This window comes from Eulemur rufifrons, chromosome 7 (genome assembly GCF_041146395.1).
Source record: "Eulemur rufifrons isolate Redbay chromosome 7, OSU_ERuf_1, whole genome shotgun sequence".
NCBI lineage: Eukaryota > Metazoa > Chordata > Mammalia > Primates > Lemuridae > Eulemur > Eulemur rufifrons.
Window position 1 is genome coordinate 57,362,051 of NC_090989.1, and position 108,465 is coordinate 57,470,515.

Below are 108,465 nucleotides of genomic sequence, written 5' to 3' on the forward strand. Positions count from 1 at the left end.
TTAAAGCAAACCATGGTAGAAGAGCCAAAAAATAAAATACTCCTTGTTCTTAAGTTTGAAACACATATACATAAGAAGTTAAACTGCCACAGGCTATAAGCATAAAGGGAGTCTTTTAAACAATCTATAGTATAAAATTTCAAAGGGAGCCAATCACTAAGAACTAGAATAAGCTACCCAGGAAACCTTCATAAAAATATAATTAGAACTATTATTGGTGAGGAGGGGGAACATATGGAGAGGTCCATATCCTGAGAACGGCCAACGTCTTTAACAAAAGCAGGGATCTAAACTGCATATTTGTGGGGCATTAGAGGGCCCAAAGGTTCATGCCGGGAAGCAGAGGGGGAAAGTTGGACACATGAATGAAGGCCTAATTTAGAAAAGCCTGGAAAGCAAGCCTAGCTTTTGGACATTATTCTAGATCTAGACTCATCATAGTTGTCAGCCCTGGCTGCTGAATAAAATCACCTGGAGAGCTTTAAAAAACATGTCCATGGATAAGCCTTACCCCAGATCAAAAGTAAGAGAATCTCTGGAGGAAGTGGCCTGGGCATCAAAATTTAAGGGCACACAAGGTGATTCCAATGCACAGTCTAGATTGAGAACCACTGGACTAGAGAATAGAAAGATAAAGCATGACAGAAATGGTTAAGACCCAAACTTGATTTAAGACCCTGTTCATAAGAAACAAATTTGAGCTGATTACCTGCTGAAGCTTATCTTCTAATCTGAGTTAAACAATCTCAGTTTTGTCAGTGTTTCCTTTCCCTTGTTGACAAGGCTAAGCTCTAAAAACAGGAAAATAACCCATCAATTTCTCATACACTGACTGTAAAGTCTAAAACATTAGAACTTCACTTCCGTTATGTTCCACAGACAACTAACCTAGAAAATAACTATTTCAAATCTAAGCTGCTCTTACAACCCTGCATTGCAGTGCTGTTAACAATCTTCCAGGCTGCATCCATGACTAAATTTTACCAAACTATTAAATACACAGAGACTCTAATGTCCATGTACACAAAAGTCTTTTTGCTTAGACTAGAGCAAAATGTGAGATTAAGTTCATTCTTGTAGTACCTGGATACATTATACTACTCCTGGTTTCAGAAGTGCAATGATTACAATGTATTTTACTTATTTTGTAACAAATACTTTCAGAGATTTAACAAATAAAGGGAAACAATACATGTACATGTATCCCAAACAGCAACTCTGTATCACATTAAACAAGCGTCCTGTGTGGGAGGAAAAGTCATCAAGGTGATTGGAGAGTATGACAGCCTGTTGATCCTTCAAAAGCAGTTTAGTCTTTTGGTGTTTGGTTTGTTTTTGTTTTGTTGTGTTTTGTTTTTAAGAGAAAGTTAATATGGGAATATGTTACTCACCTAGGGTTTATTCAAGAAACCTGTACATTGTTTATAAGTAAGGAACTGTCTTCTTTACCTGATAAGTTAGCCACAACTGTCACTGTCTTGTTTTGTGTGGTGTTAAGTCACTATATCTATTTAATGGCAAAAATTTTATGAGAATACAAGTTGAAATTCCACACTTAGGTTTATGGAGTCTCTTATTTCCAGATAAAGTTAAACGCAAAGAACCTTATCTCAATGTAAGGGTAGTGGGGACAGGTTTGGAAGAGTGCGTAGCGGAGAATTCAACAATCAAACTGTTAAACGTGAACAAAAACCCAGAAATCTTATCTTTTTTCAGGAAATATGAAAGCAGATTTCAAGAGGTGACCATTCGCTTGTACTGCTTCTATTCAGAAAGCAAAAGAAAGACTTCTTAAAAAGAAAAGGCAAGCCATTAACTCTTCGACGTGGGGCTGAGAGTTAAAAAGCAAGCCACATGAGTCTGACGAACGGGTCCGAAAGAAATTCAGAGGGAAAGGCACGAGCGGGGCTGAAGGAAACAGGAAAAGGTGAAGGAGGCGGGCAAAGGCCATCCGGTGCGAACCTGGCTGCCCAGCTCTTTATGCACCCAGGGCAGCATGGGGCCTCTCTGGCTCCGCGCGCATCTGGGGGCCGGGGCGCAGGGCGAGCCCCCCACGGGCCTGGCAGCAGGGGGCGCGGGGAGGTCGGGAGAAGAGGGGTGCGAGCACCGCCAGCGCTTGCACCAAGCCAGGTGCCGCTCGCAGGGGTCCCCGGCAAGGGGGCACACTTTGCGCAGCCCTAGCCTCCGGGAGCAGGGATGGGGTGGGTGGAGCTGAGCCCGGGGCCGCCCCCCGGAGCCGCCCCCGCAGCCCCGGCCCCCGCCCCCAGCCCCGGCTGTCAGCGGCCCCCTCCCGCAGTCACTCACCCGCCGGCTGCGCGGTCTCGGCCGCGGTGGCGGCGGCGACCCCCGCCTGGGTCATGATCCCAAGCAAAGGCAGGGGTGTCCGACTGCCCGGGCGAATCTCTCCGTCCGCGGCCGCCGCCTGCTCCTCCGGGGCTGGGGGAGCGCGGGCCCAGGCCCTCCTCTCCCCCCGCCCCCGCCGCCTCTTCTTGCGGCCACCGCCGCCGCTGCGAGCCCAAGCCTTCAAGGCCGGAGACCCGGCGGCAGCGCGGCCTCAACTTTCCCAGCCCCCCTCCCCCCGCCCCTCCCCGCCCCTCCCGCGGCCGCCGCTCGGCACGCGGACAGCCTACCCTGGGTGCGCCGCGCGCCCGCCTCTGTCAGTGAATTCACCAATCCAGACGCGGGGAGGCTGCCGTAATAGCCAATCAGAAGCCGGAACGCCGTTGCGCCAGGCTGGAAGGCAGGAGGAGGTGGAGGGAAAACCGTGGAGTGAACGGGCCTCGGGCGGCCCAATGAGGAGGGCCGGGGGGCGGAGGTGTGCAAGTTGGGTTGAAGGAACAGGAAATATTCTTAAAGGTAGAGTGATAGGCAGGAAGGAAAACCAGTAGGTGACTGGGAAAGAGGTGGGCCTGCTTCCTTAAAGGGGACGCCTTGAGAAACTAGAAAAGAAGGTGTTTTAAGAAACTTCTTTGTATCCTGTTCTGTGTTCTGCCTCTGCGTCTTTCAATGAGAGTTTGGAAGTGGAAAAACTGAAGAGGATGAGGGCACAGGAGGTTTTCAGAACGATTAGAGAGCTCATTTTAGCCTAGAGTGCAGGAAGGTGGGAGGATGCCTCTGTAAGAAGAGGTAGGGAAGAAAGGAGAGAATCTAGACGTCTCCAATTTCCTTTCACTGGAAGATTGTCGCTGCTCGAATTCATGGGCTGTAGTCTCCTGTCATCTTTTATTTGCAACGCACAGATTCCTGCAAGCTGGACTTGGCCATGTTTAGAAATGCCCTGGGGGCCTCCCAGATGGGAGAAGGGAGTGTGGAATTGGGGGATGGAATTTGTAACCTCAAGCTTGGCTTATTAGAGACCTACATCTGAAGGCGGAGGGCCATGGGTCATGGAATGGTGACCTGAGTGTTCCCTAACTTCACGATGGGTTTGGGGTTTGGAACCCTGGAACCGGAATCATAATTCCCTTTTCCTACTTTCCCTTCATATTTTATAACCGCCCCCCCACCACCACAGGTGTCCACCACCTAGTGGTGGTGAAAGACTTCCAAGCCCTTCCACAACCAAACTTGGAAATGTCCCAGACCTTAAATGTCCATGTGCTAGACCAGGTAATTTCCAGAAGGTGCACACAGGTCATGGCATAATGAGAATTACTTCAGCCTCTATACAGAAACAGACCTCACACTGAGAAAAAGGGTAATGGTATACAGTAACTGAATCTTAATGTTTGTACAGAAATTTGAAAAGCTATGATGAAACAGGTCTTTAATGTTGCTTATAAACTTTGGCACTAATAAACAGTCTGGAAATTTTCTTTAATTCATCTATGTAGGCACATGAAGTTCTAATTAGCCTTTGAATGGAGTTGGCACATTCAAATCCAATCTGCAGATAAGAAAGATCGTACAATTCAGAACCATAATAGTTAACACCATCATGAAATTGTGTAGTATTAGCATGTCCAGGCATAGGAAATAATTTCCATTCTATTCAGTATATAAGATAGTCTGGTTTACAAATATCATATCTGGGATATGCATGATTTCCTAAACAACTGCAATGCCTGTCCTAGATGGCATCTTCCAAAAAAAAAGGCTGTTTTGTCTACATTTAAAATCTGTTGTTTAATGTAGCCACCTTCAATTCTAAAGGCCAGGAGCGGTGGCTCACGCTTATAATCCTAGCACTCTGGAGGCCAAGGCGGAAGGATCCCTTGAGCTCAGGAGTTCAAGACCAGCTCTGAGCAAGATTGAGAGCTGGTCTCTCAAAAAAAAAAAAATCTAAAGTAAAATAGTCTTGATTCGTAAAATAGAAATTAAGAGTTTCTTAGGACCACCGTTAAAAATACACATTAAGACCTTTTTGGCACGATTTAGAAGTGGAAACTAAGAGCAATTTCTGTTCGATAAAGGTCAGAATATTAGCTTTTAAATTTAATCCTCATTTCCTAACTGAAACCCAAATCCCAACCAGGGATCTTTTCATTGGCTTTACTCATGCAACATTGGTTTACTGCAGTGGATATGAGAGGATGGCACGTAATAACAGCCTATTTTCGGGCTAGCTGGTATGTACTTATAGTGCCTATACTGGTGAGAAAAATATTATATAATAGCCAAGTGAAACTGGTCAATCTGCCTCCAGGTCAAGTCCATTTTTCACATGGACAGAGTAAATCTGATTTTCGCCCTCATTCTTGAGACCCTTCTATGGCGCTAAAAGACTACTTACATGATTTACAAGTGCTTGCTTGCTTCCACTGTTTCATTTCATGATCCCCCCCCCCTTTTTTTTCCTACTGAGGATGAGTGACTGTGGGAGGGGGCCGGGGCTGCGGGGGCGGCTCCGGGGGGCGGCCCCGGGCTCAGCTCCACCCACCCCATCCCTGCTCCCGGAGGCGAGGGCTGCGCAAAGTGTGCCCCCTTCCCGGGGACCCCTGCGAGCGGCACCTGGCTTGGTGCAAGCGCTGGCGGTGCTCGCACCCCTCTTCTCCCGACCTCCCCGCGCCCCCTGCTGCCAGGCCCGTGGGGGGCTCGCCCTGCGCCCCGGCCCCCAGATGCGCGCGGAGCCAGAGAGGCCCCATGCTGCCCTGGGTGCATAAAGAGCTGGGCAGCCAGGTTCGCACCGGATGGCCTTTGCCCGCCTCCTTCACCTTTTCCTGTTTCCTTCAGCCCCGCTCGTGCCTTTCCCTCTGAATTTCTTTCGGACCCGTTCGTCAGACTCATGTGGCTTGCTTTTTAACTCTCAGCCCCACGTCGAAGAGTTAATGGCTTGCCTTTTCTTTTTAAGAAGTCTTTCTTTTGCTTTCTGAATAGAAGCAGTACAAGCGAATGGTCACCTCTTGAAATCTAACAAATTTCCAAAGAAACTGCCCACTGTTTCCCAAAGTGGTTGTAGTATTTATTTCTACATTCCCAATAGCAATATTTGCGGGTTTCAGATACTCCACACCATTGCCAACACTTGATATTGTCACTCTTTTTAATTCTAGCCATCAAGTGAGCGTAAACTGGCATCCCATTACGATTTTAATTTCCATTTCTCTACTAATGGTGTTGAGCATATTTTCGTAAATTTTTTTGGCTAAGTGCATAGCTTTTTCGGTAAAGTGATTGTTAAATCATTAGCCCATTTCAAGATCAGTATGCTTGTGTTCTGATTGAGTTATAAAAGTTCTTTCTTTATGTGTTCTGGACAAAAGTCCTTTCTTAGATATATATTGTGCAAATACTTTGACCCAGTCTGTGGCTTGCTTTCATTTTCTTAACAATGTCATGGAAAAAAAAAAAAAAATACAGGCATACCCTAGAAATATTGTGTATTGATTTTCAGACCACTGCAATAAAGTGAATTTGTTTTTGGTTTCCAAATGCATATAAAAGGTATGTTTATACTATACTGTAGCAAGTGTACAATAGCATTATATCTAAACTCAATGAAAAATTTAATTTAAAAATAACATTAAAAAATGCTGACTGCTGGCGGGGTGGCTGACGTGCCTGTAATCCTAGCACTCTGGGAGGCCAAGGCGGGAGGATTGCTTGAGCTCAGGAGTTGGACATCCCATCTCAAAAAAAAAAAAAAAAAAAAAAAAAAAAAAGTGCTGATAATCATCTGAGCCTTCAGCCAATCTCAATCGTTTTCTTGGTGGAGGTTCTTGCCTGGATGTTGATGGCTGCTGACTGATCACGGTGGACTGATCAGGGTGGTGGTTGCTGGAGGTTGGGGTGGCTGTTGCAATTTCTTAAAATAAGGCAACAATGAAATCTGCCACATCAACTTACTCTTCCTTTCACAGAAGATTTATTTGCAGCATGTGATGCTGTTTGATAACATTTTACCCACAGTAGAACTTCTAAAATTGAAGTCAACCCTCTCAAACTCTGCCACTGCTTTATCAACTAAGTTTATGTAATATTCTAAATCTTTTCAACAATGTTTACAGCATCTTCACCAGAAGTAGATTCTATCTCAAGAAACCATTTTCTTGACTCATGCATAAGAAGCAACTCCTGCTCCATTCAAGTTTTATCATGAGATTGCATCAGTTCAGTCACATCTTCAGGCTCCACTTTTAATTCTAGGTCTCTTGCTATTTCCACCACATCTGCAGTTACTTCCTCCACAGAAGTCTTGAATCCCTCAAAGTCATACATAAGGATTGAAATCGACTTCTTCCAATATTGATTTTTTGACCTCCATGAATCACAAATATTCTTAATAGCATATAGAATGGTAAATCCATTCCAAAAGGTTTTCAATTGACTTTGCCCAGAACCATCAGAGGAATCATTACATATGGTGGCTATAGCCTTACAAAATGCATTTCTTAAATAATAAGACTTAAGAGTTGAAATTACTCCTTGATCCATGGGCTGCAGAATAGATGTTGTGGTAGTAGGCATGAAACAACATTAATCTCTTGTACATATTCATCAGAACTCTTGGATGACCAAGTGCATTGTAAATGAGTAGTAATATTTTGAAAGGATTTTTTTTTTTTTTTGAGCAGTAGGTCTCAAAAGTGGGCTTAAAATATTCAGTAAACCATGCTGTAAACAGATGTTGTCATCCAAGCTTTGTTGTTCCATTTATAGAGCACAGGTAAAGTAGATTTAGCATAATTCTTAAGGGCCCTAGGATTTTTCAGAATGGTAAATGAGCATTGGCTTGAACTTAAAGTCACCTGTCACATTAGTCCCTAACAAGGGAGTCAACCTGTTTTTTGAAGCTTTGAAACCAAGTATTGACTTATCCTCTCCAACTATGAAAGTCCTAAGATGGCATTTTCCAGTAGAAGGCTGTTTTGTTTACAGGGAAAATCTGTTGTTTAGTGTAGTTACCTTCATCAATTACCTTAGTTAGATCTTCTGGATAACTTGCCTCAGCTTCTACATCAGCACTTGTTCCTTCACCTTGTGCTTTTATGTTATGGAAATTGCTTTTCTCAAACCTGTTAGCCACAAACTTTACTTCTGCAGCTTCCTCACCTCTCTCAGTCTTCAAAGAATTGAAGAGAGTGCCTTGCTCTGTATTAGGTTTTGGTGTAGGGAATGTTGTGGCTGGTTTGATCTTCTAACCAGACCACTAAAACTTTCTCCATATCTGCAATAAGGCTATTTTTCTTTCTTATCATTCATATGTTTGCTGGAGTAGCACTTTCAATTTCCTTCTAGAACTTTGCATTTACAACTTGGCTAACTGTTTAGTGCAAGAGACCTAGCTTTTGCCTTATTGCAGCTTTTGACATGCCTTTTCCACTACACTTAATCATTTCTAGCTTTTGATTTAAAATGAGAGATATGTGACTCTTCCTTCCACTTGAATACTTAGAGGCTGTCATAGGGTTATTATTTAGCCTAATTTCAATATTATTATGTCTCAGGGAGGCCTGAGGAGACAGAGAGAGATGGGAGAGTGGCTGGTGAGTAGAGTCAGAACACACGTGACATGTATCAATTAAGTTCACCGTTTTATATGGGAAACAGTTTGTGGTGACCCAGGACAATAACATCAAAGATCACTGATCACAGATCACCATAATTGATATATATTATTTAAAAGTTTGACTATTGCAAGAATTACCAAAATGTGACACAAAGAAACAAAGTGAGCATATGCTGTTCAAAAAAATGGTGCTGATAGACTTGCTTGGTGCAGTGTTGACACAAATTTTCAATTTGTAAAAAGCGCACCATCTGTGAAGCTCAATAAAGTGAAGTGCAATAAAATGAGATATGCCTATAGCTTTATGGAGGTATAATTGACCTGCAATAAACAAATATTTAAAATGTGCAAAGCGATACGTTTTGATACATGTATTCACTTGTGAAACCATCTGCACAATAAAAAATGAATATATCCATCTTGCCTCCCAAATTCCTCATGCTAATTAATTCCTTCCTCACGCCCTCATTCTGTTCCTTAGGCAACCACTAATGTGCTTTCTGTTACTATACATTAGTTTTCATTTTCTAGAATTTTGTATAAATGAAATCATTCAATATATATGTTTTGTCCATCTTATTTTTTAATTTTTTAAAAAGTTCAGTGCTTGCTTCAGCAGCACATATACTAAAATTGGAACAATACAGAGAAGATTAGCATGGCCCTTGTGCAAGGATGACACAAGAATTCATGAAGTGTTACATATTTTTTTAAATGTAAAAATTTAAAAAATAAAATAAAGATTCATCCCTGTGGTTGTATGTATCAATCATTCATTAGCTTTATTTGTTGAGTAGTATTCCGTTGTATGGCTATATCATACATATTCATCTGTTGGTGAGCAGTGGGATCGATTCCAGTTTTTAAGTAAAGATGCCTTGAACATTCATGTACAAATCTTTGTATAGACATTTGCTTTCATTTTCTTTGGGTAATACTTTGGTAAATATCTAGTAGAATGATTGAGTCATATAATAGGTTTGCGCTTACCCTTTTAAAAAACTGCCAAACTGCTTTGCAAAATTGTAGTACCATTTTATGTTCCCACCAGTAGTGTATGAGTTTGAATTGTCCCATATCCTTGCCAACACTGGATATAGTCAGTCTTTTTAAATTTTAGTCATTCTAATAGGTACATAGTAGTATTTCACTGTAATTTCAATGTGCATTTCCCTATTGACTAATGATGCTACACATCTTATTAGCTATTTGTATATCTTTGGTGAAGTGTTGTTCAAACCTTTTGCCCATTTTTATTGGGCTATTTGTTGTTTATTGAATTTAATGGGTTGATTATATATTCTGATTACAAATTCTTTACCAGATATGTGCTATGCAAATATTTTTTCCCATTTCCTGGTTTGTCTTTTCATTTTCTTAAGAATGTCTTTCACAAAGTTCTTAATTTTAAGTCCAACTTACCAATTATTTCTTCTACGGATCATTCATGCTTATAGTGTAATATCTAAGAAATCTTTGACTAACACAAGGTCACAAAGATTTTTCTCATATACCTTCTTTTAGATATTTTTTATGTTTTACATTTATGTCTATTCTGCATTTAAAACTAAACTTTGTATATTGTAGAGGTATGGATCAAAGTCCACACTTTTGTGCTGAGAAATCCAATTTTTCCAGCACTAATTGTTCGAAAAACTATTTTTCCTCCACTTGTACATTACAAGTGACCATATATGTGCAGATGTATTTCTGGACTCTATTCTATTCCACTGATATGTTCATCTGCTTTGACACCAACACTACAGTCTTTACACAGCTTTATAAATAGTGTAAGTCCTCCAATTTTCTTCTTTTAGAAATTGTATTAACTATTTTAGGTCCTTTGCATTTCCATATAGACTTAAGCTTGTCAAATTAAAAAGAAAGAGAAAGCATTCCAAAATTTTGACTGGAATCTATAATTCAATTCAATTTGGGGACAAGTGACAACTTAATATTGGTTCTTTAGATCCATGAACATGTTATCGCTCTTCATTTATTTGAATCTTTAAAAATTTCTCTCAGCAGTGTTTTATAGCTTTTTGTATACATGTCTTGCATATATTTCATTAAATGTATTTCTACATATTTCATATTTTATGCTATTATATAAATACTATTTTTAAAAATAATTTTAGGCCGGGCGCGGTGGCTCACGCCTGTAATCCTAGCACTCTGGGAGGCCGAGGCGGGTGGATTGCTCAAGGTCAGGAGTTCGAGACCAGCCTGAGCGAGACCCGGTCTCTACTAAAAAAATAGAAAGACATTATATGGACACCTAAAAATCTATATAGAAAAAATTAGCCGGGCATAGTGGCGCATGCCTGTAGTCCCAGCTACTCGGGAGGCTGAGGCAGTAGGATCGCTTAAGCCCAGGAGTTTGAGGTTGCTGTGAGCTAAGCTGACGCCACGGCACTCACTCTAGCCTGGGCAACAAAGTGAGACTCTGTCTCAACAAAAAAAAAAAAAAAAAAAAAAAAAAAAAAAAAAAAAAAAAAAAAATAAAAATAATTTTAGGCAGGGCGTGGTGGCTCACGCCTGTAATCCTAGCACGCTGGGAGGCCGAGGCGGGAGGATCACTCGAGGTCAGGAGTTCGAGACCAGCCTGAGCAAGAGCGAGACCCCGTCTCTACTAAAAATAGAAAGAAATGATCTGGACAGCTAAAAATATATAGGAAAAAAATAAGCTGGGCATGGTGGCACATGCTCGTAGTCCCAGCTACTCGGGAGGCTGAGGCAGGATCGCTTGAGACCAGGAGTTTGAGGTTGCTATGAGCTAGGCTGACGCCACAGCACTCTAGCCCAGGCAACAGAGCAAGACTCTGTCTCAATTAATAAATAAATAAACAAATACATAAAAATTTTAGGCCGGGCGCGGTGGCTCACGCCTGTAATCCTAGCACTCTGGGAGGCCAAGGCGGGTGGATCACTCGAGGTCAGGAGTTCGAGACCAGCCTGAGCAAGAGTGAGACCCCGTCTCTACTAAAAATAGAAAGAAATTATATGGACAACTAAAATATATATATACAAAAAATTAGCCGGGCATGGTGGCGCATGCCTGTAGTCCCAGCTACTCGGGAGGCTGAGGCAGTAGGATCGCTTAAGCCCAGGAGTTTGAGGTTGCTGTGAGCTAGACTGACGCCATGGCACTCACTCTAGCCCGGGCAACAGAGTGAGACTCTGTCTCAAAAAAAAAAAAAAAAAAAAAAAAAAATTTAAAAATATTCAAAATGTTTCAATTTCTAATTTTTATTGCTAACAATACAATGATGTTTGTATTTTGTGACCTTTCCTACACTCACTTGTTAATTCTAGCTTTTTTTTTTTTTAAAGATGGCAGTGTTTTCTACTGAATCATGTTATCTGCAAATAAAGACCATTTTACTTCTTTCTTTCCAATCTGCATGCTTATTTCTTTTTCTTGTCTTATTGGATTGGAAGGGGCATCTACTGCAATATTGTATAGAAGTGGTGAAACAGCCATCCTTGTCTTCTTCCTAATATTAGGAGTAAAGCATTCAGTTTTTCACCATTATGATGGTAGCTATAGGTTTATATAGATAACTTTTTCAGATTATGTAAGTTCCTTTTTATTCCTATATTGTTCAAAGTTTTTATCATGAATGGGTGTTGAATTGTCAAATACTTTTTTTTCTGCATCTACTGCACCTCCTTTTAAGGTTATTAATATGATGAATTACACAAATTGATTTTCAATTGTTAAATCAACCTTTCACTCCTGGAACTAATTCTATTTATCATGGTATATCCTTTTAATATATTACTGGATTTGATTGCTAATATTTCCTTATGGATTTTCCTGGTCTTCATTCATGAGGTATTAGTCTAGTTTCCTTGTAATGTTTTTAACTTTGGTATCAGTATAATGCTGTTATCATAACATGAGTTGAGCAATATTCTTTTCTATTTTTTCTTTTTTAATTTTTTTCCCTCTTCTCCCCCCTATTTTCTTGAAGAGAGTAAAATTGGCATTATTTTTTCTTAAATATTTGATGAAATTCACAAAAGCAGCCATCTGGAACTATAATTTTCTTTGTGGGAAGGATTCAAATTAAAAATTCAATTTCCTTCCTATATATGACTATTCAGATTTCCTATATCCTTTGTTTTTTGGAAACAGCCTTATTGATATATAATACACATAACATAAAATTCACCTATTACAGCTGAAGAATATTCCTTTTTGTGGATATGGTATATTTTATTCATCCATTCATCAGCTGATGGACAATTGGGTTGTTTCTACTCTTTGGCTATTATGGATAATGCTGCTATGAACAATCATGTCCAAGTTACTCTGTGGACATGTCATTTCTCTGGTGCGTATACGTAACAGTGTATATATGCTGAGTTATATGGTGACTGTTTAACCTTTTGCAGAACTGTTAGACTTTCTTGAGTGACCTTAGTAATTTGTGTCTTTCAAAAAAATTTGTCCATTTCATCTGTTATTGAATTTATTGAATGAGTTTATATTTATTGTCAGTAAATTCTGTAGTGATGCCTCCTTTCATTACTGGTATCAGCAATTTGTGTCTTCTCTGTTTTTTGGTCAGTCTGGCTAGAGGTTTATCAATTTTATTTTTTCAAAGTGGCTTCCATTTTCTTTTTCTGCTGTTTTTTCAATTTTATTGGTTTCTACTCTATCATTTCCTTCCTTCGGCTTACTTTAGATTTAACTGGCTCTTCTCTAGTTTTAGGATGGAAAGATTCAAGATCTTTCTTCTTTTCTCGCATATGCATTTTAATACTGTAAATTATCCTTTAAGCACTTCTTTAGCTGCATTCTGAAGCTTTTGGTATACTGTTTTCATTTTCCTTCGGTTCAACATATTTTCTCATTTCTCTTGCAATTTCTTTTTAGACACAAGTTATTTAGAAGTGTTTAATTTCCAAATATTTAGGGATTTTCCAGATATGGTATCAGCTTCTTAAATGTATTGTGACTTATTTCATGGCCCAGGATATGATCTATTTGGAATTATTTTTTAAAAAGCACTAGGTATAATTGACATATAAAAAGCTGTACATATTTAATGTATACAACTTGATGAGCTTGCAGATAAGCATACATCCATGAAATCATTACTACAATGTCATAAGCATCATCTATCACTTACAAAAGTTTCCTCCCACCCTCTTTATTATTTTGTTATAAGAACACTTACATAAGATTTACCCTCTTAGCAAATTTTTAAGTATACAATATTAACTGTAGGCACTGTGCTGTATGGTAGCATCAACCGCAGTGTCTAATACATGGTGAACTCAATAAATGTTATTGTAATGAATGAATCCAATGAAAGGCAGTTGGGTTAGGCCTCACAGGATAAAATATTTCCAAACTCTCATTAGTCAAAAGTAAAGACATATTTTTGTAAGCTATTTATTAGAAGTCCCTTTGCCATTATTTCCTTTGTGAATTCTTTTCATTATCAAAAGATTTCAATGTTTTTCTTAGAATATGAGCACTTTAAACACTGAGTAAATTTAAGTTCTTAATGCAAACTTTCCCAGTGCTTCTTAAAGCACAAATTTGCAATTTTGCTAAATCTGACTTTTTTTTTTAAGAGATAGGATCTTACCGTCTTGCCCAGGCTGGGCTGGGGTGCAGTGTGCCATCACAGCTCACCGACACCTAAAACTCCTGGCTCAAGCAATTCTCCAGCCTCAACCTCCTGAGTAGCTGGGACTACAGGTATATGACACCACTCTCGACTTATTTTTTAAATTTCTTTGTAGAGGCAGAGTCTTGCTATGTTGCCCAGGCTGGTCTCAAATTCTCAGCCTCAAACGATCCTCTCACCTTGGCCTTCCAAAGTGCTGGGATTATAGGCATGAGCCACCCACCTGGCCTAAACCCAAACACATTTTTAAAATTTTGATTCTTATTACTTGTTCAACTCCAGAGCTTTGCAAATTACATGTTCAATTATTCTTTCGCCCCAACCCCCCCCCCACAGTTTTTCCTTTTTTGGTCAATTACTTTGGTCCTAGATTATTTTCCCAACTGCTAGCCAGTTACCTCACACCCATTATCTTTCCTGCTGCTTTATTATGCCTCAGTGGAGATACCTGATTCCCTAAACACATTTATCCCCTTATGTCAGCAGTTCAATTTTAACTCTCCTTGCAGGGTATGCCTGTTAGAATTTTGTTAAACTTCACTGTTTTACAGACACTTTCATAGACAATTTATACATTTTATATCATGAATATGGTATATTACACTTTTTTCTCTTCCATTAATTATGTTCTCATATGTAAATTCCAAAGGAAGCTCATACTTTGTAATAAATTCAGTTTTTACTAAATCACTTTCCCATGTGAAAAGAACCATATGGAACAATTATTTATTTTGTTTGTATTACGAGAACTCAAAATTAATTTAAATGAGTTCTCTCCAAAATTCTGTAAAATTATTGTTTCCCACCCCAGCTTATTTCCTCATGGCAATTGAAAAAATGTAACATTTGGGGCCGGGCGCGGTGGCTCACGCCTGTAATCCTAGCACTCTGGGAGGCCGAGGCGGGTGGATCGCTCAAGGTCAGCGGTTCGAGACCAGCCTGAGCAAGAGCGAGACTCCGTCTCTACTAAAAATAGAAAGAAATTATCTGGCCAACTAAAATATATATAGAAAAAATTAGCCGGGCATGGTGGCACATGCCTGTAGTCCCAGCTCCTCGGGAGGCTGAGGTGGTAGGATAGATAGCATAAGCCCAGGAGTTTGAGGTTGCTGTGAGCTATAGGCAGACGCCACGGCACTCACTCTAGCCAGGGCAACAGAGCGAGACTCTGTCTCAAAAAAAAAAAAAAAAAAAGTAACATTTGTTTCTTGCCAGATTGTTAGGCATCAGCAGGGCGCAGCCATGCCCATCCTTTTCATTGTCAGTGCTTGCTCCCTTGTGAGTACACTCCATGACCAAATTTCATGCAAGGCAGTGTACTGTACTTCAAAAGTTACAAGGAACACTTTTTTTTTTTTTAAACTTTGATAACTGGTGATAATCCAGCAACCATGCTCTAAATTTGTTCCAGGGTATATGTTATAGGCTGAATTTCCATTTGCTGTGAAGAGACACTAGACAATTTTATGTAGAAAAAGAGGAAGAAGGGTTTGGCCAGAAAAGGGGAAGCCAGTAGGTACTGAGTAGTTGTGGAAGATACTCTTACAGGAATTAATAGTGCTTTAACTATAACAAAGTAAATAAGACAAAGCGTGAGCAAGAAAGTGTACCCAAAGGTCACATAGATTTGCTTATATGTAAAATAAATGAATTGATTCAAGTCCCTAATAGCTCATTTGTAGTGTCAATCATTTGGAGAAGAAATTTTTTGTTGATCAGAACAATGAATTTACTCTTTGGATCCTGATGCAAAAGGTCAAAATGTGTGGAAGGTCACTCCTCATTTGTCTGCTATGATCTCCATCAGAGTTGAGTTAGTCTGCTGTTTTGTTGGGGTTTTTTTTTGTTGTTGTTGTTTTGTTTTTTGAGACAGGATCTGGTCCAGAAATGGGAGCAGGAAGGTAAATGAAGCAGTTGCTACTTACAAAGCAAAGAGTTTAAATCTTGAAGAATTATCACCTTTTTATATTAATTTGTGATGAAAGCTTGAATCCAACATTTAGGAATATACTTTATTGGATGGATATTTTGGAGTTTGTGAACTTTGAATTAGATATTTCTGATTTACTGAAACTAATTTGTCACATAGCTTAATTTCATATGTTTTAATGTTTTATTTACTGTCCTCAACTCATTTGAGCTCATAAAGTATCTAAGTAGTATAAATTAAAGCACACGTTAAATGGCTGTAGTTTTTAACAGTGTATCTAAGTTTTTTCTTTGACCAAACTTGAACTCATCGTCAGTTCACTTTGAGAAATCATGTGGTAATATCAAAAGTCCTCTATAAAGATTTGAGCAATCTTAAATTCTATCTCTTACTAGCAATTCTACTCCTCCCCTAAAGTGTAATAAAACTACCAGGCATTGTATGTATAATTGGTTATATAGGTGAAATACGAATACACAACTTGAAATAATATCTATAAGCAAAACCCAGTGCTCTTAATGAGGGCTTTGTTATAGCACCTTCAAAGCAGTTTCATACCATTCTTTGTCCTTATCACCTTTTTCCCCCCTTTGGAAACAGGTTCCCTGTTGCCCGGGCTAGAGTGCAGTGGCATCATCATAGCTCACTGCAACCTCCAACTCCTGGGCTCAAGCAACCCTTCTGCCTCAGCCTCCCCCGTAGCTGGGACTACAGATGCGTGCCACCAGGTCCGGCAAATTTTTCTAATTTTAGTAGAGACAGGGGTCTCACATCTGCTCAGACTGGTCTTGAACTCCTGGCCTCAACCAATTCTCCCACCTCAGCCTCCCAGAGTGCCAGGATTACAGGCAATGAGCCACATTTTTTTTTTTTTTTTTTTTTTTTTGCGACAGAGTCTCACTCTGTTGCCCAGGCTAGAGTGAGTGCCGTGGCATCAGCCTAGCTCACAGCAACCTCAAACTCCTGAGCTCAACCGATCCTCCTGTCTCAGCCTCCCGAGTAGCTGGGACTACAGGCAGGCGCCACCATGCCCGGCTAATTTTTTCTATATATATTTTTAGCTGTCCATATAATTTCTTTCTATTTTTAGTAGAGGTGGGGTCTCGCTCTTGCTCAGGCTGGTCTCGAACTCCTGAGCTCAAATGATCCGCCCACCTCGGCCTCCCAGAGTGCTAGGATTACAGGCGTGAGCCACCGCGCCCGGCCCACATTGATTCTTTTTTTTTTTTTTTTTTTTTTTTTTTTTTGTTGAGACAGAGTCCCACTTTGTTGCCCAGGCTAGAGTGAGTGCCGTGGCGTCAGCTTAGCTCACAGCAACCTCAAACTCCTGGGCTTAAGCGATCCTACTGCCTCAGCCTCCCGAGTAGCTGGGACTACAGGCATGCGCCACTATGCCCGGCTAATTTTTTCTATATAGATTTTTAGGTGTCCATATAATGTCTTTCTATTTTTAGTAGAGACGGGGTCTCGCTCAGGCTGGTCTCGAACTCCTGACCTTGAGCAATCCACCCGCCTCGGCCTCCCAGAGTGCTAGGATTACAGGCGTGAGCCACCGCGCCCGGCAACACATTGATTCTTGATAAACAATTTTTACCCAAGAAATCAAGTGTTTTAAATTTTGGAGAATTGAAAGTGTTGAATTCCTGCCCCAGTAACAGATTGTTCCCTGACTTCACACTCCTCAATGTTCTACCAAGTTAACTACCCCTACGTTTAAAAATCTGACTTAAGCCCTTTTTTCCATATGGATGTTACTTGGCTGTATCATAAACTAGGACTAAGTTCATGTAGTTCAGCCTTGCAAAGGAGGTCCAATTCAGGATCTTCTGCAATAGAAAATATTTCCTGAAAAATTCCCATAGTTTTACTGTTCCTACTTGTGACTGCAGTTATCTAACTTCTCATAAATATTCAGATCACTTAGCTGGAAAAACATCCATCTGAGAGACAGATTAGTACCCGTCCCCCAAGCCCACAAAAAACCCATCAATTTTTAGGCCCATTCTCTATTTTTATATTCTGAACAATAGCAAAGTACAGTGATTTCTAACCCTCATTTAGGAAAATAATCCCTTCGGAAACTAGTAAAACATAACCTTACCAACTACCCTGCCTTGGTAGTCACTAAACCTCAGCATTTTCTCCAAGCAGTGTGATAGGCAGTCTCCGAGAAAGTACAATGATCCCTACCTTCCCAGTATTCATATCCTCCCACATTGTACCATGCGGGTGCAATGGCTGCTCTGTGTGACCAACAGAATATGGCAGAAGTAATGTCAATCTGAGGCTAAGTCATAAAAAAAAAAAGTATGGCTTCTGCTCACGCTCTTGTATCACTCGCTCTGGGGGAAGCCAGGTGCCAACTGTCAGTCAGGCAGCCCTATGAGGATACCCACATAGTGAGGAACTGAGGTCCAACAGCTTAGTGATGACTAAGACACAATGGGCAAAATCATCCATTGTTTGTTGAATGGGGAAAGCAAAACTCTAATTTCAACAGTTTTTTAACAGAGATATTGAGTTAATTTTGTTAAAGACAAAACTTTAAATTCATGTCTGTCTAATATTTAGGAAAAAACTTAACCAATTCCAAACTCACTCAACTACTAAACTCCTTCCTCATTACAAAAGAAAAAAAAAAAATTGAACATATCTGCAGCCAATACACATCAGTAATCAAACATGGCCTAAACTGTCAAGTATTTTTAACAATTACATTCAAGATACTGCAGCAGCAGGACAATTCCTTAGATCTTATTTTCTCTCTCATTGGGAATGGACTGCAGATATTGGGCAGTGTATCCACCAAGTTCCAAAAGGTCTCAATTAGGATGCCTTGATTACAACTGGACTGTTTTAATGGGTTTTAAATTAGATCTTAAAGAAATGTGAAAGTAAATAAAAGCAGAATGGGCAACAGTACACAATGTCTACATACAGTCACTGACTGCAGAATTCAACACAAGAGTTTTCTTTGACATTTATAGACATCACAGATCACTACCAGAACATCACATAAATTTATTTCAGATGTAACAGCAATGTTAAAATTGACAAGATTAATTCTTAACTGCACCAAGTAAACTCAGCCATTTAAGTATTTTTAAAGTTATTCCCTCCAAAAAACTGAGGGAGCTTTTCTTTTCCACCACCACACACCATTGTTTCCCAATAGTTCTCTTTTTGGAGGACTTTCAATTGCTGAATAAACTGCTTTAGAGATACTGCAGAACTTCATTCCCCAAATGAAAACTAATCTGGACAAATTATATATTGCATAGATTTCTCTACAGATTCTTCTTTAGAACCTAAATGCAATTACCATACAGTATAATTTTAACCTATTTGCCCCACAATAAAACTATTTGTACTGAAAAATATGATGGATATATCCTGTGATCTTCCAGTTAATAGAATTGTTTTACCTCAAAGATACTTTTTTCAAAATAACCAACTACACATGGGACATTACTTCAGTCTTTACCGACCCACAGGCGTATGAACTAGTGCCCACCTTCTACCTCTTCCAAATCTTCCTCCTCCTCTGTAAGTGGATGGAATTATTTAACATAATGTTTGATGTAGGACAATTAACCCTTTACAAACATTTACAATTTAAGTCATTGACTAGTGTGGAAAACAAAACTCTATAATCATATAGGGAGCCTACACACTCAATTCAAATTTAACATTTTTTTCCTCCTTAAATAACATGTATTTAAATTGTCATGAGGCAGCTATTCGGTTTTCAATAACCACATTTAGGGATACATTCATAGGACTGATTAGATAGTCCAGGTGAAACGGTTATAGAAATTGAGGCAGTGTCATCTCAGAAAACTCATTTACATATCAAAATCTATTTTGATATCTTGAAAGTTTACAAAAAGGCTGAATTCTTCAAACTAATCACGCCTTCTGTAACTCAAGCACTATTCTCTTGGCAAGAGCAAGCTGAAGCTTATCTATGAAGGTAAAGGTGCTCAACACTAAACTTTTCTTCTAAGCTTAGATTTGGACTGTTTAAGAAACTGATACCCAAAAAACCCAGCATGGTCTGTCTACATTTTTACCATCTTAAGATTAGAACCCTATATCAACTATCTTCTTCTGTGTTATTCTTGGCACTCAAGACTGCTGAAGTCTATGTACTTTGTACTTTCACATTCTCAAATAAAAACTTAAGGTTATAAAGTGTGCACAAACATTTTATAAAATAATTCTGTCATTTAACGTATTTGGAGATGAGACTTTTACACCAAAATTTTACATAAGAGGATAAATATTATGAATCAAACTTCCTTTTAAAGTCTAATGACAGAAAACTCAAGCCCATGCATTGTTTTAAAGTGTATTTGAGATATTTCTTGGGCCATCAGTACTGGTAATCTAAAAATTTCTAAATATTGGGAGATGGGACTACGGGAAGAAAACATGAATATTTCAGATGTTTCCCATCTTCAAAAAGTTAGCAACCTGTCAAAGCTAATCCCTATGTGCCAGAAAATGATCTTGGCATAAATCAGTACTGTCAGTACAGGAGGTCACAGTGACATTTGCATTATTAACACTTTATACTTCTCCTTTTCCAAGAATAGAAGCCATATGTTTAATAATTCCCCTTACCCCAAATCCTTAAACTCCATATCGTAGGCACACAGTGTAAACAAATCTGGGATGTTCACCAACAGATAAGCAATAGCTATGTTATTCTCAAAAATACTGTCTAGATATGCTTTCCTATAAAACCAAACACGCAGTGGCCACTTTTAATAGCTGCATTAGTTGACATTTAATGCATTTATTGTGCCACAAGTCCATCTAAGCTTCCTTGTAGGTATTTTTTAATATGTCCAAGAGAAAACACCTGTTTCAGGTTTATTTAGGGGTAGTGACCTATAAGGACATCAACTCCATTTTTAAGGTTAGACTAACTATTGTTGGGTTTACTGAAGAAAAATGACAGGAGAAAAAAAATTAAATCACAAAAAACTTCTTTATGTCAGTTAAAGGCCATATCTCTAGCTGGGATATTAAAAAAAATTAATCTCACCAGCCCACACTCTAAAAGTTAATGCCACTAGTAACAATCAACAGCAGGAAAAATAAACCTGCTAACAACCAGCCCACTCATTAGCAAAAAAGCAGTTTTACTCAAATACTTAGACCAAAGTATAACACTACCTACCCAAACTGCCCCACCCACCAGCAAAAGAAGAAATAATTGCAAAAAAAAAAAAAAAATCAAAATAAGCTTAGTATTTCTTACAAGGATAACAATGGTCCAACTTCTGAGAGAGTGCTCAGAAGGACTAAAGGTGGAGTGAAGGCAATGTCTAGGGATTTGTATCCCACAAAAATCTTAAAAAATCCAAAGTACCACAAACACACTAAACTTGTCTATTAATTAGAGAACAAGATATTGCTGCTGCTTCTTTTTGCCTTTTGAAATATACACTATTTTTTAGGCTCTGCCCTTCAATGTGAAAGCAGGACATTAAAAAAAAAAAACACCTAAAAAATTTGAAATTATTTGACACCCAACTTTTTGGGACCATACATCTTAACCATGAAATCAAACAGCTCTACCTTCTCCTTCCTTCAATCGAACCACCTCACAAAAATAAGAGAACTAAAACAATCCAAGCATGATTATTTTTTAAAGTCCTTGAAAGTTTTAAACTTTTGGAGAAAAAGAAAAGAAAAGAAGGAAAAACATGAACTAGGAGAAGAAAATGCTTTAAAAGAAAGGGGGGGGGGAATCAATGGGTCTCTCTTTTATTTGGCGACAAGCAAGTGCAAGAAAGTTCATTTGTTATTTGTTCAGTTGTCTGTCTTTTGTACATCTGCATTCTGACCAGAAGGGACTTTGAGGTTTTTCTGCAGCACATGAGCATCTGCAGGCTCTATCCTCTTATAGTAGTTCTTCTTTGTCTCAATAATCTCAAAGCCAAACTTCCTGTAGAAGTCAATTGCTGACTCATTGCTGATCTGGACATGCCTGAGATATAAAAGCATCAGAAAAAAAATTAAAATTAAGGTTTCATCATCTTTTAAGTGTTCTCTACAGATGGTTCCAAATTAGTTGGAATTAGAATATTGTAGACATTTGTTACATCCTCTTCACAATTACCAGTAATCAACAAAGATCAGGTACTTGTTTCCTGAAAACCTTTTCATGACAATTTTAACACTTATAACCTAATTCTTACATTTACAAGACAGCTGGCTAAGATCAGGAAGCTCAGTAACAGTGTTCATCCTTGAACTAAACAAAGGGCAAAGTACTCTACCTATCTTATTTTTTATTGTAAGGATAGAAAAGATTCCTGTACATAAAAATAAAGGATAAATAACCATAGGAATGACTCAAAGGCCATATAAACATACAGAAAAAAAAATGATGAAAAATTAAAAACTAGTTTCAAAATGTGAACATATTTTGACATGTTTCTCTAGATTGATGAAAACAAGGTATATTTTGAAAATAAAAAATTTGAGCTTTCTCAATTACTCCCCAAAATAACACTGCACAATTTAATCTCTACCATTGCCAAAATGAATTATCAAATAATATGGCTGTGATCTTAGTCGTGGCTCTTAATCTACAGCCTCTTGAGATTCAAGTATAATCTCAACTAGGTAATCTCTAATTTTGATTATTATACTCTACTGCAAATGAGCACATCATTGATAGCTTTAAACAAAATACACAAAGTACAAACAGCATGGCATAAGAAAATTAATCTTAATGGTATTAATAATGGTCTTGAATTCTGAAGACCTGAGTTTTGATCCTGGTTTCATCCCTATGACTTTGGAGCTCCCATCCCAATATAATAAAGCTCTGTGTTTTATCTCAGCTTCCTTATCTATTAAAACAAACAAAACAAACTATCCATACTTTGTAACAACTACAATAACTACTTTCATGGTGTTTCCAAAGTCACAGTGAAATAAATGACCAGATTTTAAAGTTTCCAGTAAAGATTTCTACTGTCAAATACACTCTTTAAATAAGAACATTAAATAGCATTTTACTTACAGATAGATGTTGTCAAAAGTGCCATCTTTTTCACAGATGTTTAAGACATGATTTAACATTTTAGTTCCTATTAATAAGATAAACAAATAAGTAATCTCATAAATTAACCTCTAAATTACACATCTATCCATCTGCTATCTTAGCTACTGTGTCCTAATAGAATTTATAAGGTATACAACAGATATCCTTATTTTCCAAAATTTTGTTCTTTCCCTACAATAATTACATATGTTTAAAACTGTTATCACAAAATCAACCTTTTTATACAAGCACTTCTGGGCAGAAGAAATACAGAAAAAGCAAAAGGGGATGTGAATGACAAATCTATGTAGGGCTTCCAACTGAATTATGTTAATGAATAAACACTAGTTATTTTTCACCTTATTTTATATATTCAGTAACCCTTTCCCAATATTCCAAAAAAGAAACTGACCTACTAGATTAGATACATTAACAATGTATTTATGCTTTTTTGAAGAAGTAAAACAATCAGAAATAATCTTACCTATTCCTAGCCTTCGGTAAGGTGCCAGACATCCTAGCGTCATGATGTAAAGTCTCTTCTGGTTCTGTGAATGATCCACCCTACAGCATACTGCACCTACAGCAATATCATTGAAATAGGCTGCCACGGAAAATATAAAGATATAACGCTCAATAGACAGAATAACACATTTTATTTAATACTCTTCCCTTCTAAAGGACTACACTGTTGCTATCAACATTAAATTTTATCAGCTCCTTTGTGAGTATCAGTGGTCTCAAAAATCATACACTGTTTTAGGGAATAGGGAAGTTTAAGCCTCCTCTAGAGTAAAGCTAAATACGTGAAAATACACAGGCATACACTAAATAAAGAACACCGAGCATTTCCTTTTAAAATTCAAATATTTTATTTTGATTTCTCTGACATTTTTCTTAGCATGTAGACCACCTCCAATTCCTCACTTGTAAAATACGGAGACTAAATCAGTTAACTCTTTCTGCTCTAATATTAAAAACAAGGGTTCAAGAACACAAACAAATGAAGAGAGGAAAAAAAACATATTATACCAAGTTTTGCTAATTCGCCAACCTCCAGCACATCCTTGTAGAACTTGTCATTGTAGCTGACTGGAAAGATGACCTGGTTCAATCTCTTCAACTGTTTAATATTGTGTGGTGTTACATCTCCCAGCTCGATCCGGCTACTGGAACAAACCAAAATGTACTCAATAAAATATAATTAGCTTAATTTGCTAAGATGAATATATCAAAAGGATACCAAGTCTTTTTTACATGATTGATAAACCCAGCCCTTTCATAGTGACGTTATAGTCCTATCAAAATTACTACTTATAAGCAAATCCCGCCAGCCATTTAATCCAAATTCTATTTATAGTTTTCATACAATTGTACACATTTAGGGACAAATAACAGCATACAACAAATACTAAGGCCAGAATAATATTCTACATTAAATGCCAAAATTTTCTTTGTAATTTATAGTTCAGAAAAATTTAGATCCACCTATTACTGATGAAAAAAGACTGATGATACTTAACATTGGCAAGAGGGTAGCATATTCTTACACTCTGCAGATGGGATGTAAATAGATACAATATCTCTTTAGGACAATCTAGCACTATGTATTGAAAACCTAAAAATTACATCTCCTTTGTCCAAGTGATCCTACTTCTAGTGATTTATTCTAAGAAAATAATCCAAGCATGCAATAATTATGTGCGTTCTACTCATCAAGAACAGTGGTCCAGGAACCACCTGTATCAGTCACAGATGTGGTATTCAAAATTCACAAGCCTGGACACACACCTCTCTCCTGCACTTTCAGAACCAGAATTTCTGGAAACAAGGGAATCTACATATTGAAAAACATCCCAGTTTGAAAACTACCAATCAAGAATGCAACAGTAGCATTTCTAGGAAACCACATGTAATCAAAGCAATTGGTCCCATGGGAAAAGAGATTAAAGCTAAAAAGTTTCAGACTCATACTACCAAAGTTGCTATGCTGGCAGAGATGTCAACAAAAGGAATTCTTAATAGCTCAAGTCAATTTCACTACTGCAAGCTAAATTAGGCTTATCAAATGTGACAAGGCAAACCTGACGGCATTCTACATTTTTTCTTTCTATTACTGCCAACACTATCGTTAATAGAGAGTTGCCTGTATACATTATTTGCCTTCTAAAAACAAGATGTTTAAGTGGGTGGCAAAACCAGAGAACACCAAATCAAAGTAAAAATCAAGAATTCAAAAATTAAACATTATGATGACAACTGAGCAGCCAGAAAACTATGTAGGTCCTATCCACGAAAGTGCTGGTTTCAGATCAGCATTAGAGTCAACAGCAGGAAAATGCAAACAATGCACTCTAGCAATCATCTGCATCATATTCGGTTATGAAAATCTCTTGGAAAAATGATTAAATGAGAATGTTAATTACCACACTTTCATAATAGCAAAAAAAGAAAAGAATAATCTAAGTGTCCACTAATACAGGACTAGTTAAATAAAGCATGCTACATCCACTTTATTAGCACAAAAAGACACAATACATTGTTTTGTGGGGGAAAAAAACACTTTCCAACTATATTTATAGATCCAACTTTTTTTGCCTCTCCTCCTTCCCCTTCACCATAGATCCAATTTTTGTTGACACAGAAAAATGAAAGGTTATTTTAAAAATGTGTAGAAATTATGATTTTTAAAACAGTATTCTCTAAAATGTTAAAATTTAGACAATCAAATCAAAACCCTGTTTTTTAAAAACAACAGTAACAATTACAGATCATTATAATAGAATGACCGAAGAAAATGAAAAATGGAAGAAATTTCCAAAGTTGATATATCTGGATAGAGGCAAATATGATGTTGTATTTTATCTTATGCTACAATTCTCTAAACCGTATCACTCTCGAACGTCCAGTTTGGAGAACATGCTCCTTTGCTAAGCAGTCAGCAGCAAAAATTGAGAGCAAAGTTTACCTCATATTTAAGTACTCCGTACCAAGAACACAAAGATAGTGCAAAGTGCCCTTCCTGTCATATTTGGCAGTTTTGAAAGGCTTAACTCATTTGGAACTTTAGCTTTCCTGCCTCAATTATTTAATTTTTATGCCACTGTTTTGTACTATTTTTATGACTAATCATCCTTGCATATTTTGTATGTTTTCTTAAAATCTGAACAGTTTCCTAGCAGGCACACAGGTTAGAGATGCAAAATGTTAGTAAAAAAAAAAAAAAAAAAAAAAGAGAGAGATTTTCTTGTATAGTCCCTTCCACTTTCTAGCCACGTGAGTAAATATGGCCTTCTCCCCCCAAGCATTGACAACTATAATGAATTGTATGAGTTTCATGTCATCTTTAAGTAGGTTACATTTCATTCACAGAACTCCCCCTCTTCATTAAAGCACACCCTGGTTTTTCTTCTTTAAGGCTGAAGAAAATGACATTTTGCCCAAAACCTTTTTCTGACTAAAACATACTGGGTTTACTTCTCCACTGTCTACTACACATTTTTTTTTTTTTTTAAATCTGCAGATAGTGTTATCCTGTAAAATATAGGATCCTTTAAAATCCTGAAATAGAGATCATGTCTCACCTATACTGCTCTTTAACTTACCACAGTGCCATAAATTGGGTGCAATAATTTATTTTACATCTAGTATAACTTACATTGATTATATTTAGAGCATATCATTTAAAAATCACTCCAATCCACTTTAAAAAAAAATCTTAGTCCGTTTTTTAAAAATTACATTATGAAGTATAACTGTAAATAATACAGAATAATTTAAGAATCTAGGAAGTCAAGCTTCTAAATTATAAGTGAAAGAACTTGAGATTTTTCTAAATTTTAGGAATGATTTCTGGATAATTACTAGGTTTCAAGCATATTTACAATTTTTGAAAGGTTAATAACCAGGTATCTCTTGACTTCATACAGGAAGAAAAGGCAGTTACAGTGCACTGTGTTAGATTGAGTCTAACAAATTAACTACTAAAAAGGTTCCCGTTAGGATGGGCAGATCAAGCCTAAATAGAGGAAACAATATTAAATCATTAGAAAATAGGCACCTTAATCTTTCCCCACCTAATTAAAAAGAAACACATCTTGATTTTATTAAAAAAGTATATCAAAGAAATGACTTGAGTAGTAAAAATATCCTGTAAAAACAACCAGAAATAACTTTGTTGATATACTCTTCCAATATTTTTTCTATGCACATATATACATATGTGTTTTAAATAGATCTGGGATACTAAAAATAGCTTGGTAGCTGTTTGAGAAATTAATCAAATTGATTCTTGCTAGACTGTCAGAACTTGCTAGAAACAATTTCAAAGTATCCATTAAATGTAACTTTGTCAGCAAAAATTCAGGTTCAAATATAGTTTAACTCTCATCGACATGATATGAAATGGAATACTTCTGTAATCCTGATCACTTAGCTCCAAATTATTTTAAGATGTGGGTATTCTAAATATATCATAGTAATATCATCAACTTGTAAATATAATTTAGCAAAGAACATGTAGTATTAAAGGCATAAGCACAGGGATATGAACAAATGTCAAGAACATGACTTGATTGTAAACAACCAAAAAGTTTTTAGAAGTTAAAAAAACTAAAAAATTAAGTTAAAGTCCAAAGTTTCTGCTAGAAAATTAATCTAAGAATAGAGCTTGGGCAAGCGTAGTGGCTCACGCCTGTAATCCTAGCACTCTGGGAGGCCAATGCCAGAAGACTGCTTGAGCTCAGGAGTTCGAGACCAGCCTGAACAAGAGCGAGACCCCCGTCTCTAGTAAAAATATAAAAACCAGCCAGGCATGGCGTTGCACACCCAGCTACTCGGGAGGCCGAGGCAAAAGGATCTCCTGAGTCCAGGAGTTGGAGGTTGCAGTGAGCTTCAATGACACTGCTGTACTCTACCTAGGGCAACAGTGCAAGTGTATCTCCAAAAAAAAAAAAGAAGAAGAAGAAAGAAAGAAAGAAAGAGAGAGAGAGAGAGAGAGAGAGAGAATTCAGTCAATCTAAATTTTCCTAACGGTCTATGAACACAGTAGAGTTGCCTATTCAAAGCATAAATTAGTTCTATTTCAATAAACATTTGAACACCTATGCACTAAGTAATTGGAATGCAAAAGAGTTTACACTTAACACTTAGTAAGAAAGACAAGTATATACAATACAATCTGCTAGTAATTAGTGTATGTACACAAAGTACGGAAATAATATTAGAATGGCATGTTACCATTCTAACAGAGGTCACCCTCCATTTTAATATTTTAGAATATTAGGTTTAAAGGATGACTAGGAGTTTGTTTTGTGGGAGGACAAGAGATGCTCTCTAAACAGAAGATAAAACATGAACAAAATTGCAATGATACATTCCTAAAACTATAGCCAGTTTGTACTCCAACTCCTGGATCCAAAGCATGTCTAGTAGACACTTCAAAGTAAACATAATGAGACTGAATTTCTGATCCTCAACTGCTGCTTAACCTGCAGCTTTTCCTATGTCAGTGCATGGCCTCTCCAACCTTGGCTACAGATTACCTCCTTTAAGTCTTTGTCCAAATGGTATCACAAGGCTTACTCTGACACATCTGGACTTCCTTCCTTGTAACATTTCTTCTTTCTTTTTTAGAGAGAGGGTCTTGCTCTGTCACCTATGGTGGAGTGCAGTGGCATGATTATGGCTCACTGTAGCCTCCCAATGCCTGGGATAAAGCGATACTCCCACCTTATCCTTGTAATATTCTTGAGAGGCTACATTTACATTTCCATCAGTAACGTCTAGGGTTCTAGTTTCTATACATATCCTTGCCAACACTTTTTATTGCCTTTTTGTTAATAGCCATTCAGTCGTGTGATGTGATATCTCATAGGACATGCATTTCTCTAATGACTGATGATGCTGAGCATCTTTCTGTATGGTTGTTAGCCATTTGTATATGTTCTTTAGTGAAATGTCTATTTAATTATTTTTCCTATGGTCTAGGCCTAGGAAAAAACTTAGAATTCTTACACTAGTTTAATCCATAAGAATTCCAACTTTTAATTGGATTACTTATCTTATTGCTGAATTGTAAGAGTTCTTTATATATTCTGGATACAACTCCTTTATCAGCTAATTGCAATTTGTGGACCTTTTTGGATTCTGATGTGAAAGCCTATTTTAAAAAGACATTTATGAGACACAGGAAAAAACTAAATATAGACTGGTATCAGATCAGAAGATGATATTAGGTATTGTAATTGTATTTTTTAAAAAGTCTTTCTATGTTAAAGATTCACACAGAAATATTTACAGGTAGAGTAGGGTACTATACCTAGGATTTCCTTAGAAATGCTCCAGCTAAAAAGGAAAAGGGAAAAGTGTGGGTCAGGCAAAGATAAAATAACATGGGGACTGATCCATCCTACTTTCTGGAGTTGGACAATGGGGTTCATTATACTCTTTATTTTCATTTGTGTTTGAAATTTCCACTACAAAGTTAAAAAAAATTACTCATTACATAGACACAAGCTGTAGTACTTTGCAGGCATGTTATTCTTGACACTAAAACTCACAGTAGAAAGCAACTGATGCCTTATTTATGCAATACTGTTGGAAAGAACAAGTAAAAGGAGCCAAGACCTTTAAGCCTTTAACAAACTGCAACTTCTCAATCTCCAGCGGTACTTCTCAATCTCCAGCGGTACCAAGACTTTGATTTATAGAAGAAACATAGAATAAGAGCTGGATGAGAATGAGCCTTCCATTCCAGTACAGACCACCCCCCACCTTCCAAATTCAGTAGTCTCAGGCTAGTCTGTCATAGTTTTTGCCTTTGTTGTAAATATTTACATGTTCTGTTATTATTTTTTCCCTATCAAAATAGTGTCAAACACTTTTAAGGTAAGAATGAGCACGTAAAAAAAATTACTTAAATGATGCAGTTTAAATGTTACCCAATGTGACTGGAAGCAATCCTAATAGATAAAAACTGGATTGTAGAGGGAATGCACCTAGACTTTTTACACGAAAGAATTCCCTTTTATAACACATCACTAAAAACCCAGAGTAGTGTCACAAAGTGGATTCCAAACCTGGTTATACAGGGATAAGCTTGCCGGTTAAAAATTCAGACTCTGAAGTCCCACCTTGGAATCTTTACTTTTGTAATTAAGCTTGTTATGTAAAACATCCAAATTTAACACTCAGCTAAAGTAAACTTCGCACTGCATGTGTATACATTTCTAAATCTGAGAAATCTGGTGAGGAAATAGAGGTTCAAGATGGGTGCAGAGAAGTGGAATAGGTCACTGGAAAAAAATATGCCATATGATCAGAAGAGTTTCACTTAAAATACAAATAATTTCCCCTATACAAGTAGTACTATAAGGTATACTTTAGGTTTACTATATGTGTAAAACAGCTAATATAGAGGAGCCGTGACTCTAAAACCTGGGTTTTAGACCAGTACACTGCTTACTTCTGCTAAGATTCCAATATACATTAACAATGTAGGCTATCTTAATTTATCAGTAGTTTAAAACCTTTACTATGTAGATAAGCCCCAAATTGCTGGCCTAACAGCTATGTAGTCACACCTATGTGACCCATAGTTTTTCTTTCTTGTGTTTAAGTTGGTTGTTAATAAATATTTAAATGAGAAGATTTTTCATAAAGCCTGAATTTACAGCTTCTCTTGCTTTACTAATTTACCTCATCTGCTTGGCTCCTGTTAGCACTGGAGTTTACAACCCTAACTACAAAAAATTGAAGACAACAGTTATTAAAGAAACTAAATGATTCTGTTAGCTCAAGTAAACTCACTTGACATGCTATTTTTTCCTCTTTTTCAAATCTATAACAATCAAACCCCAAGGCATCTACAAACCAAAGTTTTTAAACTAAGGAACTAAAAGTGGGATAAACTGTGATATAAATAAGAAACAACAATTGCAAAAGTGCCCACTTAGTAGTCCATAGATGTGAAAATGCAGCTACTAGCCTGCTCTTTATAGAGCCCATTAGCTATTAATTTGCGTCAACACCACAAAATTAGTTCATTAGTAAAATTTCATATACATAATCTTTGGGCTTACAATATGGTAGTAGTACCCTTGGCTTATAAAACAATCAGTGTGATAAAATGAGATAACCATGTTAAATTTTAGCACAGCAACATCAGACAATAAACACTCAACCCTGGCGCGGTGGCTCACATTTGTAATCCCAGCAATTTGGGAGGCTGAGGCAGAAGGATCACTTGAGCCTATGAGTTCAAGGTTACAGTGAGTTTTGATCGTGCCACTGCACTCCAGCCTGGGTGACAGAGCCAGAGCAAGACTTCATTTCTTCATAAAATAAAATAAAATAAAATAATTTAAAAAGGTACTCAAATGCTACTAAAGGTAATGCCAATTATGCCCATAATTGTAAAAGCAAACTTAGTAGCAATATTCTGAAAGGCCACAAGATGGGGACATGACTCCATGAAAGTGAGCCCTTCTCTGTACAAAGTGTGACTTTTTTTTAAAAACAGGGGTCTTGCCATGTTGCCCAGGCTGGCCTCCAACTTCCTGGCTCACGTGATCTCCCACCTCAGCCTCCAGAGTAGGTCCAAAGTGTGACTTTTAAAGTTATACAGCAAAAAGTGAAAATGAAGTATAGAAAAAGCTTAAAGCCTATTTATACTTTCAATGGGTATTAAGTGCACCTTGGCACAAAATTTCACCTGCTTGGTTGTTTGTTGCGCAGTATTTGATCTGGACTGGGTCTTCATTTTACAGATGACAAAACTGAAGCCCCAAGACAAATGTACCTATAGTTATACAGACAGTTATCAATAAAGCCAGAATCAGGCCTGTATCCATGAACTTCTGCTATAGTGTAAGATCAGCTACACCATGTTCCCTTCAAAGGAGTCATCTTTACTCCTCAAGGTTATTTTAAAAAGGAGAGAGATCTATCGGGAAACGTTTTTCTGATGTGTACTGATAAGTACCTTTGCATAAAACTCAAAGTATCTTTTAGCAAGGATCAAAGTATGCCCATCGTCCTTTGATTTAAAAATTTCAAGGGGTTAGAGAGTAGGTGATTTTTTCTAAGCTGGCAGTAATCTGGTTCTAAACTCTTGCTTCAAGTAAATTATATGAAAGAGGGATTCCCCTAGAGAATAAATTCCTTCAACCTAAAAGTAAGCCCACTCAGAATTTATCAAATAACAGCTTAAATACTAACTGCTCATGAGGCCTTAACCTGTCATGTCACCCACTGAGATTTCTACCTCATATGAACTATATTACTGTTTCTCCTCCCCCGTTCCCTTTTATGAGACAGAGTCTCTGTCACCCTGGCTAGAGTGCAGTGGTGTCATCGTAGCTCACTGCAACCTCAAACTCCTGGGCTCAAGCAATCATCCTGCCTCAGCCTCCCAAGTAGTTGGGACTACAGACGTGCGCCACTGCCCCCTGCAAATTTTTTTCTATTTTTGGTAGAGACAGGTCTTGCTCTTACTCAGGCTGGTCTCGAATTCCTGAGCTCAAAGGATCCTCCTGCCTTAGCCTCCCAGAGTGCTAGGATTACAGATGTGAACCACCACACCCTGTCTGTTTCTCCCCTTCCAAGGCACAACTCTGCACTGCTATAAGCATTTCTTTTTATACCTTACCTCTTCTAAACTATAAGACTTAGAGGGCAGGACCTCAAATAGTTCAAGAAATCACTAAACTTTCGGCAAACCCAAGAATCTCTAAATCCGTAACATAATTGATGGGCTTTCCCATTTCATCTAGATTTTACGGCAGGGTTTCTCGATCTCAATACTATTATCATTTGGGGCTGGATAATTCTTTGTTGTGGAGGGCTTTCCTGTGCATTGTAGGATGTTTTGGCAGAATCTCTAGTCTCTACTCACTAGGTGTCAGAACACTCCCCACCCAGTTATGACAACCAAAAGCGTCTCCAGACATTACCAATAATCAGGAAGGGGTGGAGGAGCATGGAGTGGGGGGGGGGGGGGGGAGGTTTGCCCCTGGTTGACAGTCACTGTTTTACAGGTTTAGCAAGAATCAAAACAGTGGTGGTGGGGTGGACCAACTCTCCAAATCGTGTGACTGTTAAGTATTAGAAGTAAAAAAAAAATTTCAGCAATCATTTGGTTGGTTACTAATGGTAAGTATACAGATACAATCTACTTAACTATAACCTAAAAAGAAAAAATTATTCTTTGGCAATTTTTTTCTACTGTCAATCATGTATTCAATTAGGAAAGCTCCTTCCCAGCTATGGCTTTTCCTTTATGATCACCTAAATGATGTTGTTTTTATTTCCAAATCTCTGAATCCAGGTATATATTTCTGAATGCTTACTAGTGATCTCCACAAGAATCTCAAATTCAACACACCCAAAAGTTTCTTTACATGAAATTAAAGCATCTATCACTATTCTCTATAATTCACCCAATACAGACATTTAGTTTTAGATGTATCCTTATGTCCTATTTTAATTCTTGTTAATTCTGTTTCCTCAAATATCTTCATAACCTGTTCCTATACCCTTTCTCTTAGCACTATGGTTCAGGCCATTTCAGTCCAAATTCTAAGAACCTAATGAAGAACAACAACACTAGAGCCAAGGAGATAACTCCACCACAATGTAATCAGAATAATCTTTTTTTCTTTCCTTTCCCTTCTTTTTTGAGACAGAGTCTCACTCTGTTGCCCGGGCTAGAGCACCGTGGCCTAGTTCACAGCAACCTCAAACTCCTGGGCTCGAGCAATCCTCCTGCCTCAGCCTCTCGAATAGCTGGGACTACAGGCATGTGCCACCATGCCTGGCTAATTTTTTCTATATATTTTTAGTTGGCCAGATAATTTCTTTCTATTTTTAGTAGAGATGGGGGTCTCGCTCTTGCTCAGGCTGGTCTCAAACTTCTGAGCTCAAACGATCTACCCGCCTCGGCCTCCCAGAGTGCTAGGATTACAGGCATGAGCCACCGCACCCAGCCACATACCTGTTCTTTTCATTAGTAGATTATAAATAATATACTATCTTTACAGAGATACTGAGAAGATTAAATGAGAATCTATTGGTTGGCCCAGTTGGCATGTTAGGTATAAAAAAAGAGTGTCATGAGGGGGCAGGGTGGAAGGGTAGGCATGTATAAGAGCAAATTGAAGAAAGCAGCTTAAAAGAGAACAATTCAAATGATTCCAATGTTTTGTTTCTTGGTATCATAGAAAGTTAGCACGGATAGAGATCAGGAATGGCTAACATGTGACACGCATGCCACAGCAGTCATGGTAGGTATGAGTAGTAGCTCCCCTCCACCCCCTGCTTTTTTGGCAGTCTTGAGAACTCATCAAAGCTATCAACAGACGAGATACCATTAACAGATTAAAACTGGCACATGAGTTCCTGTTCAGGTTCAAGTCATTCTCTTTAAAGACAAAGAAACCAAGGCCCAGAGGTCAAGAAACTTATCAGTGACCCTACTATCCTTTGTGACACACACAACTAAAACTTGTTTGTGTTTAGTTCAATGTTTTTTGCATTACAGTAAGTTTCCTTTTTAAGATAAATAATAAACTACATAGCCTAGAAGGGGAAATGCAAATATATCTTTAAATATACCTTTTCTGGAAAAGAAAAGTTTAAAATGCTCCTAAGTACAAAATATTTTTCTTGCTTACCCTTGTCAAAAAAGTTCAACCTGCAAAAAATTTTCTTTCAAATGATGTGGGCCCCAAACATAGGCAACACATAAACAATATTTATTAATCTGAATGTCTCAACCCCATTTTCTAAATAACACGATCTCGATTGTTTTGTAATTCAAGGTTAAGGCAAACAGTATCCCACAAAAACTCTGTGACTTGTTTGTAAATTATACAAACAAGCAAGACACAAAGCCATACAAAAGACCAGTAAAAAATAGTGGTTTAAAAAAAGGGGGCAGAGAATGCCATTTATTACCTAATCAGAAAAGTAAAACTAGAGTTAGGGCTATATGCTAGTAATTACTCAAAACCAACTTGTAAGGAAACTATCAATGTATAGAACGTAGCCCAAACAACGGAAATTTATGCCACCCACGGCTGAAATGGCAGCCACAATGTCTTCCTCCATTTTCTTAAGGTTTTTCCAAGTGCTCCTCCCCTTCCCAATCAATTGGCCCTTGGAGAGAGAAGGGTACTTTTATACACTGCTGACAGTATAAATTGCTACTATTATTTTGGAGGTCAACGGGCAGCAACTATCAGAGGTTTAAAAATGCGAGTATCTTTTGATCCAAAAAATGCACTCCTAGGAAATTATCCAAAAGAAATCATTAGATATGTGTGCCAAGCAGTTTTATAAACAAGCATTCACTACACCACTATAGGGGACTGAGATAAGGAGCCTCTAGACTGAGAAAAGAAGGTATTCCCTTAAGAATAGCTTCAACAATGATAGAGGCAGAATATAGGTTGCACTAGTTCAGGAAAGACAAATATACACTTGCAACCATTCCTTTCCCACCTATGGCAGACAAGGTAATTGGATTATAACACCTTAATCAAAAACCAGAAGTGACCTCAGAATCCTTCACCAGAGGTATAAACAGTCATAAACTATATGTGTTGGACCACAAATTGAAACATTTAGAAATATCTATCATCTGGGAACTATTTTTTATTTAGAGACGGAGTCTCACTCTATCACCTGGGTTAGAGTGCTGTGGCATCAGCCTAGCTCACAGCAATCTCAAACTCTTGGGCTCAAGCAATTCTCCTGCCTCAGCCTCCTAAGTAGCTGGGATTACAAGCACACACCACCATGCCCAGCTAATTTTTCTATTTTTAGTAGAGACAGGATCTCGCTCTTGTTTAGGCTGGTCTCGAACTCCTGACCTCAAGTGATCCTCCTGTCTCGACCTCCCAGAGTGCTAGGATTACAGGCATGAGCAGCCACGCCAGGACTCATCTAGAAACTAGGTTCCAAGGAAAGACATCATATTTTACAGAACTTTGGGTTTTTTTTTTATGGGTTTAGCATAGCAGTGTCCAAAAGAAATATAATTGGAGTTACATAAAAATTTAAATTTCTTAACATCCACATTAACAAGGAAAAATGATATCAACATGTATGCAAAATAAAACTTATGAATGAAATAACTTTAAAATTAAAATCCAATTTCTTACACTTACAGCATACTTCAATTCAGGTGTTAATTTTCCCTGGAAATATTTGATCTGGGCTGGGCGTGGTGGCTCATGCCTTGTAATCCTAGCACTCTGGGAGGCTGAGGCGGGAGGATTGTTTGAGCTCAGGAGTTCGAGACCAGCCTGAGCAAGAGCAAGACCCAGTCTCTACTAAAAAATAAAAAGAAATTCTATGGACAGCTAAAAATACATATCTAGAAAAAATTAGCTGGGCATGGTGGTGCATGCCTGTAGTCCCAGCTACTTGGGAGGCTGAGGCAGGAGGATCGCTTGAGCCCAGGAGTTTGAGGTTGCTGTGAGCTAAGCTGACGCCACAGCACTCTGGTCCAGGCAAAAGAGTGAGACGCTGTCTCAATAAATAAATAAATAAATAAACAAACATAAAAATAAAAAATATTTGATCTGTATTTACATTTGATAAAATTTACAGTAGATTCACATATCCAAGTTGTTTCAAATATTCTTTAAAAATTGTCCAATAGCTGATTTTCAGTATCAGTTTTTAAATTTTAATTTAAAATTAAATTTTTAAGTAAAATTTAGAATTCCTTAGTTCCACAAGGCACATTTCAACTGCTCAACAGACAACTGTAGCTAGTCACAATGTATTAGATGAGACTAACATTTTGCCAAGAAGGTAGGCACTAGATCTAAACAGGTGATAGAAGACAAAGGAAAAAGAAAAGCAGGGTCAGTTGCTAACACAATTATATAATTTTGTAGCTATTAAACCATAATCCATACAATTCACATTTTCATGATGGAAAGGATGGTTCTATTGGCTTCTACTGGTAGTCTACTGGTTACTGTAGGTTTTGTTTAAAGGAAAAAAAAAAAAAAGATGAAGGACACTTGAATAACTGAGAAAGTTTATCTTTCCAGATGTCACAAAGCTGAAAGCCATAGCTAATAACTGGACGAGAAAATGAGGAGTCAAAAATATTTCCACAGGCCAAAATAGAGGAAGTTGCAAAGCGAAATTTAATATAAATATTGGTTTGGTCTGGAAAAAGCATTGAGCTTGAAAGAGAATGCTTTACATGATTTAGAGATTTTAGTTGACAATACAGTTAATGTTCAACAATGTAAAATTAATTTGATCATAAATTGCAATAACAGAAATACATATTTAAACCAATGACAATAGTAGTCCCACTTTCCCATTCTACCAATCACATGTGCAGTAATATTCACATAATAGCAGCAAGGATGTTTGAAATTATAGTAAACAGGGAATATATTAATATTTTGATGCAATAGCTGAGTGCTTGGCCTACTGAAAGACTTTTAAAAATCTTTTCCAACCCAGAAATTCTTGATTATTCTACATTAAGACCTTTACCAAGAGTTGTCTACAATTTTGGGAAGAAATCAGACCAGGTGGCAACACAGCATGAGTCACCAAAGCACACACCTATATAGGTAGTAGATATACTTCCTAAATTATACAATGATTCAATTTACAGACAGACGCAAACATTTGATCTTATGTTTTGTGGCACAGTTATACCAGATCGTTACACACTAAAATAGATTTTATTATAATTTATTTCCTTATATTTCTTCTTTATATTAGTTAGGATACTACATTGATTTTGTTTTTTAAAAATTGTGGTCCAGGTAAGTTATATTTTATATGGTTCACCTCAACACAGTATTTGTTACATATAGCATAACAAAGCATTTGATATAAAGATGAATGTATGAGTTTTAAAAAAATCACAAAGCATTTGTTAAAATTCACTATCTCAATCAATAAAACACCAATTACTGGCTTCACAGAAGCAAGGAACATGAATTGTAGGCTTATAAAGAGTTGTCAAATGTGGCTTTAGCCTGACTGGCTTATAACCTTTAAAAAATTTCATTATTAAAGCGTTAAAAAAAAAAAAATCACAGATCCTGTGTACAGCTCAACGAATTTTTTTTTTTTTTACTTACATACACCCTCCCCACCCTGTAATCAACACCCAGATAAAATAAAGAATGTTTCTAGCATGCCAGAAAATTACTTTTTGTGCCCTTCCCAGTCCACATGCTGTCAGAGGTAACCATTATTCTGAGTTCTTCATAGTTTTGTTTGACTGCAGAATCTTTTATTTTATTTTCTAGTAACATGTAGTCAAAATGGCTTCTTTAAATATTTCAGTTAGTAAACTACAGTTCTATATTTATATTACTGCTACCTACTGTCCCATCTTTACTTTAGTCATCTATAGCATTCATATCTTGTTAAAGACATTTTTACTAGAATTTGCATCCTTTTGCTACAACTGAAGGGTAAATGGATTTAGTTTTACTTTCTATTACACTAATTACATTGCCACCTCAGTCTTGGTTGCCTGTGGCATACCTTTTCTCTTGAAAGAATCTTCCTCAGAAAGGAACAACAGATAAAAATTCATCCACAAATTCAAACTACAATGTCCCTGGGTTTATAAAAACAAGCAACTTCAGTAAAAAGGAAGCAACGTTTTCTAGATCTCAAACTTCTAGACATGCACATAAACACATACAGTAGTTAATAACTGGAAATTTATCTACTATGGAAGAAAGGCAAATACATGCCAATACAATGGAATGTCTTAGCGCTAAGAAAAATACTCATAGTATAAATATGAGGAAAAACCAGATAAAATAAGTTTTAAAAGTTTCAACATGACAGGCAATATAGGCAACAATGTAAAATATTTAAATAATAGACTGACTTGGCGTTGGGCATTCTGCAGTTTCCAATTTTAGATATTTCTATTCAACTTATTGTTCAGTTAGCTCAATATACAATAAAACACTTAACAAATAAGATTTTGTATAAAACCACATTGTATCACCGTTTCACTTTCACAGGCCATTCCAAATCAAGAGTCAGGACTATCAAAATGACCATATTGTGCATGGTGATACAAGCTTTGGAACTCAAGGACCTTAACATCTTTTAAACTTATACTGTTCTCATTTGTTCAGTGCTTTAAATACAGACTTACAAGCAAAAAAATTTTTAAAGTCCCATCTTACCTGGGAGTTCATCTGGGAAGTAAAAGAGACTACTCCCATGAAATCATCTTAAAGTTTAAAAGAACACAATTCCAAGCTCCCAATCATAAGAGGTAACAGGAATTATACAGGCATAGTTGATAGCATAAGGTACAGATTCAATAACTGTTTCCTCTAAATCTGGCCAGTTGCTCATTTCTAGGTATCTGCCTCCATCAGGGTACACATAAATATCCATTCCAAACAAAAAGATAATTGCTTCATAAGTATATTAATTAAAGGTAGATTGTGAATATCACTGGCCCCATTTCAATTGCCAAGTTAGGTAGCAGAAAGAATATTACACCCTATAGAGACTGAGCTAGATCAAAGATTTTGGATCTAAGCATCCAGAATAATTTCTTAGGGCCCCTCTTTATAAATCCACAGCAGTTTCAACACTGGGAACTCTTTGGCCTCATTTTTCTTACTTTAACAGAACATGATACATGTATTGAGTATCTGGCAATGAAAATATAAAAACAGACAGCAACCACACGTAAGGAGCGCAGTCTACCAGAAAAAACAAAATTCTCCAAGTATGTTGGACCATATACAAAATAGCCCAAATTCCTAGATCATGATCCAAGTGGAGAAAATACTCCCTATATTCCTCAACTAGCTTCCCAATTGAAACTCTTTCGAACTTGGGAAATAATGCAGGTACTGTGAAAATATCTTCATGTTTCCTAAACTTTAATTCTTATTATAAAACATGCAATTCAACATTAGAATGACTATCCAGTTTGTAAAGCAAAATTAAAGTAAGGAAATGTTACAGACCTAAGACTGAATTAAACTTTCTCGAAATCTCTTCATCGATCTCAAACACAGATAAACACAGATAATATTTAGATCCTTTAGGCAGTATGAGATTACTCTGAAAACAGACTCTTATTTCATCCTTAAAAGGGTGCTGAACAGCTAGTTTGAAAGGCTTCACTAAGCTTAAAACATAGTTACAATTCTTTAACCGACTTACAATAGAAAAAAACTGAGCATCTCAGAAAGCTTTTAATATTCGTAAGTTTCACTTCTTTCTCTAAGGAAGGTAAGCAAGCTTTCAAAACGGAGCTTAGCTAAGCAATGCTTTAAGACAACGTTATGAAATTTATCTTTAACAGTATATAACTTAAGGGTAAAAAAACATTTTATCCAAGTGGAAACAGCCGAACCAAAATAGTCCCTAATTTCATCTAAAATTGTGACAGACCGAACGTTAACTTTGCCAATCACCTGAAGAAAGCAGCGTAGTAACCCAAGACCCTCTCACCGCAGTCGGGGGCAACAGCGAACTACTGAAGCAATAGCTCCACCTACTGATCCACAATACTTCCTAAAACATTTTGGCACCCCAAGTATACAGTGATCGCGCTCTCTCCCCCTCCTCCACTCGCTCTGACCCAACCCAAATCTAGTTGAGTCACTAGCTCTTAATACTCATTCCCATGCTCTTTATTCCAATTTCTTCTCTCTCTAGAAGGTTCTGCACAGCTCCCAAGCATGAGTAAAAGTGAAAGGTTGTCAAAGACGGCAGTTCCAGTGTTGAGTGTGGATGTGGAGAAGAGGACAACCACACCACTACACCTGGAGTGGCGGGCCGCGACGGCTTGGTCGTCCGCTCCCAGATAAGAGGCCCCAGGCGCCTCACAATGGCTTTTCTCTGTTGCCCACTCAGCTGCTAGTCTCCAATTAACCTACCCTCGTCCTCCGGGCCCAAATCCTGGGTTCCCCGGGTCTTGCCTCCGCTGGCCCTTCAGCCCGCCAACAGCCCAAGCCTCACCTCGGTCCCTGAAATACCTAGAAATTCTCCTTTGCCCAGTCTTCGCTCTCTCTCCCCTCCTTCGCAGCTCTCTCCCTCTAAATGGGCCCGGAACCCTCTACCCCTCCGGTCGGGCCCAGTCCAGCTGCCCTTCCTCACCCTTTCATTTTCCCCGCCTACTGAGGCCGTCGTTACCGCCGATATCAACGCCGTAGCCCTCGCCGCCCTCAGCTCTCCGCGCCCTCAGCTCGGGCCACCAACCCCGCAAGCTGGCCTCCTCGCCTTGGGCAGGAAGCTGAGCGGGTGACCGAGGCCGCGAGAGTCGAGCGCGGCCCTGAGTCTCCCGAGGCAGCAGTGGTATCTCCCGCCGCCGCGCTGGTGCAGACGCTTCTCCACACGTGCACACAGGGTTCTCGCCTCCCGCCCGCAGCTGCCGCCAGCCAGACCCGCCGCCGCGCTGTGACCTTTCACCCCGCCCCCTCTGCGCGCCGGCGCGTCCGGCGCCTCGCGCGCAGCCGCACTGCTCGCCTCCGGGTACCCTTCCCCCTCCACTCTGGGACCTCCATCTTTCTACTGGAGGGCTCTGCCGTCTGGCGACATGCTCCTCCTCCCATCCCTTACGACACTACTTGTGGGGCTTGCTCGGTAGGCCCTGGCGGTAAAATCCGGATCTTGCCACCCCTCCCTTTCCTGTCCCACATCAGCAAGATCATTCCGGACCCCGTTCTTCCCAGTTGGTAGTCTCCAGAGTGACCTTCAAACGCTCTTGTCTCCTAATAGGGTTTTACATAGCTGGTTCTTCTAAATGTAAAGAAGCCTATGGAAAACTCACATAAATGAGGTATTTTAAAAACAAACAAATGTGATTAAAAATCCGCCGGATAACTTGGCTACCCTCCAATACGCCTCAAGTTTTGAGGTGACGTGATTGGCCCAAACCTTATAGCCTGGGATTTTACCGACGGGCCCCAAAGGGACGGAACTCCATAGCCATTTCCGGTCCCTAGATCGTGATGTGAACGTCACTTCCTTAGCAATGCACTTTAACCCTTGTCATCCACGCCTTTTACATTGCACTTTACAACAAATCTTTGTGAAGACTTAAATTTACTTTTTTCGTTTAATGCAAGAAAAGTAATATTCAAACGATCTTCAAAAATACAAGCCCCGGAGAAGCGGCGCGCCGGGATGGGGGAGGCAGGGCGGAGCTCAAGGTCGCGTGACTGGTTAGACCCGCCCCCCACCGCTGCTGAAGACTTCCCCTCCCGTAGTGACAGAGCTTCTGGGTCTGTGATCAGTACTGATTCTGCACCTCGCGCTCCAGCAGGTGAGAGGCGACCGGTAACTGGCGACTGGCGGGGATAGGAGAAGGGGTGGGAGGAGGAAGAGTAGGAGGGGTGTGAAGGCCGTCTCCTCTGTCACTGTGCGCAGGCTAGGAGCTCATTTTTCCAGATCTCTTGACCTCCCCCCCCCAATTCCCCCACTATGGTCGACCCCGCTACCTGGGGATTGAAATGTCCTAGGATTGGAAGTGAGTGCGGCCATTATGATTCCCTATTCGGAGTCTTTGCGGCTTCGGGTAGCAGGATTGCTTCAGCCATTCCTCGGGGTCTGCAAGTAGTGGTCAGGTCCCATTCTTCAAAGCTCATTCTTTGGTTAAGGCCCTCACTGTCTTTTACCCTCAGTAAAGCTCCCCGGGGCTGGGGAGCGGGGAGGTAGGAAAAACCCTGGAGGCAGAGGCGTCTCCGTTGAGACAGGCTTGGGAGGGAATGTCCCTGATATGGCCCTCACTGCGGAGTCATTGAAAAGCTTCCCTCCGAATGTGCTTTCTCAGTAATTCGAAGGGTTTTAAAATCTGACATCCCTGCAGGAAAGGTTCTATAGGCATTCACATGCTTCGGGTGGGACTGGAAGGGCAAAAGCAGGGCTTTTTCTTCTCTGAGGGAGATGACAGTTGTAGGAATAAAGATACACTATCTTCAAAACAGGAGATGTTGGTAATGCGACAGTCTCGATTGAATGGGGAGGCGTTGAAAGATGGTGTTTTGGTGTCGTGGTCTGCCAGAGGCCCAGGCTAGCATAGGGAAAAGTGACTGGGTTTCCCTGAGAGGGAAGTAATTCTTCAAAAACTGATTGGGCTGGAAATAAAACTAAAACAAATTTATTTGATCATAAACTTAAAGGTAATTAAGCCAAGATATTGCTGACTTCAATCCTTATCTTTTTGCCATTCTTCCCTAAAATCCTAATTAATAGCCATTTCCAATCAATTCCTTGACCAGCTGTGTGGTAAATTTATATTAAGAGGACTTTTATCCCTCCTTAGCTTTCCCCATTTGTGAAACTCCAAATGACCTCTTCAGATTTTAATGAGTAGTGTTTTGTGAAAATACAGAAATTGTTTTTGCCCAACCCAGTGTACACCCTTCTCATATGTAATGTAGTAGCCAATGTTTTGACCTCAAACAATGTGTTTTAGGGAAGAGTATTTTTCTCTTTGGGGTTAAATTCTTATTTGTACTGCAAACTCAGAAAGTTCGTGTTTCTTTTCCATTGAAAGGCCTTACAAAAATTACAAATTTGTTTTTAAAATTTAAATTGCCATTTTTGTTAATATATAAAATCATATTCTCATTAAACCTTTTAGTTTTCTAACTAATAAGAATTTGAAGAATACATTAAAAAGACAGCTGAAAAATGAGGAAGATGGAATCATTACCTTTGAGTGGTAGATGTATTCTGTATCTTCCAAATTCTCTACAATAAACTGGTCTTATTTTGTTAAGGAAAACAAAAAGTTATAAATCTAGAGTAATAGCAATTTAACAAAAAAAGTTTTATAGTAAGTTCAAAATAGGAAAACTGGCCTATTGATGCTGCTTAGTAGAAAACATAACCTTGAAGATCTTGCTTTCCCTAAGTAATAAAGACTATTAATATCTCTTGTGGATTTGTAATTTTAGCATTTTGTACTTAATGACCTATACTGGACAATAGTACTAATGATATGTTTACATAGCTGTGCCTGCTACAGATATAAATATAGTTTTATCTATTAATTTTCTCCATAGTTTGGTTCCCTGATCTCTAGAGGAGAGGAAAAAAATGAGTAGTGTTGCTTCATTGCACAGGTGACATTCCACCAAATAAGAAGAATTCCTTAAGTGCTTTGGAAGTCCAAACCAGTCCTGTCTGGCTGAGACCCAAATGGGAAAGAGAAAACCAGCTAGAAAGCTTTGAGTATTGGAGGGGGAAATGGCAATATGAAAGTGGTTGAATGATTCTGCAGTTTTAGTTCACAATTCCTCCAATTTTAGAGAACTTAGGAAAGCAATAACATGGATTACTGATGAAATGTGGAAGATTAACAGCAGAAATGGTTGACTAAATTTCTGCTAAGGTTAAATATAAAAATAAGCTTTGACTTTATACACACAAGTGATTTGAACTTTCAGTTCATATACACAAGTGATTTGAACTTTAGAAGACATTTCTGAGACTGGTTTTATCAATTTATGAAAGTTAAATGTAAAAATCTTAACATTTATTAGGGAATTGTGCTATAATCCACTATTAAATAACACATAAGGGGCTCTTACACCTCTTGTTTTCTTAATCTGAGGTCTTTCTCGTTTTCACTGCCTGTATAGATTATTAGATTATTGCCACCACCAAGTATGCTTTCTTCCCCCATGGGCAGAGGTAGCCACTCAGTCCTGTACACTACTACGCGATATTTTCTATTCTAGTTGTGCTTCTAGCACATTGTATTAATTGCTGTTCGCTGGGCTGTTCATCAGTAAACCATAAAGCTCCTTAGGTGTTCAAGGACTGTGTCTCTACTGTTGTGTCTTCAGCACTAGAATACATGGTAGGTACTCAGTAAATTGTTTATTGAATGAATGTTGGACAGTTAGACAAGAAGATGAAACAGCTTTAACTCTTGCAGATCATAGCTCCTCCTATGGTTGTGCACTAGGTATTACCTTTCAAATGTAAATCAGTAATAACCTTCCAAATAAGGGTCAATAGAATAGGTATAAACCTCAAGTGGACTTTATTAATGCAACGAGAAACTTATTTTTACAGCATGTATATTTACTAATAGGTATGGTTATCATCCAAATATGGGAAGAAAGGGGAGAGCAGTGAGTTGTACTAAATGAAAAAAAATGGTACTGCATGAGCTATAAGGCGAATAGCAGTAGACTAAAAGTCAGAGGATCTTCATCCAGCACTGGCACTTTAATTACATGCTCTTTTAAGTAAAGTTGGGTGTGAGGGTTTCAGGTTTGATCCTTAGGAACTTTCTTCTCAAGGGTATTGTGAGATTAAACCCTCGATAATCTGTTTGAAAATATTTTAAAATCTAAGTGGTATGTAGATATAAAGCAATATTGTACAGACTTAACGTGAATAGATTTCCTGGTCACATAGACCTAGGTTCAGGTTCTGACCCTGCCTCTTAATAACTGTGTGACCTTGGATAATTTGCTTAAATAAGGTTAAGTTTCCTCATGTTTAAATCTATCCCATAGGTGCTTTTAAATTAGACCATGAATGTACAATGCCTAGTGCACAGTTTGTAAAATTTTTTTATTATTTTACCAATATCTACTTCAATTTTATATAGTGAATTTCTAGGAAACTTAAGGCATGGCACATAATTGACTGACTGATGCACGCCTGAGCAACAGGTTCGGTGTGTGGAGAGGGGAATAGAATTTAAAATGAAGCTATTACCAAAAAAATGGGGGAGCAAGAAAAATGTATGTCCACCAAAGATTCTAAAACAGGTTTATTAATAGCATCTGAGAAATGTCAACGTGAAGTTCCTTATTTTGGCAACTGCAGTGACTTCATGTTTTCTATATAAAAATTTTCCAAAGCTCATGATCATTAATATGTGGAATCGGCAGTTCTTCTGTTTCTAAATTATTATTCCTACAATGAATTATAGAAATATATTAAAATTGTACAGATTGTAGAGCAGGGACTTCTTAGTTAATGCTTATAAGTTTAAAAATTTTGCTTTTTTGAAAAATTTAAATGTTTTTATTCTTATTTTTATGCACATATGAAGTAAACAAAGGGATGTAGAGAACATAATGGTCACGTGAACTAGAGTAAAATTGATGACTCACAAGGATTAGTGGCTTTGCAATGGAAAATATTAGTATATTAAACCATAATTAAAGTATAGCTATCATGAGTTTATGTTTCATTTTAATCCTGAAAAAAATTACTCAGTTGTCTTAAGAATTTTATTAAGAGATTATCAAATATTTTCTTTAATGTCAATTATCTATTATAAATAAATGAATAATGAATTTGATTTATGAATACTTATTTATTATTTGTTCATAACAAACGCATTTATTGTAAGTAAATTGTGACCAATAAGAATGTTTTCCATATAATTTCTTTAGAAAATTGAAAATTTTTTCTATTCCCTTTTTTCCTGTGATGAAATGAAAGACTAGTATACATAAGTGTATTCTTTTATATATAGTATGTATACATTATGTATCTGTATATGCATAATGTGTATATGCTAACTAATATGTATATACAAAAATATATGTATAGCGTGTGTGTACAAAGACAGCTAGAATGGATATATGTTTTCATAGTAACAGATCTTTATTTTTACCTGAAACTATTAAAACTATCTTTAAAATTAGTTACTACTTGTGAATAAGATTAATAATTAGTTTATATGTTTAAAACTCCTCTTTCTGTATATTTTTTTGTAGTTGGCTCTATTTAATAAATTTCACGACTGTGATTAGTTGTTTTTATTTTTTTTTATTTATTTATTTATTTATTTATTTTTATTTTTTTTTTTTTTTGTTGAGACAGAGTCTCACTTTGTTGCCCAGGCTAGAGTGAGTGCCGTGGCGTCAGCCTAGCTCACAGCAACCTCAGACTCCTCGGCTTAAGCGATCCTACTGCCTCAGCCTCCCGAGTAGCTGGGACTACAGGCATGCGCCACCATGCCCGGCTAATTTTTTTTCTATATAGATTTTTAGTTGTCCATATAATGTCTTTCTATTTTTAGTAGAGACGGGGTCTCGCTCTTGCTCAGGCTGGTCTCGAACTCCTGACCTCGAGCGATCCACCCGCCTCGGCCTCCCAGAGTGCTAGGATTACAGGCGTGAGCCACCGCGCCCGGCCTGATTAGTTGTTTTTAAAATTTGATGGTTTAAATTTTAGAAAGAAGCACTTTAATCTGTATATCTTATGATTTTTTTTTATCACTATTATTTTTGGTACTATATTATAACTAACTACAGTAAGATTTTCAGTTTTGGATCATAATGCTATCTGTATGTCTGTATGAACTATTGATCTTTTGGTGATAAATGTTTTAAAAAATTTTATCTGCAACATGCCACATTTTGTTTTCTTTTCTGAAAAATAGTTGAGCTCATTTCATTGAAAATAAAATGGCTGGTACATGATATGATGCAGAAGAGCTCCAGATGTGCTTGAGCAATGAAAAGCAACCAGACTTTATAAGTTTTTTTGTTTTTTTTGAGACAGAGTCTCACTCTGTTGCCCGGGCTAGAGTGAGTGCCGTGGCATCAGCCCAGCTCACAGCAACCTCAAACTCCTGGGCTCAAGCGATCCTACTGCCTCAGCCTCCTGAGTAGCTGGGACTACAGGCATGCACCACCATGCCCAGCTAATTTTTTCTATATATATATTTTAGTTGGCCAGATAATTTCTTTCTATTTTTTTTTTTTTTTTTTTTAGTAGAGACGGGGGTCTCGCTCTTGCTCAGGCTGGTCTTGAACTCCTGACCTCCAGCGATCCACCCACCTCGGCCTCCCAGAGTGCTAGGATTACAGGCGTGAGCCACCGCGCCCAGCCTATAAGTTTTGTTTTAGTTATTTCTTAGTTTAATTTTTTAAAACTGTTTATTTCAAAGTAACGTAGAGAAAACTGATTAAGTTGGAAAATACTTGTAAAATTGAAGAAAGGCAGGTGTGTCACAGTGATTGTATATATGTGGAAAAAGTTGGAATTAAATACATCAAAATAAGTAATTATTTCTAGATTAGAGTGTTAAAGAAAAATTAAAATTTATATACTTTCTGTATATTTGAGTTCCTATAATCAAAGGTTCCAAAAATTTTTTCAATTTGATGTAGAAAATTAAAACATGTAAATAATTCTTTCATCTTAATTACTTGGATATCTCAAATGAAAAGGTTTTTACTTGTCCAGATAGCTGAGTAAGTTATTTAATTTTGTAGGTGTGTATATAATATTTTTAGGTTTAAGTATATCAATACAGCAGAATTTTAAAAAGTAGAGTAAATCCCAGTATATAAGGGAATTTACCACATGACAAAGTGATATTTCAAGGCAGTGGCGGGCGGTAGGGGAGGAAGCACACATACATGATAAATTTAACGAATACAGCTCGTCCATCCAGAAGAAAATAAAGTTGAGCCAGTACTTTGCAACATATGCAAAAACTAATTTCAGATGGATTAAAGGATTAAATGTAAACAGTAAAATATTAATCTTCCAAATTTTCTTCATGCATGCAATCTAAATGTAGTCTTTTAAACCAACATAGGAAATGTAAAAGTCATAAAAGTAAAGATAGACATATGAGGCTACATAGAAATAAAGAATTCTTAGGCCGGGCGCAGTGGCTTATGCCTGTAATCCTAGCACTCTGGGAGGCCAAGGCAGGCGGATCGTTTGGGCTCAGGAGTTCGAGACCAGCCTGAGCAAGAGCGAGACCCGGTCTCTACTAAAAATAGAAAGAAATCAGCTGGACAACTGAAAATATATAGAAAAAGTTAGCCGCTCATGGTGGCACATGCCTGTAGTCCCAGCTACTTGGAGGCTGAGGCAGAAGGATGGCTTGAGCCCAGGAGTTTGAGGTTGCTGTGAGCTAGGCTGATCCCACGGCACTCTAGTTTGGGCAACAAAGCGAGACTCTGTCTCAAAAAAAAAAAAAAAAAAAAGGGAATTATTAAGTGGCAAAAATAAAGGAGAAAAGACAGATTAAAAAAAAATTTTTGGAAGATATATAACAGATGAAGAGCTGATAGTTGTAAGAACTTTTACAAACTAAGAAAAAGTCCACTCAGTAGAAATATGGATAAAGCATGTGAACACAGGTTCACAGAAGAGAAATGCTTATTCAGCAAACATGAAAAGATGTATAACCTTACTAGATCAATATACTAATAATGAAATATTACTTCTCTGACTGGCAAAAATTAAGGGGTAAACCTACTGCTAGCAGAGATGTTTGTAGAAGCATTTTCTTATAAAATGCTAGTGGAGATATGAATTGTTGCAGGGTTTTTTCTTATAAGCAATCAGGCAATATCTATTAGTATTGGAAGTACATATATTTTTCCGTCTATCAATCTTGCTCCTTGTAATCTTTTCCTTAGAAATAAAAACACCAGTAAGAAAGTGTTTACATGGATGTTGATTGTAGCAGTGTATATGGTGACTAAAATCTGGGAACAAAGGGAATGCCTGTCAATAGGGATATTGTTATATAAATTATAGCACAGGCATATTAAGGAATGTTGTGAAATGATTAAGTGGTAGGCATTAAATCTATGCTGGTGATTTGAAAGGATTTCCACCATGTATCAGAAGTGAAAAAGGCAAAGTATAAAGAAATGTATTAATATATAATGAGATCCCATTTTTATAAAACCAGTTGAAAAACACCACGAGTTCTGTACATGGTTGTCAACATCAAAAGGCCAAAATAAGCAGAAAAGAAAAGGAAAGAAAGCGGCAGAGTATTTATAGTAATATATGCATATAAAACTACATGTTTGTGCACCTATGTGCAAGATGAATTGCAGAAAGGATAGTTATCACGTGTTTAGTGGTTATCTCAGAGTGATTTGATGGGCATTTAGGTGACTTTTTCTTTCTTTCCTTACACTTTTCTATATTATGTGTTTTTATTTTTGCAATGAACATGAAGTGTTTGTGTAATTAGAAAAAACCAAACTAATTACCTTTTGAAAAAGAAATAGAAGACCAAATAGGGCAAAGAAGAAATTAACAAAAGGAAAAAATACTATTTGACATGGCCAGAGATGACAGTTATTTAAAATTTTTTAAATCTTAATTAGGTATCTGAGAGGAAGGTGTATAAATTATCCTCATAATTCATAAATTATTATTAATTTTATACATGTGATAATCCTTGGATACCCAGTAAGAAATTTGTCATTAAAAATGTAACAGAAAATTATAGGCATTACCACATATGGTTACAAATTGACATTTTGTTTGGTGTGGATATTAAGTGCTCTAAAATGCCTTCTGCTTTGTAGGTGTAGAGCTTATTACACAAGTATGGGATCTGTCAGCTGACTTAATCATGATAGAATCATAAGAAAAGTCCACATTTGGGTTTTGGCAAATAAAACAAAACTAGATTACAAGATTAACTTTCCTTAAGAAAACTTCAAATAAGAATTTCTTTAAAGAAGCAAAACTTAAAATATTTATAATTATTTAATAGTTGATTTCTGTCCTTTTAAAAGAATCTGCTCTATTGGCCTAAGAGGGAGGGGGAAGAATCTGAAGTTAATCCATTGTTCAAGGTCATGATAGAAAATGGCAGATGCTTTAGAGTTGGATTTGTTGCATATTTGAAGTAGCTGTATTTCTCACATTGTTCTTTTTTTCTTTTCCTTTTTCATTACCAGCTTTACTTTATTAACCCATTAGGTTAATATCTATAGCTTTATTTTACGCTATATAAAGTCTTTCTGAAAAGAGTTGGGATGTATGTAAATAAAAAGTAATTTTAGAGTAGTATTAAAGTAGCAAAGAGATTAAGGGCACAAGTACTGGCACCAGACTGTGTGGATGAAATCCTGGTTCTTCTGCTTCCTAGTGGTGTGACTTTGGGGAAGTTACTTTTATCTTTTTGTATTGCATTTTTCTCAGCTTTAAAATAAGGATAATGAGGGCCAGGCACAGTGGCTCATGCCTGTAATCCTAGCACTCTGGGAGGCCGAGGCGGGAGGATTGCTTGAGCTCAGGAGTTCAAGACCAGCCTGAGCAAGTACGAGACCCATCTCCACAAAAAATAGAAAAAATTAGCCAGGCGTGGTGGTACAGGCCTGTAGTTCCAGCTACTTGGGAGGCTGAGGAAGGAGGATCACTTGAGCCCAGGGGTTTGAAGTTCCTGTGAGGTAGGCTGACACCATGGTACTTTAACCCGGGCAACAGAGCAAGAGTCCGTCTCAAAAAAATAAATAAATAAATAAATAAATAAATAAAATAAGCATAATGATTATTTGCTTTATTGGGTATTGTGAGGATTAAATGAATAATATAAGAAAAGAGATTAGAATAATAGCTGGCACATAAGAGCTATATAAATATTTGCTGTTAATTAGGTCAGAATATATGTATATAATAGTTTTATTTCTTGGCTCAATTAGCATCTATTGAATCATTCAATAATATTTTTAATTAAGTTAAATGGGTAACACATAGTAAAAACACAATATGTACAAATATACTTTATTATGCATAATACAAATATAGTAAAAATTATATATTCGTGCAGGTGTATTCTCTCTCTCTCCTCATCCTTATTCCTTTTTTTCCCCCACGTATTTGTCCAAAAATTATAGCACCTCTTCCTATTATCCTGGACTTTACATTTTTCACTTAACAATGTTATCTTGGCCATCTTTCTACATTGATACAGTTAACGCTGCCTCATTCTATTATTAATATCTTCATATTCAGTTGTACTAACATCATTGTCATAGGTAACATTTATGGACCACTTATTTATTGACACATTTTTCTTAATACTTTAGTCGTATTAACTTACGGAAGCTTTCAACAACCTATGAGATAGGTACTCTTTTTATCTCTGTTTTACAAAAGGAAAGTTAGGCATGGGGTGATTAAATATCCAACAGTCACAAAGCTTGTAAGTGGTAGGACTCAGGATTTGAACCCAGCGAGTCTCTTTCCGGAGATTACTGTTCTTGATACCAGTAAGCATATAGCCTCTCATACTACCACAGTGTGTTTAACTGGTCTCCATATTAGTGGACATTCCAATCTTTTGCTTAAGAAACAGCGCAGTAATTTATATTTCATTGATAGAACATTTTTGTACACATACAGTAAATTCATAGAAATAGAATAGCTGGGTCAAAGATAAGTATGTTTTGAATTTTGGTAGGTATTGCCAAATTTCTGTCCAGTTTAGGGATGTACAGAAGTTAAGCTTTGTCCTCAGTAATTTCCGAAAATCTACCATTTATTTTGAGTCTTTGGATGGCTAAATGCCTTTACCATTTCTAGCATCACTGGATTGTGTGTGATCTACGATCATGTGATAACATATGTTACCCTCCTATGGACTCAATGTACGACTCTCAGTTAAGAACAAGGTATGACATTTGGACAACTTATTACTTTCAAATAATAAGTATTTTAGGTATAACTGAAAATGCTCCTTATATGATTTATACATGGAAATTTTATCAATTGAAATTTGAATGTATGTTCTTGAAAGAGTAAGATGCTATAATTGTTAATAATTGTGCGAGTTGCTGATTTTATGTACCAAAACAATTATGTAAGAGCTTTCAAATAGTTAAATAGGGAATCAGATTAACAATAGAAACATTAAGAATGTGATAGCTAAATGTAAGAATCTTTCCTTTCTCGTGGAAAGGAATGAGTTTTCAATAATCCATGACTCCTAGTTTTAAGTAATGCAAAATTAGGCAGTGAAGGGCTTTATTCAGATGAATTATAAAATTCACAATTGAGTGTAACATGCTTTTGTTCAGTGTACTTTATTTCATTTTTTTCAAGAAAGGAAAAATATCTCTTATCATGACTCTAAGAAGCAGGTTGCCTGACACCATACTCTTCAATGTAATCCAAAGCAGCCACTAAAAAAGCAATCTGCTCAGGTCCCAGCCTAATATACATACAGCGTTTGAATGAAGATTTATAGTACCTGCTATTGTTCAGAGAGAGAGAGAGTGTGTGTGTGTTTTAAATATGATCTCATTCTCCAAAAGATACTATATTAGGGATAGGGAGGGTTGGGAAAGTAGTTGTAAATAGAGATAAAAAGGCTGTCAATAACAAATTTTTATTGTGAACAAATTCTACCTCCACTCTCCAAATGAGCCATTGAACCATGTCAACTGTAATGGCCAAATTATTAGAGTTTAACCTGAGTCTTGGAAGACAACCCTTCTATGCCTCATGGCACAAAAGCTTATTCAAGATAGCGTTAATATTTTCCTAAATCTTCCCCCAACATATTGTAAGTTGATATTGCTATTAAGCCCTGTTCTGAAAATATGGATGAATAAGTACTTAAGAGCCATATCTGACTACTATATTCCTCATGATTAACTAGGTAGGACCAGAGGGTGCCTACACATCCTTATCAGGAGTCACATACATTCATTCTAAACAAACAAAACGATTTGGTTGAATTTTCATCTGTTCCTCCATGGTGTTCCTAGGGTTAAGGTTCTCTTACTAGGTTCTCATAGGCCATGTAGTCCTTTATTACTACTCTGTTAGTTGACATATAAAAACAAAAGTGAATATATATTCTCTGGAAGCATTATGTCATTATAGAAATCATACTCCCAATACTTTGTGCTTTTTCAAAATTTCTATTGAGATATAATTAATATATCTGCACATATCTAAAGTGTACAATTGGATAAGTTTTGATGCATGTATACGCTCATGAAACCATCACTGCATTCAATATACTGAACAGATTCATCACCCCCAAAAGAAGTTTTCTTGTGTCTCTTTGTAATCCCTTCCATTTCTCCCCACCCCCCATCCTTAACTATCCCCTGATCTATTTTCTATCACTATAGGTTAATTTTCATTTTTTAGAATTTTATATAAATGAAACTTTTTTTTTTTTTTTTGAGACAGTGTTCCTCTGTCCCCTGGGCTAGAGTGCTGTGGCATCAGCCTAGCTTACAGTAACCTTAAACTCCTGAGTTCAAGCAATCTTCCTGCCTCAGCCTTCTGAGTAGCTGGGACTATAGGCGCACATCACCACGCCCGGCTAATGTTTCTAGAGACGGGGGTCTCACCCTTGCTCAGGCAGGTCTCAAACTCCTGATCTCAAACGTTCCTCTCATCTTGGCCTCCCAGAGTGCTAAGATTACAGGCGTGAGCCACTACGTGTGGCCGGAACTTTTTTTATTTTTTTGATCTGTCTTTCACTCAGCTTAATTATTTTGAGATTCTTCTAGGTTGTTACATATATCAATGATTCATTTCTTTTTCTTGCTGAGTATTATTCCATTTTATGAGTATACCACAATTTATCCGTTTATTGATTGATGAATGTTTGGGTTGTGTTTCCACCTTTTGGTCATTATGCATAAAGCTGCTATGAACATGCATGTAAAAGTTTTTGTTTGGACATAGGCTTTCATTTCTTGTGAGTAAATACCAAAGAGTAGAATGGCTGAATCATGTGGTAGGTGTATGTTTAACTTTTTAAAGAAACTACCAAATTGTTTTCCAAAATAGTTGTACCATTTTACACGTCTGTATGAGAGTTCTAGTTGTTTTGCATCCTTACCTGGTACCGGTCCGTGGCCTGTTAGGAAACAGGCCATGCGTCACCCTCTCCCCACCCATGACACCCCACCCCCCCAGCCCCAGTCTGTGGAAAAATTGTCTTCATAAAACCGGTCCCTGGTGCCAAAAAGGTTGGGGACTGCTCCCCTGTTTTCCAACATTTACAGCCTGGCAGTGGAGATACACATTGAACAACAGTACCTTTCACAGTTTTTAATTACAGTAGTGGTAAGTGCTACAGAGGATATAGAAGATTTTGAGTACATATCAGGGAGAACTGGAAGCTAATTCCTTAGCAAACCATACTATTTAAAACCTCCATCTGTGATTAAGTCCTCTCCTTTCCCCATAGTCAATTCAGTTAAATAAACCCTGACAGATTTCTTACCCTCTGAATTGAAAATGTCTGTGGACTTTTGACTATAGTCATATATTTAAATCCAGGTTATGAAGTAGTTTTTGCCTATGTTAGGGAGCATTCTTTTCCTCTTTTGTCCTTTATGCTTTAGGCTGCAGTTTCGTTGCACAGATTTTATGAATTCCACAATTGGAAATGAACTGTTTATGGTGATGTTTCCTGTTAAACATTGTGTTAATATGCCTTTGCACAGTTTGTAAACCTTAGTTCGCTTCTGTTCCATTCATGACATAATAGGACAGATCCATTTGAATGTAGAGACATCATATTATGATACAAGTGTAATAGATGCTGACTCTAACATGTGCCTTGTATGTACATCAGTCTCAAATACCTGCATTGTTTAAATTTGGCTAGTTTGGCTGTTAATGATGTTTTCAGCCAGGAGCGGTGGCTCACACCTGTAATCCTAGCACTCTGGGAGACTGAGGTGGGAGGATGGTTTGAGGAATTCGAGACCAGCCTGAGCAAGAGCGGGACCCCATCTCTACTAAAAATAAAAAGAAATTAGCCGGACAACTAAAAATCTATACACAAAAAATTAGCCGGGCATGGTGGCACATGCCTGTAGTCCAGCTACTTGGAAGGCTGAGGCAGAAGGATTGCTTGAGCCCAGGAGTTTGAGGTTGCTGTGCTGGGCTGACGCCACAGCACTCTAGCCTGAGCAACAGAGTGAGACTCTGTCTCAAAATATATATATATATATATATATATATGCATATATATATGTTTTCTTGGCAAAGCAATCAAGAAAATTTTGTCAGTAACATTCAAAAGAGTGATATGGTAATTGTAGGCAGTTTTTAAGAGAAGTTTCTAAATATTTTAAACAGTTTTTTTTAAGTTGTACAATTTCTAGGGTGATAACTTATGAAGGGGATAATTCTCATGCATGAGAATTTACATTTAAAAAAAAATTGGTAGTCACTTCCTAGGCAGTTTATCTGACAGAAGCCTATCCAAAAGCCAAACAACCATTAGCAGTGCTAATTCATATACTGTGAAGGTTGAGGATCCTTCCAGAAGAGAATTTGCTGATGAAAGTCCTTGGCATAATGAACTTGGAGTTGCAGACTGTTTAACACAAGAAATGTCATTATTGGTATTATTATTAAATACATTTGAGAGGGGAAGACTGAAGGATTTCAGATAAACTAATACTTAATTCTGTTACTTTGGATTTTATAGCTATTTGTAGTTTTTTCACTGTTTTTCTTTCTTTAGGGACAGGATCTTCCTCTGTTGCTCAGGCTAGAGTGCAATGGCACTATCACACTTACTGCAACATCAAACTCCTGGGCTCGAGCAGTCCTTCTGCCTCAGCCTTCCAGATAGCTAGGACTACAGGTGTGCGCCACTACACCTGGCTAATTTTTAAAATTTTTTTTGGAGATGAGGTCTTGCTGTACTGCCCACGCTGGTCTCAAACTGCTACCCTCAAGAGATGGTCTCACCTCAGCTTCCCTGGTCATTCGGATTATAGGCATGAGCCACTGTGCCCAGCCTAACTATGGCAATGTTACAGTAAACACATATATAAAAAATCCTTGTACACATGTCAGAAATATTTCCAGAAATACAATTTTTGGATCAAAAGGTTTAAACGTCTTTAAGGGCCTAGTTGCATATTGCCAAATTTTCTCCTATATTTCTTAGAAAATAATAAATACAAATTGATCTTTTCTTGATGATTATGGGTCATACTTATTACCATTAATCAATTTACAACCTGTTTCCTTGTTTACCTTCTATTTATTTTTAGAATGTAGCTCTCTGTTGATTCATTACTTTGAATCTGCAGTGATCTAAAATATTAGATAGTAATTTTTAACTATGCATAAATTGTGTCAGTAAGGCTATACTAAGGTCTCTTGCAATGTGAAGAAAGTTTAAGACTATCATTCCATCAGTTCAGAGATCTTTTGTTTTCCTATTTCTTAGGTCTTGACTTTACAATTGAGGTTGGCAAGTCTGACCTTTCATGTATATAAATATTATATCATATTTAGGTCTAATACTGTATTTTATTGTTTATAGGACTCTCTTCACATTTTTAACAGCTCTGAAGTTAATATCCTGAAATTTCTTGAGTTTATTACAATTGATGTTGTCTTAAGTTAGATGAAATATGGTATTACTTCTAGGTGTAGGGGTGTGTGTGTATGAATTGCTCTTGTGAGACATCAGGATAGATCCTTAGTTGGTTTGCCTTACCTTGACTTCACCTCATCAGTAAGATAAAATGAATAAAAGTATATTAGCAAAATGTAAGACATAAAAACAGCCCAAAACAGGAAGCAGTCTAGGTACCCAATAAAGAGAGTTATTATTGTTAGGTAAAGCATGATATTCATTTAAAGGAATAGTATATAGTTTAAGATGATATTTATGAAGACTATATAGCTCATGGAAAAATTGAAGTAAAATAATATATAAAGTTATAGTATTGATTACAGTTATGTACAAAACAAAACCCTTTTTGGAGGACATAATAAAGTCAAGAGGTGAGAACTTCCCTTGGACGTTTTTAAAACTATAAGCATATTGCTTCTGAAAACAAATTTTAAAGAAAGGTATGTAACAAATGCTTACTTTCTCTACTGTTTATATCATTGACTGTCTTATTAGCTATTAAATATTTACATCATTGATAAGGTAAGATATAAATCAAAGGAACCTCTTTGGTGATTTGTTTTTTCTTTGAAAAAATCAGGAAACTTTCCTGAAAATTCACAAAAGAATATTGAGATGTTAATGTTAGCTTTACTAAGATTTTTATTTTTTATTTTTTATTTATTTATTTTTTTTTGAGATAGGGTCTCACTTTGTCTCCCAAGCTGGAGTACAGTGGCGTGATCATAGCCCACTGCAGCCTAGAACTCCTGGGCTCAAATGATCTTCATGCCTCAGCCTTCCCAGTAGCTGGGACTACAGGCAAGTCCTACCATGCCTGACTGATTTTTAAACCTTTTTGTAGAGATAGGATCTCACTTTGTTGCCCAGGCTGGTCTCAAACTTCTGGCCTCAAGTGATCCTATTGCCTCAGCCTCCTAAAGTGTTGGGATGACAGGCATGAGCCACCACACCCAGCCTACTATGATTTTTTACTCTTCAGTTTATCAAGTTTCATCTAAGAAATAAGAAAAATAACAGGAATTTCTTACTGAGATTCTCTGTTAGGTAGGTTCATTGTTCTGAATTTATGATGGGTCAATCAACCAGAAAATTTCCACTGCTATTCTGTTTTAACAGCAGCAAAATTGTACTGGGTCTGTTTTCATTAGTATTCTTTTTAGCCTCAAATATGCCCATTTTCCTCTTAGATACGTCCATTTACTTTGCAACTACATTGATATTTTATCTTCTTTTTGATTAATATAATCAGTTGGTTATGTTTGTGTCATAAAGCTAGATATTAGTAAAATACAGCATTATGTTTTTTAAAAATCTTAGTTCTTTAGGAGATGCGTAATTGAGGAACAGTCAATTCTTATTCCACTCCTAACTGTTTAGTCTGAATGATCCATTATGTCACTTTTTTTTTTTCATCTCCTCCCTTTTGCCTGCATATTGTCCATCGTCACTCTAACATAGAGTCTGTGTATAATGAACAAGAGACATTCCTGGTGTCTTAGTTTGGCTGCTATAACTGTAGGCTGGGTGGCTTAACAAACATTTCTCGTAGTACTGGAATCTGGGAAGTCCAAGGTCAAGGTGCCAGCTGATCCTGTGTCTCCTTGGGGCCAGCTTCCTGGTTTGTAGATGCCCATCTTCATTTTGTATCCTCACAGGGTGAAGAGCAGAGATCTCTCTCCTGTCTCTATAAGGGCCCTAATCCTATTCATGAGAGCTGTACCCTCATGACCTAATTATATTCTGAAGGCCCACTTCCTAATACAATCACATTGAGGGTTAGGATTTCAACAAATGAAATTTGAGGGGATACAGGCATTCAGTCTATGACACATGGTTGTTTTAAAAAGTGATAGATAAAGGTTAAAGCTACTTGCTGAAATAAGGTCTTTTGAATTTTTTATTAATAAATACCTAGATATTAAAATCAGACCAAATCTTGTTGTCATCACTCTGTCATCTTAAGTGGGTTGCTTGGGTCTAAAAATCTTACTTCCTGTCAAACAATACCTACCTCATAAGACTGTTATTAAGGACTAAAGAGACATGTTTGTTTTTAAACATTATGCTTGGAGTGTAAGATGTGCATAACAAATAATAGTTGATAGTATCTGTTTTTAATTTCAGAACATTTTATAGAGTTACTGCTTTGTGGAGGGGAGGGAGTATGAAAGTGGTAAATGTGCTCCTTGAGGGCAGGGGTATTTTAATCTGTTCACATAACAGTTTTACCACTGATCATAGTTTTCTAGCCCATAAACTGATACTATGGAATTTATACACTAAATACAATATTTTGTTACTTTCTTTAAAACTTTGGATTTTCACACTCCATACTGTACAATTTTATTTATAAAAAACTTGAAGGGAAAAAATCTAAGACTGTTTCTAGAAATGCTATAAAAATTGTTTATGGACAAGCTTGTCAACAAACCTTAAGCATATTTAGCTGATAAAAATTTTAATTCGATTCTGAGCTTAAGTGTCCACCCTAGGTTTTATCTTCATTAGTTCTCTTTCAGGAATGCCTTTGTTTTGATATAAGGTTGAAACAGAGGGTGTTTATATCCTCAAAAAGTTTTGTTCCAATAGGAACAAATTTTCCCTGATTCTGTTAGTCCAGTTTGTCATCTGGAATTTTGCTGTACTTCTCCACTCTTGGATTTCCACTTTAGCTTGCCCGTATCCTTGTAGCCCACCTCAGTAATTTTTATGAACTGTTTCACTAATGACCTTATGTTTGCCTTTATTCTTAACCTTTTGGTCTATTCATTTAAAAATAAATAGCACTATGAAATATAATATATATAAATATAAAAATATTTATACTGGAAACTCTTTTTTCTTATAATTTTGGGTAATTCAGTGGAATAAAAGCAACAAAGACCATATGCTTTCTTTCTATTTTCTCATACTTACCAGAGTGGCCTGACTGCTTAAATTAGCTACCCCCAAGGTTCCGAGATGGCTGCCACAGTTCCAGGCTTCCCATGCAGATGACCAAATCCCAAGAGAGAAAGAGTGTTCTTTCTCATAGCCTGTATCTTTTAAAAGAGCAAAGAAATTATTCCCAGAAGCTCCCCAACAGATTTTGCCTAGTACTCCACTATAGTATACTAGTACTGCGCTCTATAAATATAATAAGATAATGTTATCAACTAGAATTCTACTTATTCTATGACTTTTTGACCAAGCAGGAAAATAGTAAGTATTGATTATAATCTACTAGATGATTCTTCATCTTTTACAAAATCTGTGATTTCCTAATATAGTCCTTAATCAGATACAATGTGCTTTTTCAAGTGTTAACACTAAAATAATAATTATCAATGAAGTACCCCAGGATTTTGTATGTAAATACATATTGCCTTGGAACCTCAGTATTTAGCTTTTATATCACCACCTCGTCATTCCCAACAGCCATATATCATCTAAGACTCTGGTAGTAAAAAGAATTATTTCTGGAATAGTGAAACTACCAGGTGTATTAATCAGCAATTTGGAGTGGACCTTATAAAATGGAAGGAAAAAATTTTTTTGTCCTCTAGTGTTATTTGCCACTGCAGTGTTCTGCAGTGCCTGTGGAGGAGAGACTGATGACTCACTAGCTCAGATGCTTGCTTATGCTGTCTTCTTTCTGGATTTTTCCTCTTCTATAGCAAGGGTTTTTGTTTTGTTTTTTATAAATCTTTCACAAATATGGGGGTAAAAAACTCTATAATTTATGGCTAAAGGAAACTTAGTTGGAAATTGCATTTACTTTTTATTGTTAAACAAGGTAATTGGCTCAGCTAAAGGAAAAATTTTTGTATAATCATTGAGTTGATTTTTCTGTGAGTGCAGCTGTGTGTACCACATTGTTTTCATGAAAGCATATAGTAGGTATTCGTGCTTTTATTTTTTAAATGATAAGGACAAAAATAGCTGTACATTGTCTTAGGAAGGAGTTATTAAATAGTCTATGAAGTTATTTTATGTAGCATTAAATCATATCCTAGTTGGGACCTTATATCATGTAGATTTAGGGTAAGATTAACTTCACTATAATCTAATTTGCAATATAATTTGCTTGTTGAAAGTCAGTGGTTTAGGAGGTTATTTTCTTAACATTTTTAAAGGCCTATACTTTTTTACCTAGAGGCATAAGCATTTAATAGTGAGGCATAAGATTTTAGTGAAGTATTTTTTGTATTTTCATAGATGATAAGGAAGTTAACAAATTAGTATGTTATATGACCATGATTATCAAACTGCTATATGCTTAGCCCTATTCAGTTGTCAAGTTACCATAACATGTCTACCTGATGAAAAATTTTTATTTTATTTGTGGAGAGGAAGTACTTTCATCTTTTTCTTATAAAACAGATATATGTGATGGAGTAGAGTGTAAAACTTCTTTGGGTTTAAAAGAATAAGCAAGAGCATATGAAGAAATTTCCCTGTTTACTGCTGTAGGATCCTATTCCTCGTGCAGATTCTAGAGTGATGGTGGGGTGTGGAGGAGAGGTTACCTATTCACTTTGGTGTTTAATTTTTTTCTGCAGTTGGGATGCTTTTGGTGGAGAAGCTTGAGAAGTATAATAGAAACCCTTGTATTGGTGCTGTGGAAGTTAAAGTTTTAGTGCTCTAAGGGGGCCTGATACCTTAGACCAATCCTGGAAGTTTCTTGCAGTATTTAACTATCTAGAGATTGGAGCGTGAAACTCCTGAACCTAGGAAAACATTTTCCAACTTTTATCTGAAAATAGTACTTTAGAAATTAAATAGACTCTTGAGAGTCTATAATTACTTTTTAAAAAGTATTAATAATCTTGGCTTGCCATATAAGAATACTAATCAGATGAGTACAAATTTATGGATCTGATAAATCATCTCTAGCTATATTTGTAGACTTATTACTTAGTCTCTCGGTTCTCTTATTAGTTTGATATTACTGTTCCTAATGCCTGCTGTCTTTGGCATAAATTAAATAATATAGGCATAAGAATTAAAAAGTTGAAAACTATAGAATCATCAAAATTCCCATGGTGGCTAGGATTATCCAGCTGACTAATAAACCCACAAGATAGCTGAATCATGCAAACCCAATTGATTTCCACTAATCATTGCTCATACATTTGGAGGCATTCACTATTTATTCAGTTTTAAAGGGAACGTATGTAAATGTTTATAAGAAATCAGAACAGACACCATTGTTGCCTCATGAACTTTCTAGAACACCTTCATGAACCCCAGGAGATTTCAGCCATCTGTAGGGAAGCCTTTCTATATGTTCTAATACCTCCTTGAAGTCTTATCTTAACCTCCTCTAAAGTCATTCCCATCCTGCCCAAGTCTAGGTTAGATGCTGTTGTGCAGCTGGCACGTCATCGATACTTTAAAATCTATTTGCTTTTAGAAAATAAAGTTACAGTAAAATATACATAATTGCTAGGGAAAAAACTAAGTGACTAGATTTGGTTCAGCTAACAAGAAGATAAGAATACATTAGACCCTTTTTAGAAATTAGGCAATCTTTGCTTGCATTAACAAAATAAAATTAGTATTACTTTTCTGTTAGGTGCCTTACAACAGCCCCATTAGATTTTACAGGTGAAACTGAAGCTTAAAAGGATAAAATAATTTGATTTGCTCAAGGACACATAAATTCACACTCAATCTGTCTGACTCAAAGCCTTGATCACTGTCTCTCAATAAAGAAAAGCATTCAGAATAGATGATGTAGTACTCTTCAGTGCTGAGTCATACAACATCTAGAATATTGTTTTCATTTCATTTGCACCATTTTAAAAAACATGTTGACACCATGAAATACTTGCACAAAAGGGTAGCCTCATGAGTGAGGGGTCTGAAAAAGATTATCCTTTGAGGAACGGTTGAAGGCACTAAAGAGAATTTGCTTGGGGAGGAAACATATGGTCATCTGTGTGACCATAGTAGTTGGAAGAAACAGGGCCAGAGGATAAGAAGTTACAGAGGAGTAAATTTAGGTTGGATACAAGATAGAACTGTGAGAGATTTCTTAGAGCGGCTTTTTCCAAAATTGAGGGCCTGTTCAAATGGTAGTGTTACTGATGAAATTTTTATAAGCATTTTACATTTCACAAGGAACATTTAAACAGATTTGTACTTCAATCACAGCTCTGGGGTAGGTGGTAGCATTATTCCTATTTTTCAAATGAAGATATTAAGAGATTTTGATTTGCAGCATGTCATTGGTAGAACCAGAATGTGATTCAAGTCTACTGATTCAAGATCTCATGTGGTTTCCACATTAATGGCAGATGACCATGTATCATGAATGCTAAAGAGGAAATAATATATATTTGGGGAGGAAGTTAAACTATATGATTATCAAGTTTTCCTCTGACTTGGAAAATCTTTGATTTTCTGAAGACTAAAATTTGACCTCTTTTGCTTGTTCACTACTTCTTTGAAAACTTTGCCCAATCCATTTTCCAACTACATATGTTTGTCTTTAAATTTTCTTTTTTCCCCTATTGTCTAGTATTTTCTAAAAAATCTTTTTCTGTCTTTTTTATATTCCAGTCTTTTGCAGTCCCAGACCTGCTCTTACTTAGTGGTCTCTTCTACTGCATCTTTAGGAATCTAAAAATCCTAATAAACCAATTTCCTCTTTCTTTTACTTTCTCACCTCACTGCCCTGCTTCCAATTTGATTTTCCTACTGAGGACACCAAAATCTTTTCCCTTATTGACATTGATGACTATAGTATCTGGTTTATTTTTTTCTTCGTAATTCAATTCCATTATTTCCAATTACTTGTACCCTACCTTCATCTTTATCAGCAAACTAACAATCTGCCAATAATAATCTTTACCTTATCACTGATACATCTCTTTATTCTTGGTACTTTTATTTCCCCTCTGATCATATTCTGCTCACTTGTAAGGCCTCTTATATCTCTGTATGGTTTTAATCTTTGGTTTCACTCTTGGCTGTTTCTTTTTTCTTTTTTTTTTTAATAGACTTTATTTTTTAGAGCAGGTTCACAGCAATATTGAACAGAAGGTATGGAGATTTTTCCCATAAACCCCTCCCACCCCAACACCTACATAATAGCTCCCCCTTCTTTATCAACAGTGCCCAACGTATGGTACATTTGTTACAGTTAATGAGCCCTACATTGACACATCATTATGATCCATAGTCCATAGTTTACATTAGGGTTTGCTCTTTCCTGTGCATTCGTTTTGGGCAAATGTTTAATGACATATATGTACCATGTGGTATCATACAGTTCCACTGCCCCCAAAATCCTCTGTGCTCTGCGTATTCATCTCTCCCCATAACCTTTGGTAACCACTGATCTTTTTACTGTCTCCATAGTTTGCCTGTTTTTCTAATTACTCAGTTCTTCCCTGTTAGCCTTGTCTAACATCCATTGTTATAGACTAGAGCGAGAAAGTTAACTGTGAAAGACTGATTGAAATTTAGTGAGTCTTTATTAGTTGGCCAGCGGCACATTCTCTGGCAGGGAATTTTACTGAGTTTGGAGTGTGGTCTTGAGTATGGGTTTTGTGACAATTTATATATTTTTTATCATTGTACTATATGGAACATTAAATATGTACACCTTGGGACATCGTAGGCAATAATTTTCAGTTTTAAGGTTATGAGATTATTTAAAGACTCTCCGGTCTTACTTGATTATTCCTATAGCACTAAGTGAATTAAATCAGAACGTCACTGTTAATTACTTAATTGTTACTATCCCCTCTCCAATTCTTCAATATCTTGGCTAATGGATTACAAATCATGTTTCATGGAATATATGGTAATCCTTTAAAGGCTTTAGAAAGAATTGAGAATACCCCTCACCACTGCCTCAGTTAATCACCAAAGCTCAGGGTTTGGTTTTCTTCTCTCTCTGTGTTCTTTCTATCTGGATTGAACTCTACTTAACTCAGCCTCAAAACTTACTTTCCAAAGCTGAGTGCAGTGGTAGGTACCTGTAGTCCTAGCTATTCAGGAGGCTGAGACAGGAGGATCGCTTGAGGCTGGGAGTTTGAGACCAGCCTGGACAACATAGTGAGACCCCATCTATAAAAAAAAAATTTTTTTTGTTTTTAATTAGCCAGATATGGTGGCATTTGCCTGTAGTCCTGGCTAGGAGAGTGAGGCAAGAGGATCGCTTGAGCCTAGGAGTTCAACGTTGCACTGAGTTATTATGACACCAGTGCTTTCTAGCTTGGATGACAGAGTGAGACCCTATCTCTTAAAAACAAAAATAATAATTTTTAAAAATTAATTTAATTCCATTGACATTCAAGCCTTACTTATTTTCAGAGCTTTTTCAACTTCTCATCCTGTCTGCATTCCATCCCCCACTTTGATCTATTAGAATAACTTGATCTATTAGAATAACTGAACACCATTCTCCTCGTAACAGTTCTCCCTCAATCTTAAGTAATTTCTTTTTGCTGTAGGCTGAAGTTCACTTGTTTTCTTGGCATTCAGTTCCAAACGCACAAATTAGAGCTTTTTACCTTTGCATTCTTACTTCATACTATTGCACAATATAAACCTTTTATACCAGTCAGGCTGGTCTGTTCACTATTCATGAATGTTTTATCTCCATTCTTTTGTTATTGCCCTACCTGGAATGCCTTTGCTACATTTCCTTTCCTAGTTTATGCAAATTCTACCTCACCCATCAAAATGTCTTCCCTAAACATTCTCATCTTTGAACTTTAAATAAGTGTATATTGGTACTTTATCAGATCTATGAATTTTCCTTTATAGTTTTGGGGGACATTGTTTAGCTTTTTATACGTATATGTATTTCATCTCCCTTATTAAATCATCAATAATTATTAAGTTAGACCAGCAGTCAAAAGTAAGCTTTTTACTTTGGGATCTGTCACCAATTTTCTATAAAGTAAGAGGTTGAACTCAATTTCTAAAACTGTTTTGTGTTCTAGACAAAGGAAAAAAGTGAAAACCCTCCCAGGTAATTTTAAAGATAGATAATAAATTAAAACTTCTAAAATGTAAAATGTATAATTTGTTACATTGTGAAAAGTGGCATGGTGGAATATAAAGCAGAGAAGGAGGGAGGATGTTACAATTTTAAATACATGGGCTGGGAAGCCTCATGGAGGAGGTGACAGTTGAGTAAAGACCTGAAGAAGATATAGAAGCAGATACCTGGGAGAAGAGCACTCCCAGAAGAGGGAACAACTTATACAAAGGCCCTAAAGTAGAATGTGCCTGTGGTTTTGAGAAATGGCAGAGTTCAGTTTGTATATACAGAATGATTAAGAGGAAGAGTAGTTGGAGAGGAAGTCAGAGAAAATTGGGGAGAGGGGTGTTGTAGGGCTGGATGAGTCATTGGAAAGACTAGATGTTTTTTTATTATACTCTTTGGTCTTTCCTATGAAATACCTTGGGAATTGACTGAATATAGAGATATAATTCAGTTATAATATATAATCATAGAGCATCTAGGGATGAGGTACTTTAACTAAATTTTAAGAATTTTATATTATACTTTACTTTGAAGGGTGTAATAACTAAGAATACACCAAAGATGGGAGTTGACCACCTCTATTGGTTCTTTTGCTTTAGAGCTTGTAATCTTAATTTTTTTTTAACTATAGGTAAATTAACATGATGGATTTTTCCAAGCTACCCAAAATACTTGATGAAGATAAAGAAAGCACATTTGGTTATGTGCATGGAGTCTCAGGACCTGGTAAGTAGTTCATAATAATCTCAAGTGTAAGGATTCCCAAGCTGGGCATGGTGGTGCATGCCTGTAGTCCCAGCTACTCCGGAGGCTGAGGCAAGCTTGAGCCCAGATCCTTTGAGCCCAGGAGTTCAAGGCTGTGTTACACTATAATCACACCTGTGAATAGCCACTGTGGACAACGTTGCCTCTAAAAAAAAAAAAAAAGAGTAAGGATTCCTAACTCTGATTAAAATGTTTTCAAAGTATTTTCGGTAGAAATACACAGGTTTCTGTTTACCTACATAAATTCCATTGTCCTTAAAAGATCTTAACAGTGGCTTTAAGACTGAAATCATATCTCTATCATAAGGGCTTATCTAGCATTGATTATCTAAACTTGATAATTACTGAGGTGCTGCTTTGTAATGTCCTTTTTATATTTGTCTGTTATGTAAATATATAACCAGTGTTCAGAGTTTCACCTACATATCTTACTTTTTTTGTTAAATTTGGCGTAAAAAAATCTGTGAAGTTTATAGCTTAATATGTAATACCTTGCATATAATGGGCATTCAGTAAATATCTATTAATTTGCTTTGAACTTTAATAATTGTCTTCAGAGCATTTCTCAGCAATATCAACTTTTACCCTTTGCATTTATAAATCTTTTGAGTGGTTATTTCAGGTATCATTTAACTAGCTACCTGTGGGAAAGAAGTTTTATGACCTAATGCTGATAATGGAAAACAGTTTTAAACTGTATGTCCATTTTGCCAAAACTTGAAGTACTGCTTTTTAAATAACAAATCTCATTGCAGTATTCATTTTATTATTGAACACTCCCATTGCAATATGTGGTTCGTAGTTTCCCTAAGTAAAGCCTGCTCATTGATTTATTATCCTTAGTGCCATACAAATTCATTTTTTCTAATGTCTTTTAATAAATATCATGCTATAGTCTTTTTTTTGTTTGTTTTTTTGTTTTGTTTTTGAGACAGAGTCTCACTCTGTCAGCCAGGCTAGAGTGCTGTGTCATTATCAGCCTAGCTCACAGCAACCTCAAACTCCTGAGCTCAAGTGATTCTCCTGCCTCAGCTTACCAAGTAGCTGGGACTACAGGCGTGCACCATCACACCTGGCTAATATAGGCTTTTTCTTGTTCTAATTACAGCGGAGGTGATAATACTTTTTTTGTGTTTATGTAAATGAAATTTGTCAGTCATTGTTCCTGTTTTTTCTCTTCAAGAACTTGGTATTTGTGCTTAAATTGACTGGCAAGTGATTAAAAAATTACACATTTCACTATTTTCAACCTCGTTTGCCATATAGAGAAACAGTTATCCCCTCAATGATTATAAAGGTCTCTAAGACAAACAGGCTAGACCCAACAACGTTTAGAGAAAAGGCAAAAGACCAAAGGTTTAGGTAAAAGTATTCTGCGAAAATATGTAGTAAACTGCTTCTAGAAGAAAGTTTTAATTCTTAAGTACTTAGTAAGATAGTAGAGAAATGGCATCCTTTTTGGCTTATGAAATATGATTTTTAAAATTTCACAATTTCTGGTATTTTCAGTGCATCTTATTCTTAAATAGTAGGTGTAGAGGTAAATATGGAATGAATAAATCTTCATTGTTCTAACACAAGTTAATTAAATATTAATACTTTGACAGTTTCCACTGAAATATTGCCCATTACATAGTTCTAATCAGTTGTATCAGAAAGCTAAATATTAAAAATGGATTTATTCTTATACATAATTAAAAATGTGATGACTTTCCTTCCCTGCCGGAAAAGTAATTTTTGCTTACTTGACAACATGGTCCAAAATATTAATAGTAAGTTCAGAGGCCGGGCATGGTGGCTCATGCCTGTAATCCTAGCACTCTGGGAGGCCAAGGTGGGAGAATCTCTTGAGGTCAGGAATTCGAGACCAGCCTGAGCAGGAGCGAGACCCCATCTCTACTAAAAATAAAAAAATTAATCGGGTGTCATGGCATGCATCTGTAGTTCCCAGCTACTTGGGAGGCTGAAGCAGGAGGATCACTTGAGTCCCCAGCTACTTGGGAGGCTGAAGCAGGAGGATCACTTGAGTCCAGGAGTTTCAGTTTGAGGTTGCTATGAGAGAGGCTGACACCACAGCACTGAACTCAGGGCAACAGAGTGAGACTCTGTCTCAAAAAAAAAAAAGTTCAAATTCTTGTTCAGAACTTATAAGAAATAGGGGTTCTTACTCAGGACTTTACCAGTGGTGGTAACCGATTATAAACATCCTAAGGTCTGTGAAAAAAATTTGTAGATGCTTATGTGAGTTTTTCTAGGTAGAACTACCATTAGTTCTTCAAAAGGGTCCATGTCCCAGAAGAGTTTTAAGAACCACTGGTATAAATTATTGGAAAGTAAAGATGTTACTTTAGCTATTATCTCTCAAGGGAAATGGTGACAGCACAGCAAGCTAATAATTGTATGGTTTTCTATCATACTGCTAGCTGAAGCTCTTATTCCAATTTTTAGTTTTAAAGTTTTTTTATTGTTCCAAAAACCTTCATACCATGTATTTATTACAGCAACCCCCCAGAACATGCCTCAATGCTATGAGGTAAGAGTTTGCTATATAGAATAAACATTTGAAAAATAGTTTTCATGTATACTATATAAATCATCTTTAGCCTAACAGATTTATTTTGTTTACCTCTTTTAATCATCTAAAAATACATCTTTATGTGAAACTATAAGCATATTCCATAGTAGGTTTTTTTATGTTTCTTGTGAGTATATGAGAGAGGCATATTACTGGGTTTATTGGTTATTTTAATTATATAACTATTCACAGAGCGCTTAAGTTATCAAAACAGCCTTTTGTTCCCTTCAGTGGTTACAGCCTGTGACATGGCAGGTGCAGCCATGTATGAGCTGGTGAGAGTGGGCCACAGTGAGTTGGTTGGAGAGATTATTCGATTGGAAGGTGACATGGCTACTATTCAAGTGTATGAAGAAACATGTATCCTTTTTTGGTTCAGTTTCGTGCCGCTTTCTATATGTCAGAATTTAAGGATTTAAGCCAAAGGTGGAAGCAGTGACAACCAATGCTATTACAAGCATGAAATGCTGGTGTTGTGAAGAGACCTGATTTATAGAGCAGTATACTAAAGAAAGGGAGAAAAGTACTAGGAATTAGTACTCTTATTTTAAGAAGTTAGTATTTTCACAACTTTCATTGCTCTTACTGTTTAAATAGTTCACAAACTTTAGGGGGAACCAATTGGAATTTTTCTTCAAAGGGCCACATATTGTAGAAGAAAGCATGAGCTGAATAACAATATTGATTTGTTGTGTGGTTAAAATTCTCCAATGATTTTGGTTTAAAATAGTAAATCCATAAATAAATCAAGTCACCACCCTTTATTTTTATTCTGATTAATAATACTGAATGACATGTTACATTACAGCTGTAGCACTAGGAAATCTTTCCTATTTGGTTATCATAATTTTGGCTTTTAAACATAGTATTTATTTTCAATTTTCTATGAAAAATAAATAAATAAAGGATTAAGCATTGTGAAGAGGAATCACTTTTTTTAGGGGCTCAGGTATAAAATATCTTTTAGTTAGATTGATTCTGAAGATTGGCATTGATTCTTTGGGTATTTAATTGATTTATTTGGTACAACTTTTTTGCCATTCTTTTAATAAAACATATGCTTGCAGGTAACTAGTCTCTCTGTAGGTGTACTGTTTGCTAATTTAAAGCAAAATCATCGGAAACAATTTAAATAAAATTGTAGTCTTTGTAGCTATGAAATTGTGACTAATCAAAAAGATTGTTTTCTGTTGTTATCTTTATCTTTTATTTAATCTTTTACATGGTTTAAAGATTTAAAATGAAAATGTATATAGTGATAACCTTCTCTACTTTTGTCATCTTGTATCTGACCAGTTATTAAAATACACATGTGCACATGTGCACCATCACTTTTATCAGTTCCTTTTATTGTGTAACCTTCCAGGTTCTTTAATTTACATACATGAACAAATACAAATATGTATTTTTCCTTCCCTTTTTTCCCACAAGATAGCAAATTATGTACATTGTTCTGCATCTCTTTACACTTAAAAATATAGAAGATGGATAGATATGTGATAAATATAGTAAATGTTAATGGTAGAATCTAGATAGTAGAGATGAGGAATCCACTGTAAAATTGTTTGAACTTTATTATAGTCTTGAAAATTTTCATAATCAAATATTGGAAATGAAAATGTATATTTATTTATCAATCCCTTAATGATAGAAATTTTGGTTGTTTCTAGTTTTCTGATATTATAAACAGTGCTATAGTATAACTACAGTGTGAATTCATAGAGGTTGGATTCCTAGGTCAAGGCTTATCCATTTTTAATTTTGATAAATATTGCTAAATTACTCTTATTAAAAGTTTTACTGATTTTACTCTTATCTACACATATATGAGTACAAATGGATTCAGTATGGTTTTATTCTTTTCCTTTTGAAAATAAATTACTTAATTCTTAAGATTTTAAGTTTTTGTCTAGGTACTAATACTATTTTTAGAGGACTGATATTCCTCAGTAGTAGATTTGAAACAGTGTATTAATGAGAGCATTTTGCTTCTACTTTTTAACCCTGTGGTTCCCAAACTGTGTGCTGAGGCACTCTGGGCACCTGCAGCAAACTCATATGATACCCAGGATGTTTTAAATTTTTGAGGTTTAAACAGGAATGTTAGATATCTTGTCAGATACCATGTGAACTAGTAGCTTGAGATAATAAACTGTTTCATTATTTTGCTGTACTATATTTTTGTCAATAATGTCATATCTTTGCAAAGCTGAGGTTTTGGCAGTTGCCAAGCTAAAAAGCAAGTGGCATATGAAAATCAATAGGGAACAGGTTTCCAATGTGATTGCAAGGTTAGAAAATTGCACAGTGCCCAACAGGCACATGCATCCCATTCATGAGAATTATGGTTATTTAGGATTGAAATTAATCTTTTTTTTTTCAACTTATACATATTATTTTTTCAAATTACTACTCAGTAGTTAGGACTTACATATGTATTAAGTTGTCTGGACATAACTATTTAATAAATGGAATTGTTAGATATATCTTTTGTCTTGGGACACTGAAAAAATTACTGAAACACTAAGGATGCTATGAACAGGGAAAGTTTGGAAACCACTATTTTAGCTTTTTGAATGTCATTTCCTATTAAACTGTGATATTTCCTTTTAATAGTACCTTTAAACTTTCAGAGTGAGTTTTCCTCAGCTACTGTTTTTAGCTGGTGTGTCTGTTGGAGATCCTGTACTTCGCACTGGTAAACCCCTCTCGGTGGAGCTTGGTCCTGGCATTATGGGAGCCATTTTTGATGGTATTCAGAGACCTTTGTCGGATATCAGCAGTCAGACCCAAAGCATCTACATCCCCAGAGGAGTAAATGTGTCTGCTCTTAGCAGAGATATCAAATGGGATTTTACACCTAGCAAAAACCTACGGGTATGTCTGTGTAACCAAGAATTTCTGAAGTTGGTGAAAGAATATGAAATGGATGTTTAGTGAACTGTTTTGTGCTCTTTAGTCCAAATAAAAATATACTACAGAAGCATAGTTTAAATTTTTCCTTAAATCTACTAGTAGGATTATAGAACTAATATATTTTTTTGATAAACGAGGCAGAAAATTTAAATTATAGCAGTAGAAGTGAGTCTACTTGACGTTTATTTGAACATTAAACAGCAAATACTTTTGTTCTCTAGGTTGGTAGTCATATCACTGGTGGAGATATTTATGGAATTGTCAATGAGAATTCACTCATCAAACACAAAATCATGTTGCCCCCACGAAATAGAGGAACTGTGACTTACATTGCGCCACCTGGAAATTATGATACCTCTGTAAGTATCATTTAAATTTTATCCTGCAGAGAGGCCCTATTTATATATGATAGTTGCCCAGTTTTACTGCCCTAAATAGTTAAAGAATTGACATTTAATATATAGGTTTTGAGTAACTCCTATAATTTTCTTAAGGGTTTTTTTTGTTTTTAATTTGGACTTGGGAATACAAAGAGTGGAACATATTGTTTCTTTTTTCTACCTTCATAATTAATGCTACATTTCTTTAAAGCCTTGATTCTTTAATAATTACATAATGGATTATGTGAATTCTTACTTTGGGTAAAACATTTAAAACGTAATCCTTTAATGTATTTATAGTCACATAATATCAAATATAGTAGACCCATAATAGTCTTTATGGGTAGGAAGATCACTTTATTGAGAAGATCATTGTAGCATATAATTTTCTCCCAATAAAATGTGATGAGAGAAAACACTTTTTTTTTTTTTTTTTTTGAGACAGAGTCTCACTTTGTTGCCCAGGCTAGAGTGAGTGCCGTGGCGTCAGCCTAGCTCACAGCAACCTCAAACTCCTGGGCTCAAGCGATCCTCCTGCCTCAGCCTCCCGAGTAGCTGGGACTACAGGCATGCGCCACTATGCCCGGCTAATTTTTTTTTTTTTTTCTATATATATTTTTAGTTGTCCATATAATTTCTTTCTATTTTTAGTAGAGACGGGATCTCGCTCTTGCTCAGGCTGGTCTCGAACTCCTGACCTTGAGCGATCCACCCGCCTCGGCCTCCCAGAGTGCTAGGATTACAGGCGTGAGCCACCGCGCCCGGCCGAGAGAAAACACTTTTTTAAGCATTTCACAAGAATAAGACTATGCTCTATAACAAATAGGAGAACAAGAGTTGAGGTAAGATCGGGATTCTAGGCATTCAGCTAGACTCATTCACTAGCTTAGAGACTCACTCACCCCAAATGGAGGAACTAAAGCAGACAATTCAAATTCATGTATCAACAAAATTACAGATTTCTATTGGGCCATGGACTTTGGCGTTTGTGAATATTTGAAACCATCTCAGTGTTCACAAGTGTTAGTGTATTACTGATTACCTTTTTTCTTTTATAAATATTTAACTTAAATACTTAAAAATATTCAACTTTATTAAAGTCGAATATTAGTTCTTCACAGATAGGTGTTTTTCATTAAAGCAGTATAAGATCATTATAAGTAAACAAAATAGAGAATGGAAAGTAAATTTTGAAAGCTTTCACTTCTCCCCTCTCCAAGTCTCAGGAATATCTAGTATATCTTTTAAGACTTCTCCCCTGTGCATTTACATATAATTTATTTAGCTATTCCTTTAATGGTATTGATGTACTGCTTTCTAAAAACTTAGACTTTTTTTTAATCATTAAAAAAGTAATAAATGTACCTGGTTAAAAAAAATAATTAGGACTGTATATAAGGATTTATAATAAAAAGTGTAAATCTCCTTTCTCACATGTACTACCTTCCTACCCCCAAGAGGAATCTGAAGTTACTTTGACTTTGGAGAAGGAAGCATTCACAGATTTCACTGTACTTGAAATTTGACTGTATTTTTATAGGATGTTGTCTTGGAACTTGAATTTGAAGGTGTAAAGGAGAAGTTCAGCATGGTCCAAGTGTGGCCTGTACGTCAAGTTCGGCCTGTCACCGAGAAGCTGCCAGCCAATCATCCTCTGTTGACTGGCCAGAGAGTCCTTGATGCCCTTTTCCCGTAAGTTTGAGATATGTCTCACAGTTTTCCTCTAGAGTTATTATATGTGCTTATCTTTTCGTTATCTTTGTAGATAAAGGTTCTGTGTGTTTAATGCTGTAACAAATTTTATCTAGAGTAATAATGGTGAATTAGTTAAATATATTTATTGCCATTACTTAAAGTCAAACCATTGAAGATTTTTTTTCACAGTTGTAAACAGAAAACAGTATTTCTAAAACTTTCTGAAAAAATAAAAGTTTCAGAAGAAAATCTGTACCAATACAACTGTCTTTCTTAAGTTATCCTAGAATAAGTAGATTGGTGTCACTATAAATTGATGACTTCTAAGATCAACTTGGCTCTCTATGCTGCCCAGCAAACCTTCTTAATTTGTAGTCTGTTCTTTTCCATTTTCTTCAACTGCTTAAAAACCTTTTCCTTTTTCTTTAAATCTCAGATTTGACCATATCCTGATTTACTTTCAACAAATGACTTCATCATTTAATGCACAGAAAAAACTGAAGTGGTGAGGTGGGAACTTTCAACCTCTGACCACCAAATCCATACATATCCCACTCTTAATGCAGTCAGTCTCTTGCTCTTCAAACTTGTTGTCTGAGTTCTATTACTCTTTCATTAAGATCTCCATCTTTTGACTCTTGTTTCTTCACCTCCTGTTTCCATATTCTTCACTGTCCAGCTTAAACTCCATACTGTATCATTCTTACGAATATTTGCCAATATAACAAATTTTCTTGTTCTTTGTGTTCTATCACACTACCTGGCAAAATTCCAACTATGAATCAGTCCAGCTGTCTCCTTTTCTGCACACAGGCTGCTGAGAAAATCAAATAATCAGTGCAAAGTGGTATCTAACCTCACTGTGGTACAGCAATCCTGCATTTTCCTAGTTATCATTTTCTCTGATTCTCAGTAGTTATTTCAGACTGCTCCACTTGTCTCAGATCTTCAACTCTACCTTTCCTTCCTCTTTGTCAACAAATGATCATGCTAGATCCTTCACAGAGAAATTAGAGGCCATGAGATTTAGAACTCTTTAAAAAATTTCCTGCGACCATACTCACTTAGCATACATTCCCTTCCTCCTTTCCTCTTTCTGGAGCTTCTCCCACCTCATGTCTCTTCATGGACCTCTTTCTATTATCATCTTCTCTCTGTCTCTCATCTCATGGGGGGGAAAAAAGCCTACCCTCTACCCTTTTTCCCTTTCTACTTAACCACTACTTTTCTCTTTATCTTTACAGCCAAACCTCTTGAAAGAATAAATTCTTTGTCTTCACTTTTCCCACTCTTAAATCACTGTACTCTGCCCTTGGCTGTAACACACCCTTAACTACTCTCACTAATTTTATCAGTCACTCCCATAGTGATCAGTTGAAGAAATGTTTTAGTATTTTTTTAACCCCTGTAGCTTTGAATGTTGCTTTTTATTCTTCCTTTAAGCACCCTGTTTCTTTGTTCTTCCTGTTAGCATCTGTCTACAAATTGGCACTTCCATTGCAGGAACCTTCGTCGCAGGAGTCTTCTCCCTTAGGGTTCTTCCCTCTTCTAAGACCTCTTCTCTCTTCATTCTGTATCTTACACTCTCTGTGGATGACTTCATCACTCTCCTGACTTAAATATTTGTCTATGTATGACTTGTACATTTGTATCTTCATCCCAGATTTCCCCTGAGCTCCAGACTCATACCTACTGCTGATTATACCTCTACTTCTGAATGTCCTAGAAGTGCCTCAAAGTCAGCATGTTCAAAACTAAAATCATCATTTTAATCACCACTCTATTCCTTGAAACTTGCTCATTTTTCTTGGTTGCCCCTCTCCACAATCATCATTATCATCTATCCAGTGGATGCTTAATCTAAAATCTGTGACTTCTCTCAAGGATTGTCCTTACCCTCCCACATCTAATTGTTCAACAAGTGCTTTTACTCTGTTCTCTAATTATCTTTTATTTACATGTTTATTCCCTACTCCAGATCCTAATTAAGACTCTCCGCCTAATTCCTGCAATAATCACATTTAAACAGACTTCTGTCTTCAGTCTGGCTTTCTTTCTAAGTGGTCCATACTACATAGTGGTCCATCTAAAAAATATATCTGATCCTGTGCTGTTGTTTGAAACTGTTAAAAGTACTCTTCTTTGCTCTTGAAACAAGTACACAATTTTAAACTCCTCAAAAAGCCACTTATGATCTGGCCATTGCTTACTTTCCAGTATTGTCTTAGCTATAATACTTAACTGCCCAACTACTTCCCTATACATCATCTTCTAGACATATTGTAGGACCTTTAATTCCTCAAGCAGTGGCCTCTTTTATCCCCGGCCTTTGGGCATGCTGTTCCATCTGCTTGGAATGTTATTGCCCTTCATTTGGCTAATTTCTGTTTTCTTTCAGGTTTTATCTACTTTCAGGAAGAATTTCCTAACCCCACTCCAATCCAGTATCAGGCTTTGCACTCTTTCCTTTGTACTCCACAGCACCCTGGATGTTCTCTGTGATAGCACTTTTCACACAGGATTGCTAAATTTGTAAGCTTTCCAGTCCCACCTTTATCCTAGGTTAGAAGTGATTTGACAGAGGTATATAGAATCATAGGAGAAATGTGACACCTTCTTAGTCTATCAAAGATTTAGAGAAGAAAAAAATTTTAATGCATATTAGTTTTATCTTGAGAAGTTTGTTGGTGTGATTAAAGATGCAATGTGTCTGTGAATTTTTATGATAAAAATACAATATTACAAAGAAGTTTCCCTTAGCATTACGTCCCATTTTTCCTGCCTAGAGTCTCCCCCACCGTACACACTCAATGTGAACACACACACACACGCACACACGCACACAAAGCAACATCCGCTTTCCTCTTCCCCCTAAAGGGTATTAGGGAAAGTTTGTTAGTGGCCGCTAAGTGATCCTATAATTACCACTTGACTCTCCAGTTTACACTACTGTATTTGAGCTTAGTGAGTATAGAAACATTGCTATCTTATTTACTGTTTGTTGTCTCTCCCGCTACTCCAAGGACAGTTTTTAGTACTTAGGAGGTACTCAGTAAGTAGTTGTTGAATGGATAAAGGGGGGATTGACTTAGCACCTTAAACAAAAACCTCTTTGATCATTAAACTTCATAGAAGGATATGAATTTCTTAGATCTTATTTTTGCCTCTGGAGCCAACTTTTCAGTTATTTATATTTTTTCTTTTAACTTTAATTTCCATATTTTCATGAATTTATGTGTTAAGAATATCATTAGTACTGTTTTATTTACCTTATTCACATATCCCTCTTCAACTTACAGAATGTACTTTCACTTTTCAGGTGTTGAAGATGATAGTGATGATTAAAGATAATAAAACATACACTATTATAGGTACAAACTGGGGGAGCAATTATTATATCTATATATTTTATATATGTATGTACAAATAAAAATATTTCAGAGTGCTTTCTTTATTTAATTTCTATTTTTGTGTAACTTAGCTACTTTATTTATTTTAATAATGTGAATAAAGTAATCCACAGTTTGTTTTCTTTGTCTAGGTGTGTACAGGGAGGAACTACTGCTATCCCTGGGGCTTTTGGCTGTGGAAAGACAGTGATATCGCAGTCTCTATCCAAGTATTCCAACAGTGATGTAATCATCTATGTAGGATGTGGTGAAAGAGGAAATGAGATGTCTGAAGTTCTCCGGGACTTCCCAGAGGTCTGCATATATAAAGCTTCAAATAATATTCTAGAGAAAATACCACTGATCAATGTTCATTGGCAGTTAATAAAGCTTTGTATTGGGTCTGGAGCAATGCTTTCATTCACTGCGGATCTTTTAAGGAATTTAAAAATTATACTTGTGACTAAATTTGTATATTCAAGGATGAGAATCTGAATTATTCAAAGTCAAACACTAGAAAGTTTTCTCTTTGTGGTCTGTTGGTTTTCACTTATTGGGAGAAATAAAATAGACAAAGCATTATAGATGTGAACTTTATATGGGCTTTATGATCTACTAGGTTACTGTAGTAATATTTCTTTTTTCATAAAATAATGTATTTCATTTATGAAATAGAAATAGAAATAGAATATGAAATAGAAATCTGTCTTCTTCACAGCACTGTGGAGCAGAGAAGAGAGGTTAGAGTGATGGGGAATATTACTTTGGGAACACTAATTGTAAGAGGGATTAAATATGGGCAAGTTGTTAAAAAAGGGCGGGGGGACTAAAATATTACCTTTTGAAAGTGGAGGATCACTAATAGATTTTTTACCTCTAGCTCACAATGGAAGTTGATGGTAAGGTAGAGTCAATTATGAAGAGGACAGCTTTGGTAGCCAATACCTCTAATATGCCTGTTGCTGCTAGAGAAGCCTCTATTTATACTGGTGAGTATATGAATTGGAATACAAGCAATTAATATCTGTTGTTAAGTTTAAAGCTATCTCCAAACTTATTCTTTTCCAAAGAACTTTTTTCTTTCATTCTAAAATACCTCTGTACATGCAATCACATTCCTAGCTTTAAAAAAATTTTTACTTATTATATCTTAAGAACAAATGAATATAAGACATATAGAGCTGCCCCAATCTTTTTAATGACTGTAAGATGATGTACTACTTTTCTACCTTTTTTCATTACATGTTTTACCATTGATCTATCTTTAAATATACCTGTACCTCTATAACTTGTAATATCAGCTTTGAATTATTAAATTTTTACTGAGGATGTAAGATAAAATTTGTGTGTTTACATATTACCTTCCGTCTTTGCTATTACTTCCATCCCAGCTTTTAGTACTTCTATTTCTACATTTTCAGGGTTTTTATAAAATTTACATTCTGTTCTGTAACTATAAATTCACTATTTGAATTAGCTTTGGACCTAGTAAAATGGAGTCAAGGGATTGGCAGTTCCTTGACTATAGTTTCTCCATTCATTTCTTGATTGGCTAAAATTTGATTTTTGGAAGTTTCTTCAAGAAAGGGTCATGGACACTGTATTCCCTGAATTCTTTTTTCTTCATAAATTTGATTTTTTTTCTGTTGCCTTTGAACTTTTAACAGTAGTTTGGCTGAATATAAAATTCTTGGATCAGGCCAAGGCAGGAGGATCACTTGAACCCAGGAGTTTGAGGTTGCTGTGTGCCAGGCTGTTGCCATGACACTCTAGCCCAGGCAACAGAGCAAGACTCTGTCTCAAAAGAAAAAGAAAAAAAAAAAAAACCACTAAAATTCTTGGATCAATATTTCTTTCTCTGAGAACTCAATCTAGAAAGATCTGAGGCTGGCCTGTTTTTTTCCCTTTAATGATCATTTTTCTTTTTTCCCCAAAAGAATTTCTCTTTAAATTTGAAGTCTCATAATTTTATTAAGATATATCCTAGTATTGATAGTTTTGATAAATTTTTCCCGAGACATAGTACACCCCTTTAATCTATGAATATATCTTTTATTTTGGAAAAATTTTGAAAATTGTATCTGAAATTTTTTTCTTTTCCATTATGGCTGTCTTCGTCAAATATACCAACTAGACATATTAGATGTCTGTTATCTGTTTTCCGTATATATCGTTTTCTCTCTAATCCTTTTTATTTAGCCTTTGCTTGTTTGTTCATAGGATAAGTGATGTTTATTCTTTGTGTTGCTTCTAATGAAAGCTTCATTTCTATAATGTTTATTTTTTCTTCCAGTTGTTTGTTGAGTTCCTGGCTCATTAAACATGTCTTCTTATCTTGTTATATATTCCTTGAGATTTTATTTTGTGGTAGGATGCAGTTCTAAGGTTTTCATTTTTTTACTAATTGTGGTCGGTTTTCACTGTCCCTTGGCAGATTCTTTGACCATCATTGTATTCTTCTTCTGTCCTTTTTTTCCTTATTTTATCTTTGTTTAGATATCCTATACTGATATTTATTATTATATTACCACTGCTTGTCTTTGTAGGAGATGGGAGGGGATGGCTGTGACTGGGGTCCAGGTCAGCAGGGATTCTTCATTGTGACCTGTGAAGTTTGTTATGGCATGGAGCTGTGTAAGGAAGTTATTTTACTCTTTACTTCTCTCCTGCCAACAGAAATCAGCAGCTGTAAGGACATTCACAGTGAATTCCTTCTCTTCCACCCTGCCTCACCCACTTTTCACTTAGTGAAAATAGAGAGTAATGCATGTGTTTTGTTTATCCCCACCTCCTTCCTTATCCTTGATGCCAAACTGAGTCCAAGGAACTCCTGCCATTAGCTATGTAGTTTCTTGCAGCTTTCCAAAAAAAGAATTCTTGGTTTTGCCCTGCAGGATGTACCTCCTAATTTGTAGAAGCTTCATCTGAGATGTACAGCCTGAGATGAATTCTTGGTGTTTTCCTACACCCTTGTTTGGTGTTCATCGCATTTAGGTGGCTTTTTTTTTTTTTTTTCTTTTTTTTTTTTTTTTAATTCATGATAAATTATTAAGTGAACAGTGCAAGTTAAAAACAATAGTTTCATATTTTTCCCCACCCCCCCCTTCCCCGAGTCAGCACCTTCAAGTGTTACCACTCCCCAAACAGTGAGCAATGCACTCATTGTGTAGGCATACCCCCATCCCCTCCCCCACCCCCCACCTCAGTCTGATGTCCAATTGGTGTCGTTCCCAGATTTGTATTTAGGTGATGATCAGGGAAACCAATTTTCTGGTGAGTACATGTGATGCTTGTTTTTCCATTCTTGGGATACTTCACTTAATATAATGGGTTCCAACTCTCTCCAGGAGAACCATAGAGATGTCGTATCTTCATCATTCCTTATAGCTGAGTAATATTCCATGGTACACATATACCACAGTTTACTAATCCAATCATGTATTGATGGGCATTTGGGTTGTTTCCACATCTTTGCTATTGTGAATTGTGCTGCTATAAACATTTGGGTACATGTGCCTTTGTTACAGAATGACCTTTTTTCCTTTGGGTATATGCCCAGTAATGGGATTGCTGGGTCAAATGGCAGATCTACTTGAATCTGTTTAAGATACCTCCATGCTTTCCACAGGGGTTGCACTAGTTTGCAGTCCCACCAGCAGTGTATTAGTGTTCCTGTCTCTCCACACCCACGCCAACATGTGTTGTTTTGGGTTTTTTTGATAAAGGCCATTCTCACTGGGGTTAAGTGATATCTCATTGTGGTTTTGATTTGCATTTCCCTGATGATTAGAGATGTTGAACACTTTTTCATATGTTTGTTAGCCATTTTTATATCTTCTTTTGAAAAATTTCTGTTCATGTCATTTGCCCACTTTTTGATAGGGTTGTTTGATTTTTTCTTGCTGATTTTCCTGAGTTCTAAATAGATTCTTGTTATCAGTCCTTTATCTGATGTGTAGTATGCAAAAATTTTTTCCCATTCTGTAGGTGGTCTGTTTATTCTCTGGACTGTTTCTTTGGCTGTGCAGAAGCTTTTTAATTTAATCAGGTCCCATTCATTTATTTTTGTTGCTGCTGTGATTGCCTTGGGGGTCTTCTTCATAAATTCTTTGCCTAGGCCAATGTCTGTAAGAGTCTTTCCTACATTTTCTTCTAGAATTCTGATTGTATCATGCCTAAGGTTTAAGTCTGTTATCCACCGTGATTTGATTTTTGTGAGAGGTGAAAGCTGTGGGTCCTGTTTCAGTCTTCTACAAGTGGCTAACCAATTCTCCCAGCACCATTTGTTGAATAGGGATTCTTGTCCCCAGGGTATATTCTTTCCCGCTTTGTCAAAAATTAGGTGACTATATGAGGATGGTTCTATATTTGGATTTTCTGTTGTGTTCCACTGGTCTGTGTCCCTGCACTTGTGCCAATACCAGGCTGTTTTAAGAACCACGGCCTTGTAGTATTGTTTGAGGTCTGGCAAATTAATACCTCCCATTTTGTTTTTGTTGCTTAAAATTGCTTTTGCTATACGGGGTCTTCTTTGATTCCATACAAAGTGTATAATTATGTTCTCTATGTCTGTAAAGAATGATGTTGGTAATTTAATAGGGATTGCATTGAATCTGTAGATCACTTTGGGTAGTATAGACATTTTAACAATGTTGATTCTTCCGATCCACGAGCATGGTATATTTTTCCATCTATTTGCAAGTTCTGCTATTTCTTTTCTCAGTGTTTCATAGTTTTCCTTATAGAGGTCCTTTACCTCTTTAGTTAGATATATACCTAGATATTTTATTTTCTTTGTTGCTATTTTGAAGGGTATTGAGTCTTTAATTTGGTTTTCCGATTGACTGTTATTGGCATATATAAATGCCTCTGATTTGTGTATATTAATTTTGTAGCCTGAGACTTTGCTGTATTCGTTAATCAATTCCAGGAGTCTCTTGGTTGAATCCTGGGGGTTTTCCAGATATAACATCATATCATCAGCAAAAAGTGAGAGTTTGATCTCTTCCTTCCCTATTTGGACTCCCTTGATTCTGCTCTCTTGCCTGATAGCTCTTGCAAGGACTTCCAATACTATGTTGAAAAGTAATGGAGACAATGGGCAGCCCTGTCTGGTTCCAGTTCTAAGTGGGAGTGCTTTCAGTTTTTCCCCATTCAGTATGATGTTGGCTGTGGTAGGTGGCTTTTTTCATTATTTTGTTGTGGAGCTAAATATGTCTTCTAGTTTTTAATGATTGAGTTGTATTTCTATATTTCTTGTTCTACTTGTGTGGTGGTAACTTTTATGAAGAGGAGAAAGTTACATATTCATCTGCCACTTTAAGATAGGAAATCTACATCATTCTTTGAAATGGCTGCACAGTATCCATTTGTATGGATATATCAATGTCTATTTAACCAGCATCCTTTTGGTGGACACTTAAATTCTTTGTAATTTTTTGCTATCACATGCAGTGCAGCACTAAAACATCCTTATGTGTGTGTGTTTTTTTTTTTTTTTTTTACATTGTTCTTTGTATGTTTTGTGGGCTTGTTTCTTTGCACATTTTTGTAGGGTAATTGCTTGGAAGTAAAGGTCCTGAGAATACAACTGTTAATGCAAATGTTAAATTCTGATAGCCCTTCAAAGGCCTAACAGTGAACAAGAGTTTCTGTTTTGCCACATCTTCAGTCTTAGTTTTTTCAACACATTCTTATGGTAATTATCAAGCATATAGAAAAGTTGAAAGAATATTACAGTGAACACCCATGTACCCAGCACCCAGATTCAACAACTGACATTTTAAGTATTCTTGCTTTATTAGATGCCTATTCAATCTGTATTTCTTAACAATGAGCTAGCGTCTTTCCTGTGTATATTAACCATTTAAAAACTGCCTTCTGTCCATTTTCCTTTTGGATGGTAGTTGTTTTTCATACTGATTTGTAAAGCCTGTTGATTGATAAATAAATAAGTCCTTTATTTGTAATGAGTAGCAAATATGTCCCAGTGTGTCATTTGATTTTGTCTGAGGTATTTTTTTCTTGTAGGCACTGATATCTTTAGATCGATGAGAGAGTTCTTATTTACTCATGTGTATCTATCTTTTCTACAAAGAGTCTGATACATACACACACACATACATACATACATATACACAGGTACAAATGTATTTTTTTTATCCCCATCTCCCTGCTTCTCCAAATGCCAAACTCAGTCCAAGAAACTCCTACCACTAGCCATGTAGCTTTTTGCAAACAAAGGATTTGTACATATACACAAATACAAGTATTGGTGATATTTCATCACAGACTTAAAATACAGGCATGCTTGTATAAGAGAGGTCTGTTTTTATCAGATTAAAATGTATGATAATTTTATATTTTTTAAGAATTTTATTTTACTTATATAAGCCTCTGCTTTTTTTAGTGGTAAAATAAAGGAATCAGGACATTAGATCTTGGGACTTTTATTATATAATGTAACAACAACTATACATTCCTAATCTCTTAGAGTTGCATAGTGCTTTGTACCTTTTGGACGGCATTTATATATATTTCACTTCATCTGATATATATTTTACAAGAATATGGCAGGAGTTACTCCATTTCAACAGATTAGGAAACCGCACTGGGAAATCAATTTATTTTGCTAAGGTTAATGACAGAACAGGAACTAGAACCCAAGACTTCTTTCTGTATGTTAGTTTCTTATAAATGGTTTACTGTGTGTGAATTAACAGCACAGGACCTGATCTACATAGCAGAATGATCTGGATACTTGAAATATTATTCATGTTAATAACATTTGTTACTTTTGAAAAATAACCAAACAAGGTAATTAGTTGAGGAGTATTTATATATGCATGGGTGTGTGTGTATATGATATATAGACAGAAGCTACATTTGAAAATTACTTTCAGACTTAATTATTTCAACAAAAAGTAGAAAAAAAAGTCTTTTCCTGCTTTCTAAAATGTGTATTGTATTAGGGTTGGCTAGGCTATGGCATCAAGTAATTCCAAACATATATTTGCTCAGTATCATAGATACTCATTTCAGGTGTTCAGGGGGCTCTTTATCATTCTGGGCTGGCATTCAGACTGAAATGAGCCCTTCCATTTTTAATACATGGCTTTAAGGGTTCCTACGCGTTCTATCCATTTCAATAGGCCAGAAGGAAGAAAGAGTATGTGACTTGCCAGGCCATAAAACACATTATTTTGACTCACATTCCATTAGCCAGGGGTTAGTTACATGGCCATATCTAAATGCACAGGTTGCTAGGGAATATAGTTTAGCTGTATGCCCAGAAGCAGAGAAAGAACAGATTTCCCGGGACAGCTAGCAGTGTACTTCATGTACTTATTGCTTTAAGTTTTCTTAAGGGTGAAAAGGTCAGGATTTTATATTGTAGCATTGTAACTTCTAATATTCTTCTCAATTTAGGGATTACGCTGTCAGAATATTTCCGTGACATGGGCTATCATGTCAGTATGATGGCTGACTCTACCTCTAGATGGGCTGAGGCACTTAGAGAAATCTCTGGTCGTTTAGCTGAAATGCCTGCAGGTAGGTCTTTGTATTGCTTTCATGTAAGTAAGACTGATAGGATTTGGGGGGCTGGCTTAGAACCTCTCTTTTTAAATTTCTTTTCCTTTTTCAGATAGTGGATATCCTGCATATCTTGGTGCCCGTCTGGCCTCTTTTTATGAGCGAGCAGGCAGGGTGAAATGTCTTGGAAATCCTGAAAGAGAAGGGAGTGTCAGCATTGTAGGAGCGTAAGCACCCAAACTATTTACTTTTCAAAAGAAAAAAAAGTCATTTATTTTAAAGAGAGAATATTTAGCTTCCTTTGGGAACAATGATTCTTAATGGGGTTGCACCCCAGAGTCACCTAAGGAACTCTTTGAAGATACACATGTTTAGGTCATCTCTGTATGTTCTGGTTCAATAGGTTTGACTTCACTGATTTACTATATTCAAGTCACAATATCTTAGGAATAATTTAGAAAGTTATGGACATATTAAGATGAGATTGCATCATGATAAAAATAGTAAAGTTGCCTGATCACTGCATAGAGCCATACTTTGTGCTCAGAGCTTTTCCTACCCTGCTTCCTCTATTTGATTAGAATAATGAAGCTGATTATAATAAAATATGTCTCATTTTTCATACTAGAAGGTGTTCAATAGTTGTCATTCTTATTTGTAACTTAAATACTGGCTTTTGTTTAAAATTGTCTTATAAGATTTTCTTTTCAAAGGTGTCATTTCTAAAGTTATTTACATTTAAATTGACTTTCAAAAAATTGACTTTTATATATGTTATTTTTCATAAGCATTTCTAATGACTGCATTTTTTTTTTTTTTTTTTAATTTAGAGTTTCTCCACCTGGTGGTGATTTTTCTGATCCAGTTACATCTGCTACTCTTGGTATTGTTCAGGTATGTCTTTTCCCTAGTGTAGTTAACTTCTGAGCCTTCCCCCTCCGCCTCCCTCCTCATTCTAATGTTATCTAATGTAATTGTTGTGAAATATTTAGTTTAGTCTCTAAAGACTAGGCAATGGTAAAGTCTGTTTTAGGAATATTCTTAACACTGAGAGTAACCCTAGTTATAGAAAAAAATATAACAAATATAAGTGTATGGCAAAACTCAAAAGTTTATTTCTCTTCACAATATGGTCCAAGGGTCTCTTCTATCCAGTAATAATTCAGAGTTCAGGGCTCCTTCCATATTATGGGCCCACCATCACGTAGCCTGGTAATCATCTGCATCTGGCTGGCACAACTGGAAACTATAGGCTCAGAAGTGACTCAGTCACTCCATTCATTCTGTTAGCCATACCAGATGACAGCAAGGATGGAAAAGTAGAGTTTCAGCACAGGCAGTGGCTTCCCAGTTACAAGGCATGAATTTTAGTGGCTACCTAGCCAGATTGGCCATTAAAAGAAGCCTAAATAAAAGATGTATACAAATCAGAGTTACAGTTTAAAAAAAAAAAAGGTTGATATATGTATATGTGTATTATTTGTGTGAGAAAAACATGTTTCTGTCAGAATCAGGTAAAAAGAAATGGCAGAGGCTAAATTTACAACTCTCAAGGTCTTTAACATTTGCTAAAATTTTGAGTTTTAAATTGTGGGGAAAGAGAGAGCAAAGTTAGGAATGCATAAAATCTGTGAATGTTTGGCCTCAGAAAAATCACTGTCAGATCTTACTGGATTGGCCCTTCATGGTAGAGAACTCAATTTAATCAGAACATCTAGAGGTTTTTAATCCAAGTGAAGTGTCTATTCCATCTAAATAAACTTCTTCCGGTTCATCTGTTTATATTGTACATTAATAATCTTCTAAAGGGTCAATTCTTACTTTTGCTATCAGATTTGACATACTATTAAACAAATTCAGATAAATTTTGAATTTGATTTGTAGGTATTATCCACCCTAAAAATGCAAAGACTACATTTTTAATTGACATTTCCTGAAAGTTTTATTCTATTTCAATTACACTTGGTATATACTGAAAGGATATATAATTTGGCCAGTAAATTATAGGGTTGCATATTTAGGAAAAAGAAATATACTTCAATTTTTTTTAATTTTTGTTTTTTAAGAAAAATTATTGGTTTGGTTTTTTGTTTTGTTTTGTTTTGTGTTTTTTAATCAGGTATTCTGGGGCTTAGATAAGAAGCTCGCTCAACGTAAGCATTTCCCTTCTGTCAATTGGCTCATAAGCTACAGCAAGTACATGCGTGCCTTGGACGAGTACTATGACAAACACTTCACAGAGTTTGTTCCTTTGAGGACCAAAGCAAAGGAGATTCTGCAGGAAGAAGAAGACCTGGCAGAAATTGTACAGCTTGTGGGGAAGGTAAGTTGTTGAATCTTATGGAGGATAGATCTGTGGGTTATACTGGAGTGTTATAAAGACAGATAAAACCTTAGATATACAGGTTGCCTAGCAAAATAAATATTTATTAAATATTTTTACCACTAATTGAAATAATTTTCCTTTGTAGCACTTAGCATGGTCCTGGATATATTGTAGGTAAGAAAGAAAGAAACACTTGATTTACTTTTGTTTCTTGAAATGGAATATAACCATCACCAACCAAATTAGAGATAGGTTAAGATTTGTGAACACACATTTTTGTAGGAGCACTAGGGCTAGGTATCAGAAGGATTGGATTCTAGTTCCTCCAGTATAACTATGTGACCTTAAACAAGTGACTTAACATTCCTGTGTCTGTGTCTTGGTGTTTCAAAGGAAGATGTTACAATTAAATTTAGGCAAATTAAATCACAGAATCAAATGACTTCTCAGATAGTGTGCAATGCTAGTTTGGTTCTGTTTTTATTATATCTTATAAAGTCACCTCCCAATTTTTCCAACAAAGGATAATATTATCAGATAGCTAACATGTCTAGCATGTATTAAATAGTCATTATTTGTAGAAGAGTACTGTAGCCCTATAAGAGGAAAAGCAGAAGACCTGCAAAATGAGATAAAGACAGTACAAGAAAAGAAAATTATAGCCTCATTTTGTTTATGAATATAGGTATAAAATATTAAATATTAGCTTATTAGAGCTAATAGGGTATTAAAAATGATAATGCATCGTGAGCAAGTAAAGTTTTTCTCAAGAATGCAAATATGATTAGACACAGAAAATCTATTATTGTAATTCAGCCATGTAACTAATATAATGGAAAAAGGATATCTTAATGTGGAAAAAATATTTGATGTTCACTATTTAACTATGATTTTTAGAAACCTCTTATCAAACAAGGAATAGAAGGAAACTTCCTTAATTTGTTAAAAATAATATACTGAAACATAGGGAAAACATTTTACTTAATGGAGAAATTTCAGATGCATTTCATTTGAAAATTAGAATTAAGACAAGAGTGCCTACTATCACTGTGTTTAGTCGAATACCAAAGGTCCTGACCAATGATGTAAGAAAAGAAAAAAGAAAAGTTGTAAAGAAGAGATAAAAAATATCATTATTTGTAGATAATGTGCTTGTATAACTAGAAAAATAACAGAATTAACAGAAAAACAGAAAATTATAAGTCTGGTGAGGAGTTTTAATTCAAGATAAACACAAATCCAGAGAATGTCTCTACACTAGCAATACCAATTTGCAAATAAAACTAAAAATAAGGTGTTCACAATAGCAACAAAAACTAGAGTGTAGGGGCCAGGTACAATGGCTCATGCCTGTAATTCTAGCACTTTGAGAAGCTGAGGCTGGAAGATTGCTTGAGCTCAGGAGTTTGAGACCCTATCTCTACAAAAAATAGAAAAATTAGCCAGTTATGGTGGTGCGCACCTGTAGTCCCAGCTACTTGGGAGGCTGAGATAGGAGGATCACTTGAGCCCAGGAGTTAGAGATTGCAGTGAGCTATGTATGATGCCACTACACTGTAGCCCAAGTGACAAAGCGAGACCCTGTCTCTGAAATTAAAACAAAACAAAACAAAACAAAAAAACGCTGAAGTGTAGGAAGTAACTAGAAATATATATTTCTTCTATGGGAAACACTTTTGCATCAATAAATGAAACAGAAGATGATCTGAAAACAGAGACAGTTCATGCTGTGGGATGGAATGACTTACTAAAAAGATGCCACTTCTCTTGAATGGTAAATTCTGTGTGATGCTAGTCAGGTTTCTAGTTGAATCTTCTGAGCAAATCAGTAATCATTCTAAAATTCACCTGATGTCACAAAGATTCACAACCTTAAAAAACAATAGTGAAGAGGGAGCTCTTTTCCTATTGAATAAGGGGAAATACAAAACCATAATAACAAAAACACTGTGTGGTTTTAGTGAAGTAACAGACAAATAGAACAGTGGAACAGAACAGGGATAGACTCATGACTATATGAACCATTGACAATGCAAAAATGATACCACAAATCAAGTAACAGGAAGATGGATTGTTTTAGTCAATGATGGAAACTATTTACTATTTGAAGGAAATTAAAATTAGATTGCTACCTAATTCCGCATACAAAGTTAGACTCCAAATAGATTAGCAATTTAATCTATCTGGGAAAGATAGGACTTTCCGGGTAATAGGAAACAAACAGTAAGAAAATATCTTTGTGATCTAGGGTTGGAAAAGGACTTTTTAGACTCCCATAAGCATAAACACTAAAACAAAACCAAAAAAAAAGTTTAAGGATTTTTGTTCAGTAAGGGCCTACCATGGATAAAAGTAACAGACCAATGACATTGGGAGAGGAAGTTTGCAACATCTAAAACTGATGGATGAATATCTAAAATGTGCAAAGCTCTCCTACAAGTTAACAAGAAGCCTGGAACCCCAACAGAAATGTGGCCAAAGGAAAGAACAGACACGTTATAGAAGAGGAAACCCAGAAGACTAGCAGGCCTGTGGAAAAATGCTCAGACAACAATGAGATATCACATTACATTGGTTAGAATGACAAAAATTAGAAAGCTGTGTCTTGCTAGGCGTTGTGGGGTTAGAGGAACTGGTGTACTCTTGGTGGACGTATCATCTGATGCTGCCTTTGTGGCAAACAGTCTGATAGGACTTGCTTGCATACTCTGGGAGGTAGCAGTTCTGCTTCTAGATATTTATCTCCAAAGAAATTCTCAAACATGCCCTTAAGTGGACACTTGTGGTGGCAGGGAATTAGAGGAAATTTTAGATGGAAGGTAAAATAGGGAGGATACACAGCACAGAGAATGAATTCTACAAGAGCTTAAAGCAGGAAAATACATGACACACAGCCACATGTATGGATCTTAAAAACAAAGTACCAATGACACGAGTAAGAGTGCTTTATATAATAAAAAACATTGGCACAAAATAAAACACATTTTAATGTTTACCTGTGCTTAAAGAGAGGACTAGGGATAAAAGGGATTTAAAAAGAAAAAAAGAAATAAAACAGGTAAGCACATACTTCATAGTTCTAAACCACCATGTAATGTTAAAAAAATTTAACTGCTTTGGGGCTTCATAGATTTCTGTGAAACAAACCTAAGAATGAGAATTCAAATAATTAAGATAGCAAGCCAGGCCGGGCGCGGTGGCTCACGCCTGTAATCCTAGCACTCTGGGAGGCCGAGGTGGGCGGATCGTTTGAGCTCAGGAGTTCGAGACCAGCCTGAGCAAGAGCGAGACCCCATCTCTACTAAAAAATAGAAAGAAATTATATGGACAGCTAAAAATATATATAGAAAAAATTAGCCGGGCATGGTGGTGCATGCCTGTAGTCCCAGCTACTCGGGAGGCTGATACAGGAGGATCGCTTGAGCCCAGGAGTTTGAGGTTGCTGTGAGCTAGGCTGACGCCACGGCACTCACTCTAGCCTGGGCAACAGAGTGAGACTCTGTCTCAAAAAAAAAAAAAAAAAAAAAAAGATAGCAAGCCAGGATGTAAAGAAGTATTTCAAGAAAAGAACATCAATCTGTTTGCACACTAATGTTCATGGCAGCACTATTCATAATAGCCAAGAAGTAGAAGTAACTCAAATGTCTGTCTCAGGATGGATGGATAAACAATGTGGTGTATACATACAATGGGATAGTATTCAGTCTTAAAAAGCAAGGAGGCTGGGCGAGGTGGCTCATGCCTGTAATCCTGCCACTCTGGGAGGCTGAGGCAGGAGGATCGCTTGAGCCCAGGACCATCCTGAGCAACAGAGCAAGACCTCATCTCTACAGAAAGTAGTCACCTTGTGTGGTGGTGGATGCCTGTAGTCCTAGCTACTTGGGAGGCTAAGGCAGGAGGATACTTGAGCCCATGAGTTCGAGGTTGCAGTCAGCTGTGATGACACCACTATACTCTAGCCCAAGCAACAGAGTGAGGCCCTGTCTCAAAAAAAATAAGGAAATTTTGTCACATGCTTTACCGTGGATGAACTTTGAGGACATTATGCTAAGTGAAATAAGCCAGTCACAAAAAGACAAATATTGTGTGATTTCACTTATATGTGGTATCTAAAGTAGTGAAATTCATAGAAAGTAGAGTGGCGGTTACCAGGGGCTGAGGGGAGAGGAGAAAGGGGAGTTAATGGGATCTTTGTTTGTTTTGGGGGAGTTAATGTTTAATGGATGTAGAGTTTCAGACTTGAAAGATGGAAAAGTTCTGGAGATCTGATTGACAGCAATGTAAATATACTTAGCATTACTGAACTGTATGCTTAAAAATGGTTAAGAGAGTAAATTTTATGTTATGTGCTTTTTGCCACAATAAAAAAAAGAACAATCAAAAAAGCTGTTATAAAGTGAACTTATTAGTGCTAAGTGATTGTGTGTTGATTATATAGTTTCTGCTTGCCACCATTGGTCCCACATTGTATAAGTCAATTTCTAAAAATATCTTTTTCTCTTCTAGGCTTCTTTAGCAGAAACAGATAAAATCACCCTGGAGGTAGCAAAACTTATCAAAGATGACTTCCTACAACAAAATGGATATACTCCTTATGACAGGTAAACAATACTGATTTTGTTTTTTTATTTGAGGATTTTCTGTTGTTTTGGTGAAGGAGCTGCCTACACATTAAGAACATTTTTTTTCACCTCATACAGGCTCATATACTCTTGGCTCTATATTGGTATATTTTGTATATTCATAGCAGACATCTAATGACCTAATGTTTCCTTGTCTTGATTTGCTCATTTGTCCAGTTATGGCAGTATTTTCACTCATATAATCATCTATAATTAGATTAATTTGTGGCTTGGTGTGCAGAACCTGGGGATCATTGCCTCCCTCAGAAGCTTTCTTCACATCTTCTTTCCACTGCTCATATTTCTTTTACTTTTTTCCTAAATAGTTATGTTCTGCTTTCTTTCCTCATTTCCCTAAAGTCCTATTTCTCTTTCTTTCTACAAAAGTCCCTGTTATAACCCTGCCCAGTGCTTGCTTTTTCTCAGTATTGTCTGTGCTACTGCCAAGGCTTGTTTAAAGTTCTCATTTCTTTTAGACTTTGAGAATTTGAGCCCTTTCATCCCAGGCTATCTTTTCTCCCTCAAATTTTGTTTGGTCCCATATAAAACTGAAGAGGGAATTGAGCAAGTAGGATTACCAGAATGTAGGGCAAGCAGAAAATACGCCAATCTATTGTAAACCTCAGAAACCTGCTACATCAGGAACTTAAGAAGCCTAGGAACCACCCACACAAAGATATTTCAACAAGGGAAAAGTCCTTTGGAAAGGGTTTAATAGGAGTATACATGAAATTGTATATGCAAATATGTTTTTAAATGTGCCAGGAGGTGGGTGAGACCCTGTATGCTCGAAGTTGAATATTTGTTCATGTGTCTTCGTAATTAAAAGGTATGGGTAAATGGAAATGAACATATGAAGGGGATAGGAACTACTGTTAACTTTAGGGACTTGCAGTTTTCTGCTTTCCTATTATTCATTAAACCCTAACCCACTATCACAAGGGAGTCTTTACAACTCAGTTATTTTACCATTTGGGTTACTTATTTAACTGCATTGTACAAAAACAAACCCTTGGAGAGTCATTAGCTTACAGCAATACTGTTTCACTGTTTCTCCTGTTTAGTGACTTTAATAGAAAAATAAACATCACCCTTAAAATAAATAAAGGAATATATATCTCCATCTATGCTATCTCCTGAGATATCTCTCTGTCCAAAAACTCTGGTTAAGTTGTTATTGGTCTTTTCCACTATTCTTTTTTTCATTCCTTATCCATCATCCAATAAATATAAACAGTATGCATATTTAAATAAAGAAACTAATGCTCTGGTAGTTTATAGATAAACCAAGTTTTATATAAAGGATGAAACTACTTTGGAGTTTGTTTATGTTAATTTTTTTGACCTTCATTTATCCCAGGTTCTGCCCATTCTATAAAACAGTAGGGATGCTGTCCAACATGATTGCATTTTATGATATGGCCCGTAGAGCTGTTGAAACCACTGCCCAGAGTGATAATAAAATCACATGGTCCATTATCCGTGAGCACATGGGAGAGATCCTGTATAGACTTTCCTCCATGAAATTCAAGGTATATTTTGTTTCTGCTGTGACTTTTTTTAGTAGGAAATGTTTCTTTTTAATTTTTCTGACTCTTTGAGTCCCAAACCTGGTGTGTGAAACTTGCACCTAACTTTTCCACACATTACTCAGTTTGTGTAAAACCAATACAGCCCTCAAAGTTATGTTCAAGTAGGAGTTCTGATGATAAAAATTATAGTATGTCATGTCTAACGTAAATGCTGATGTGTTTTCCCTTTTGTCTTAGCTGCCAAGCAATTTAGAGCTTAATTCACGGCTGAGCAGCAATTACCTTACTTCAAGTGCCTATTAATGTCTAGCCCCCATGTTCTTCTGCTCTGTTTACTTCTTTTAAATATCATGTATTACACATCATTTTTAACTTTTAAGTGGCCTCTTGTTCTTTTGGAAGTACACGAGATAAAAATAGAAAATGAAATTGTTAGTAAAAAAATGTGTAAGATTATTTTTAAAATATTTGATTAGTTGAATTTTATTTAATTATTTGTAAGTTATAACATCCAGGCATATTTACTAATCACCTATTGAGAATGATTCTCTGAATGTATATGCAATATAAAATTTTAAAAAAATATATATAGTGTGCGTTTATACTATAGATTTAAAGTAAACCTGTGCAAATAGATAGTCACTGTATCAAGAATTTAAAAACATTCACGCGGCCGGGCGCGGTGGCTCACACCTGTAATCCTAGCACTCTGGGAGGCCGAGGTGGGCGGATCGTTTGAGCTCAGGAGTTCGAGACCAGCCTGAGCAAGAGCGAGACCCCATCTCTACTAAAAATAGAAAGAAATTATATGGACAGCTAAAAATATATATAGAAAAAATTAGCCAGGCATGGTGGTGCATGCCTGTAGTCCCAGCTACTCGGGAGGCTGAGACAGGATCCCTTGAGCTCAGGAGTTTGAGGTTGCTGTGAGCTAGGCTGACGCCACGGCACTCACTCTAGCCTGGGCAACAGAGAGAGACTCTGTCTCAAAAAAAAAATAATAATAATAAAAAAAAAATAAAAACATTCACGCCCTTTGGGTCCTATCATTCCACTTTGAGATATATAGACCAAGAAAATAATCAGATTTTCGATTTGGATATATGTAAAAGGTTGTTTGAGATAATTTCTTATAGTGTGATTAAAGTTATATTTTTTCTATTTATATACTCATTGTATCAAATTAACATTTTAAGGTATTGTTTTAGTGTCATTAAATATTCTTCTGTAGCATTATTTTGTGGCTGAAGAGTATTATTTTTCTGTTCTTAGGCATTTAGAAAATTTCCAGTTGGTGTGGACAACCGTGTAGTTGTTTGAGTAGTTGGTTTTGTGCATTTTCCTTGTTATTTCCTAAATTTTACTTTTCCATCCCAGTGTGATACTATCGGACCTTGAGTAGTAAATTCTGGTTTGATTAAATTAATTCCTAATTATCATATGCATGCAGTCATATTATTAAGACATCCAATGTGTGATGTTGCATAATTTCCCAATATTGTGCATGTTGTTGAGGATAAAGCCATTGGCCATTGCATGTAGTTAGCAGGCAAAATACAACATTTAAATTTTGTTTTCTCTCTGTTTGGTTGGATTATGACTCTTAACGTCAGTACTCAAAATATATTAAATACAAGTAACTTACTGTACATTGTGAAAATTATTTTCCAAAGGCAAATTGAATTTGTCATGTCTTTTTTTCAGGATCCGGTGAAAGATGGTGAGGCAAAGATCAAAAGCGACTATGCACAGCTTCTTGAAGATATGCAGAATGCATTCCGTAGCCTTGAAGATTAGAACTGTGATTTCTTTCCTCCTTTGCCTCAGCAAGCTCATATGTGTATATTTTCCTAAATTTCTCATCTCAGACTCTTCGCTTCTCTGTTGTGCAGCTTTGAGACTAGTGCCTATGTGTGTTATTTGTTTCCCTGTTTATTTGGTAGGTCTTATATAAAACAAACATTCCTTTGTTTTAGTGTTGTGAAGGGCCTCCCTGATCCTTTGTCCAAAGTGGTGAATGTAGTAAATATGATATATAATGGCTATACTACTGTAAACTTGTATGTAGAGTGATGACACTCCTTGTCATAAGTTTGCCCTTTCCTCATCTCCATTAAATTGTAAACAGGACTACTGCATGTACTCTCTTTGCAGTGGATTTGGAATGGAAGGCCAGATTTCTATACCTTTTGACAGGTACTTTTTGAAATGACTGGGTGTCTATGAGATAAGGTCATTTGCAGCTTAGCATTTTGCAAAGTAATTGCTTTGCAGGAAATATTTACTTTTTAAAAACATAAATGATTAATGTTCCAATTATGCATTGCTTCCCCAACATAAATCAGGAATATTTATGGGAAACTGTTGGGAACTATACTGTATTAAAACAGGCATTTGTGGGATTCAGCACAATATGTGAATCAGTATCCTCAAAAAAGTGAAAAAAGAGCCAGGCAGTCAAACTTAGTTAGATCAACATTGTCTTATTAAAGCATATTTTACTTCACTAGGAAAAATTCAGTATCAAGGACTATTATACACTGCATTACTAGGAAATTCTTTTTTAAATTATATTTAAAACAATCACTAAAAACTTGATCCACATCACGCTCTCTTTTCCTCAAACATCTTAGAAGCATAAGCTTCTAAGAATCATGTGGCAGTGTGATGGGCAGTCATATGCCATAGAGAAGATATTTAGTAGTGGTTAAAGGTTGTTTACACCTTTAAGGACCAGCTGGGCTGTAGAGATTCTTGGGGCCAGAGTGGCATTATGTTTTTACAAAATAATGACATCTGTTACATGTTTGCATGTTCATTTTCTTGTTGAATTTTTGAATAGCCAGTTTACCAATGCTTGAAAATATTACTTCTTTCATGGGGTTTTTGATTCACTGGTTCAAAAGGTTCTCTCAGAATATCTATGGCTGCAGCAGCATGACAGTTTCCATTCTGTTTAGTAGGGATGAAATTCTTGTATCTGCTGATAAGAGAATCTGGGTCACGTGGAAAAGATCATTTTATCCTGTCTTTTAAATATATGTTTAAAAATAACCTCTGTGTTTGTATAAGACGACGCACTGTAGAATAGCTCTGAGAGCAACGGGTTCCCGTTAACTCTTTCTGACCAATAGTGCTGGCACCATGGCTTCCTCTTTGGGAAGAGGGAGGGGGATGTGAACATGTTTAACAATCTCAAATACCCAAATGTAATAGCATAAATAAATTGTTTATTTTATGCCTTGGTATGTTATTTAAAATTTTAGGTAGTGCATTTCTTTTGGTCTGTTAAAGAAAGATGCAATTGGTAGAGAATTCAAATATAGTTTTGTTTAAATCTTTGCAGATTGCATGTTTTTACAGTGACCTGTTACCAAGGAAAGGTATTCTTCCATATTAGTTTTTTTAACCTTTCAAAATTTTGACAGATAAAAATTATGCAATAATTTGTTGAGATGTGGACTTAATGGTGCTGCTTAATCAGTTTGCTTCCAATGTGGCCTCCTACCCAGAGGCCCTAAGACTAGTGGAAATTAAACGATTTCAAAAAGTTTCTATTCCTACCTTAAACCTACCAGAAAACTAGGATTGTGATAGTGATGAATGATATGATGAAGAAAGTTTGACCAAATTTGTTTTTGGTATTTTGAATTTGAGTCATTCTTAGTCATTTTGAGAATGTTGATGTATGAGTGTGAAAATGCTAGAGAAACTATGCTCAGATATTCATTGTAGGTCTCCCTTCACCTATATGTTGTAGAATTTCAGATTGGTCACTGATCGTATTTCTTTAGGAAGAATGTGTTAAATTACAACGATCTTTTAAAAAGATGATGCAGTTCTATATTTATTGTGCTGTGCCTGGTCCTAAGTGGAGCCAGTTAAACAAGTTTCATATGTATATTTCCAGTGTTAAATCTCACACATTGTACCCTTTGGAACTTTCCCATCCTCAAGAGTGAATTGAAGAGGCCATATATATTGCCTCCTTATCCTTGAGATTTCACTATCTTTATGTTAAAAGTTGTGTATAATTGTTAAAAAAATCTGTGAAAGAATAAATAGTGGATTTAAATTAACTTTTCTTTCTTTCTTTTTTTTTTGTGTGGCAAGATCTGCTAGAAAACATGCACCTTATATTTTGACATGGTGTTTGGACAGGACTTTTTAAATTTTTTTCTTGCTTTCTTTATAGATTGTTACTTAAGATTTTGAAATTGAATTGCAGCCCTCACTATAGCCTGCAAAAAGTCCTATAATCATATCACACAGTGATTTGGAAATACACTACAGAGAATCTCATGCAATTCTGAATATTACTTGAAATTGAGAAAGTGATTATTTCCAAAAATTCACTTCTGAATTAAAGGAGATCAGTGATACTCATTTCCATTTTTGACAAGTAAACTAAAGCCTGTAATTCATGATTTTGCAAGCCAAACGACTTAAGGTCCGATGTAGCAATATGCATTGTAGCAATCCAATATGTTACCTAGGACATACTTTATTTGCTTAAATGTTGTATTTTTAACAATTTCCAAAGCAGTGAAGAAGCAGTATGAATAAACAACTCTGTATTATATTGAGTGAGTCAAAAGTGGGGTGTGATAAAATGCTATTGAAGTTCTAAGAGGTTAGCTTGAATTCCTCCCAGAAGTTGATTCTGAGACAAGTATTTGAGTTTAAGTAGTTTGTTTGGGAGATGACACCAGGAACCAGCAGTAGGGGAGTGGAGAATTGAGACAGAATGGAAGGAAGCCAATAAAAGTGTTCATTATCAAGCAAGTTAACACTTTGGACTGTGGAGCACAATCCTGCTGGGGAGTTCTGAGAGCAAGTGAAGAACACACATCTCAGTTATCCCACCTGGGGTGCAGAAAACCAAGGTACTGCCATCAGTCATTCATTGACAGCCAGCTACTGTCAGTCTTCCATTGAAAGCTGTTCCCGCAAAGAGGAGAAGAGGAGAGTTAATGCCCAGCACCTACATACGGGTAGATCAGGCACAGGTGGCCACAGAAAACCCTCTCCCAAAATATTTAGGTGCTGGCAGTTGGGAGGTTGGGCTGGTATGCACTAAAATGGTAGTAGTGGCTGAGGAGATAAAAGTGGGACACCATTAGCAACAACTTCAGGCTTCTCACAAACCCAGGAAAAAAAAAGTTATTCAGTCAGTAACTGAAAAGCCATTCTGCAAATTAAGGAAACACCGTGTGAAAGGATCAGGGACTCTCTTGAAAGAAAAGATGTTTCTTAAACCATAATTACTACACACTAATTATGGTCATAAGTAAACAAATGGCATTTAATGCTCCTGCAAGTAAAGCAGGTTCTTAGCTTTTGATGAAAATCGGGATTTTGATCATTTATTCCAACCCTCTCATACAGAAGAGATTGAAGTCCAGAAAGATTAGCTGTTTGATTTGCTCAGTGTCACACAGCTACTTAATAGCAAAATTCTGGCCTCCTGATTTCTAGTGTCTCTTTGTTTACACTTATTCATACTATGTATCTTTTCCTAATATGTGTACTTTTCACTCAGAACCAAGAAGTTGGATGGGATAAATGTGAGATAAAGTAACCGGAAGATAAGTAGGAAGAAATTACTGGCTAGTCAAGATGGACAGTATCGTATGTGTAATATGATGATTCACTCATTTTAAGAAGGAAAATGTGATTGAGAAATTGTTAGAGTTTGAGCCAGAGTTTAGGAGGATGAGTTTAGAAATAGATAAGAATCATAGTTATCTTTTAAAAGGGGAGGAAGAAGAACACAAACAATAATAAATATTTTACAAAGGACTTGTATCCAGAATATATAAAGAACTCCTAAAAGTAAAAAAAAAAAAAAAAAAAGAAAGAAAGCAGAGATCCTAGTAGATAAATGGATAAAAGAATTAACAGGCACCCCACAAAATGACCAATTATATGAAAAATGTGCTCACCTTCAAATCATCAGGGAAATGCAAATTAATGCAATATTATACCTCTTCATACCTACCAGAATGGCTAAAATGGAAAGGACAGAGAATGCCAAGTACTGGTGAGGATGTGGAGTAACTGGAACTGTCACTTTGGAGAACTATTCTGATAGAATCTACCAAGTTGAATAAAGAAGTCAAACAAAAAAAAAAAATGTGCTGTATGATTCTATTTATATAAAATTCAAAAACCAAACTTAATCTATGTGTTTGAAGTCTGGATAGCAGTTACCCCATGGTAGGGAAGGGGATGTCAATAACAGGAAGATAGCCTAAGGGGGGAATCTGGGGTGTTGATAGTGGTCTGGTTCTTGATGTGGGTCTTGCTAACATATGTGTGTTCACTTTGTAAAAATTCATACATACGATTTAAGCACTTTGCTGCATGTATGTCATACTTCAATAAGTTTACAAAAAAAACCTAATGATTATACTTAAGAGATTTCTATTTAAAGCAGTTTTACAGTAAGAAATATATAGTGGTGGCTTTAAAATACTTACAAGTTTTACCTAATAATAAAATGATCTTGTTTTTTTTTTTTTTTTTTTTTTTTTTTGTTGAGACAGAGTCTCACTTTGTTGCCCAGGCTAGAGTGAGTGCCGTGGCGTCAGCTTAGCTCACAGCAACCTCAGACTCCTCGGCTTAAGCGATCCTACTGCCTCAGCCTCCCGAGTAGCTGGGACTACAGGCATGCGCCACCATGCCCGGCTAATTTTTTCTATATAGATTTTTAGTTGTCCATATAATGTCTTTCTATTTTTAGTAGAGACGGGGTCTCGCTCAGGCTGGTCTCGAACTCCTGACCTTGAGCGATCCACCCGCCTCGGCCTCCCAGAGTGCTAGGATTACAGGCGTGAGCCACCGCGCCCGGCCATGATCTTGTTTTTGTTTGATTTTTAAACTTGCACTTTTCTAGAAATGGTGATAGGTTTTAATTTTTCAATTCAGGAGCTTTCAATTCTCTTTGCAATCAGTGGCTTGCTTTGTCAGATAGCTGACCAGGATTTGGGGTATAGTCTGTTCCTGGAACTGAGTGAAGCTAACCAGACTGCAGTCATAGGAGGCATAAACTGTTGTTGTCTCTTCACAGTGCTGTAGACATACGAATCTGTATTCCGGTGTCCATGAATACACATCACAGCCCTTAAGCCAGCAATGGATGACTGTTTAAAGCAGGTTTAATGTTGTAAACAATTACACATCTTAATTAGGCGTTTTTGCAAACTTGTCTGAATGTAAGAAACATGGGATTGTGTTAATACAGATTCCCAGGCCCTGTCCCAACCCAATATGAATTGGGATCTCTAGTCTAGGAAAAGGGTAGGGGAATCAATTTAACAAACATCCCAGTAATTCTTAGCAGGGGGCAAGTTTTGGGAAACGACTATCTTTACTCAGTGCTTAGCTATGCCAGGTAACACAGGAGACTTAAATTTAAGTAAATCTTCTCCCAAATGTTAACTAGCTTTATCATAATCTCAGCATTATAAGATTTTGTGGAACCATCTATCCTTTAAGATGTCCCTTGGTACTGGGATTCAGCAGTGCTCTACTTGTTCACAGGTTTTCTGACTCAGAATAGTCTGACACTCAAAGTTTTCCTAAATGATGAAATTGAAGCAGTAATAATTATTATACCTATTGATTTTAAATAGGATTCTATTACAGCAGTTTCAGGTATTTACTGAATGAACCAACCAGTTTCTTTTCTGCCTATTTCTCTCCTTGCAGGAGATTTTAAAACGGAACCAAAATTCTGCAACATATTTCAATTTTGTCATACGCAGACTTAGTTTGTGAATATAGTTATAAAAGTATAATTTAATTCCATTTTTTAAAAAACAACATTTGTCCTGGGATTCAATTTTTTTAATCAAGATAATTTTTTTAGTTTGGTTTTTAACCATCATCTCAATAGCTCTTTTATTGTTATGACTACCCAATAGCTAGCACATTTAGCCTTTACTTGATGACTTAAAATTGTACCAAGCATTTTGGAACACCTTGTATAAAAGCCCCAAATTGCCTTCAATCACATAAAATCATATTCATGGCCTTTATTTTTAAATGGTGTGCTTTATTTGAAAGTCTTTATAAAGTTCTTTTGACACTTGCCCTAAAAAATGATTTATGACAGTACGTCCCCAAACATGGTATTATTGCAGGTTGGATTCTTTAGGAGCAGATGCTGAGACAGAGATCTGGGTACAAATTGTTAGTTAGAAATCAATAATTTAGAAAGGAAGAGGGCAAAAGCAGTGTGGGGCAGAGAAGTCAAGTACAAAGCAGGCCTAGCTTAGACTTGGCCACTCCTGGCGGAAGCTCGAAAGTAAATATTGCCAGAGTGGATATGCATCAGCCTTAAATGGCCAGGCCTGCATACCCCTGCCTGTCTTGGCTCCCAGGTGCAGGCTGCCTGTGAGGCTGTCACTTCAGACTGGGTGGTTCTCAACATCTGCAGATCTAGATGATAGCTGGAGGTTGTCTGCTGACCACATTCCTGGCAGTTGGGCAGCAAGTCTTTCCTCGAAAGGGAATCTGCAAGGCACCCTCTGTGTCCATGAGATAGTTTTAGGAGAGAGATGAATAACTTGCATTTTAATGTATAGAGGCAAACATTTAGTACTTTAAATCCATGATTTCAAAGATTTGCTTAGTTGGGGAGGAGGCCAAACTATTCAGTATTTTTTTAAGTGAGTCATTTAAAAAAAATATTAAGTACCTAAGATCACAGGAAGTAAGAAGATATGGTAAAAATCATGCAGGTAGTTTTCAAATGACAGAAATTTTAGCAACCCTACTTATAAGTTAAAAGCCAGACTACATCAGTTAAAATGTAGGTGCTTACTGAATACTTTTAGAAGGATTCCAGGTAAACGTTGGCCTGATTATATATAGAAACTAATTATCAAATGCAAAACTCCTTAGAAAGTGACTACTTCAAAATCAATGGAACATATTTCTTGATATTTGAATCATGTGACTGTTAACTACTCAAAAAAGTTAAAATTAAAAATTAAATAAATGGGCAAGACACCACTTCCAAATAAGTATGTTTCTTTCTTGTAACAGCATCTATTGGTATTACTTTGGTTAAAGTACTGCCAATGAAGTTTTGAGGGTTCACTCATACTATCCTTTTTCGTGATGCTCAGGAGAATCTTTAACCATGATTAAATAATCAAATCCCTGTTATTTATAGAGTTGCTTAAGTAACAAATAGCACAATTACAAATGTACCTGTGAAGCTTTGTCTCTTTGAAATGTCTTTTACTTCCCAAATGAAATTTTGCATGTGCCATATCACCTGTATTTTAAGTCATGCTACCCCAAATTCAATGGCCAATTTATTGGAGCTCTCCAGACATACAATATTTGTCCATTTAAAGTTGGGTTGTCTTGCTTTTTCTTGTTGATTTGTAGTTTTAGATTATGTATGCAATTCCTATGATCATTGTATGTGTTTTAAAAAATATGTGTGTTTGCATGCATGTATGTGTGTGCTCATTAAGATTGATCATCTGTTTAGATGTTGCCAAATTCATCCATTTTAACATCCTCATGTTTCACTTAATGGTTTTAGCAACCATCGATCATTTCCTTGACCAGGGCTGCACAGCAGAACTTTTTGCAGTGATGGAAATGTTTTAAGTCTGTGCTGTCGATATGGTAGCCACCAGTCAACTGAGCGTTGGAAATGTGGTAGGAGCTAAATTTTAATTTTATTTAATTTAAATAAACTTTAAATAGCAACATGTGGATAGTGGTTACTGTGGCTACTGTACTGGAGAGCACAAGTCTAGATCCATCATTGCATATTTATTATATATCTAATATTATCATTCATTTTATATTTATTAGCTGGAATTCTATAAAAAAGGACTTCTAGGATGACATTAACCTAAATTTACAGCTTGAAGTTTCTTTGGATCCCCTATTCATTTCTTTGAATATGGTCTGCAAATCAGCAAAAGAGCTGGTTTACAATTACAAATGTTCAGGTATGTGCTTCCCAACTCACCTTCTGATTCCTTCAGAGTGAGGTCATGGGGATGAGCTTTCTCTGAGTTTGCTCCCAGCTTTATGGGTTGGTGGTTTCCCGTCAGACTCTCCACACTGAGGCTTTGTCTTCTGTCCATCTCACCAGGTCTCGAAAACTAAACCTCAGGGTTTGGTCAGATTCAGGGCAAGAGCAGCTTCATTACTTCAATCATATTTCTGGGTTCCTTAGATATTGGCCTGATAATTCTGTCTTGTCAGTTTTTTGATGCTTTACAGAAGCTTTTTAAAAAATATTTTATAAAGCATTTTTAGTAGGAAGTTTGGTCCAAATATGTGGCCCAACCTATTACCAGATCTAGAAACGAACTCTATTATCTATTCTTTAATCTTCACGGTAATGCCAAGAAGGGGTTATTATTATTAATCCCCTTTTTTCCAAATGCAGCAGATGAGGCACACAGAAGTAACTTGCACATGTCAAACACCTAGTGAGCACTGGACTCAGGTTTTAAATCCACTATTTTACTTAAAACATTTCCCTTTAACCATCCAACTATATGTTTTACTTAAACTGAAGCCTTCAGTAACTTTTATGAAAAGAAATTTAACCTTTTTATTTTGCTTTTTGAAAGTACTAAATATCAATGAACCCAGACACAAAATAAAAAGGCATTTAAAGATTAGAATCCAGTTTTCTTTTCAATATATTAATGGCTATTAGCAAAAATGTTCTTGAGTCAAAATATGCAACTAAAGTAAATAGGGAGGTGTTAAAAATATTACCTGTATTATATCCATAGCGTGTCACACCATATCCCATTTACTAGGCCAGTTCACCTATTCTCTGATGGAGTGTTGGCTGCTAAGAACTCGTGGCAGTGCATTGGTACCCAAACTTGCATGCAGCCAACAGGAGCTGCCACAGCTGGCAACGTCTGGAAGCTCAAGCTCTCTCTCTTCCCCGACCCACCCACCCAATTGGACCCAAGCCAATGTGAAGGTATCAAAGACCAATCCTGTTTCCTGAAGGTGACACAAGTCTATGATGACATTCACGCTTCAGAGCTCCCCATGGGCGCACACACTGGTGTCTCCACTTTCCCTTTCTTGCTTACCTCATTAGTATCACTGAGCAGCAGCCTCTCAATAAGCCACTTTCACAGGAATCTCTTTCTCAGGCTTCTAGGGAACTGATCTGAAGACATTTCATCTCCTCTTCCACAGAAATTCTCACTGAGCAAAAATAACTACTGTGATTTTTCCAGTCATGTTGAATATGGTCAGAGGAGCATCTTGTTCTGAGAAGTTCTCACTAAAAGAAGAGCCTCAAGCGAGGTATCTTAAATGTATTAATAGCATTTCTTCATTAAGACATCTACCCATTTTGATCATTTTTGCCTCATGTTATAGAAAGGTTGTTCGATGTGCAGCCTTCACTTTGAGAAAATTGAGAATTCAAGTCCACGTTTTTTTCTTGAATATCTTTCTTCTGTTCTAGAATCCAAATCACTCATAGATGCTGTTTTCCAGGAGTTGTACACATTTTTAAACGTACTATTGTGTGATCCAAGGTAAGATAATCATTGATATTTGTATTTTCTTCTAATACATTTCCAACAAACATAGCTACTCAAAAAATATTACAAACTTTACACTTTATATATTTTTAGCATGGGTTTCAAATCACAATGAACACAATTTCTATTCTTATTTTTAGTAGGGAGAATTATCACTTAACCATGAATTGTAACTGCTACATTGCTAATGATCTCACTAGAGATTTTTATTAAATAATACTCCTGTGGCCTGTTAGATTAAATGAAATAGATAATGTAGTTTCTAAAATGTCTAATTTCCAGAAAGAGTATTGTATAAAGGAAAACATTGTCTGAACATGTTTGGTGATCTCTGAATTTAATTACACTATCAATAGTCTTGGAAAACATTTGCTTGTATATTTGTAAAAGGCAAAGCATTTCTACTTAAACTAGCAATGCTAAAATTGAGAGGTGGATGGATACCATTGAGGCAAAGGCATAGGAGAGGGATGAGAGAGATGGTAGGTCAAATTCAGTATGTTTACTTATTTAACACCATAGGTTATAGTGCTACATTAGATAATATAAGGCATCTCGTTTCAGAAATTGGCTCAAGGTGGATTTAAATAATTTATAGTTTAATGAAATGTGAATCTAGAAACTCAATACCCTCAGCAAATGACCTAGGAACTCTATCAGCTTGCACTTTTCTCTTTTTCCCCCAGTACTAACTTCTGCTTCCCACACATCCTTATGTTACCAGTCCTAAATTTTGTTCTGTCCAGTGCATTTCATCCTATGACCCAGAAAATTTTATCCCTTTCTCTAACTTATCTTAAAACTCTTTTTCTCTATTGGCTCTTTCCTATAAAGTTATAAATGTATTCCAGCCACTTTCGTCTTACAAAAACTATTCAAATCAAAACAAAAATCTGTCAGTCAATATTTAGTAAGTAATATTTAAATAAAAACATAATTTTGTTTATTTACTATTAAAAATATTGTGGTATGTATCATGCATACAGAAAAATATTAAATATATGGAATTTACATGGACAATTTCAAAAATGTGTATGTGCCCATCACTCAGATTAAGAAATAAAACTTGGAGTAACGTAGAAGCCCTCTGTGTGTCCCTTCCCAGTTGCATCCATTTGTCTCCCCCAAAAAGAAACATTATTCTGACTTTTGTGTTAATCAGTGCCTTGTTTTAATTTATAGATATATCGCCCATGTATGTATCCCTAAATAATAGATTCCTTAGTTTAAAAAAAAGAGATAAGAAAATTGAGTAGCAAACACCAATCTTCCTGTGCAAGCAAAAGGGCCATGCTGCCACTATTAAACAAAAGCTTTCAGGAGAAAATAAACTGATTAGAGTCAATGGGTCATGATCTGGCTTCACGTTCCCTGAGAGTTTCTCTTTTAGGGAAGTCAGTGGGCAAAAACCTAAGGGATTCCCGGAAAGCATGGGACTCACGGTAGTTTGAGCACCTGGCCTGGATAGTGGACATTTGGCAAAAATAGGAGAGAGTGGACTGTTCCGTGTTTTTTGCTTCTAACTCCACCGTAGCTACCTCCAGGTTTCAGGAGTAAGTCAACACAGAAATCTGTGGGGTGAAGCAGCAGAGCATGGAGGGAAAATAGGAAATTCGTGAGCTAAGGACGGAAAAGAATCTGAGCATGCACGTGGGGGGATTGTGTCCTCTGCTAAAAAGAAGATAAAGGACAGCAAGGGATCTTGGAGACGACAGCACTCAGTTTGTCTCTCCAGGTGCCCTCCTTCATCTGACCTGGTTGCCTTCCATACCTGGTCTGCAGCTGCCATGCTGGGATCTACCTTCAGTGCCCTCTTGGGGACTGCCTTCGTCTTTCTCCTGGTTCCATTTTCTGGTTTTCATATTCCACATTTTGTCTTTACTGGTTTCACAATGAGCAGTTTCTCCAGCACAAGGCATTGTACCTATGAAAATTATACAGTTGGGCCGGGCATGGTGGCTCACACCTGTAATCCTAGCACTCTGGGAGGCCAAGGTGGGTGGATTGTTTGAGGTCAGGAGTTTGAGATCAGCCTGAGCAAGAGCGAGACACTCCCCCCATCTCTACTAAAAATAGAAAGAAATTAGCTAGGCAACTAAAAATATATAGAAAAAATTAGCCAGGCATGGTGACGCATGCCTATAGCCCCAGCTACTTGGGAGGCTGGGGCAGAAGAATTGCTTAAGCCCAGGAGTTTGAGGTTGCTGTGAGCTAGGCTGACCCCACGGCTCTCTAGCCTGGGCAACAGAGGGAGACTCTGTCTCAAAAAAAAGAAAAGAAAAGAAAAGAAAAGAAAATTATACAGTTGCCTAGCAGCCTGGAGGGGAGGAGAGGACCTAGGGATATAACTGCTTCTCACACAGCTCTGACCCGAGTCCTCTTATTTTAGCTGCTATTCTACTTCTCTCCCCTCCCCGCCTCATTTATCACCAGTTCCAGAAGTATTTTGGGGTTATCAATTCCCATGCTTTTTGAGGACTCTGTGGTGTAAATCAGGCTGGTCCTCAGTTTTCCCCAAGGTCAGTTTGGGTCTTGTTTTTCTCAGTTTTGTAAATCAGTTACCACTTGTTCCACTGCCTTACCAGCTTACAAAAGTTTCTTTTTTGTAAAAGCTCAAAACCACTTGCCTCCTCTTCCATTCTCCCTGTCTGTCCACACTCCTCTTACTGTAGTTTGGGTGGATTTCAGAAAGGGATAAAATTGAATGCTCATGTGCAGATATATTAACTCACTATTTATGGATCAGCAGGACCGAAAAGAAGTGATAAAAACTGATAGTGACATTTCCTGAGGGTCTGTACTAAAACCAGTTATGCTGAACATTAAAAAAAAAAATTTGAAAGAGTAAAGTTTGTTAAGTCCTTAAAACTCTTTCTAATAATGAAATGCAAGTTAGAGAGCTATACTTCAGGAAAATTTTTCTTAGTGAAGGGGCAAAAAGGGACACACTGGCCTCTGGGCCTCCTTGGGATGGAATAAAGAGGCAGCCCTGGGACTGCACGTGTCCTGCTGGTCTATTTCCTCACTACTAGCGTCACCACCACCTGTCCCCAACTCCCAGACTCCTTCCTTGGTGTGCTGTGGAGTTCAAGATCAGATATTAACAAAAGCCCCTAGATCCCAAGTTCTCTGTGTTTTCCCTGAAAATTCTCTAAAGTCTCTCTTCACCTTGCTCTAACTGAAACCTGGCTTTCCCTGCAGCCCTCTCAAATGGTGGCTGTGTTCTCTCCCACGCCGTCACATCACTTGTGGTAGCTTTACTCTCAGAAGCCCCCTTTGGTCCTGGGCTTCTGGTGTTCATGCCCTGTGTAGTCACCTCCCTCCGTGGATCAGAGCTGTGTGACCCCAGTAGAATGCAGTGTGACAGTGTGTCACTTCCAAGGTTAGGTCATAAAAGGCATTGTAGCTTTCACCTTGGTGTCTTGGATCCCGTGTTC

General features: G+C 36.6%; 2 protein-coding genes and 1 non-coding gene across 4 annotated transcripts; 2 read left to right on the forward strand and 1 right to left on the reverse strand.

The window, feature by feature from the left end:
• The first annotated feature begins 8,551 nt into the window (after nucleotides 1-8,551).
• LOC138388745 (U6 spliceosomal RNA) lies at nucleotides 8,552-8,658 on the forward strand. The gene has a single exon (XR_011234236.1). It is a non-coding gene; the product is annotated as a U6 spliceosomal RNA (small nuclear RNA).
• A 9,889-nt stretch (nucleotides 8,659-18,547) lies between these two features.
• On the reverse strand, nucleotides 18,548-41,011 carry NAA50 (N-alpha-acetyltransferase 50, NatE catalytic subunit). 2 transcript variants are annotated; one of them, XM_069472628.1, is made up of 5 exons: nucleotides 40,731-41,011; nucleotides 23,625-23,758; nucleotides 23,077-23,196; nucleotides 22,572-22,638; nucleotides 18,548-21,527 (listed from the first exon to the last, which is right to left on the reverse strand). In XM_069472628.1, exons 1-5 carry the CDS (start codon nucleotides 40,736-40,738, stop codon nucleotides 21,350-21,352), a joined length of 507 nt encoding a protein of 168 aa, XP_069328729.1. In that variant the 5' UTR covers nucleotides 40,739-41,011; the 3' UTR covers nucleotides 18,548-21,349. The 2 variants fall into 2 exon arrangements, with proteins under 2 accessions (XP_069328729.1, XP_069328728.1); XM_069472627.1 differs by having other exon boundaries at nucleotides 23,625-23,761.
• Nucleotides 41,012-41,826: 815 nt separating this feature from the next.
• On the forward strand, nucleotides 41,827-97,498 carry ATP6V1A (ATPase H+ transporting V1 subunit A). The gene is made up of 15 exons (XM_069472629.1): nucleotides 41,827-41,898; nucleotides 66,366-66,460; nucleotides 69,306-69,434; nucleotides 71,737-71,951; nucleotides 72,212-72,349; nucleotides 73,911-74,062; nucleotides 77,607-77,769; nucleotides 78,335-78,443; nucleotides 84,883-85,005; nucleotides 85,100-85,214; nucleotides 85,818-85,881; nucleotides 87,107-87,310; nucleotides 91,820-91,914; nucleotides 93,296-93,467; nucleotides 95,172-97,498. The coding sequence occupies exons 2-15, from the start codon at nucleotides 66,376-66,378 to the stop codon at nucleotides 95,262-95,264; spliced, it is 1,857 nt and encodes a 618-aa protein (XP_069328730.1). The 5' UTR covers nucleotides 41,827-41,898; nucleotides 66,366-66,375; the 3' UTR covers nucleotides 95,265-97,498.
• The last annotated feature ends 10,967 nt before the right edge of the window (nucleotides 97,499-108,465 follow it).

What these genes read in the sequence shown, in the direction of transcription:
- NAA50 (XM_069472627.1), bottom strand. An exon ending in TGGCGAATTAGCAAAACTTG is followed by an intron (nt 23,197 to 23,624) that starts GTATAATATGTT and finishes TTTCCGTGGCAG; the next exon opens with CCTATTTCAATGATATTGCT. An exon ending in TTACCGAAGGCTAGGAATAG is followed by an intron (nt 22,639 to 23,076) that starts GTAAGATTATTT and finishes TCTTATTAATAG; the next exon opens with GAACTAAAATGTTAAATCAT.
- ATP6V1A (XM_069472629.1), top strand. Translation starts at nt 66,376, where the DNA reads ATGATGGATTTTTCCAAGCTACCCAAAATACTTGATGAAGATAAAGAA. An exon ending in GTCCTTGATGCCCTTTTCCC is followed by an intron (nt 74,063 to 77,606) that starts GTAAGTTTGAGA and finishes TTCTTTGTCTAG; the next exon opens with GTGTGTACAGGGAGGAACTA. An exon ending in GGATATACTCCTTATGACAG is followed by an intron (nt 91,915 to 93,295) that starts GTAAACAATACT and finishes CATTTATCCCAG; the next exon opens with GTTCTGCCCATTCTATAAAA.